General features: G+C 42.4%; 2 protein-coding genes across 2 annotated transcripts; both read left to right on the forward strand.

Annotated features, from left to right (window-relative positions):
* Positions 1-14,376: 14,376 nt before the first annotated feature.
* LOC135501995 (succinate dehydrogenase cytochrome b560 subunit, mitochondrial-like) lies at positions 14,377-105,907 on the forward strand. The gene is made up of 6 exons (XM_064794402.1): positions 14,377-14,441; positions 25,796-25,861; positions 38,909-39,016; positions 55,340-55,401; positions 82,169-82,332; positions 100,708-105,907. The coding sequence occupies exons 1-6, from the start codon at positions 14,422-14,424 to the stop codon at positions 100,810-100,812; spliced, it is 525 nt and encodes a 174-aa protein (XP_064650472.1). The 5' UTR covers positions 14,377-14,421; the 3' UTR covers positions 100,813-105,907.
* On the forward strand, positions 31,994-35,782 carry LOC135501994 (uncharacterized). Its single transcript, XM_064794401.1, has 9 exons — positions 31,994-32,131; positions 32,355-32,506; positions 32,683-33,197; positions 33,439-33,648; positions 33,868-34,007; positions 34,266-34,367; positions 34,585-34,838; positions 35,003-35,176; positions 35,424-35,782. Exons 1-9 carry the CDS (start codon positions 32,114-32,116, stop codon positions 35,593-35,595), a joined length of 1,737 nt encoding a protein of 578 aa, XP_064650471.1. The 5' UTR covers positions 31,994-32,113; the 3' UTR covers positions 35,596-35,782.
* Positions 105,908-120,113: the final 14,206 nt, after the last annotated feature.

Raw genomic sequence — 120,113 nt, forward strand, 5'->3', positions numbered from 1 at the left:
GGACACGCAATTCAAGAAAGAGCCTTCGATAACTCAAGCTTGAAAGCGAACTTCGCCATCAGCCTCTGTTTACCGTCCTTTTTTCCCGGGCGTTAAAAATATCCTACTTAATCCCTGTTCAAACTTCTGGTGCAGATCAGTTACTCTTGTTCGGGAATGCTGTCTACTGTTACAGCACTAAACCTGCGACCATGACCCATATGTAACTAGGTTCTTAGAGTTGTTTATTACCAATTGTCCAATCAGGGTTTAGGCTTTTCGTTTTAGAATAAACGGGTTTGCTCGGGGCACAGCCACGGTCCAATTCGCACAAGAACTTCGTCGACAATTCTTTGTTCGTGGACCCTGCCATGTTCGAGGTAGGCTTACTGGACTTTGCGCAATATTTAGCCAAAAAAGTATTCTACGCAACGGTCCCTAGGTGACTTTTCCTATTCATAATACACAGCCTGTCCATCCCAGATCGTGGTTACATGGGGTGTAATCGTTGTAAAATTAGGCCAAACGCATAGACAGTTAACCCGGGTACCACTATGTTTACGATGCGAACAAGCCGTGTAAGTCATAATCAACATTTTTTCATTGAACATTTGCGGGTACAGCGTCACAGGGAGCAGCATTGAACGGTAAACAGGTTCACATCATATTCAGACAACGGCTTGTAACGGCCATACAGGAAACGATTCGTATCAAAAACCGACGATCACAACTATTCGCTTGCTGAGTGTATACATTATGCGCATACATTACATTCAGACATTTGAGCTTCCAAGCTTTGAGAAATAACAGGTCATGTGCGAATTTGGCATGTAATTTTGGTAATTTACGTGAGTACATTTTCAACCCCGAAAAGTGTGAAGTGAAGTTATGCTTTTATTTAGTAAAAATCGGTAGGCATGTCCAACAAGACATGTGTCTCAGCTGCCTGGGTGGGTGTGGGTCATCACTCAAAAGTCGTTCTCTGCAATGCATGCAAGCACTGCGTGTGTGTTTGATTTGTGTATACAATGTACGTTACCCTCTCTACTTCAAATGAATGAACCTCATAAGGGTTTAATTAATTAATTGTTTTTCGTACCTTCTTCGATCGAGGTCCGAACAAATTTTCAGGCTGGAGATCACCAACTTATGAAGCATTCCCCCCCCCCCCCCCCAACTCCAAAGTAAGACCATATGAGACCCACTAAGGCATCACTAGAGTTAGACTACAAAACGAAGACCCCCACTCATGAACTACAAAACTAAGACCCACTTTTATTTCGATATTCGATTCATGATTTAGATTTTTAGAAACACGTATTCAAAATGGAAAACAAATCCATACTGGTGACTGACACCATGTATCGAACTTGACGTACCGGGGTAAAACATAATTTCGCTCGTTTCGTTTCGTTGCGCAAAGTCCAGTAAGCCTTCGAGGTATGCCCGATATTCAGTCGGATCGGCGGGATGTACTGAACATTTGGTGCCAAAACTCGGGAGAATGTCACTCTTTTAGCAGGGGACCTTGGACAAGACGACTAGGACACTGCCCCGAGTATGTCCAGAAACAACCCTTGGATCAACCATTTGGAGCCGTTGCAAAACGTAATTTCGATCAATTCCGGGGATCGGCCGTAGAAGAATGGGATGTTGAGCTGGCAAACTCGAAGGCTTGGTTGCAGGGAGCGCAACTGTAGTACGTATTGGTGAAACGCGTAAGATACGAGTCGGAGCCCTATTCGGAGCCCTATTCGCTGATTATAAAGATGGCCGCTGACTTTTCTATTCATGGTCATAATATCGCTCAAAGCTAAGTAGACCACGTTCTAATTGACGCAACTAACGTTGTTCTTGAAACACTGAGTAGTGACTGTGATAAGAAACGGCGAGTCTTTCTCATGGCTAAAATTTACAATCCCCGATCGGAAATGACGTATAGTTTGATCGCATACAACTATAAATCCATTGAACAGTGGCGCTTCTATAGTCAACCGACGACCTTTTTTTGGGCCGTGAACGGGGTCGTTGCAATATTTGGTAGCGGTAAGCTCGTATTACGGAGTGATAGTTCCATCTGACGGTTAAGTGGATTAGCAGAGACACGCCAAGACCAATCGTAAATCTTATATATCACTGTTATCTGAATTTCAGTCTGCTCATTAAAATAGTATGTTTACACGTGGTTGGTTTACATAATGTATTTTTGGCAGCGATTATTACTTTGTGTGAGAGCTGATCGCCTCCGGTATGGTGTAAGGCTGTAAAGATACACTCTTGACGTAGACGTTCTAATATGAGTAAGAGAATGTACTGTGTAGATTCATTATAGAATTCTGGTTAAGGTCAGAATAGAGTTTGATAAACGGCAGGTATCAATGTAAAGGTAAATTTTCATTGTTGGTAAAATTGATTTCAAAATCGAATCGCGGTTATTAGCTTATGTTTTTTAGTTTCAGAAAACGATGGTAGTGGTGTTTGTACTAGTCGTTGAATGGCGGTTCACTGGTCTGGTCGAGATGCCTTGTTTCTGGATGGAACTGGGTTCAAGAAGACAGAATCCAGGTTATGGGTGACAGTGCTGGTGGTATCACTGAGTCTAGGTATTTTATGGACAGCATGTCCAAGCGTATAAAACATTGTAGTTCTTCTCACTGGGAGGAAACAGACCCGATTATTGGTCTGAAGGTTGAACATGCATGTATACTTGGTAGTTTCCATTATGGACAGAGACTTGGCATGTTTTTGAGTCCTTCTGTAAGTTCAGAAGTGTTAATTTCTATGTGTTGAGTTGAGTTGATCACGATGATTTCTTTTTTTGTGCCCGGGAGAGGGTTTTAGTTGAGTTGATAAGCAGGTCGTAATCGTAAAGCTCATATTCATTAGTTGTGTCGTTTAGTTGGTTAATCTATGGTCATGTGGTTGAATCATAAAACGCACAAGTTAGTTGTCTTGACGATGGGTCAGGATATATATAGTTTGATTCATTTGGTGATTAACTGCATGCGATAAATTATTACTGTGAGGTTGTGATCAATAGTACGTGGTACATTGCCATTGAAATTTTATGCAGTTGTTCTTGTGCAGTACAGGTTCGGTTATTTTGGTGGTTCATGCTAAAGGTTAAAAGTGGTATACTCAGTGATATCAGTGATCTTAAAGAGGTTGAATAGCGCCTCCAGAAGCAAGCAACAGCGCCACCCGTAGCAGAAATAAGAACTGCTTAGTGACGCCATGGTTTCCATATACGGCATCTCATTTGCATATTTTTACAACCTTATTTACTACGAGTTATAAATATGCCAGTAGCACGTGTATCATGCCGGGCGGCGCTGTCAGGTGTTTCCACTATGGGTTACATAATCGGCTACAAAGAGGCCAGTGTTCTAGTAAATGAAGTTAGCAATGATAGCGAAAGAATGTTAGTGTATGTTACGCAGTCAATAGCGATAGTAGTGAGTTGGAGAGAGGAGAAAATGGAGAGAATAGTAGTTTGGACTTCGAGTCCCAAGAAGAAACTTTGCAAAGTTTTCATCAAACTGATAATCATATTCCTTCCTTCTCTCCAACAATTAAAAGTTGCTGCAGTCAACCTGATGCGTTTATCCGCGAGCGAATCGACGAGACGAAGCATTTTTTAAGCATCCGAATGGTACCTTACAGATCCGCAAGGGGCGCGTTACCGAAAATGTTGCAAAAATCAATAACGTGATCGTAAATATTGTCATATTTTTCAAAATGAGAGTATGTAAATGATACGCAGACGGTAAACCAATGAAAGGCCAGTATCTATTGAACCTTACAAGTGATTTGGGGGCCTTGAAACTCCTTATATTTATCAATGAAACCTTATTCCCGCCTAAGGTTTTGACCGGGCCGTCCAAAACTCCCCATTTTTTGGCGGGCCATTCCCTTTAATACTTTGATTGGTCTTGGTAAGTTTTTGAGACATCGCCCAGTGTAGATAAGTCAGTGTCTGATCTTATGATATACCTTTTGTGAAAGATTCAATGGAAAGCGGATGAAATTATATACGTAGTATCTATGGAAAACGAAATTTTTCTGCAAGCTTGGCAATGTCAATACATGGAGGGTCAAGATGCTTCGGTTGGTGCAAAATATCGATGCAGTCAAAAAGCAGGAATGGGCGACTTTTTACTATAGTATATTTGTTCGTCTTCTGGTTCATCAGTAAACTATTTTTCTGGACGTGTTTGCTTTTTTTCGATTTCGTTTCTGCTTTTAGATAGTAGAAAAACATGTTTTTCGTTATTTTTAGTACGCACAAGTCCTGGCGCGAAAGACCTTTCCCGCCGCGTGAGTGCAAGCCGAGATCCGCGGCAATCAAGCGCCATAAGCTTAATGTCAGAAAATCTATATCTACACCACGTCACAGGGCACATCCATGGCTCCAAGAAGCGCCTTACTAGTGCATCGTTCCACATGGAAAGGATCGATGGATGGAGAGCTAACTCTGGTTAAATCGGAGTCAACATCGGAAAAGCGTGATAATTCAGTCAGATTTTGAATTTTATTTCCTTTTTTGTGCATCTTGTTGATGGAAACTAATTGATATGTAGAATTTGAGGTGACTGGGCAGCCGACAGCTGGGTAATATTGCCCTTATGATACCAATGGTCCTTTAAAATCACATTATTCGTTATCTAATTTGAGATGTTTTAGAATAGAAATTGATAACTCACTGTCGGTATTGGTTGTCTCACCATAACCGCTCGGGTGGAGCTAAAATGTTGGCTTCGGTTTTGATCTACATTTTAGTTCCACCCGAGCGGTTTTGGTGAGACAACCAATACCTCCAAAACGAAACGAGGGTAGAAATGTTACGTCATTTGCTGGCTCTGTTGAGCTGATTGGGCGATCAGGGTCCGGAGAGAGTGATCGCTACTGCAGACCGCTTTGATCACTGCATGCTCACTGCTCAGGCCCTCACATGATCAAATGCTCACACATCCAAACGCTGCGCATGCAGGTGGGAGAAACCGATGACGTTCACACGTGATCAGACAGCAAATCGGTGAGGCCAATGTGTCTACATGCAGCGAGATGGCGTGGCAGTATGCCGTATATTCCAGGCGGAGAAAACTTCTTGGCCCGGCCTCTTGGACCACCAGTACCAGCCTACAGGCCATCACAGAGCGCGTCCAAGTATGCACTATCAGCTCCCCCCCCCCACAATACCAACAAACTGTTAACCCATTCATGACTTGAGATTTCTTGAAAATGGCCCTCTTTTCAGCCAATTCTGGAAATGGGGCAGTCGAATATCAATGCTCTTTGATGCTGAAAGTTTGGGGCATGCCGAATGGACTGACTTGGAGCCAGGATGTCCAGCTTCCCTTTGGCGAGAGAAGGGCATTGCATTCGACATTCGTCGTAGGAAATACGCTAATAAGGATTAATATCTGTTTTAAAGTTCAACTCTTTGAGTATGTGAATCGGAGATATATAAATGAACATTTATAATTACGAAAATCGTTATTGTTGGGTTTCCTGGTCTATTCTTCGATATCACACTTTAATATTTCTGCATCACTGTATGCATAACTACATACACTCATGAATGAAAACCAACATTATCTGATCAGAAATCGACTCCTTTGCAGTCCATACGTCATCCTAAATTGTCTTGCCTTCATTGACTGCTGATAGGTCGCATGTGGATTCGCGTAGCTGGATGATTAGCCAATGCAATGGACATCGAGAACACAAACTCTCGACGGGGGGGGGGGGGCTCGGCTCTGTCACCGAAACAAATGCTTCAAACAGATCCGTTGTTGCATGCAGCTTAAAGGCCATATATCAAGGTTTTTTGCCATTTTCTGCTGTAAGACGATTTCAAAAGTGTACCTAACACTTTATACAATACAGAAAACCAAATGCAATTAGCTCCATCCATTTTGAAGATATAGCCAATTATGTGTTTGACAACTTGATTACCTAATCAGGCTAGCAACTGGCTTGTTAGAGCCAGGCGGCGGGTTCAGCAAAAGTTGTGATGTAGATCAGGTTATTTGTACATGTCATGCAATCATAAAAGCAGGAGGGCCTTAATTAATTATGCACACCTGGAAGTAATGTGTTTCATTCACTATGGTGTATTGTGTGGCTCCGAATTGTGTCAAGGATAGCACAAAGAACAATCGAATGACGGATGGGACCCATTTTCATGAATTTCCAAAGCCAGTTGAACGAGAGAGGAGGAAGCTGTGGATTCGGAAGTGCAAACGTTTGGAGTGTTGGAAGCCTGGGCCTTCGGCCAAACTTTGCAGTGATCACTTTATCGATACGGATTATCACATGAAGCCGGATATCTGCATCCAACTGAATATTAAATGCCACTTGTTAAAAACAGCTGTTCCAACCATGTCAATTGCATTTAATGCCCGAGGCTGCTGAGGTCGGTTGTTATACATAATGTGTAGGCCCTATTGGGGCCTGTGATACCGCATAGTGTCTTCTTGTGTTCCAGCCATAGCAAGGTGACAGCGACACAGGTCAGTGTCAGTGACAGCCACTGTCAATGACAGATTATTGTCATCTGACATCTAGGCCTATCTAACGTTGCACGGCATTATATCGTCACGTCAAGATGATTGTGCATAATACCGTCACTTTTCAATAGTAGTTCAGCGTCATGACATAACTGGCGAGACAACACTGACGAGGCGAAACAATATTGTGCAACATTAGTCTGTTCAAAAATCATACATGTTATGCATCTGCAACCGTTTATCAATGTCTTCTTTGCTCTATCGGCCGGTCTGCCATGCAAATTGATTAACCACAAATTCTAATCACTTCCGTCCGAATGATCACTCTCATTATGATCTAGTGATATTAATGGCTCGAACATGTACGGCTCAACGTTTAAATATCCTTCTGTATCGACCAAAACATCCTCAAATTCACTGCTCTCACTCTCTGAACTGTATGCGGAAGCCATTGCTTTGTTCTGACTGACCTGATCTACGTCATCAAAAAATCCCTAGCGGCCACACGTGGAACTAATCTAAAGTTGTGTGTGGTGGGAAATTCAAATAGTTTAAAATTGAAAATTGAAATAACTAAATAATGACTTTATTATTAGAATTTTTTTAATGTCTGGGATCTTGTTTTTTTAACCCTCAACATATTTCATGAGTATCAAGCATGTTTTCAAACCTTGATATATGGCCTTTAATTGCGCTTTCTGTTGTGTATGGCCATTGCCCGCGCTTTTTGCAGCAATGTACTGCCGCGCCATCTTGTGGCATGCAAACACCTTGCTGTAATTTAGCGTCATCGGTTTTCCCCACCTGGAAAAAAGTGGTAGGTGGTTTTGGACACTGCCCCTGAAAGGGTCTCAATTTCTGAGAAAAGGTGAAACTTTACCGTTGAGAATCATTCCATTTACCGGTTATCACATAAAAACGCTTGTTTTAAAGTAAATACGGATGCCTAATTCAAGAAAATTCCAAGTCCATGTCGGGCGGAGGATATCTTTATAAATCTTTATTTATATAGGAATTTTATAAATGACATAACCAGTGGTTTTAAAAAAAACACTGGTAATGTCATGATGCAGTGGATGTGAATGGGCGGTTATTGCCGCAAATATTCACCAACGCGCGAGGGATAGCAAGTGACTCCTAGAAGCCGATGAGGCGTATAGTTCGTGGCGCGTATAGCTGTAATTTCTAAAATCTGCATTTCCTAGAATCGTCGTGAGGGATAGATACTGCGAGCTCTAGAACCCGCAGGTTCTAGAACCGTGAGCGATAGATCTCGTGAGGGATAGAAGTTCCAAAACAATCCGTTATATGGCGCCACTATCTCGTGAGCGATAGCAGTTCAAACAATTTCCGTTATGTGGCGCCACTGTCGCATATTCGTATCGTTTTGCTGTAGATGCCGGCCTGCTACTACTACTGGGCATAGTAGGGAATGCCCCACCAGCAGCAATCGACATTGGCCTAGAAAATGAAGTGCTTGGCCGAGGAGGCGGAGGACGACGATGTGGTGTAGAATCAGGGTTATACTCGGGTTTATATCACTAGCCTCTGCTGGAGGCTATCTCGGCTGCAGCTGATCGGGCTGCTGCTGGTCTAAAATCTGCACTACTTGCTGAAGCAGTAGTGCTGCCTGTTGCAGCTGCGACTGGTCGCACATTTTAAAAATTGCAACGAAAGTAGCCTATACGCATGTACGCGCTTTCTGACAGTGACAAGTACCACGTGTTGAGGCCAACTGACAGTAGTGTCGCTCACAGCAAAAACAATACGAAGACATAACATAACATAACATAACATAACATAACATAACATAACATAACATAATTTATTTCACTCCAAAAACCCTTTCGGGTATAAGAGGTTACATGATTTAACATTTACATATGGTGGACCAAGCTGATGAATTCTTTACAAAAACTATGAATATTGTCTAAGTTTACCCGGGAACATTTAGTCATAATGCGATGGAAAAATTCATGATAAAAAACCTGAGGTAATTCTTTTAAGTTTGGAAACAACCTAACTCGCATGTGACGGAAATACGGACACGTAATAAAATAATGAAGTTCGTCTCTTACACAAACCTGGTCACAAAGACCACAAATATTTTCTGCAGTTTCATTTCTATTCTGGTTACTGTTTCTGGGAATTTTATAGATCCAGTACGAAATTTACAAATACTGACCGTTTGATATAATGGTAATTTTTTAACATAGGGCTCCATATTCAGGTTTTGTTTAAACATTCTATAAATTATACATCTGAAATCGTTATTTACCTCGTTTCTCCATAGTTGTTCACACTGGTCTCTCATTATCTGTTCAACTACAATTTTCAGTTCTCGTAGGGACAAAACCTCGGGAGTATACCAAATTTGAGTGAGGCCACAGCCGTCTAGAACAGTTTTCACACTTTTACACCAGCCTTGGTTTAAATAACCCTTGTCTAAATGCTCCCTAGCTATGTTATAAAAGATATAAGCCCATTTATCTGTTTTTCCAATTCTGAGTCTGTTCCAAAAAGATAACATTCGCACGGCTATGTGAATCTTCAAAGAGTGTCGCCCAAGTTCTCCCATTACCATTACTGTAGGAGTTCTTAACGGTAATCGTAGCAAATATTTGCAAAATTTAACTTGTACACGGTCCAGCAACTCGGTGTTTTGGTTACCCCACACCTCACTACCATATAGCAAAACTGGTGTGACTACTTTGTCAAATATGTCTAGACTCAATTCGACCGTAAGAGAAAGTCTTCTACACGCTCTCAGTACACCAAACATGGCTTTCATACCTTTATTATATCTATCTTTTATTGCCCTCGCAAAATTTCCATTATATGAGAATGTTACGCCTAAGTATGTGAAATGGTCTACCAACTCGACCCTACCCCCATTATATCTAAATTCCGGTATATTTACTCTAAGCTTTCCCCGAGAAAAAATCATTGCCTTGGTTTTCTTAATATTTACGATCAGATGCCACTCCTCACAGTAATCGTGCAATAAGTTCAGGGCGTTTTGTAACTCGTTAGGATCATCTGCCATAAGAATCATATCGTCCGCATACAATAATATTGCCAGCTTCAAAAAAATCTCCAAGTTGTCTAAAAACTCACATCGGCTATTGATATGTAAATCAGAAGGACCATTAAAACCATGGTCGTTCAAAAAAATTTCAAAATCGTTTAGATATAACGCAAATAAGAGTGGCGACATATTTTCGCCCTGCCTAACCCCTATGGAACACGGAAAATAATCTGATCTATCATTGTTAATCTGAACACACCTTCGCTTTATCATACATATTTACCATGACATTCAATATTTTACCGTTTGTACCATTTCCAATAAGTTTACGCCAAAGTCCTAACCTCCATATTTTATCGAAAGCTTGTTTGAAATCAATAAATACCACATATAAGCGTTTGCCCTTACTCAAATACAAATCAATCAAACACTTCAGAACAAAAACATTGTCCATGGTAGAGTAACCTCATCTGAAACCTGTTTGTTCTTCACCTAATACCTCGTGTAAATTCACATACTCGTCTAACCTGCTGTTTAAAATAGCTGTGAACAATTTACCTAAACAGCTTAATAAAGTAATACCTCTGTAATTCTCACCCTTTGTTCTATCACCCTTTTTCTTATAGATTGGTTTTATAATGCCATTAATCCAATTTGTCGGTATGCATCCACTGTCCAAAATTCTGTTAAACAAATTATAATAAAAATCTATTAAATACTCCCCGGTGTTAATGATAAGTTCGTTTGTAATACCGTCAACTCCACTGGCCTTTCTCCGCTTCAATTTTCTTATTTGGGTCAAAATTTCCCCCCTCTCTATCTGCCTATTCAACACTTCATCTCCCCTGTTTATCTGCTCAGTAGTCATCTCGAAACTTTCGTCGGCCACATTCCCAGCATTTAATTCTTTAAAATGATTTTGTAAAGTGTCGAGCATATTATCAGGTATTCTATCTTGTTCATTTCCCCTAACATTCAACATCTTCCAAAATTTGTGAGACTCGTGGTCTTTCAACTGTTTCAGATCCTCTATTCTACTCAGATTATACCTATGTAAACTGGTCTTTAGTAACTTCTTGTACTGTTTTCTCTCGTTTTTCATTTGGGTCCTATTTGCATGCGACTTAACATTTCTAAAACGCTTCCGGGCACGATTAAAAGCACTTTTCTGTAATCTGCACTCTTCATTATACCAAGGTTTCCTTTTTAAAATGTCAGGTCTGTTACTCCTATTATTCCCTTTTACACCGAATGTTTCAACAGCACTACCAATCAGTACTGACTGATATTTTTCTAGCACATTGTCAATCTGATCAACAGTTAAATCACCAGTACCAACATCCTGGGTCCATTTGGTTATTTCGTCTATCACCCTCCTGTCTAAATGTTGCATAAAGACATCCTTTTTTTCATCACACCATGGTTTTGGAACGACTTCATCACTTTCTATAGCTACATTTTGCTCATTCCTATAAACGCCACACCAATTACAAACCAAACTTACAGGGCAATGCTTATCAGAAAACATACCGTTAAAATCGCCGACAAAAAAATCTTGTACAAAACTAAATAAATCAGTTGTGAGGAGAAAATAATCTATGACTGAACAATCAGCGCAGGTGGTTTTTCCTACACCTTCATCTTGACCAGAACGACCATTCACTATGTTGATACCCAGACCCGAACAAAGTTCGAGTAACCTATTTCCATAATTGCAAACTCTCTTCACGTCCTGTGACACACGATCTGACAGTGCAAACTCTTCACGTGACAGATCAGTTCCCAAAACAAAGTCCAGGCTTTCGCCCGTGTGGGCATTAAAATCACCCCCTATGCAAAAATAACAATCATACCTGGCGTTCAGATCAACAATGTCACTTTCTAACTTATCAAATAAATCTATGCTTGAATACCTCGAGTTTTCCGGCGGAATATATACGGTGTATTCCTGTTTCGCCTATTCCTGTTCCGCCTATTCCTGTTTCGCCTATTCCTGTTTCGCCTAATTCCTGTTTCGCCTAATTCCTGTTTCGCCTATTCCTGTTTCGCCTAATTCCTGTTTCGCCTATTCCTGTTTCGCCTAATTCCTGATTAGCCTATTCCTGTTTCGCCTATTCAAATGTATTGCTAACCTCCCCACAGACGTAGGAATATGAACCGTCCCTTACTGACCGACCAAACCCGAGGAGAGCCACATATGTACGCATTGACGAACGCATGTTACGCCTCAAAGAACAATACGTCAATGGAGAGAGGGACATAATGAGTTACGTTGATGCCATCAGTTACCTTGTCTGACATAATATCATGATATGTATTTTCCACCTTGTTTGACTTTATATGTGCTGTACCTACATGTATATTATGACATGGGTTTTACAGCTAATTTTGATCAAATAACTATGAGAATGTACAATATCATGTATTTTTATCAAAAACTCATGAATTCAGTTTTCATAAAATAAACGACTGCTTTACTCTACTTAATCTATTAGTTTTTACTGTGTGTCAGTATGGTCCTATGGTCCTATGGTCAAATAAGTCCCGGACTGTCCCCGCTTTCAAGGTGACTCTTTCAAAACGGTCACGGCATGGTTTGTTAACAAAGTTGATGGCATTTGATTAGTCAAATTGTCATCACATCGTTAACATCATCCAATTGTCCCCTCACATTTTCCCCGTAAAATGGACATGCATCCCTAAGGTTCCCCGTGGGAGAGTCGATTTATTGTAGGGGTACTGGAAAGTAGGCGAAACAGGAATAGGCGAAACAGGAAATAGGCCAAACAGGAAATAGGCCAAACAGGAAATAGGCGAAAAAGGAATAGGCGGAACAGGAATAGGCGGAACAGGAATAGGCGAATCAGGAATAGGCGAAACAGGAATTTTGTAGGCGAAACAGGAATAGGCGAAACAGGAATAGGCGAAACAGGCATAAAACCATATATACGACACCACATAATAGATCTTTATCTAGGGATAGACACTTTTTATCAATTTTACACCACTGAATATGTTGATGTTCACTATTCACAGCTTCACAAAATTCTGTTAACTCATTTTTCACAAAAAGAGCAATTCCCCCAGATGGGTGAGCCGAACACACTTGTCTATTTTTTGCAAACATTTTAAAACCTGGTACCGAAATTTCATCAACATCATTAAGCTTAGTCTCGGTAATAAACAAAAATTGAAAGTCACTTACATACTCCTCAAAATCCTCAGCGATAAGTTTCGATTTTAATCCACATACATTAAGATTTAACAGTTTAAAAAAGTCACGTTCCCGCTGTACTGGTGCTATATCATGCACCTCAGCGTCTCCGTAATGTTCCATGACAGTAGTCTGTTCACGTCCATAGTCACGAATGGGCCTCCCTTCCAACACGTGTTGTGGGTCCTCGCACGGTTTGCCGTCAATACACAGTTTGTCACGATTTATCCAAGCCTTTTTCCCCATATTCTTTGCTTTCTTCACGAATGGTCTTAGTTTCTTTCTCCTCTCTTCGATCAATCTAGGGTATTGCTCGTTGATATATATGTTTGTGCCCTTTAACTTAGGCGCTGCACGCTGTATCCTCCTTCGGTCATCACGGTTCACCAACTTTGCCACTATTGCTCTCGGTCGCTCAGAAGGTTTCCTTGGTCTCCCTATTCGATGAGCCCTTTGTGTATCAATTTCGTTTCTCGGTATTTCAAGCCTTTCTTCGATAATTTTAAGCAGCACATCCTTTGAGTCCTCGGTATCGGTTTGGCCGTCCGGGACACCATCGAAAAGTAAGTTATCCATCATCGAGCGACATTGAACATCCAAAACCTGCTCCTGTAGTGAACCAATCGTGTCATACAATTTGCGATTTTCTACTTCCAATACATCAACCTTCCGCCCAATATCGTCACACTTTTTCGAGGTAGAACTGACATCGGCCTTCAAAGTAGTGATTTCGTTCTCGATCCACTGTACACTGCGTTCTATTGTATCCAGCTTGTTCAATTTGGTGTACATGTCTGCTATTACCTCAGCAAGGGACAATTGCCTTCCGCCCACAAACACACCCTGCACTTGTGTACTGGTAGCCTGCGTCGAGCCTTGCTGTGCTTTATCACCATGTACTTGGCCCTGTACGCCGGTAACATTTTGGCCACGTTGTTTCGAACTAGCAACTTGAGACACTGGTACTGACTTGCCTGCTATATTAGCACGATTTCTTTTGACCGGTGGTTGCTCCTGAGACGCCATACTTTTCGTGTTAGCGACATAGGGTGATGAAGACGGGTATCAACGACTTAATTTCTTAAAAAGGACGACACGTTCTTCAATCCCCTAACTTGATCCATCGCCATATTCGTCCGTTGTTTCTTCTGTACGAAGACGTCAATATGCGACAGTGGCGCAACATAACGGATTTTTTGGAACTTCTATCCCTCACGAGATCTATCGCTCACGGTTCCAGAACCTGCGGGTTCTAGAGCTCGCGGTATCTATCCCTCACGACAATTCTAGGAAATGCAGATTTTAGAAATTACAGCTGTACGCGCCACGAACTATACGCCTCATCGGCTTCTAGAAGTAACTTGCTATCCCTCGCGCGTTGGTGAATATTTGCGGCAATAACCGCCCATAGATGTGGCCACAGAGCCGTTCTCGTAGTGTGTGATAAGGCTGTCTTTCCTTTGAATAAATTGATATGCTTGCTTTGAAGAATGATATAGAGCATCGTGTGGCCCAGAATTATTTTCCCTTGCACAATAGAATTCCATTGTGTGAGGGAAAATAATTTTGGGCCAACCTGTAGGCCCTAGAGCGGAATCAATCAATTCTGCATTATGCCATTCGCCATTCGCCACGACAGGTTTCGTTTTATTTCGGGCGTCTTTGCCTTAGGGACAAGGTTTACCAAAATGGCTCTGTCAACTTTGAGGTGAGATTTTTAGCAATCCAAACTGAAACTCATGATTGATGATATGGATGAATGAAATCGAATGATAGTGTGAAAATGAGACAGTGTATCACTGAATACTCTATTCCTGGTAACAATGAGTTAAAGCTATCTGCGAATCATTACACATAAACATAAGGATAGGCCTAAATATCCATGCTTACATTTATGTTGACAAGGACAAGATGAGGTCAAACCACTACTAGGCACTACGGTAGTCGCATGTCGGTGTGGTAGGCTGTCTAGAGGTAGGGTCTATTCTACAGACCAAAGGTCTTACAGACCACATTTTTTGGCTCTCACTTTTTTATTAGTGGAGATGTTCATGAAATCTAAAGAAAGCGATATTGGACCTTCAACGGTTGCCGCATGCTCAGAAAGAAATTTTTGAAAAAAAATTAATTTTAGTAGGGCCTACCTTGATTTTGAAGAAATAAAAGTCTGTAATTCTCAGAATTCTAAAAAATAAAAAACAGACCAACTTCAAAGGCAAATTAAGATATTTTTAAAACATTTGTTAAGTAAAGTCTGTAAATATCTGAATTCTAAATAAGAAAAAACATACCAACTTCAAAGGCAAATTATAATATTTTAAAAACATTTGTTAAATAAAAATTAAGTTTATTATGTGAAGGGTGATTCAAAGATTATGAATATTATGTCAACAAACAATTGATAATCTTTGTAGGCCTAGCACCCTTCACATAATGAACTTAACCTTTTATTTAACAAATGTTTTTGAATATAATTTTTTGTCTTTGAAGTTGGTACGTTTTTTCTTATTTAGAATTCTGAGATTTACAGACTTTTATTTCTTCAAAATCAAGGTACTAAAATTTAATTTTTTTCAAAAATATCACTTTAGATTTCATGAAAATCTCCACTAATAAAAAAGTGAGAGCCAAAAAACGGGGTCTGTAAGGTCTTTGGTCTGTAAAATAGACCCTAGCCTACCGTCTATAGACAACCTGCGAAAATAAATTTCGGCCATTTTGAAAAGCGCAGTAGTTATAATATATTATGATTATGACCGTGTCACGGTTTCAGATTTTTTCGCTATTTTGCCGGATCTTCGGTTCGACATGCGCAGTTCATTCATGATTTTTGGACTTGGACAATTATTTGAAATCGGCAATTTTGACATGTTTATATCTGGTGATGATGATGGAAGGATGCCGCGCGTTCACAGTTGGTGACGAATTTTCTTTCGGCTGTTGAATGCGCTATCAAAGCTTCGGACAAAGTGGATAAAATGTTCTATGAAAGTGCGGTGTTGCCCCTTGTGCAGAAGACTGGTGTACGTCGTCCGGCAAAATAACATTTCGTATACGATTGCCGTATCGCCATTGCCAGCAGAAACAGTAGAAATCTAAAATATACAATTTGTCTGAAAATTATTAACTGCGCATGTCAAATGGATTCGGATTGGAAGTTCCGGCTAAATAACCAAAATGAAATGAAACCATGACACGGTAAAATATCCACTGCGTTTGAAAAGACCCTTTTCACAGGCAACGTTTGTTAAACATGGCATAAAAGTGAAAATATTGAAGTTGTCCATGTCTTCCAATGTTCATCATATTTTGAATGCTTTTGGTGATGATTTGAAATTAAACATTACTTTTAATAGTTTTATGTCACAGTAAACTTATGCTGCCTGTGAAAAGGCCTTTTCAAAATGGCTGAAATTTATTTTCGCATACGGTTTATTAGGCCCTTTTCCAGATGCACGCCGGTACCACCTAGAAGGGACATCAAAACAAACTACCTTCGATAGGTTTTTACGGTCAATGATGCCAGACAATGCCTCTCAAGCCATTGTCAGGCGTCTTTTACCATGAAGATCTATTATTGCTGATTGTTTGTTTTGCCGATCCTATAGATCGTTGCACTTGATTGGGGATAACGTTTACAAAGACGTCGCGTCACGTCACGTTACAGTCATGTAAAACTGTCGGAGCCGCAATGCATCGTGACGTGACCACGGCCAACACATGGGATGTAAACGTTGTTCCCAATCAAAGTGCATGAATCTAGTGGTACCGGCGTATCTGGCAAAGGGGCTATGCATCTTTGTCAATATATTGACATTGCTAAGCTTCACAGACAACACGTCTGATTAATACCTTGACGAAAAGTACAGCATGCATTTGTATGCAATCTATTTCAAGCTGAAGTTGATCGGCTATTACTCGCTCGTAAACGGCATCGCTGTACACACCATTGCCATTGTAACAAGTTCAGGGCTGGAAATTCCCACAATGCACACCACAGAGTTTTCAAATAAAGTAAGTGAACACAATTTTACGACGGCAAAAGTATGCCATGGTTTATTGGTACAATCTGCGGTAAATTAGTTGATTGCGGCAGCAAATACCGCGAGTGCCGTCGTATATTTGTATTTCCAGCCCTGAAGTTAGCGTGAGGCCACTGACCTTCGCTGTTGCTCGATCAGCGGTCTGATATCTCGGCAAGTGTATAGTGTCTCATTCAAAAACCACAAAATGCTTTGCGTTGAAACTTAGTAGTGTCTAGAGCAGATTAAAAGGGCAAACACTCATATTAACAGCGCAGTGACCATGGAAAGTGAGGTCTGTGTGATCAAAAATGGGTTCACCATATGCTACTTTATTTACCGCATAGCGATAGTGTACATTGCATATGGCAGAACCAGCTCAAATTTGGGTGAGGTGCACCGTTAAGTGAGGCGCGCAATATACAGAAAATTGAAACGTATTTCTTCAGTGGTGTGGGCGGAGGGAACGGAGGCAATACGGCTGGAAGTTCAGTATGTTTAAATGGAATGAGTTTACAATTCCCGTTCTCCTGCCCAAAGAAAGGTCATGGGTTGACTAAAGAAGTGTTCAATGGACCCCTTCACACCAAGTAGGTTTTCGCTTTCTACGTCACCTTGTCTTTTGTTCGGCCCATTGTTTGGGCTTATTTTTAGACCAACGTGCGTTTGCCAGCCGAAATAAAGCCTTATAACTAAGGGCATGTGTAGTTGTCTATGGATTCACACTAGTTTAATGCGATCAAACTACGTCATTTCCGATCGGGGAATATAAATTTGCCACCTGGTGGTGTTGTTGACTTGTATCTGGGGTATGAAAAATATCGAAATTCAAAATTGGAGTCTGTAAGATTTTCTCTAGAAAGATACCCCTGAGAAATATTTTGGAATGAGTGCTATAGGGTAGAACTAATGGTGTCCCCCCATAAGTCTGACATCCCGTAAGTCCGAAGTATCATAAGTCCGACAATGGAAAAATTATTTTGTGAAAATGTACCACAATTCTGACATCCCACAAGTCAGACATCCCACAAGTCAGACATCCCATAAGTCCCACATTCATAAAGGTATCATAAGTCTGAAGTACCACATGTCCGACATCTCATAAGTCCGACAATGAGACATTATTCTTGGGATTTATTTGAAATCAATGTTCTCAGCAAACAGCACCAATGACATCATCAAATAAAAGGCGAGAAAATGATAATCCTGTGGGCGACTGTCCTTCCACAGAGTTCAATTGGAAGTTGTTGCTGATTACCAATGCTGTTGAGATTGAGAAGAATAAAACAACGCTATCTTGATTCATAGCGGGAGGGCGAGCGGTAAGGGAAATGGCAAAACTGACGTCATCACCCCGCCTGACCTCCAAACAAATAGGCAATTTCCATTTTGACCACCCAGCGAAGATTTTTTAATAAAGCACCAGCAAATCTCTTTCAATGTCAAGAAAGCACCTGACCACGAAAGATTAATGCCTCCCTTCGGATCTCTAAACCAAGAGATTGACATTTTACATATCATTTGATTAAGTTAGAAGGTATATGTAGATTGAGGCAAAAAGCATGCTCGCACTCGAAGAGTGATAATGACGGCTTTGTTTACATTTGAATCGGCCAAAAGCACGGTCATTTGAATGACTCTAGTAAATTATCCCAACCCTCAGTAATGAATGCATTCCAAATCTTCCCTTTAATCGTATGCAAGCATTTAAATTACGAGATACAATGGTTTCTTGCAGTACAAGACGATTTTTATGTGACTTCATAGAACATTTTTCATTGGGTGTATATAAATAATGACCCAATCAACTGTGACAGTCTGTGACTCTGCAGACAACTAACTAGACTAGACCTAAAAGAATAATCTAGATCAGAAAAAAACTGATATCACAACAGTAAAGTTGGTGAATATATAGAAAGGCGTAAATCGGCCATTTGAGTGTTACTATGGCATGTTTCTTAACCGCTGAAGTGATGAACTTGAAATTCGGTACACATGAATCCCTTTGTCATAACCGCTGACACCGAATTTTGGTCTGATCTGATTCTCAACTTGGCCACCAGGGTGCCAAAACTAAAAAAGGTAAAAATTGCAATATCTCATTTATTAGTGACTTGTTTTCAATGATATTTTTATGGTAGGTACTCCAAGCAAGGATACATCACTTGTCATACCGATTTTGATTTGACTTGTATACATACTATGCATGCACATATCATTTAACCAGGATGAATTCCTATTAACCACCAAATATCTGTTCGGTGAGCACAATGGCCCCTGGCCTTTTCATTTAAGGGACTTGTTGTGGAGAACCTTGACGTTGACATTCTTCCTGGGACACCCTTTTTGGAGTAAAATGACACAGCTGCATTACCAGCTAAACATTGGGTCGTCTCAGGTGATGGTACTGTTTGTTTAAAGCTATGGTTACATCACTTGTCATACCGATTTTGATTAGACTTGTATACATACTATGCATGCACATATCATTTAACCAGGATGAATTCCTATTAACCACCAAATATCTGTGCGGTGAGCACAATGGCCCCTGGCCTTTTCATTTAAGGGACTTGTTGTGGAGAACCTTGACGTTGACATTCTTCCTGGGACACCCTTTTTGGAGTAAAATGACACAGCTGTATTACCAGCTAAACATTGGGTCGTCTCAGGTGATGGTACTGTTTGTTTAAAGCTATGGTTCAGTAAGTAAATCACTCGACTGCCATGCTGTTCACACCCCCACATTATTTGCGCCCGTCCACCTCAACTTCTGTTTGGCCAGGGTAATTCAATGAGGTTGAAATCCCTTGGACAATCCCTCAGACAATTGTTCAGACTCCGAATACGCTCTTGAATGGTGCAGAAAGCCAACTGGTGATATTGTCTATAATTGGCCCACTCTCGACATGGTAACACATTTGGTCAAGCGAAAGGAACACTTCTGTCAAATCAGTCCAGTATTCACAGCTGGAATCGACCCAGTCAGCAGGATGGTTGTAAAACCAGCCAACCATGATCTATTGAGCCGGTTAACCACAGTGCCGGGATTATTTGGACCCAAACAACATTTTGTCACCCGAAGTGATTGTGCAATGCCAGGGTCTAGTAGTCCAATACAACAGTGTGTTCATTCCAGAGAGTATAACGGCGGTTCTGGACCTTTCATAGCCATGGTTAAGATGGGTCCAGTCCAACCACCTCAGCCAATGAGTAAGCTTCCACAGTACTGTCGCAATAAAATGGTGGAATCCAGGACAATAAGAAAACAAAGGTGTGTTTAAACGCCTAGAGAATGTTGAGGTTACTTTAAATTACCTTTACTCGTCATTCCTGGTCAAGAAACCAAATGGTGGCCACCGACAAGACACCACATTTTCTAATGTAGGTCACTTTGGCAAGCCACAATCCTCAACATTGACTCTTCTCTCCGCCAAGTCGCTTGTTAGAAGTACATCATCACCAAAGATTTGAAGAACACTTTTTACCAGATACCATCAGCGTGGTAATCTATGACATATTGAGGAGTCGCCACACCTTTTCATGGTGTCGGAGTTTACACGGAATCTGCAATGGGCATGCCAGGTTCAGAGACTGACTTGTGGAACTCATGTTTCGTGTTCTTGGTCCACTCTCAAAGGATGGCTCAGTTGCAAAGATTGCTGATGATCTCTTCATTGGAGATGATACCCCTTTTGAGCTCCTCCACAACTTTAGAAGATTCTTTCAATCCCTGCACATCCACGTTCTTGCTCTGTCTGCTCCAAAGACTGCAACCATTCTTGGTTGGTTATGGTGCCTTGGTACACTTTAGGCCAGCCTTCACATCAGCTTTCTTTTATACGCCCGTCGCAAGACAGAAGTATTATGGTATGGGCCTGTCGTGTGTCGTGCATTGCACGTCCAGGCTATAACTTCAAAACCGCGGGAGATTTCACTCTTATTTTTGGCTCACCGTAGGGGAGTCTATACAATACTGCAGCAAGAGCAACAGAAGTAGCATCGTGTTGTACCGTCGTCGAATCGTACCATGATCGTGTCTTAGCACTGCACTGTCCTAGGTCGGCTCGATGAGAGCGCAGTATGGACCACGTATCGTGACCGAAATCCCAGCGGCTCGTGTTTAATTTCGGACCTTACCTGAATTTACATCGGATCGTAATCGACATGTTGTCTGCCGGTTCCTGACCAAAAAATTAAATCATCGTCTCCTGTTGTCTTGTATCGTATCGTATCATACTACAAATTGACCAATCATCCTTAGACGTTCCCAGTGTTGATTGGTTCATTTTGTCTGACGTAGTTCTGCAGGAAATTGAAGTTTGTTTACCATGAAAATTTAATGGGAAAGTTGACATTCACTTTCTTGACAACAGGGCAAAGTGGGTAAATTCTAACAAGCTTGAAACTTATCCATGAATATTAGCACTTATTCTAGCCTCAACCAACGATTATCAGGTTTGACGCATATGAAGTTATGACATGTTTTCAATCGAAGTATGTCCCACTCGCGACAAGTGCCAGGTCATCAGTTGGGCAGTGATTGGGCAATATGGGTGACGTCAATTAGTTACATTGAGCACATGGCTAATTTAAGTTTAAGTTAAGCCTGTGCCCGTTAGTATCGCATCGTATCGGATCATTTCGTCGCTTCGTGCAGTGTTCAGACGATACTCCGGCAAGACCGAATCATACTTCGATTTCTATCGACTCGTACTATATATTTTATCGGACAGTACCATGAATTTTTTCAGTTGTGTGCTGGTTTCTCTCGGACCGTATCGCAAAAATTCATTGCAAGGTCTGCGCACAGTAAGATACGGTCCGTGGATTGTCGTCGGTTCTTACTCTGACCGTACAGCTCAAAAACTGCAGTGACCATTGATCTCACAGATTAGTACACATGTACAGTACCGTATAGTCAGGTGATCTCTGGGACAAAAGTGATCTCAGGGATTTGGCGACTGGGGAGCCAAATCAGAAAACCGTAAAAATTGCGATTATTGCTTAAGAGAGAGTGTTGAAGGATTTCGTGCGTAAGTTGAGGAAAGTTGAAAAGATAGTGCCATACATGTTGACCATCGAATGATGTCCAAACAATTGTTTTCAATTTGTTCCTGTTCATAAAGAAGATTGTTTTAGCCTTAAGCAAATGCTATTGTTAAGTTTTGTTATCAAAGTTTATTTTGATTTGATTATTATTTTTATGTCGTTCTTCATTCAAGTCCTCTAACATGGAACAAATGCCATTTTACCCCGACTCATTCAAACAATGATGTGCAGCCATCAGGAAAGGGAACGGCCTGAGAAAGGTCTCAAATTGAAACTTATGCCCTAACACATCTACAGAGTATCATAAACATATGGTTAGAATACTTGGTATTTCTATATAATCATGGATTTAGGAACTGTTGCATTATTCAAGAGACATCCTGTATATAGCATGTTTCTTAACCAGCATGAATTGTCTACTAAAGATCTATACGATGAGCACAATGACCCTGGCCTTTTCATTCTTGCAAGTATGAACAGGAGACTGGTAAGGTTGAGTTTGATATCGGTGTGATCTGACCTTTGCTTTGGCCACTAGGGGCCATTATACGAAAACACAAAAAATGCAATAACTCTGCTAATGCTGGTCGCAGCTTGCTGAAATGTTTCTGGCAGATGCCTCTTGGGAGGGGGCATAATATATTGTACATGTTTTGAGGTCAGAGAGATGAAAGTTCGTGCCAGATTATGAAATGATTATATTTCGTTACCACTGAAGCTATTGTTCCCAATCTCTGTACAGATGTAACCCTAGGTGATAGTACATCGACCTTAAATCAGTCCCAGTTTTGTCACTAGGGGGTGTTATATAAAAACATAAAAAGTGTGATCACTCGCCAATGGATTCGCATTCTGGATTGTATCTGCTGAACGAGACACCTGATGGGCTTGAATTTTTTTGGCATGATGGGGTGGGATTGGGGAGGTGTCCTATTGATTTTGGGCCTGATCCAATGTCAAAAATGCCTGCCAGGCTGCCATCTTTGGATTTATATCCTGGACTGTAACTGCAGAATGAGTTGCCTCACGGGCTTTAAATTTCTGTAGCATGATATTTGCTGGGCAGGGGTTGGAGAGGTGCCTGATTGATTTTGAGCCTGAACCGATATCCAGTGTGGCTTCCAGGTGGCCATCCTGGCTCATGCATTCTGGACTGTAACTGCTGAATAAGACAACCCTCTGTGGCATGATTGGGTGTGATGGGAGAATTGCTTTGATAATTTTGGGTCTGATCTGAAATCCGAGATGGCCGCCTTGTGGTGATCTTCCATTATAGAAATATACCACCCGAAAGTCATATCAAAGCAGCGGCATAATGTATGTACAAACCACATTCTCAAGTGATAAAAATGCTTTACAACTACACCATGCAACGATAAAGTACCAGTCGATCTGCCAGACATCGTGGTTAGCTTTGGAGTGCGAAGCGACGGGCATATATATTGATGCTGCTTCGCTTGTAGTACACTTGTAGTACATGAAGCTTCCCCAAAAGGCTCAAGGACTGAAGGTTGTTCATAGGCACATATAACGTCCCTTGCAAAATCAAAGCTATAGCAGCTATAGCAGCTACAACTAAGCATTTAATCTCTTACTTTATCCAATACAAACATAGGCATGTATCCTCACGTATCCTAAAGTGCAAGCTTTTGAAAGATTGTGCAGGTGCAATTCTCTGCCAGTCTTCATTTGTCCACATTCCTATCTACTGCCACCAGGCATCAAGTGAGTGGTTAGCCGTAGCAGGTGCGTCAATCTTCAGTCTGGTCTTGCAAGTCAAAATGCGTGGATTTATGTGTGTCCATTGACACAATAGGCCTATGTGATTAGTTGGAAAGATGAGTAAACAAATGATGCGGCTTAATTAGGATACAAAAACACAATGCCATGGGGTAATTACGTTGATTAATTACGCAAATATTTCACCTGTCAGGCCTACTTGACTCTCCAAGCGCATGCAGGAAACCATTGTTTTTGCCTACTGTCCGTAATTGGGAGGGAATTGGACAAAAAATTGGCCATCGCCCTGTCTGCAATTCGGAGTAGAGAGGTGTCCGCCAAACAGAGGTTTTTGTTATTGGAAATGACTTTGAAAAAATCGGGACTGGCCGGACGTGTACGTAATGTAGAGGTGTACGCCTGGCAGAGGTGTCCGCTAAGGGAGGTTCTACTGTACTTACATATCGGCGGAACCGCCCTGTTATAACACAGAGGGCCGCACTTCGCCCTGTTATAAAATACGACACCCCGTTAAAAAAACGACCGCCCTCTGAAAAAAATGACCGCTCTCTGAAAAAAACCTCTAATAACTCTCGTCAACGTGCACCGCTCGATTAAAACCTTAAAGCTGCCGCCTCGAGTGATTGACAAGCGTAACCATGACAAAAATTCCTGTGGCATGAGTCGGCCATTCTTCAGCACAACGGTCTCTTGATTGGAGAATAGAGTCTAGGCTATGTAATGATAGCGGGCACTTGTTCGCCTGGGTCATTGTGCAGTTGTGAATGTGTTGTTCGGGCGGGCTGCCTGGAATGGAACATCTCGTTGGCGGGAGGGTTACTTTAATATCTCGGGCGGTGAAATATTGTTGTATGGGTTTAAATTGGATTAGTCGTTCAGGATTATAGGCCTAAATTGCAGTACAGGATAGAGAATCAGGGAAGTTGTCAGTTCATTCACGATCATTCATAGACTGATGTGTGCGTCTTTGACATCATGGGTACGTAAACTCCACCTTGCGCCTGCTTCTGCTTATGAATTCTGACACGTAAAGTGCATAACAGTTGATGAAAATAAATTTTCGTACACAAAAAAAAGCCCTTTGCTCCTCGATATTTACGGCCGCAAATACACTGAAATCCCATCTCAGAGCCCCCCGCCTTGACGCGCATGCGGCGTGTATGACGTGCCTACAGCACGTACTGGCCTGCAGCTAGATGTGCGCCCTGTTTAGATTTAGTCCTGGCGAAAAACGCTGGGCTGCTCCTTGGTTCCGATCCTAAGTGTGTCAAACAGGCTTCCACGAGTCGCACTTTATTCGCCAACATCGGGCGGGAAAGAACAATTGGCAGTTAGTTTATCGTCTGGCCGCACTCATTGAAGGTGGTTTCCCTTTGATTAGGAGTGGTGGCACTGCATTCTCTCGAAAAGGTTAATCAGAAATGATTCTTCCCATTCCCGAATTTCAATTGATGATTTAACTGCTTCTCTCTACGACTTTGAAAAACTGATGTTTCGTACATTTTAATAATATTTTGATCGTTGCTTGAGTGCTACTCCTAATACTGGATGAGATGGTTTGAAGAGATTTTATACGATTTGTTTCTCTTTCTACCGATAACAAAAATTCGTCCGTGTAAATCGGGATCAAGTCACGTGGCCCAGGCAGACGCGGCAAAAACAAATGAGCAATGCAGTGAACTGAGTGCATTCTAGACTAGGGGGAGTACGCGGGGTTACAACAACCACCTGTGATAACTAAGGACTGGAGACAAGGAAATGAGATGTGGTCTGGAGACCGTATTTAGTGTGTGAAATGGTTTATTAGTTACACAGAATAGTAGGCATGCAGCAGGACAACCGATTAGCATGGGCTAACACTGCAGTAAAAATACAGAGGCAAAAGTCTAAGGCAATTTGTTGTAGAGAAGGAAAAAAATGCCACTGAATGGCCCTGTCCGCCAAGGCATTTAAAAAAAAATGGCATAGAGTGCCTTTTCTGAAATTCGAGCCCTGTAATAATTGATGAAATTTGCCGGTGCAGTCTAAAAGATCATTTCATGCCACACAGCTTAGTAATAATGCACACATTAGCGTAGTACTCCTTTAAAAGGCGAGCCCAGATTTGCTAAAATTGCAATAGGTTTTTCATACACGTCATACCATTACACATGACACTATGCCCTCTTGTGATGGATGCATTGTGGATACATTGCATGGGAACGCTTGCTGTTGCTACTTAAAGACAATAAAGTATTCTTTTTTCTTTCAGAATTGCTGGTCGTTTCAGTGCTTCAGCTCTGCTGAGGCAGCGAGCGCCTATCTTCATGACAAGAGTGTAAGTTTCATTATCCGACTTTCTTGAAAAGTAATTATCCTGTATTCTGAAAAAGTGTGCAGATACATGTAGTACAAAACTTAAAGTTTTCATATTTCCTCCAAACTTTCAACTTTGTAAAATTTTCTGGGGACGAATTATCCTCGGGGACGAACTTTCCAGGGACGAATTATCCTCGGGGACAAATTTTCCGGGGGCGAATTATCCTCGGGGACAAATTATCCTCGGGGACGAATGTTTCGGGGATGAATTTTCCTCAGGGACGAATTATCCGGGGACGAATTTGCGGGGACGAATTTTCCGGGGACGAATTTTCCGGGGACGAATTATCCGGGGACGAATTTTCCTGTAACCATTTTGTAGGTCCTTTATTTCTGATTATGAACGTTGCCATTTTGAATCAAAATTCCCTCGTTTGTGACGTCACGGGTACAACACGGTAGATTTCGTTCTAACGGCGTTGGAAACGTCTATGATGTCATTCTCTCAGAAAATGGCCTGGTACTGCGCAGAAACACATCACACACACGAAAAATGATGACACAGTTGTATAAAGGGGACACCCAAGTTCCATTCATCCAAATCAGCATCGAGAATATTGTGCAATAACCCCTAATTTACATAGCTTAAAGGAGTATCTTGACCTAGCCGCGACTCAAGAGCTATCAACATCAGCTGTTGGCTGGTTGCACCCGTAACGTCACAACTCTCCAGTATTGGAGGGGAGATGGAGGGGAAAATGGCGGTGATCATGAATTCAGTTCAGAGGTGGATTAAACTCATCTTTTTACTATCACAACTGCGTATTTTGGAAGAATGTGCAAGTATTTTTAGCTCAGCTGACGAAAGTCAGCAGAGCTATTCGAGTTGCGGTTGTCCTTCCTCCCATCCTTCCATCCTTCTCTGGACGAAATTTGACATTTCGTAACCTTATGACTGAGGCACTTCAAATCTGGGATTTGACATAAACAGCCTAGGAAATGCCGCTGACAGAAAAAATTAGCGCAGTTCGACTCAAATTCAACTCACCAGGGGGCAAAAAGTGTAAACTACAAAACAATTTTTTGTCGCTGTATTCCAGCAGATAGAAGATTGAAATAAAGATGAAGAGGCCTGCTTGATATAGAGTTTTTGAAATAAAATAGATTAGTTTGGATTTATATCACCAGTTGGCGGTACTGAGCAAAAATGTTGTTTGTCCCTGGTTTGAATTACCCGCCCCTAACTGACATACATTTACATTCCTGCTAGAATTGGCCACCATTATCGCAGAGTGTGCTGGATTCGCTCCAATGCAATGTATAATGCACATTGACTTTCAAACATGGAAGCTAATAGTGGCAGAGAGGAATAGGCTGGTGATCTTGGCTTTTGGCACTGTGCGAGTTTACTTGCCCGCTGACGTCATGGGCTGAAAAAAAATGGCGACCTTTTTATTTCGACGGATTGATTTTCGGTAAGTGACAAATTTTATATTTTTAGCCGTTTCTGAAATTAATTATGGTACGAAACTTCACACATTCATAGAAACGATTCAGCACAATTTGTTTATATGCTCCGTTCAACCCAATTTGGTAAAAACAACCTTCGAATTGAGTCGACCTTCTCCTATTGAAGCGTCGATCTCATTATTCAGTGTCTCTGTAGTAATGTACATTAAACGCAACATTATGAAGGAGTGTAATTGCGCAGATTCAATGACAAATTTTGCCTCTTTTCACAGCTTGTCTTTCTAGTCCAAGCTCTTGCTGTCCATCCTTGATGATTCAGCAGTCAATATGTAAAATTCTACATTTTGACCCACAATTTATTTAGATATTAGGCTTTTTATTGCCCAACAAAACTGAGTTTAATTTATGCACCAGCAGACAAACGATTATGTGCTAAGTCACTGTCATGTGATACCTAAAGTTGTCAAAATGGTGGCAGTATCTGATTTAAAACAATGTCATCACACTCTTATTATATTCTCAATCAAATCAATGAATATCCTTGATCATTAGCACTTCCTTAGTACAGTACAACCTCTCTATTGCGGACACCCATGGGACTGGGCCCAGGTGTCCGCAATAGAGAGGTGTCCGCAATAGAGAGGTTATGCCAAATCATCCGATAGGTGGATTTGAAGTTCTCGCCTTGCAGGTCTTGGTTTTCTCTGTGTTGACATCTAGCGTAGAAACTTTAAACCTGTTGGCTGATCGGTATTTCCTTGTGATGTTGCGTTGAATGACGTGAGCTACTTTGGAGCTCAGAGAGTGAATAATCTCTCTAGTAAAAGGTTCCTCTTTTATTGCAAAATCTCCTCAACATGTCATAATGTGTGAAAAAACACCATAATTTCTGTCCATCAGCCACCTTTGATTAATAATAAATTTTTTTTTCTTATTTCTCTACTAACGCATATTCGCCGCAACACTGACAAAACCGCGTGGATTTATGAGTGTCTGTGACACAATAGGCCTATTTGATTAGTTGAAAAGATGAGTACAGGGCTCAAAGTTCAATTTTTTACTTAGGAGCACACAGCTCCTTACCTCCAAATTTTAGGAGCTGAGTTGCAATATTTAGGAGCTAAATTTTCAGCTCCTTACCTCCAACTTTTAGGAGCTGAGTTGCAATATTTAGGAGCCGATTTTGTAATGGTCTCGGAGTCTGACCCATCCTCCTCCAAATAATCGATGACGATATCTTTGTGTGGTATGCCATCAGGTAGGCTTACTTGACCTACAGCTCTTGCTGGTCTAGTACTGTATAAGAAAACAAAAGAGACAGCATTATCGCACCGGTAGCCAGTGAATTCTACTAAAACAAATTGTGTTTTTCTCAGGATCAAAATCAGCTGAGACATCCCCTGGACATAACGACGATAGATTACACTATGCAAGGAAGGTTCAACTGTACTGTACTACAGCAGCTGTACTACAGGGTCTTCCCTGGGATTTCAATGAACAACCATGTCGGATTTTCGCTTGGGTGCGCGCGCGGCAAAATTTTTAAAAAAAAAGAAGTTTTTTTTGCTTCAAATTAAGGCATTCTGACCCCTTTTTCTGTCTTCTGGGGCCCCAGGCATATTTTGCATTCTGATGGTGACATAACAGTCACTCAGAACGTACGTCCTTATCCACAATTTAAAAAAAAAATTAAATTAAAATTTTTTTTTTAAGGATGTCGGACCTAGTGGCGCCCTCTTTAATTGTGACAAGCCGACATGGTTAAAACAGCCAGGTAGCCTCTGCCCTAAAGGGACACCTCACTCATTTGGAAATTCTTAATACATTCAAATTAATTGATATCTGCAATATTAGGCGTCAGATTTTTTTTACATCAGCGAACAAAAATTCAAATTTTTTCAATGAGTTGAGTCTCCCTTTAACAGCATCAGCAAGTATTAAAAGTCTGCCTTATTTTTCAAACGAGACTAATCATTTTTATTTGCCTCAGTAGAGAAGTAATAGGAGTAAGTGAAACAAACGCCGGCCCGTTACGGGTAAGTTCAGTGTAAAACATTTCGGCGGGAAATCCTGACGACCACGTGCTACCACGCCCTGGTGACATCTTTCCATGTGACAAATCAAACTCTACTAGGCCAATTTTATCTGCATAGTTAATATCATATGTTCTAGGCAATGTAGGCCTAATTCAAGGAATACATGTTTGGAAGAGACCCGGGAGAAGCTGAGATTGATGCGCCGACGATTCAAAAACATTACATCAATCAATGACGGGACGGGGTCATCTCAGTGCAACTCGACTCTGCTCAGTTGTAGTCCAGCTCACGTCACATATCAGATGGGCATGCAATACAAGAGATAAATGAATGACTAATCAAGAAATACTTAGGGTAAATGCTACTACTGTTGCACACTAACCATGGCAAAAACGAAAGCTTTCGCTGCTGGGGCTTGCGCTGGCGATCGTCACCAGTGGCCATTGTGTTGACAGCCTCAGGGAGTGGATGAATTATGTTAATGAGTTATGTTACCTTTCAATTCCGTGCCGTGGCGCTGTAGTGCTGCGTGCTCCGTCTTGGGCGTTATCGACGATGGTCGGATTGAGCGGGAAGCGAGTGATGTGGGGTCTACAATCCAAAATCAAAAACGATCGCGCGCCACACCATTTTCAATAATTTGTTCGCAATCTACGGAATACGATCGCTATTGTTTGAATCACTCGCAGACTTGTAAAATGGGTGATTTGGGAGTTCAGTCGCATGTTGTCAAAACAATTCGCAAAAACTGTAAAAAATCAATTTGCAGGTGTGAGAGTACGGGGACATTTCTGGTCGCATTATGAAATTTCTTGTCGCATATGCGACCATTTAGGCGCGAACTTTGAGCGCTGGAGTAAACAAATGCCGCGGCTTAATTAGGATACAAAAACACAATGCCATGGGGTAATTACGTTGATTAATTACGCAAATATCACACCTGTCGGGCTTACTTGACTCTCCAAGCGCACGTTGGAAACCATTGTTTTTGCCTACTGTCCGCAATTGGGAGGGAATTGGACCAAAAATTGGCCATCGCCCTGTCCGCAATTCGGAGTAGAGAGGTGTCCGCCGTACAGAGGTTTTTGTTATTGGAAATGACTTAGAAAAAAATCGGGACTGGCCGGACGTGTCCGTAATGTAGAGGTGTCCGCCTGGCAGAGGTGTCCGCTAAGGGAGGTTCTACTGTAGTTCCTACCTTTACCTTGATCAATAATCATTAGCGCCTTATCAGTTATTGTTGGTCTCGTATTATAAAACTTGGCAATCAAAATTAAAATGTTTTCTCATCATGTTTTGCAGGAATAATCTGTCGCTGCATTTCAACGTTTTTGGTGACCACATCACAGACGACTGTGAGAGAGGAGCTGAGCTACACTCATACTCATAGAAATAAATGAACACCTATAACCTCCCATCCAACTTCAGTGCTCACCCGCGTCAGTCAATTCTAGTATTTCATTCTTTTTCCCTGTTATTGATTAAATAAAGAAAACCGCATGTGGTAGTTGGTTTACAAAAAAATAAAGCCTATCTTATTAGTTTTTCTCGCTAGCAATGCGGGCTAAGAAAATCATACCTAGGTCCTTGACTATTGGTTGTCCCTGATGTAAAGCTGATGGCAATTACTGCATGGTTGTCCTGTCTTAGGCTGGACCATGTTCACTGGACGTGTTTGCCACAACCAACCTACGCTTCAAAGGAATTGATGTAAAGGCCCAGACTGTTTATGGTTGTGACCATGCATCTACTGGGCTGGTTTGTCTCAACCTGCAGTTCAAACAAATGATTCAATTCAAAGGCCCAGACCACATTTACTGCTTATCCGAAGGTTGTGACCATGCATCTACTGGGCTGGTTTGTCTCAACCTGCACTTCAAACAAATGATTCAATTCAAAGGCCCAGACCACCTTTACTGCTTATCCGAAGGTTGTGACCATGCATCAATGCCGCGAATTAAAGTTAAAGAGGGAAAGGGCCGACCGAAAAAGGCTTCAAGAGCCTGTAAGAGGATCTGGGTGTCAAAGGAAAACTATGACCGTTGGGTATTGATACGCAGTGAAGAAAATTTGAAGACGAATGATGAGGTTGCTCGCCACTTAATAGAAATTTACGGCGAGAGAAGACCTGGTCTCCCGTTACCGTTCTTGATCGATGGCGGCTGCCGGGATGAAGAAAAAATGTTGGTCGATTCTGCTGATGATGCAGCTCAAACCTGGTAAGAATATGTAATAATTTAACCTCAGTACAATTTTTTCATCCTTGTCCCAAATCCACACACTTGATCCCTTTGTTCAATATCGCTGCCAGCATATTCGCCGAGCCGGATCCTTTTCATGTGTCCGACAATAGATTTACAATGTACATGGTTCCCTTTGGCGAATGGTGCCGACTTCAGTAGGCTAAATATTGTCTGTAAGTAAATCTCCGACGAGATTTTAATCTGTGCAGCATGCAGGTCCTTTCTCAGTAGGCCTACAGGCCCACTGCACCACCACTGACTGGATCAATTTATATTGAATGTAGGCCCTGAAAAATGTACATGTCATGTAGATGTATCAACTATCATAGGCCTACCTTAGACCTGGAACTAGGGCCTATTATAACCTATTTTGTTTCGTCCATTTGCAGGAGCACAGACAATTCTTCTTGTGATGGTCACGGTCGCCTGCCTGAAACCAGTGGGATTGGCTTATTGTCCGATTCGGACAGTGATACTGACCTTGACGATGCAGATTATGAACCTCCTATTGATGCTATTGCTATGGATGATACTATATTGGTGTGTTTCTAAACTACTTCTTTGTATACTACATAGAGCATAGATAACTTTTCAGTTACGGGTACATTATGTTATGTCTAGTCTACAGTGTACTGCATAAAAACCCATCTCAAATGGACAACAGCCACCAATTACAAGTCAATGTAATATTCCATTGCATTTTATTTTCATTGAAAGGTTGAAATGCCACCATAAAATTCATGCTTCCTTTTATATACTTCAGACAGATGATTCAGATGATGACCTTCCCTTCGGCGAAGACCATTTGGACGAGTTTGAGCCATCTGATGATGATGATCCAAGTTTAGAGCCAACCACAATGTCTGAGGAATCTCGCCCTGATATTTTAGACTCTAATGAATCTAGTTCCAGAAGGTATGTCATCTCAAGTTTGAAATAATCGTTGACGATCATTGGTGAATTTAGAGCTGGGGCCCATCTCCTCTTTATTTCAGAAAAATTTACTGTGCCAGCGCATGCATGACCATTGGCATGCTTGGATATTTTTCCTTATATTTTTTCAATCAGACCCAAATATTATGTATTTTCAGGTTACTTCCTGTGGGTTACCACAAACAATTTGAGCAGGGGCTGTGTGAAGAAATGACGAATATGGTTGATGAGGAATTCGTTGTGTGCTCAACTTCCAAGTTGAAAACACTTTTCAACGATAGATTCAGCGATTTGAAGGAGTGCTGCATTTGTGGGGACGTGTCAAAGACAACCCAAACACCGATAGGAGGAACCATGATTTTTCATCGGCGATGTCAGAAGGGACATGTTGCGGCCAAGTTTAAGACCAGCTGGAAGGTCAGCAATGTCTACATTGCTAACCTGCTAATGTGTTCTGCTGTCACCATGACTGGGAACAACTTTACGAAGGTAGCAATGTGGGCGAAGTTTGTGAAACTGGTGTTTCCTTCAATAACAACGTTCACTCGGCTGCAGGCGGCATATGTCAACCCAGTTGTTGAGCGTTTCTGGGGGACAACGCAGGAGATGATGCTCTCGGCGCTTCATGGAATCCCAGTGGATATCTGTGGTGATGGCCGTTGTGATAGCCCAGGTGAGCAACTAACTATACTATTACTAATCACACATTTTTTGTTATGTCTTTCCAAGGTTTCAGTAAGCTCACACATGCCTACCATTGAGGGCAGATACTTTCACAGCACACAAAACCCATCCTTGCATAACCAGTGGTTTGCACTATACTACAATCTTGGTAATATATTTTGTATAAGTGAGGTATTATTTCATATATACTTCGACATTTGAATTCTCTAACATTTTCTTCTCTCTTCCAGGTTTCTCAGCACACTACTGCCAGTATGTGTTTCAAGAGGCACTTGCTGGCTACATTGTGCATCTAATGACTGTAGATAAGAGGCAGGTACAGGGGAAAAGTCTAACTATGGAGCGATATGGGGCATTCCATGGTCTGGCGTTCTTGGTATCAAAAATAAAGATCGCAACGTTCACCACTGATGACAACCCCATGGTCAGAAGCTGTTTTGGTAAGGATGTTTTTCTCTTTTTTTTAAAATTTCCTTCCAAGAACAGAATCTCCATAGTGTTTACCCAATGCCACTATCTTGTGCACAGTAATCATGACTAAATTTTATGTTACTTTGCAATGGTGAAAAGATTACATGAGCTTTATGATCAATCCAGAGAGAAATCTATAAAAAGATTCAGTGCTTTGATTGGAAGTACTTATTTTATTTTATTTTCAGGTGACACAGAAAAGTCGAGAGAAAAGCTGAAGTCCAACTTCCCAGAACTCACAGCTGCAGCTATTGATGCCATTCAGGGCATCAGGCATTACCTCGACACCTGGCACCGAACAAAGAAAATCGGGGCGGCATTATCCAAGGTATACAGATGTACATGTAATAGCACTTGGATTGATTCTTTTTTAACCAGGACAATTTCCATTGTGATGGCAGGCCTATATCACTGATGCCGTAATGTCCGAGCGTCATCAGGAAGGGTTGCAAGATGGCAACAGGTTGTTGGCTAATTTTTTAAGACAGATCTCCATGGCGATGACAAAACGGGTCGTCTCGAACATTAATTGGTTGATAACAGGATAAAACCCTGTGAATTATAGAATTTTTCACTTCATTTTCAGGCTGGCAAAGGGAAATCAAAGGTGCTTGATTGGGTGAAGCCGGTTGTTAACCATTTTTGGCACTGTTGTCAGTCCTGTGAAGGCAATGTTGATACATTGAGGGTAAGCGTAAAATAATTAATATTCTTACCCAGCATCAGTATTCAATATAACATCTTATTTCTCAAACTAATATCAAACCAGTTGATTGCGAGAAGGCCTGGTTTTTCGTGAATAAAGTTTTAGTCCCCACACACACTGTATAAGTTGCAATGTTTCTTGTACATGCATTTACTTTTAGAGACTGCGAAATTTTAAACATACGTTCTATATGTTTTAGGAATCGTGGTTGGCCCTCCTGTACCATGTTCAAGGTATTCATGAGTGGGCAACTGGACAATGCAGTCATGGTCCCTCGGATGAGGAAAATGAGGCTCTTCGTGATGGAGCGTCGGTGGATACCGTCAGAAGTGTGGTAACGGACAAAAAACTGATGAAGGAGCTCCATTACTACACTGGCTTCCATCACACAGGTCCACTTGAGAACTTCAATGGCCTCATCACGATGTATGCTTCCAAGAGGACTCACTTTGAGTAAGTTCATTGTAATTTTGTTCTCACTTGAAGTGCTGTTTCAGAGACAGAGAATGTCGCTCTCATGACATAGCATTGGACACGTTAAATTATCTTGTAATACATGTAGGGTAGTTGTATACATATCTAGATATACCATTCAATGACATAATGTTTTCTTTTAGATACAACACAATGTTGACCAGAACAAAACTTGCCGCCATTGATTACAATCACTACATTCACCGCAAGGTGAAGAAACACGATGATCGTCTTGTCGTAACCAAAGGTTATTCGAAGGGAGGTGCAAGATGGGTCTTACGTTACAAGAAAGAACCCAAGGATTACGACTACCACAGGTAGGTTATTTGCTGGGCAGGGGCCATGGTTACCAGTGTAAAAGGTATACTATACTTATTCAAAAATATGCAATGCAGTGTACTAGTATAGTAAATGCTAATGCATCCTCATCCAAGCATGATAATGAAATAGGTGTGTGTTTAGGACAATATTCTCGAGTCCAATTTGTACTTGCAGTCTGCCTAACTTTTGTCATTACATTCTTGTGTTACTTGTAAATGTATATTTGAATTCTCTTCTTTACAGGTCCTCTGAGTATATGCTGCTTTTAGAAAGAAGAGATCACCCTAGTCGATTGAAAGCTCGTGTGGAACTGCCCCCGGATCATCCGAAGCACATTGCTCCAAATATTGCTCCTGTTCAAGGCATCACAACAGCTGATATTGTGGAGAAGAAGAAGTCAAGACTCGGAAATTAACAAAATAAAAATAATAGTTATATTTTTATTACTATACCATAGACTCTCCAAAGGTGACTAATTTGACTGACTTGGTGAAACCATTTATTGCACGCTCTCATTTCCATTCCATGTGATTTGAAAACCTAGGGAAAGACTTTCACCTGAGGCTTTTCAAAAGGAAAGAATAGTTTTACATCAGCCTACGTCCGGGCAAAAATCCAGTGTAGCGGCCATCTGGGGAAGGGAAGTGCTGTCTGATCATTAGGACTACACATGAAGGAATAACAACCCTAACTCCCTTACCCAAGTGACCATAACTGAAGAGGACATACTGCCGATACGAAGCATGTCTCATAGCTCTATTCTTCCTTTCCCCAGGCCCAGCCAGGATATCTTGCACATTTCTGTGTGCCACTATCAAGACATTCTGATTCAGGCAAATCTGTATAATGTTGTCATCCAGGCATTCATTTTTGGTTTTAAATAAAGTAATGAGGTTAGTATCACATATTACCTGGTGTATTGATAAATTTAGGGCAACTGCAGGGGCAGCTGAGGCACGTTTTGAAGTAGGGGCTGCTACTTTTCCCTTTGTCTTGCATCGGGTTGAATGTTGACTCTGTAACAATAAGAAAAATATTACTATTTAAATATATACAATATACAATGTGTAAATGCATATGTTTTTAGCCAGCTGTATGAAAATGAACAACAGCTAAATAAAAATAATTGATTTTTGAGTAAAAAGTTTGAGTTTGAATTTCCTCTGATATGCCAATCAAACTTGAAAAATTCTGGATGTGACGGACACCGGCAGAAAGCCAAAACAGGCCAGCACTGAGAATTGGAACCTCTCATGTTATTTTACACTGGAAGTTTGAGTTTCTCTATAAGGTCACCCTGGTTTATGCTTGAAAAATAGAGGCAATAACAATGAACAATGAGGACAAATAAACCAACCTGTCCCCGGTTCTTGCATCTGGTGTTCAGGCACTTGCAAATATCGTGACACTGCTTCTTCGCCTCCTTGCATGGACATGATTTCGTCGAGCACATGTTCCTGCACTTGCATACTGTTGAGGATCCAGCAGCAGCAGTAGAGGGACTAGGCCTGGGGATTCTTGAGGGGCGAGGTGTTGGCAGACGTTCGGCTCCGCTAGTCGGGGAAATTGGCAAACGCTGGGGAGTGCTCAATGCTAACGGCAATGGACCGACGGGCCTAATCGCGCCGGCTTCCACCTCGTGTGCTTCAGATGGTCCGGCTTGGGGCAATGACACCGGGCTGGCCGAATGTGGCTGTGAGCTAAAGCCCATGTCGAGCATCCATTTCTCCAGGTCATCAGCACCAGCACGGCTTTCGTCGGCTCCCGATAACTCTTCGGGCTCTGGTTCCGCAAGTATGACAGAAATCGATAAAAATTCCCTGCTCTCTTCAGCATCCATCTTCGTTTCAAGGTTTCTATTACTAAGTAAAGGTATACCCATACACGCATGACATAATTTGCCTCGTTTCACTACCATCATCGGGCCAATTTGATACCTACCTGTCAAATCGCCAGGATCACGTGGTCATTCATTCATGAGTTTCGTAGTAAAATTCCATAGTAGTGACGTCACGCAATGATTGACAGCGGAGCGCCATGTTTCATTCATCCTCGTTCTGATTATCATATGCGCGGGAATTGAAAGCGAGGCTGTACTATTGCGTCAGATAGGTCGTTTCTCGTGAACAGGTCACTTTAACCATAGTGAGCATTTAAAATGACACTAAAACTTCTGAGCGGATATCAGGTTGCATATGTCTACTATAGGCCCATTTATGTTTGGCTGGCAATTCTCACGAAAAACTGCACTGGTCCATGGAGACTGCAATTTACATGCTGTGATGTCACAAGATTGTATATTGCGTCATAATGACCACTCTTGAACATTGAGCGAAGTTCTTTGACCTCATTTCCACATACTGAACTTCCAGCAGTATTGCCTCCGTTACCTCTGCCCACACCACTGAAGAAATATTTTTCTGTATATCGAACGCCTCACTATACGGTGCACCTTACCCAAATTTGATCTGATTTTGCCATATCCAATGTACACTATCTGTATACGGGATACACAGGGTGTTTCAAAAAAAACCAAACCGAGATTAATTTGTGGTAGATGGGTAGATTGTGGATGTTTGATTGAACTGTTTCATGTTCAGTCATCTGTGACAGTAAATTGGATTTCTTGGTGTCAAAAGAAAGAGGACATCATTAGGTAATAAATGGTGGTTGCCAATTTTCCAAAATATTTAGTCGTGTCCAGGAAATAAACAAATTTATCTCAGTTTCCTTTTTATTGAAACACCCTGTAAAGCAGCATATGTTGAACCCATTCTTCGATCACACAAACCTCACTTTCCATGCCCACTCCGACTCTAATATGAACAGGATTTTAAAATAACTTCACAGGGTTTGCCCTTTTAATCTTCTCTAGACACTGTGTTAGTTTCAACTCAAAGCATATTGTGGTTTTTGAATGAGACACAAAAATGCTACACTTGCCAAGATATCAGACCGCTGATCGAGCAATAGTGATGGTCAGTGGCATCAAGCTAACCTGTTACCATTGTGTGTACAGCGATGCGGTTTATGAGTTAGTAATAGCCAATCAACTTTGTTTGAAATGGATTGCATACAAATGCATGCTCTACTTTTTGTCGAGGGATTGACACGCGTTGCCTGTAAAGCTTAGCAAGCTGCATTTCCATGGTTACCGAGGTTAAATTCTCTTCAACTATAATGGCAACCATATTCCTGTTATTGGCCACAGGTGAACACATGGCCCCTTGCCATTTCATTTATGTTCAATCAGCACTTTTTTCCACTTGTTAATGGTCTTTATTGGTAATAAGACTTTCAATATTCTGATCAAGTTCTACAATAGAGTTTTGCTGTTATCAGTACTTTTTTAGTAGTGGGAAACATTCAGAAAAAGCTGTTCTCAATATTTACCTACATGCCTCCCACTATTACAGTGCCGAACTCCTGCTTTAAACAGTACTATCTATAGTTCGAGGAGGGAATGCAAGCATCACCAAGGAACAGCCATGCATATTTTATGCCCTCGTAGTAGTCCATCATGCTTTGCATTAACTGGTGACAAATCGTCATTTGCAGGACCATAGATTATACGCAATTCCACCTCGTTAAGAGTACTGTATGATTCTGCTACCTGTTGTTACAGCTAACTCTTTACGAAATAATGAGGCTGTACTGATTAAGGTCACATGATGCATCTTGGTTTTTGAACTGCTCTCCTTGACTTGCATATTGTTTTTATTTTCCAGTGTTGCCATCTCAAGCAACAGAATTGCCATCGAAGAACAGAAACAGTTTTGGGAGTTGAATGAAGTTACACTGAAAAGACCACAGTCTCCTCATTTGAGTATCTATAAGTGAGTAGGAGATGCTTTGATAATGTCTACACAGGTTTTCAGTTTTGTCTACCTCTGGGCAACTTTTATGGTAGGCAAGAAATGTGGATGTTGCGTGCTCTGTGTGTTGGAGTATGGGTTAATACCCTTTTAGAATTATAGAGACCTTCGTTATTTTCAATTGATTAACTCTTTCAGTGCCCAGGATTTGGGCATTTTTGGGCATTTTCACTACCCAAAATCTCACAGAAATTATTGAGATACACCTTTGTCTTTACCCCTAGGTTTTGGCTCACCGTAGGGGAGTCTATATAATACCACGGTGTCCGTCGTCGTCGTCGTCGTATCCTGTGGCACGATTCTTAACCGCTTGGGCTATGGACTTAAAACTTTGTACACATTACCCCCTCCGTCAGATGACCTCTGACACGGAATTTCATTCCGGTTTGGTTATTGACTTGGCCACCAGGTGGCCAAAACTGAAAACATAAAAAGTGTGGTATCTCGCTTATTAGTGATTTGTTTGTGATAAAATTTCTATGGTAGGTACTCCTAGCAAGGATACATCACATATCGTACAGGTTTTTGATTTGACTTACTTTTCAGGGTCACAGAGGTCAAATGGCGTAGATTGACCGTTTGAGCGTAACTGTGGCACATTTCTTAACTGCTGGGGTTATGGGTGTGAAAATTTGTATACATGACCCCCTAGGTCTCGTTAAGGAGTTTTTCCCAAATGTATGCGATGATGACGTGCCCCATTAACAGGACGTAACATCTATTTTAAAATGCGTTTCCAAAGTGAATGCTTGGGGACAACCCATTTGTGTCGTATATCACTGAAAACGCCCGATTCCCGTGGATGTTAAATCAGGCATTTTATTTCTTTAAGTAAATCATAAGCGTCGCATATCCCAAATGGCAATATTGCCAATTGGGCCGGACAATCACGAAAAACCCCCAAATATTATACATTTCTTTCTGAATAATTCTTACAGTGACCACTCTCCCATGAAAGACAGTTGCTTACGCTACACAAAAATAAAAAAAAAATCGAGAGTCAACCATTGAACTTTTGAGATATGTTGAATTTTGCACAAATCAGCGAAAAACGCACCAACTGGCACTGGACGGCATTTCAACACGGGGCCGACGAACATCCCAAGTTCAGTGCACACATACGTCGGCAACAACAGTAAATGCGTAGTTTCTTGTTAGCCGCCTACTGAGTAGCGCTCTAGGTTTCAGAAACTCCAAAAAAACATGTCTTTGCCAAAACAACTGCTGAATCAACACTGACATACTTTGAGGACCGAGAAATCAATGATTTTAGGAACTACGGTGAGGGGGGGGGCACGCATGAATAAAAAAACAACTCCCTGATGAGACCCTAGGTGACCTCTGACAACAAATTTCGGTCTAATCTGATTCTTGACTTGGCCACTAGGGGGCCGAGATTGAAAACACAAAAAGTGCCATTAGTCCTGAACGAATGACTGTATCATTTCCAAATTTTTATCACAGGTACTTCCCATTAGGATACAGGACATATTATCCAGGGTTTAGATTTGACCTATTTTTCAAGGTGACAGAGGTCAAATGGCGTAAATTGGCTGTTTGAGCGTAACTGTAGCACGTTTCTTGACTGCTAGGGCTATGGGCTTGAAACTGTGTGTGTATGACCCCCTAGGTCAGGTGACCTCTGACCCTGAATTTCTGTCCGGTCAGATTCTCGACTTGGCCATCAGGGGGCCAAAAGTGAAAACCTTGAAAGTGTGATATCTCGTTTATTACTGATTCGTTTTCAATAACATTTTTATGGTAGGTTCTCCTTGCAAGGATATATCACATATCATATGAGTTTTTGATTTGACTTGCTTTTCAAGGTCACACAGGTCAAATGGAGTAAATTGGTCGTTTGAGTGTAACTATGGCACGTTTCTTAACCACTAAAAGTATGAACTTTAAATTTGGTACAAATGAATCCCTACGTCATGTAACCTCAGACACCGAATTTTGATCTGATCTGGTACTCAACTTGGCCAACAGGAGGTCAAAACTAAAATAGCTAAAAAGTGCAATATCTCATTTATTAGTGACTTGTTTTTGATGATATTCTTATGGTACTTACTCCAAGCAACGATACATCACATGTCATACCGACTTTGGTTTGACCTATATACTATACATGTACAATGTTTCTTAACCAGGATGAATTCCAAAGCACCAAATATCTATACGGTGTGCACAATGGCCCCTGGCCGTTTCATTATAAAACATACTAGGATTATTTTCAAATTTTTTTTAAGGGAGTGGTATTTTTTGGTGATGTTCACCGTTTTTCACCTAAAATGAAGGGTGGCAGACCCACCTCACCCTCTCATTCGAAAAAAAATTATTCAAATTGGACGCCCCAGGCCGGAGAAACCATATGAAACACTTTTGAGTAGCTGAGGACATCTGGTGTCATCTGGAGGATCTAAAATACCTTAAAACTTTAGGTCGTACATGTACAATCTTGGGCATTGAAAGAGTTAATTGCCACGATAAGTGCGTAAAATAGCCTGGTTTGATATAAATTCGCATGGACTTACAGCGTAAATAATCACAAGTCATGAAAGATAATCCAAACTGACCAAGGATGTTTAAGAATCAGATTTTGTCACTTAATCGATGCAATTTTTAGAGTTAATCAGACTTTTTTGGCTGACAGTTCAGCCATCCGACAGTAGCATGCAGCATCCTTGATGCGGCTCCAAACTTGCACAGTGACAAAATTAATGATTGTGCTGGCTCGTGTGTCCACATAACCATGCGCACGCACTTCAATTGATCAATCGGATGATTTGTAAAGCAGTGGCCCGATCGACCGTAGTTCAACTGATTCTGAGATCCTTCCAATACTACACTATTATTGTATAATCCTATGTACTATTTAACTCATATGGAGGCAAGCGCTTAATACTTCTAAACCCTGAGTGGGGCAAGGCATTTTAGGTAGTGGCAACCAATTCAGAAAAACAATAATAACAACACAATAAACCAAGATAGATCCAATAAAGTATACATTTTCTTAAAGCTTATAACGTTATCTAAATATTCCTGATTTGGTATTGGGAAAGAAGCAGAGTTTAACAACTCTGTTTTGAAACTAGAGATCATATACTATCAAATAAAGTTATAAACTAACAGCTTTTCCCTATGCTGGATTTTGTAATTCATGTTTACGTAGCATCCTCCATAGCTGGTCTGGTCCCTCCCTCAGAAACCCTACGAAACGGAAAGATGAAATCAAACACATGATGGTGAGAAAACATGCATATAAGTCATTCTTCACAGCTGCACGGTGATAACTGATGACATTATGGGGATTCCCCATTGAAGTGGGTGATTAAAATAACACGGAATTAGCCGTAGGTGCCTGTTTTCAGTTTTTACCCCTCTGCCCAAATGGGCTAAAGGGCAATGTCGTCACGTGCGCCGTCCGGGCAGGCGGGCGTCTGCTACTTGGTTTCCGTCGATTTCTAGGAGAACGGCTTTGACAATCAATTCAATTTTTGGTATGTACATTGGGGGTGACTAGAGGAAGGTTCCTTTCGAAAACGGGCTTGTTCTGATTATCAATATGGCCACCAGGGTTGTGTGTTTGAAATTGGTTTTCGTCAATTTCGAGGAGAACCGTTCGTCCGATCAAATTCACTTTTAGCTCAGCTGACAAAGTCAGCGGAGCTAGTAGAATAGCTGTTCAAATGGTGTCCGTCCTGCAATCCATCCATCCATCTAGGGACCCATCTGTGGACAAAATTGGACATTTCTGACCGGGAAGGCCCAGCCACTTCGTTGACGGTGGTAAATTAGGAGTTGCCCAAGTAGAACTCAAAAAACGAAAAATCCGCGCGATCCGACCTATATTAAGAGAATGAGGTCATTTCGCGTTTAGATTTCTTTCCCTTTTTACCTCGGTCCACAGAGCAAATATTGATTTCAAATATGGCTGAATATTTTAAAATATTTTTTCATTTTTTACTTTTAATGGAATTAATATAGTTTTCACCGCCAGTTGGCGCTGCAGGCACATTGACTGAATTTTGGCGATTTCAAATTTGGCGGTGGCTCAACTTTTTTGCAAGCAGTACTGCTGATTGGCCGTTCGATAGAAGAGATGCCACCATTTAAAAATGGCGGTAGTCGCTGCTTCAATGAAGGTGAGTGAACTTTCTCATGTTCAATCGGTTGTTACTCTTTTAATCAACATGACCATGTACCTGAAATTTGTGAAGGTACTGCAAAGAGTCTATATAATTCAGATTTATCAATAGTTTTTTATTATATTGCGGAAATTTTGTGCACAAATTAGCGAAAGTTGGTGCTCGTCTCATGTCATTTTAGAGCGAGAAATTTGTTTCCGTCGATCTCTACCACTGAAAAATCGCTTGCATAGCTTCGAATTTTTGTGAAAATAAGTATCTGAACTTGGTTTCAAATAGTCTAGAGAGTTACCTTTGTGGTGATACATATAGTATGTGATAAATATTTGTGGAATTTGTGAAATTCGGCTTTCAAACCGATGATGCAAGCGATCTCACGTGAATTTTGCAAGTCCTGATTTGTCGACCGGGTGTCAAGAATCACTCGCCTTAATTCAGTTCAAAGATCGAAAATAATATCTGAACTTAGTTTCAAATAGCCTACGCAATTATCATTTCGGTGATATATAATGCATGCATGTAATAATTGATTAATCTGCCTAAAACGCGCAATTAAAACGGCGAAAGATCTTGATAAACACTCTGGTGGCGGTCGCACTAAATAACGACCGGTAGGGCCCGAAGTCTGGCGGAGAAAAAAAGGTAGCGCCCGAAGGTTGAATCGGGATTTTTATGCACTTTTAACTGTATATATATGTTGTTTAGATGCATTTCTAACAGTTCTGTAACTTTGATGACCAAGCTTGCAGCCAAAGTTGGTAAAATTGATGCTTGTTTATGGACTGTGCTAGCGACCGGAGAATTCACTGTCGGCCATTTTGGCTACGGTCCCTGAGTTGTTGTGGTTGGCAATTTTGCAACAAATCTCGCCATTTACGTTTGTTTTCTCCCTGTCTGGTCATTGGCCGTGACAACAATTATTTTGAAAGTCACATTATGACATCGTAGTATGAATTCTGCTGCAGTTTCGTTACGCAGCAATGCTCATGTTTTTGGTTTGCAATCCTGTACTGTCTGTACACTGCGCTGTGCATGGCTGTGCTGTAGGCTGGAAAAAAGACACAAACGATAGCCTAGCCCAATATAGCTTAGAGTATAACTCAACATGTCCTCATGATTCATTTGATGGACACCTTATTTGATAGTACCTCATCATTAAGTCCAATAGATCCTGTTCTGTCACATGTCGTAGAGGATAGACAATTTTCAAAATGTAGTACACCACTCGGTCATCTTTAAGCCCAGCTCTCGGCTTAAAAAATCCAATATGGCGGCCAGCTGCCATCCTAGATATTTGCATTCCGCTCGTTAATTGAAGAACCAGTTGTCCGACAGACTTCAAACTATTTTGGTGTAATGGCCTATGGTAGGGGAGGTTAACTACTGATTTTGGGCGTGGTCCAAAATCCAATATGGCCACCAGCCGCCAACTTAAATTTTTTGTGTCCTGATCGTTAACTGAAGAACTAGAGGTCTGACAGACTTCAAACTTTTGTGGTGTAATGGTCTTCGATAGGGGAGGTTCCCTATCGATTTTGGGCGCGTTCCAAAATCCAATATGGCCACCAGCCGCCATCTTTGATTTTTGCACTCCGCTCGTTAATTGAAGAACCACATGACCGACAGACTTCAAGATTTTGTGGTGTAATGGCCTATGGAAGGGGAGTTTCCCTACTGATTTTGGGCGCAATCCGAAATCCGAGATGGCCGTCAGTTGGCATCTTGGATTTTTAGCATTCCGACCTATAACTCCAGAAGCGCTTGTGTGAGGGAGCTGATATTTCTGTGGTATGATTTCCTAGGGTATGGGAGGTGCTGTATAATTTCCTGGCCGCACCTGATATCCAATATGGCCCCCAGGCCACCATCTTGTTATGTATTAATCATGAATTAATCAAAAATGGGCTTGCCAGCTGCGGTTGGTTGAAGACCGAAGACCTTTCTCCACATTTGGATTTCATGCCGCGTAATCACCAATATGCAAAAGGCATCATCATCGTCATCATTGTGCGAAGTTGAGGTGGGGCATTATGTTTTCAGCTGGTTTCCATGTCCGCCGCCGCAAGCTATTCCGGACTATAACTCAAGAACTGGTGGCCAGATTGATCTGTAATTTCTATAGTGAATTGAGGTGGATGGGGCAAGGGTCCCTATTGATTTTGGTCGTGCTCCTGAAATTCACGATGGCCACCAATAGGCCATCTTGGATTTCCCATTCTGGATTATAACTCAACAACAGGTATCCTGATTGATCTCTAAATTTTATGTCGTTCACACTCTACCCAGGTCAGACTTTTGCATGTGTACTCTTATCAGACACACCCGAGGAAAAATTAATTTATCATTATTTATAATAGAAAAATGATTAGCTAGTTCATGTAGTTACACCTAGGTGGCGCCCCAATACAGCCTCTGCCTCGTGAAAGCCGCCATTACTCAGTACTTTTTCCTCAGCGCCGAGTTTCTCTCGTCAATTCAGCTATATTAGAGCCGTTTCGGGTTTAAGAAGGACCTCCCGGGGACACCGTTCGGTCGAAGACAATCTCTGGACGCGGGTGAGATTGCCCTTTTTTTTTTTCTCCGCGTTTTTTATCTTTGTGAGCGGTTTTTATCCGCTTCTCAAATTAAATAAAGTTCCACTATCTTCCCGGGCTTCTGGTCACCTGACCCAATAAAAGAAAAAGTTCACCCTGCTGCGTAGCTGTGGTATATATATATATATATATGATTATTGTATATTATCAGATTATATTAGGATGGTTTTATTCCAGTCCTTATTATCGTCGTTTCTTTTTTCTCTGGGGATTCCGCCGTGTCTCCTGGCCCTCCTTCCCTTCCAGGTTGGTGATGGCCCGGTGTCCGGTGTGTCGGGGATTCATAGTCCCCTCCTCGTTCCTTCCCTGGGTCAGGGTACTAACAAGTCGGTCCCTGTTGGGTCGGGCCGTTCCGCCCCCGGGGTGACTTCTCCTTCTCCCGGTACTTCCGGGAAGAAGTTGAAGAAGTCTGTGCAGAGAGGGCCTAGAAAGCCTGGTCGGGGGAAGTCTTCGTCTCCCCCTCCCTGCCTCCCCCGGGACCCCCGCTCTTCAGCGGCAAGGTCCCCGGGGCTCTGGAGAGGTTTTGCCCTCACTCGACCCCGTCCCCCAGGCTGGGAACCCCCCCTTCTGGGGTGTGCCCCCTGGGGAGGTCTTGTCGTTGAGCATCGGTGCCCCTGTCTCAGGGATGCTCCGCGAGACTTCCTCCGCCCCCCTTTCTTCGGCGGGCAGGATTCCCGTGGGGACTCTGGACGTTTTACGTCCCGATCCCTCGGGCGGCGCGGATCAGGGTTTGGAGTCGGAGCAGGCATTTTTTGACCAGCTCCTCCAACTCTCCAACGTTGAGACCCTGGATCCGCTCCCGGCCTTTTCAGGCCGGTGAGCAGCGCCTCCCGGGTATTGAGCCATCTCTCCTTACATATGTGCTCCCCCGTCCCCCTCTGGGGCTTTTGATGGGGTTGCGACCGCTCACATCCTTGGGCGTAAACTGGCACTGCCATTGGACGGGCGGCAAGCCCGACTCCTCATCCCTAGGGACGACGGTCCCTCCTTTGGCGTCCCCTGGTGGTGCAGGGCCGCGGTTCACCTGCCGCTCTTTTCCTTGCCGGGAGGTGTCCTGCCTGGTGTAGGCAGGGGCTTGGTGAGGGCGCATTATGTGCGGGTGAGGGATCCACGTGTCCCCCCCGCCTTGGGTGCGGTAAGGCCGACCGTTTCCCCTGTACGCCCCCACCCTGTCCCGGTCATGCTGGGGTTGAGGACGGGTCGGTTTCAAAAACTCGCCCACCTCCCCCCTCTCCTATGCCTGCCCCATGGGAGACCATTCGGGACCCTTGTCTGAAATCATCCACTGGCCTTACGGCTGATCAGAGGCATATGATTCAGTGCCTCACGGACCACCTGGAGAGTAAAAATCTCCAGGAACAGGCAGCGGCGGCAGCAGCAGCGACCTAGGTCATCAGCTTATGGAATGTGAATTCTCCGACTCAAATTCCCTTTCCGGCCCGGCCTCGCAGGCCAATTTCCCCTCGGGGAGTGAGGACCCCACCATGGTGGCGGGCATGCACGATCTTCTCGCTCTAGTTCGGCAGTATGTGCCCTCGTGTCCTCTCCCGGCGGTTAACCCCTGCCCTGATTCGAGCCTCCACCTGGTTGGACTCGGCTCTCAGGGACACAGCACCAGCACCATCCTGCGAGGGTCACCAGTGCGCCTTGGTCTCGACTTTACCATTGACCGGACCGGGCGCCTGGATGTAGTGGATGCAGGCTGGGAAGCGCTTCACCACCTCTTCCCCCCCCCCCGAGCTTTGCGGGTCTCACCGTCGGGATCTGATCCGGTGTCTTTGTCTCTCCTTAAGGACGACATTCAGCTCACCGGGCTGGTACCCCCCAAAGTCCTTGCGTCTCCGTCCATCAAGGACGCGAAGAACGATGAGGCCCTGACCAAGGAGGCTCAGGCAGTGTTGTCGTATGCTGACCTGTTCCTCTGTGCCCTGTCCAGGTCGTTTGCAGTCGACGCGTCAGAGGACCAGCACATTCTTGCCCTGTCCCTCCAACAGTCTCTGCAGCACGCCAGTAATCTGGCCGCGAAGCAGGCTGCTAACGCAGTGCTTAAGTGCTGGGACCTGCTTATTGAGGGGTTAAGCATGGTCCGTGCCTGGTTTTTGCAGGGGGCGTTAAGGACCGCCCCTTTGGGCAGCCCTTTCCTATTCCACGACTCCTCCCGGACACCTTAGGTGCCCAGTTGAGTCGGACTGCCTTACGGAGACTACTTCGGCTCCTAAGGCTGCCCCCCCCCCCCCGCCCGCCGTCCTCTTCTTTGTCCGCGGTCAGGTATCGTCAAGCAGAGAATCGACGACCCCGAGGCTCCTCGGCCCCCATGGGTCCTCGTCCTCGCGGGGCTCCTCTTCCTTTCGTGCCCCAGGGCAGGCAGAGACTGAGGCTTCCTCCCGCCGGCGGGTAGCCCGAGCGACCCTTCCTAGGGGTCGTGGGGGCAAGCACAAGTGACTTTTTAGTCCGTCCTCCTGGTGGCGCCCCCATGGATGTCACCATGGGGGTTAGGCTGCGCCATTTCGCGGCCTTTTGGGATCAGTGGTGTCAAAGGGACTCCCCCGTACCGGATATGCTCCACCACGGATATGGTCCATCCTCCCCCCCCCCTAGACCCTGCCAGGGCTCTAGCCCTGCGCACAGAGGTTCTCTCCCTCTTCCAGAAGGAGGCTGTGAGATTGGTGGAAAAATCATTCCTCCCCAGGCTTTTACAGTCACATCTTCTTGGTCCTCAAGAGGTCGGGTTGGGAGACTGGTCATCGATCTGTCTAGCTTGAACCGGTTCCTTCGGGTGCCCAGCTTCAATATGGAGACAACCAGATCGGTAGCAGCTGCGGTGCAGCCCAACGATTGGGCAATCTCGCTGGATCGTCAGGACGCGTATTTTCACATTCCTATCCATCCAGATTTTCAACCCTTCCTTGGTTTTACTTCGAGGGAAAGGTCTATCAGTTCCAGGCCCTTCCTTTCGGCCTGGCTTCCGCGCCGCTTATTTTTGACTACAGTCGTCAAGGCGTTTACCGCGCCTTTTCACGCCATGGGCTTCAAGCTCCATTGCTATCTCGACGACTGGCTGCTCCGTTACCAGGCTCTTTGCAGTCTGGGAAAGTAGGCAAAGTTCCTGCTTCAGACAACCAGGCGAGCCGGGTGGCTCTTGAATTTAGACAAGTCTGAGCTGGATCCATCTCAGAACTATGTCTTCGTGGGTGTGCGCTTTCTCACACGAGAGGCCCTCATGTCCCCCCCCCCCTCTGGACCGGATTCTCAAGATCTGATCCCTGGTCGGGGTATTTCGCCGTCAAGACAGCCTCTTAGCCCGACAGTTTCTGTCTCTGCTGGGCCTGCTCAATTTCGGCGGCGGACCAGGTCCCTCTCGCCCGCCTGTACATGCGCCCCCTCCAGCTTCTCCTCTTGGGCTGACGTCCCCTTTTCGGACCCTCTCGATCGTCAAATTTCGATCCCGAATTCTCTCCTGGAGGAGGTCTGGAGGTTCTGGGGGTCCGAGACGGAGCTCCTTTGCGGAGTGCAGCTCAGTCCTCAGATGTCCCTGTTCACGGACGCCTCCTTCTATGGCTGGGGCCCCCATCTGAACAAAGAGGACCAGACCACCAAGGGCACGTGGTCAATGGAGGATTTACGCCTCTCGATGAATTATCCCTAGATGCAGGCTGTCATTCTGGCGGTGAGGGCCTTCACGACTCGGTTTAGGGGTCACAGGGTTTCTCTCTTCTCCGACAATTCGACAGTGGTTGCTTATATACGGAGACAAGGGAAGACGAGGTCCGACACTTGGGAAGTGTAGGGAGCACAGAGTTTCTCCGGTCACTCCCTCTCTTCCCAACTTCACTTGGGAGCTCCTGCAGCTTTGTCGCCGCTTGGACATTCAGCTCCTCCCCCGTCACATCCCAGGCAAGAGGAACATCCTTGCCGACGCCCTTTCCAGGGCGGATCGTCTAATCCAGACGGAATGGACCCTTCACCGCGAGGTGGTCTCCCCCCTAGCAGGGATGTGGGACGCCCCCATGGTGGACTTGTTCGCGAATCGGCTAAACAAGAGATTTGCCCTGTATTATTCGCCTCTTCCAGACGAGGAGGCCTTGGGAGTGGACAGCCTGTCGTCCTCCTGGGATGGCCTGAATACTTATGCATTCCCGCCAACCCCTCTGTTGCTTCCGGTACTAAACAAAGTGGCCAGTTCTCCGGTCAGAGTTTGTCTGATAGCCCTGTGCTGGTCGAACCAGGCTTGGTTCCCGGTCCTGCTGGAGCTCCTGACGGAACACCCCCGCTGTCTGCCGGGATGGGACCGTCTGTTGTATCACCTGATTGGCCGGGCCTATCAAGACCCTTCTTTCTACAGGCTTCATGCCTGGAGACTATCGGGTGTTTCCTCCGAGAGAGAGGCTTTTCGGACGACGTTATCCCTAAAGTCGCTCAGCCTCAGAGACAGTCTACCCTTGCTTCATACGACAGCAAGTGGGATGTCTTTCGAGACTGGTGTAGGGAGCACGGAGTTTCTCCGGTCACTCCCTCTCTTCCCAACTTCCTCGACTTCTTGAATTTCTTATTCTCAGTCCGGAAGTTTTCGGTTCAGGAGGGGAAGGGCTATCGCTCTACCATTTCAGTCATTTTAAAGTTGACCGATTCCTGGCATCCGTCTTGGGATGACGCTGTCTCATCTTTGCTTCGCAATATGTCTCTGGAGCGTCCTCGTTCCATTCAGCGTACCCCCAAATGGGATCTCTCGGTGGTGCTTAGGGCTCTCATTTTGGTCGCGCTCTGAAATTCATGTGGCCAGCAAGAGGCCATCTCTCCTTTATACCCCATAACTTCAAAACCAGTTTAGTGACAGGCATGTGGACACTGGTACCAATGGAGCGGGGTCATACCTTGCGATTCGCCTCGATCGCGTTATATCTAGTTGGACAATTTGTAATAAACGACTTAACCTAGTTACATGGGTCATGGTCGAAGGTTCAATGGTGTAACAGTAGACAGCATTCCCCAACAAACAGGTTTTTGGAAGGGTTTGTTGTGCGTCTTTAAAAATATTCCCCGTGGACAAAAGTAGAACGGGTCGGGAATCCAAAGAAACGTCATAAGGAATGTCTTTAAACCAGATCCCTCCATGTCGATTGATGTCATCATGGGCAGGCGAAATAGGGCTCAGTAAATTCAGTAATATTTTGAGTTTTCGATGTCATATTACGATTGTAAATGATCTATACTGTTTTATGAAGCTTCTTTGTCATGCCAGTTATTCTCCCGGGAGCTGAACCATTGGTCCGAAAACTACTCCAAAGAAGGACACGTTGGGCGCAATTACATCATCTCAACCCTAGTAGAACTGTACCGGATTACAGGAATGACAAGTGCAGTTAGGAAGGTATTAAATGACTGTGTATTGTACAAGAAGAACCAAGCCAGCCTTAAGACCCAGAAGATGAGAAACCTACCCATCGATAGAATTTTTGACAAGAGCATTTGAAAATTCAGGAGTAGATTACTTTGGACCGTTGCATATCAAAAGAAAGGGCAAGTTACACTAATTATGAGTCTTGCCTCAAAATTTAAGTGGATACATCATTCACACAGTTCCTAAAAATTTCAACAAAAACTATTAAACATTCAACAAATTAAACCCATCGAGGTTGCATGACGAAGGCCAAAATTTAATACCAACCTCCACTCTGTCAAACTACATGATATTAAGAACAGAAGATAAGCATAGATAATACACCCACAAAAACAGCCCAAAACAATGAATCCAAACAATTCGCACTTGTCAAATATATTTATGTTTACATCATTTGCATTGCCACATGACCTCCAACGCGACGCTTACAGGCAATGATTTATTGTGGCCATGACCATGCCGATCTCATTATCTGTGAAGGTGAACATTGTGCCATCAGCGATGGATCAGTAGTGCCAAAGTGCCTCCGGCGGCACATTAAGAAGTGATATATTTCAATGGGAATTGTATCACTATAATCTTTGGGTAGTCTACTTTCCGATAATATGTGTTTGGAAGAATAAAATTAATTATTTTGTCAACAACTTCAGTGCGGGATCCTAATCGACTTGAGAGCAAGAGGTTAAACAGGGAGTTTGAAAGTTCTGGTAGTAACCAGCTACTCAGGAAAAGTAGGAGGCTACCAGGCATTAAGGAGCAAATTTGGGCATTTTGAGATCCAGAAAAAGCTTTAGGAAGAGTCATAAATACCAAGGCTAAAAAATTTCGATTTAAAAAAAAACAACAAAACCTCTGACCCCCTCCCCAAACGAACATTTTTCGTTTCTTTTGGCTTCACTTTAATTTTGCTACTGCCCCTCACATGGGTGAAAGATGAAGCAGGAGTAACACTAACCACTCTTTATACTGCCCGATAACAACGTCATCCGTACAGAGAGAATTGTACTAGTTCTACGGTGGTTTCCGGGGTTTCTTTTTTTTGAGGGAAAGAAATCCTCCAGCTTTGTACAATTGTCACATGTATGTTTATACATTGTAACCAAGAGGATGCTGGTATTTCATCATCCTGCCAGTGACGTTGCAACCTTCGATATGGCTTGTGTTTGGCACTTTTTACCTAATCTGGCATCATTTTGATTGTTGAACGTCAACATCGTCTTCCTCAGAACTCTGGGTTCAACAATCAATAACCCCTAGTTCATTAAACAATTCCAATCCCAAAAGTATACAACGTGTTTGGTCTGACCCATTGTTTTCCTTTACTCTCTGGGCCACTCCAACCATATTGGTTTACTTTTAATTTTGAACATGTAAGAAATCAATCTATATTGTAATTTATGTTTGAACAAACCCACTGTGTGAGGCTTAAAACTGGACACCTACATTAGATGTCACTAGTTAATCTCAACAGTTAAACAGGTGTGCTCATATACAGCGAGTACCAGAACTAAGTATTGTTTTTGAGCTGTAGGGTCCAAGTAGGAACCGACGACAAACCACGGACTGTATCGTACTGTCGTGTACCGTGCAATGAATTTTTGCGGTCCGACCCGAAAAACTGTACTGTCCAATAAAGTATGTAGTACGAGCCGATAGAAATAACCCCTAGTACGATTCGGTCTTGCCGGAGTATCGTCTGAACACTGCACGAAGGCACGAAATGATCCGATACGATACTAACCGGCACAGGCCGACCCACCTCACCATTTGTTTACACTGCCATTTTTTTCGCTAAATGGCGACTTGGTTAATCACTGGATCGGTCTCCATCTCAACTGTTGGACTCGCCTGGAGAAATTCCCAAAATCATTACACGAAAAACTTATATTAGCCATGTGCTCGATGTTTACTAATTGACCTCACCCATATTGCCCAATCATTGCCCAATCATTGCTCGACTGACGAGCTGGCGCTGGTCGCGAGTGGGATATACTTTGATTGAAAACATGTCATAGCTTCAAATGAGTCAAACGTGATAATTGTTGGCTAAAGCTAGAATATGTGCTAATATTTATGGATAAGTTTGTAGCTTGATAAAACGTACCCATTTTGCCCTGTTGTCAAAAAAGTGAATGTCAACTTTCCCGTAAATTCTTCATGGTAAACACACTTCAATTTCCCGCAGAATTACGTCAGACAAAATGAACCAATCAACACTGGAAACTTATAAGGATGATTGGTCAATTTGTAGTACGATACAACAGGAGCCGTTGATTTAATTTTTTTGTCAGGAACCAGTAGACAACATGTCGATTACGATCCGAAGTCAGCTACGGTCCGAAATTAAACATGATCCGAACAAATAACGAGTACAACCCAACAATTATGACGATATGAGCCGATGGGATTTAGGTAACGATATATGGTTTGTACTGCGCCCTCATCGGACCAACCTAGGACAGTACAGTGCTAGGACACGATCACGGTACGATTCAACAACGGTTCGACACAATACTTAGTTCTGTTACTGGCTGTAATCTTGTTGCTAATATTCTTACAGTACAAGGTAAATATCCAGTCCTTTTCTGGTGCATCTTTTTAGTCCCGCCTGATTCTGTAGAAGTTTTTTCGAGCTGTCTTAATATTTGTTGATGTCTGGTCAAATTTAAGTGCCATGGAAGCTGTACAAATCCTAGTTTACCAAGTATACTTACAATGTGCTAAGGCCAAAATGCTCTAGTTTGTTTACTTGAACATTTACACCACGGTTCAATGTCCTTGGAGCAGTGCCAAGATTTTTATCCAGCTTCAAATGTTCGATACTCAAAAACTAAGCCTTCAAAACACATCATGCGGTTTTCGACATTAGGTAAAAGATTCATCATAATCCATTTGTGGTACAATTTTAATGTACTTGGGTCACTTGCATCCATTTATCCACTGTTTTAACTGATCTCTTCTTGGTAAAAATTTACTATCATTGATGCGCTGCGTCTCGACCAATCAAATGCGCATAGGACATCATGTGATTGACACAGAGAGTTGATTGATTATCGTCATTGCATTGTCGTGGGAAACATATGCCTCAGTCGTATTTCAAAAAGCGAGGTTTCGCTCGTGGCAAAGTCATGACGTTTGACGTAAAGAAGCACGCTGGGTGCGACACGTCGTCTGTATAGATTGTTTGTCTCATGTTGTTGAATACAGTGGAACCCTAGTTAGTAGTTGCGCGTACACCATGAAATATTGGTGGACCAATTGCACGTACACCACCACATTGCCGCGACAAATTTGTTCGGCAATCCATTGCCGGGCGAATTTGTCCCATGAAGTTTGATGGTCCAAATTCGCCCGGCTTGTTAAAAGCTCGGCTTTGTCGTGGTGTACCCGCTAATGGATCGGCAATTAGCTAGTTAGATGGTTCGGCGACGGGCGGCGCTTTCGAAATGGCACTGCCACGAGCGAAACCTCGCTTTTTGAAATACGACTGAGGCATATGTTTCCCACGACAATGCAATGACGATAATCAATCAATTGTCGTGGTGTACCCGCTAATGGATCGGCAATTAGCTAGTTAGATGGTTCGGCGACGGGCGGCGCTTTCGAAATGGCGCTTTCTGCGCATGCAATTTATTGTTTGCGCGCCATCTGTTGCCGGATTTTATAACTAGCTGCATCTTTGGTGTGTGCGCTTGGTGGATTTTCGATGGTGCGGCATTGGTTCGCGAACCAAGATTGGTGGTCCATTTTCAGGTGTGGAAGTGGAACCCTGGTTTATATAACACAACCACGCATGGAACCGAGTTGGAATGGTTGTGTAACCGGGTGGACGTGCAAATAACTGAACTTATTTCAGTGAATGCAAAATTGTACCGATATTTTACAGACTGATATCACAACTGTTATTGTCAAAATAAACACATATTTTTCAATTGATTATTTGCCTTGTCTCCGTCTTTCCGCTTCATCCCATGCCGCATTTAACATGCAACACCCCCTCCTCACAGAGTTTAAAACAAGGGCGGTGTTCAAATTGACTCAAAAATTCCATTTCTAGTAACCAATTTATGTTCCCTAACTGCCTGAAATATCTCATTATCCACTTTTACAATTTGTGTCTGATACAATATTTCATCATTTTCAGACCTCAGCTGACTTCAGTTCTGTCCTTGATACACAGAGGCTCTGGTATTCTAATGGGGTTAGGTAAGTCATGGGATTCTTTAAAAGTCCTTAGTGATCCAAATAATAATAACATAGCATGCATAAAAAGGCTGTTGAAAAACAAAGTTCTGTTCAGTACATACATTTTAAAAACACATTTGATGTGAAAGGAAATTTGTAAACGTCATTGCTTCATTTTCAAACGTCATGTCAAAATGCAGCTAAAAAATCACTTGGAAACCATGCTGAATGCATTGTAGCTGTCTTCGTGCCCAAACTGCACATAATGAACGTGCAGTTCACCCTTGATACTGCTACTGTCATCCCGAGACACCAAAATTGCCAATTTTGTGTCATTCAAACTCACCTATGGAACACTTTTGCATGTTACTCCATTTGGGCTCAAACACAAGAGTATCCCTTTAATTTTCTAAAGGGAGAACTGAGTTAACAGCTCGGCCGCCAGGCGGCGCCCTGACCGATCCCGCGAGATCGCGCCGATCTCATGCCGCCATATTCAGTCTTTACTCTTGTGCTTCTACGAAGCACATCGTTTTTTCAAAGGTGCCGTGAATTCGATTTAAAACCAAATTCAACCAGCCAAGTCTAGACGATTTTTGGGTTCATTCACCTACGGAGTAGACCGCCAAACTAATCTTGGCATTAGTATTGTCCAGTCTATTTAATTATAGACATTTTCTTAGCTAGCTTAGTCGACCCGGCTCAATTATTTTGATCTTGGTAGGGTAGAGTTAAGTAGGCTATTCTCCGCTCTATTGTAATGAACAAGACTCAGATCCATTGCAATAGTGTTTAATTCAAGTAGGCATGTATTCCTTTCCATTAATTATTGCGTCCTTTCTGGCCTACTTGGGGTTCCCAGTGTTTTTATTGTCATTAGTACCATTTTTTATATGGCGTACCCCTCCGACGGCATCCTTTGTCTCACCACAAAGGAATGCGTCTCGTGGCGGGAAACGGGCCGCGAAGACACCTAAACCCTCTTTCGGTTCCGTTTCCGGGCATATAACCCGGAGGTCTAGCAAACCTCCCGCCACCACCCCTTCCGTCAGCCGAGTTCCGGTTCCGGCCGCGGCTGCGAAGGATGCGGGATCTGACATTATTAATGTCTGTGGTCCCAAGGGAGACTTACATCCAATAAGTCGCCAAGGGTTTAATATACCCGGGACCTCAGGGAACCTTCCGGTTCCTCTGTCGTCCGCTCCCCCGAGTACAAGCCCTTTGTACCCGCGGGAGCACCCTGCTTCCGGACCGCCGATTGCAGTTCCGGTTACTGACGCGGGTTCCCGTTTTTCAGTAACCGAAGACTCTACTGGGGGTTTTTCTCAGTCTTTACTGCGAAATAACCCCAGTCCTCACGGACACAGTAGAGTAGGGCCGGACTTTATAACGCCACCTCCGAAACGCCATGCGTCTTCGGTAACAGCGTTTCCGCCCTCCGTACCTCCTTCTAAAAGGGCATCCGGTAGCTCCATACCCGCGATGGAGTTACGGGCATTTCCGGTTTCGGACTTCGTCCTACGGGAAATGCAGGCACCTTCCTACGTTGGCCAACCTCTTGGGTGGAACCAACCGGAAGTGCCACCCCCTCCTCGTAGCAGAGGCGTCGTTCCCAGGGAACGAGCTACGCAGAGAGGACATCTGAACTCTGGTTCAGAATATGGGCATCTTCCCCTTCCGGAAGACCCATACGCCCGTACATACGGCTTCCAGGGTTCGCTTATGCGCTCACCCTCGCCTCAACCGCCCGTCGTTGAGAGAAGCCGCACGTCGGGTCCGGAACCCGAGTCGGGACAGCAACTGTCCCAGCTCATCCAGATGGTAGCAGGTCTTACTGATAGACTCAGCCATCTGGAGCAGGGTTCCGGTTCCTCTGGTGCGCCTGGTCCCATCGGATACCCACCATCCGACTCCTCTATTTTAGAGGAATTTTCTGAGAACGCTCCCCCAATCAGGAGGAGCTGTCACCAGAGGAGGCCAGTATCTTGTCGGATATGAGGACACTCAGATCCTTGATCAGAGCGTACCTCCCGCAGGATCTGTGCCCTACCCCGCCGGAACTGCCAGCCTTGTCAACACCGACCTTTTCACTCTGGGGACAGGAAGTGGATCCCAATCCACAGGTTTCTCAAGGCTCCACTCGGGCACTTGAATTCCTTCCTCCCTCCCCGTCGGTGGTAGCAGTCTCTGAACTTTTGGAGCGTACAATCAGAGACTCACAAGGCGCCCACCAACGTACTTCCATCCCTGTCCTTCCGGCAGTCGGACCGGAAGCTTGGTGTAAACCGGGGAAGTTGTTCACGGCACAACTTCCTCCCGTTAGGCAGTACCGCGCTGACTATTATCGAGTCAGCTCGGCCGGCTGTCCAGCTGCAGCATCGACTTCCATATTAAAGGATGATTTACTGCTGGACCAACTCGTGCCTAGGGTGACCTCCTCCTCGGCTTACCGAGACCTTAGAGCACAAGAGGGTCTGGCCAAAAACACGTTAGCGGTGCTCTCCTACGCAGAGCACACTAACCTGGCCCTAGCCAGATCCCTAAAAGATAATGAGTCACTATCTGATGACACAAAATCGCTTGTGACATTCTTGTCACATTCGATTAGGCACGCTATTGCTCTGTCCGCCAAGACCGCAGCAAATAGCGTCCTACTCCGTAGAGACGCCGCACTGGGCTCGCTCAATGTCATCAGATCCCTCCAGCTGGAAGGGGCCTTAAGAACCGCTCCTATGGACGGTTCTTTCCTGTTCGCAGATTCTGTACAAGAGGCGGCTCAAGCACAGAAAGATTGGGACAAATTATATGCCCCCACTGCGACACAGAGGGCCAAGACCTCTCTACCTAACGCTAGAAAGATAGAGAGGCCCCAGCAGGCATCGGGTTCAATCCCGTACGCCAGGCAGGTCCTGCCTAGGCCTAGGCCTACCCCGCCTAGTCAGCCTGCTCCTGCTGGATCCTTCCGACGGGACGCGGAGGGTCACCGGACTGGAAAGAGGAAAAATACTTCCTCTAACCAGGGTGGATCCGGTCCGACTAAGCACTCCTTTCGCCCAAGGGGTGCTGGCCGGAAGAGGTGACTCCCCCCTCCTTTCTCCTCCCGGACGCAAAAAGGAGCCGACTCCGGTAGTCGGGGGCCGTCTGCAAAAATTTGCAGACATTTGGGACGATTGGTGCCCAAAGGGGTCCCCAGTCCCAAACATGTTGAGGTACGGAGTGAAACTAGATTTCAACCGTACCCCCCCCCCGACTACCATATATCCAACCCCAGTTCAGCCACCGAAGGACCCAGTCAAGGCCTCTGCCCTCCAAGCAGAGGTCGCGACATTACTGGAGAAGCAAGCTATCCAGGTCCTTCAAGATCCATGCTCCCCCGGCTTTTACAGCCACGTTTTCTTGGTTCCCAAGAAAGCAGGGACATGGAGGCTGATCATAGACCTTTCCAGGTTAAACACCTTCTTGAATGTTCCTCATTTCAAGATGGAAACCACCAGGTCTATAGCAACGGCGATACAGCCCAACGATTGGGCGGTATCGATGGATTTAACGGATGCGTACTTACATGTACCGATCCATCCAGACTATCAACACTTCCTTCGATTCCATTACGAAGGAAAGACGTATCAATTCAGGGCCCTGCCGTTCGGTCTGGCATCGGCACCCCTAATTTTTACGATGATAGTCACAGCCTTTGTCGCTCCCTTTCACGTGATGGGGTTCAAGCTCCATCACTACCTAGACGATTGGCTACTCCGTTGCAAATCGCGGGAACTACTACTGCAACAACTTCAGGTTCTAAAGCAAAAAGTAGTTTCCGCAGGTTGGATTATCAACGAAACAAAGTCAGAATTCATACCATCCCAAGACTTCGTTTACGTTGGAGTTCGGTTCCTTACGGCCATAGGGAAAATGCTGCCCCCCTAGACAGGATAAAGAAAATTCTTCATCTCGTCGCAGAATTCAGAGGAAGGACTCAAGCTCCCGCAAGGCGATGCTTGAGCCTTTTGGGACTTCTGAATTCGGCAGCAGTCCAAATTCCCCTTGGCCCTCTATATATGCGTCCCATCCAGATGTTTCTAATGTCTCTATGGAAACCCCACAGGGACCCATTGGACAAGTTGGTATTGATACCTCAATACCTACTCAAGAACGTCTGGAACTTCTGGGAGTCGGAGACTCGTCTCCAAAGCGGTGTAGATCTTGCTCCACCGCCCCCAGAAGTGTCCCTGTTCACAGATGCTTCCCTACTAGGGTGGGGAGCACATCTGAACAACGGGCACATGTCCATAAGGGGTCTATGGACAAGGGAGGAGACCATTCTTCCAATAAATATATTGGAAATGAAGGCTGTCCTTCTTGCTATGAGGGCTCTTTCCCTTCGCCTGAAGAATCGGAGAGTAACCCTGTTCTCCGACAATTCTACAGTAGTAGCATATGTCAGGAGACAGGGAGGCACAAAGTCCGGCATTCTTTGCCAGCTAACTTGGGAGCTTTACCATCTTTGTGCCGACCTTGGAGTATCGATATGTGCCAGACACATACCGGGCAATCGCAACATCCTTGCCGACGCCCTGTCCCGTCAGAACAAGCTAGTTCAGACAGAGTGGACACTCCATCAGGAGATTGTAGACGACCTTTGTCGCCTTTGGCAATCTCCGAAGGTAGATCTGTTCGCCACCAGGCTGAACAATCGCCTTCCCATCTATTACTCTCCACTTCCGGACGAAGAGGCCCTGGAAGTCGACAGCCTTACAGCCTCTTGGGTCGGGCTGAACACATATGCGTTTCCACCCCTCCCTCTCATCCAACCAGTCCTGAACAAGATCTTGACCAGCCACCCGGTGAGAATAACTCTCATTGCACCTTGCTGGCCAAATCAGGCCTGGTTCCCAGCCTTGCTGGAGCTCCTGATAGACCACCCCAGGAGTCTTCCTACTTTGAAGCACCTCCTGTGGCACCCCCTGGGGAGATGCTTCCACCAGAACCCTGGATTTTTCAAGTTTCACGCCTGGAACTTATCCAGTTGCATCTCCACCAGAGAGGCTTTTCGGACATCGCTGTCAAGCGCATGTCCGCACCTCAAAGGGGGTCTACCCTTGATGTGTATCAAGGAAAGTGGTCTACCTTCACTTCCTGGTGCAGGGAGAACGGAGTTAATCCGATCTCTCCCTCTATATACAGATTAGTTGATTTCCTTATTGAATTATTCACGGAAAGACAACTATCTGTCACGGCTATAAAAGGGTACAAGTCCGCCATCGCTTCTACCCTCCCTGTTTTAAGCACCTGGGATCTTCGTTGGGAGGACCAAATAACCCCTCTTTTCAGAGGAATGTTATTAGAGCGTCCTAGACCGGTTCACAACACCCCTAAATGGGACCTTTCTGTTGTCCTTAAGGTGCTCATGAGGCATCCTTTTGAACCCATGTCTATTTCATCCATGAAATATCTGACACTCAAAACGGTCTTTCTAGTAGCCTTGGCTACCGCCCAACGGAGATCAGAGCTCCATGCACTTTCTTTTAAGAAGCTGGCTTTTAGAGAGGGAGGGGAGGTTATCCTGGCTTTCATACCAGGATTTCTGGCGAAGAACCAGGGACCGGCCGCCTCTCGGCCCCCGGTTACTATTCCCTCTCTGTCAGGAACGATCTCTTATGATCTTCCTGACAGAACTTTATGTCCCGTCAGGGCCCTAAAGTTCTACATAAATAGGACAAAACCTCCCGGTATCCGCCAGGGGAGAGAGCGTTTGTTTTTGTCCTATAAGGAGGGAAGTAAACGAGAGATAGCGGCCGCCACTATTTCAAGGTGGATTGTGGAGACTATTCGTCTTTCCTACAACACCTTGAAGACTTCCTCTGATCTTCGTGCGCTAGCTAACATCTCAACGCACGAAGTTAGAGCACTAGCCACCTCCTGGGCTAACTACCGAGGAGTTGCTCTTCAAGAAGTCGTTTCCGCTGCATGTTGGAGTAATCACTCCACATTCTCTCGTTTCTACCTACGAGACGTTTCTTCCCTCGTAGATGGCATGCAAACAATCGGCCCGATTGTGTCTGCGGGGCATGTTGTTTGATCCTGGCTAGATCAAAAAAGGGGGGGAAGCCCGATTGAAGAGTCAAACGCGCATCTTGCGCCATTTTTGATATGCCCCATCTTCAACAATCCAGGCAACCCCTAGTAGACTAGAAAGGACGCAATTTCTTATTGTTGTTTAGCAATAACTCATTCTACACCCTTCAACATGCCTTACTTGCTCTAAGCTCTGTTGCCGGAAAGAAGATGGTTTTATTACGCAATTCTAGCGCTTTCCGGAGAATGGGTCTATTACTCTCTATAATATGATTGTAATACCGAGATCAAAATACCGGTCCTCCGGTTCTCCCCATTTCTTTCCCCTGGCGGTCCTCCTTAGCTAATATGCCGGTGGTGCCTCCTGGATGGAACAACAGCTCAGCCTTAGGTAAGTCCTCGTTTCCCACCTCCAATAGGTTGCTGGGATTCGATGCAAAAGTGTTCCATAGGTAAGTTTGAATGACACAAAATGCCCATTTCCTTACAAGAAATGGCCATTTTGTTAGTTCATACTTACCTATGGAACACGGCTCTCCCGCCGTCCCCACAAACGGGACATACTCTTTATTAACGCTCAAGAGTAAAGACTAAATATGGCGGCATGAGATCGGCGCGATCTCGCGGGATCGGTCAGGGCGCCGCCTGGCGGCCGAGCTGTTAACTCAGTTCTCCCTTTAGAAAATTAAAGGGATACTCTTGTGTTTGAGCCCAAATGGAGTAACATGCAAAAGTGTTCCATAGGTAAGTATGAACTAACAAAATGGCCATTTCTTGTAAGGAAATGGGCATTTTGTCTGAGGAGGATTCAGGCTGGGAAAAAACTGTTTTCTGCTCGGCCAGCGGCATCATGACCATGTAAACGCTCCCTCTTGAGACTGCTTCAGTGTTTTCATTGCATATGTGGTAAATCAACAACTCATATGAGTTTTTTTGGGTAAATGTATAGCATATCAGTAGGCACAGTACGCGTTTGAAAAACAGCATGATCTGATCTGTAGGGGGCAGGGCATTAGCTGAAAACAGATAAATTACAGTCAAAAGTCAACAGAATTTGATGAAAGTGTATCTACTGAGGACACATCATATATCACACAAGTTTTTGTCTGGACCTAATTTTCATGATCACAGAAGTCAAAGTTTAAAAGTGTTAGACTTTTGCAGGTCAAGAGATGATTCATTTTAAAGTCTAACTAGACACCTCTTCAGGATTTCAGTTCGATATGCAGTGAATATAGAGCATATAAGTAGGCACTTTTGGCTATTGAAAATTTACATATTGCTGGTACCCATATACAAGTTAATTTGGAATTTGATGACGTATTTTATTGAGGATACATAATATATCACACAAATTCGTGGTTTGACCTAATTTTAGCTCTCCACGCATTGATCCTTCCCATGTGGAATGATGCACTGGTAAGGTGTTTCCTGGATCTACCCCGTGTCGTCTTGGGGTAGATATTGATTTTTCTGACATCACGCTGATGGCACTCGATTATTCGCTACTGTGACGATAATCAGTGTTCTCGCCAGGATTTCAATCAAACGGGGCGCAGCTGGCCGGAGGCCAGCTCCGATATGCGCCGCAGGCGCATTTTTGGAGGGGGGACCGGGGGCCCTCCTATGGAAAAATTTTGAAACCTGGATGCTCTCAGGTGCAATTTCAGGCCTAATTCTGACGATATAAAACGACATTGCAGCGTTAGTATCGTAGGCAAAACATTTAGCTTCACGGCAATTTGCGGCATCACGTTGGTCGGCGGGAGGGACGCATAGCGGGGTATCCACGTAAATACTAGTATTCAAACCGTTACATACGCAGGACTGTTTACTCGTACGTTTCAACTGTATTTTGTAGGTGTATTCCTGTTTCTCCTATTCCTGTTCCGCCTATTCCTGTTTCGCTTAATTCCTTATTCGCCTATTCCTGATTCGCCTACTTCCTGTTTCGCCTACCATCTGTTTCGCCTACTTCCTGTTTCGCCTATTCCTGTTTCGCCTAATTCCTGTTTCGTCTATTCCTGTTTCGCCTATTCGAATGTATTGCTAATCTCCCTACAGAAGTAGGAATATGAACCGTCCCTTACTATGGTGTTAAAGGCTATCATTAAGAATAAAGTCTGAAATAATGGATTTAGCGACATGTCAATTATTTCAGTATTATTCGGAATAACTTTGAAAAATTATACATAGCTTACATTGGCTTATGTTTTAGCTTATTTTAAAAGGCAAGAAATAAAATAGTAAGAAAGTTTTACCCTTTCATTAGATTTGAGAAAGGTTTCTTAGGCCTGCATTTTATATTGTGGATTCTCTTTCTTTTGTCTTAGTCAGTAACTGGCTTCTTAATAGAAAGAATACCTATAGCTACATTGTTCTTTTATTCCTTATTTCATTGCGTTCAACGATGTGATGCTTCCTATTGAAAAATGATATTTTCTCGAGGGTTTCATTCCATATAAATAAAGAGGTCATGCAGGGGCTTTTCACACTCAAAACAACTTTGCATGATGGCTGATGAAGCTCAATTTGTACCGACCAAAAGAGGATGGGAAAGTCTGATCTACAGAGAATTCAAATTTCGATTGAACGGAAAAGGAAGGGTTGGCAAAAGACACTGGAAATGTATCGTAGAGACGTGCAGGGCTAATGCAGTTACTGATAGAGCAAATAGGTAATATTATGGTTCAATTCAGATACACATAGCTCAATTTGATTGGACATACTTAGCATATACTATAAAGTAATCACATAATTAGTTTGTTTGCTCTAAGTTGCTTTACCTAATCATACTGTAACTTAATTATGTGACAAAACAAGTTGAATGCTAAATTTGCCGCAAGTTGATACATTGTAGCATGAATGTATAGCACTTTTTGATTTTCTTTTCAGCATCACTTAAGTAGGAGAACCAACCACCTATCGAACCCAGCCAAACTAACAGCAGAAAAGATCGTGCGTGAGATTAAACGACGGGCATCCGAAGAAGTTGTTCCCATACCCCGTATCTATCAAGAAGAAGTCGTAAACTCTGCAGAACAATGAATTCTAACGGACGATGTCTCGGTGTATCTTCCCAACTTTATCGGATGTCATACAGCGGCTTATTCGCATAGAAGGAAGCAAATGCCATTGCTACCTGCCTTACGGGAAAATGTCATATTGGAGGGACAGTGCCAGTGGCAGCAAACAGCCGATGGTGGAGATTTTTTAGTTGCGAATGATGGGGATATTGATAAGCTCATCATATTTGGGAGTGTGGAAAGCTTGTAGAAAGCTTGATGTGGGGAATTGCCGGGGGCACAACTAAAAGGATGCAGAAGTGTGCAGAGACTAGGATTAGCAGCACAGTACCGTTATGGGAGCCATGGGGTCTGCCTCAAACGCGCACCAAAGAATGAACAACAAGTCCAGGTTCTATTGATACGGTTTACTGGAAAAAGTAGAAAAACAAATAAGTGACGATACAGAAAGTAAACAAAGGAAGAAACGCATTCAAGCAATGACAACAACAACGATGACCTCAATAACTGTCCCCTGGCCCAGTGCCAATGTTGAATACACACCTCGTAATTACCATTATAATTGAAAGAACCAATACTGGAGCCCAAGGCTCATAGAGACACAGAGTTACCTATATTACATAACAATTGGCCCAATGCCAACAACTGTACTCAAACTAACACAACAGGTTCCCCAAAGATTGCATAATCACGTGACCCACATACAACCCAAAAATGATTTAAACGGACTAGAACAGGTGTAAAACAAAGATCTTGTAACATAAATAGGAAGAATTACTTCAATACACCCCCCACACACATGAGACAGTACATCAATGCCTGTAAAGCACATGAGAAAATACAGGGTAAACAAAAGGGCCTAAAATACATAGAAAACAATATTACTTACAGAATGTTTAACGACCTAGAGCCTGACCATGACTCCACAGAACACAAAACTAACGAACTGGGCCACTTTGGCTAAAGATGTTTGAGATATCAGTAAAGAGATAGGGAAAACCACTTTGGCCCTATCCACCATCTTGGAAATAACCACCCTTTTTAGAAGTAGGGAAGATCACACATACCTAACATAACTTAAAAGTTTAAGGCGGCAAATTTGAAACATGTAAACATTGAAAAATGGCCTTCACAACCATGATGCAGACAACAGGGATCCCATCCGGAAATGGATCAGACGAACGCTCGCCCTGCCTTTATTACCCCTTGACTGCATTGACGAAGTGTGGATGACGATGAACGAAGCACCCGCCATCCTACAGACTGCTGCTTTCAATGACTACGTTACGGCGAATTGGGTGGACGACATGGATGCAAGATTCGACCAAACTCTATGGAATCATTATGACAGGCTGGATCAACCACGAACAATCAATCCTGTGGAGGGGTGGCACCACAAGATTAATACGTACACCGGCCATGCTCACCCGAACCTCTACGAACTAGTTCGCTTCCTCAAACGAGAAGAAATGTTTCAAAGGTCAGAGATTCAGAGACTCAAAGCCGGCGGCCGACCAAACCCGAGGAGAGCCACATATGTACGCGTTGACGAACACATGTTACGCCTCAAAGAACAATACGTCAATGGAGAGAGGGACATAATGAGTTACGTTGATGCCATCAGTTACCTTGTCTGACATAAGGGTACTGTTGAAACTTTGCATTAAAGGTTTCCAGTTGTTGAAGAGCAAGATTTATATGTGGTTCATATTGATAGTACGTGGATATGTACTGTCCTAAAGGATTCACTAATTCGAATGATAATCCTTAAGTTTTGTTCTATTTGTCATCGTACTATGCCCTTTGGTGCGACAATAATTGGTCTGATGAATGACGATATCGTCATAAGCTGCACGTGAAATCATATATCATGATATATATTTTCAACCTTGTTTGACTTGATATGTGCTGTACTTACATGTATATTATGACATGCGTTTTACAGCTGATTTTGATCAAATAATTATGAGAATGTACAGTATTAAGTATTTTTATCAAAAACTCATGAATTCCTGTTTATAAAATAAATGACTGCTTTACTCTACTTAATCTATTCGTTTTTACTGTGTGTCGGTATGGTCCTATGGTCAAATAAGTCCCGGACTGTCCCCGCTTTCAAGGTGACTCTTTCAAAACGGTCACAGGGCTTTAGATAACGGGCGTATGGGCGTATATACGCCTGTGGGAAAGAGCAATACGCCAGGTTTTCTGGGCCAGAAAAGTATTGTGACACCCCCTAAATGAACATCTGATTTCAGCGTACGCTTTCTAATATATCTGAAGGTGTATTCTGACGTCCAAAATCCCGAGTCCCAATGTGTTTGGCGTCAAACTTAAAACTTTCACCGCCCGCCCGCCTCACACTCCTCAGCACGGCCGGCACTTGATAGTCAGTCTGTCACAATTAGTTCCAAAATCCCCCGCTGGCGCTACTCTACCATGCCCAAGTCCTGTTAATCATGCGGCTGGCCAATGAACGATGTTGCATGTACAGCTTTATGAATGAAAATGTTTTACTACGATAGTAGCTGACCATATTTGGCGGCCGGTGAAGTCATCCTAGTGGCACGTGCCGAGAGTGAGAGCTGTGATTGGTTACTGAATCTCAAGGTTACTGGTATTCGGAATATCTAATTACGAATTCTGCATGGCAGTGCCACCAACGAGGAACTCGCGTACCAATCTGTCATGCTTTGGCTCCATTGTTTAGGGGCTTTCATTTCGGAATTCAGGGGTTCCCATCGGCTGTCCAGCTGTTGAAATGGAGCATGAATAATGTTGGCCTGGAACAGCCATTATCAGCTATCAGACGACGAGGTGGCGAAAGAGGACAAGCTCTACACTTACTCTGTGGTTTGAGATGCAAGGGAACTTTGGATCACAACATGCATTGCATAACATGAGTTTATACTTCCAACCTTAGGAAAGTGGAAGTATCTGTACGCCCAGCCTGGGATAATACTGACAAGTTGGGAGTATTTGCAATGCCAGTTAAAACCCCAAACTCCCAAAATGGTGCATCAATAATGTTAAGGAAGTACTTGACTTCCTGACAAAAAAATTATCTAAAGCCCTGCGGTCATTGCAAAAACAAAGTTGATGGCATTTGATTAGTCAAATTGTCATCACATCGTTAACATCATCCAATTGTCCCCTCACATTTTCCCCATAAAATGGACATGCATCCCTAAGGTTCCCCCTGGGAGAGTCGATTTATTGTAGGGGTACTGGAAAGTAGGCGAAACAGGAAGTAGGCGAAACAGGAAGTAGGTAAAACAGGAATAGGCCAAACAGGAAATAGGCAAAACAGGAAATAGGCCAAACAGGAAATAGGCCAAACAGGAATAGGCGAAACAGGAATAGGCGAAACAGGCATAAACCATTTTGTACGTTTTCCGATGTTCGTGCAGCACTGTACAGTCGGGTACACTATATTATACGGAGAGATAAAAAGTTGTGTTTGTACGGGCACTCAACATAAAATAACCTCCTGAAGACAGTTTATACGATAAAAAAGTGAAGTTGTACGAATAAAAAATTCACTGGTTCTAAAAAAGTTTTTGATCCCCTTGCCATCCCCGCTGGCTCCCCGGCCCCCGACATCGTCAAAGCACATGGTATTTTGTAACTAGATAGCGGCGCCAAATGCGCATCCCGCAGCCCACGGATGCACTGTAACCAACTGCGCAAGCCTTGTGCTTTTTCATGATGACATGATGATGATTGACGATTCTATACATTTGTATATATATTTGTATATACATTTGTAGCGTTCTCCAACCTCATTAATAGCCATGGCGGGCCGCCATGGCAAGATCGTAGGCCGTAATCCCGAAAATTTCCAGTGGCTCGCCCGCCAAGTTGCCATCCTTAGCTGCCTTGCCGGATTTTTCACCCGCCAAACCAAATAAAATTGAAATCACGTATCACATATCTTCTCGTTTGATCCCGTTGTACGCTGTATATCAATTGAAAGAGACTGCTGATTTTACGCCGACAGCTATTATCATCCACCTGCGGCACACCTACATGCACACTAGTTTAGTCTACGATCTCTTTTTATCATAATTAAAAACAACCGCCCCGCTCTGCCGCTAGCCGATCGTACAGGTGCGCTTTTGTCCACTCCCTTGACCTCGTTGCCAAGGCTACGGGTGATTGTTATTGGCCGACCGTCGTCTGCCGGAACACGTGGATAGTAATGGTAGTACTTCAGGCAGTGCAGTTGAGTTGGGCGCGCGAAATGGATATCGCTAACTGACTGGGTAGGCCTGCATATTTTTATTCTATTGGTTGGAATTGTGACTGCTCGCTCAAAAGTTCTTAATGAGAGTAGGCGAACGCTTACGTAGCGGCTAGTAGCCTACTGCCAGCCCGGCGGTTTTGCGACTTTCTGTCTGTTCTTTCCACGTCCAGCGCTCAAAGCTTCCGTCGCTCACAGAAATGCCCCGTGTCAAAGCTACGATAAAAACGTCAAAATCATCTCCTAAGGTGCCAGGAAATTACGTCTAAGCCTCCCAAAATTTTGAAATTTTTCCGGGACCCACTATTTGCAGAACGGCGCTTGCCGACGCTATATCAATAACGCAGTTTGAGTCTGCCTTGATCGGCAGCAATTTGACACAGAATTTGGTAGGCAGTGTAGCGCAAATCGCGTGCCGGCTATTGATGTCGTGCTGTATCGGGTAATTGATATGGCTGGCAGTCGGGTTGCGGTAGGATAATGATCGTTGAGTGACAGCGGAATGTTTATATGCGATATTTACGGCTGTGTTTGTGTAACTATTGGCTTGGATTTAAGCATGGTGGAGGTGAATTTAAAGAGGGCTGCTGCAAATTTAACAGGGCGGGCTAATTTTAGATGGGGCGCATTTTCACTGCTCAAATTTAAACGGGGCACTGTTAAAATGGCCTGGCGAGAAAACTGATAATGGAAATGAGGTTGGCGTGAACTCGGATCTCAGCGTGCACTCACGTGGCGTGAAATGTCTTTCACGCCAAGACATGTGCGCACTCAAAATAACGAATAACGCGTTTATAGCTCAGCTGACAAAGTCAGCGAAGGTGGCAATATTACTAAGGGAATGGTGTCCGACCTTCCTTCCTTCCTTCCTTCCATCCGTGTCACTTTTGGGCATTTTGTAACCGTAAGACCTAGGCACTTTGTTGACGCTGCTAAAGAGTAACCCAAGGGGAACTCAGAAACGATCCGACCTACATTCGGCGAAGGAGGTCATCGGGAAGTTTAAACTTCTTTCCTTTATACCTCGGTCCACAGAGGAAATATTGTTTTCAAATCTGGCCGAAATTTTTTTAATAATTTTTCATTTTGACTTGTAATGGAATTAGTTTAGTTTTCACCGCCAGTTGGCGCTTCGGGCACATTTGACAGATTTTTTGACGATTTAAAAGCCCGGGCTATGATGTATAGTTGCGCAGTTGTATTCTGCGCATGGAATTGGCCAAGGAACCAGGCTATATTTCAGCATACCCACTGTGACCAGTCTAAAGGTGGAAGATTGATTTTGCAACACCTTAAGTAACCAATTTTCTGCTAAAAGTAGTCAAGTAGGCGATATTATCACTAGTTCCTTTCAGTGGGTAGTCATATTATGATTGGCGGGGATTTTAATACAGATCTGAGTAGGTCTCATTCCCCGCACACAATTATGCTTAAGCAATTTCTAGAGGAAGAAAATCTTAAGCTAGCGCGGGGACACGAGCCGAGTAATGTGGATTATACGTATGAAAGTAGAGCAAATGGAACCCGGTCACTAATTGACCATTTCATTGTGTCGGAAGAGGTGTATGAATTGATAACAGCCTACGAGGTTGAGCATAAAGCGTATAATCCATCAGATCATTCCTGCTTATTTATGTCGGTTAACTTACCCGCACCAAACGTTTTTGGTGAAGCGGGCGAGGTTGGGCCGAGGTCAAAAATGAGGTGGGATAAGGCAACGGATGAAGATATTGTGAGATATAAGGCATCGTTGGACGATTTACTTCGCCAAATCGACATTCCAGTGGAGGCCTTGACTTGTAGGGACTTTAAGTGTAAAGAGCACAGTGAGGAGATTGAACACTTTCATGATGATATAGTTGGCGCCTGTCTGACGGCAAGTCGGGAGTCAATCCCCACATATGACATCAACCAACCTAGGGGTAGAGCGGGATGGAACAACGGGGCAAGTGAGGCAAAGGAAAGAGCGATCTTCTGGCATAACTTATGGAAAGAAAATGGCAGGCCCAGAAATGGGGCAGTGGCAGACATCAGACGGAGAACACGGGCACTATATCATCGTGAAGTGAAGGAAGTAAAAAGGAATCAGGATCAAATGTCAGCAAATAAGCTTGCAAGTAAAAAGAATGTATGGGTAGAAGTAAAGAAGATTAAGGGTAGTTCTAATTCCGTGCCAACTACAATGGACGAGGCTGTGGGCAGTGTAGAAATAGGAAACCTGTTGGCTGATAGGTTTAAGAGATTATACAACAGTGTGTCATTCGAAAAGGGTGAAATGCAAGAATTAACAAGCGACATTGAAAGAGAGATTGCAGAATCTTGTTGCAAGGGTAAATGTTATAGCAGCCATAGTATAAACCAAGGCGATGTAAAGGCAGGGATAAATCGGTTGAACAGTGGTAAACAAGACAGCATACCCTATCTCTTCACTGATCACTTCATCAACGGTTGTGATAGTCTAGAGATCTACATAGGACTTTTACTAAACGCCATGGTGATACACGGACATTGTCCAACCAAATTCGAGAGCACTCGGGTCATCCCAATCCCGAAAGATAAGAAGAAGTCTTTAAATTCCTCTGACAACTACCGGGGTATATCACTCAGCAGTATCATGGGGAAGATCCTTGATAATGTTATCATAAAGCACCATCACGATGCCCTGAGATCAAATGACGCTCAGTTTGGCTTTAAAAAGAATCTGTCAACGGCTAGCTGCGCATCTATAGTAAACGAAGTAGTGGGATATTACAATGGGAGAAATTCGCCAGTATATTGCGTAACCCTTGACGCAAGTAAAGCGTTCGACTGCGTACACTTTGTTAAGTTGTTCCGGAAGCTCATAAAAAACGGAATCTGTCCATTAATGGCGAGGTTTTTGGCATACCAGTACAGTAATCAACGGATTTGTGTTAAATGGGGCGAATTCGTATCGGATTCATTTACCGCGACGGTGAAACAGGGTGGGGTGTTATCCCCCATTCTTTTCAATATTTACATAGATCAGCTTCTTGTAGACCTACAACATTCAAAGATCGGGTGTAGAGTAGGTCATATGTATGTGGGGGTATTTGCTTATGCAGATGACATTATACTCCTTGCACCGACGGTACTATCACTGACAAAGATGTTGAAAATGGCAAAGGTTTTTTCAAATGACTATGTGATTAAATTCAATATGACTAAAAGTGGTTTCATGGTTTTTCCCGGGAGTTGTGATGTCAGGGTGGAATTCATAGTCTTCGACAGAGTGAGGTTAGATGCAAAACAGGTTGAGACGCATCTGGGTTTCCCCCTAGGGCCCAATACCGACCAGCTGAGAATCGATGCAGGAATAAACAACTTGTATAAGCGTACCAACATGGTTTTGGCTCGTTTTGGGAATGCCTCAGCCGAGAGCCGGTATTTTTTGTTCAAATCTTTTTGCATGAGTATGTATGGGTTTCAATTGTGGGACATAGGAAGTCGACACATGGAGAATTTTTTCACTGCATGGCGGAAGTGCGAATAATGAAGTTACCAATGAGAACACACAACAAACTAATTCCTTTAATCATTGGAGACAGTCCCATTGAGCTTCAATTGGAAAGACGATTACTGAGATTCATAGAAAACCTTACTAGATCAGGGAACGATTACATGATGTTATGTATGAATCTAATATTGTATGAGGGTACAACAAGCCTAGGTAGGAACACTACTAGAGTCTGTCTTAAATATCGTATCAATAAGTTTACGATTAATGTTGGATACCATAACATAGGTGAGGCTGAGTTTAAAGATGAGGATGTACGTGTGGCGGCTCAAGCCCGTGAGTTGTTAGAAAGCCTAGAAAACGGCAACGAAATACTAACACAGGACGAGATAAGGACGATGTTAGAATTTGTATGTACGAGTTAATTTGTAATCACGGTGTTTCTTTTTCTTTTCTGTAAATTCTGTAAATTCATGTCAATTTAAATACTCTGTACAATAGTACGAATAAACATATATATATAAGGTCTTAAGGGAATACTTTCAGAAATTAGTTCTTGAAAATTTGGCCACAATTCTGTGAAAACGATTTTGGAAGTGCACGCTCTGTTCGCGATGTGTTTTGAAGTGGAGAATTCCCACAGTATGTTCAGTGAATTGGCATGAATCTGTTTGCATATTAGTTTTTAGTGCTACAGTTCTTACATGAGTAAAAAGTAGACGTTCCAAGCAACACAATAATATTACTCCCATAGAAATTGATTCAAAATCGACGGAGCTACGGCATTCTGTTAGGCAATTGGCAGCGCTGATATAATACATTGCATGCTAATGCATGCCAAATGGCACACTTTAAAAAGCGCTCATTGGACAACGTAGGGAATCACCAGAAATGACATCATCGCTTGTCTAAATCTTCGAATAAAGTCACACTTAGAGACATTGGATTGCCTTGAAATTTTGAATGCATGGTGGTGACACCTTACCCTGATGCAACGTCTTGGTTTTGTTCAAAAATTTACTTCAGCGGAGCAGTAATGAGCGATTTTTAGCTCAGCTGACAAAGTCAGCGGAGCTAGTCAAATAGCTATTCGATTGGTGTCCGTCCTTCATCCTTCCATCCTTCCATCTAGCCATCTGTAGACAAAGTTGGGCATTTTGTAATCATACAACCGAGGCACTTCAAATCTAGTCTTGCTTATAAACGCCGCAGAAAATGTTGCTTACGGAAAAAAATTTGGGCGATTCGACTCAAATTCAGCTCCCCAGGGGGCAAAATGCGTAAATGAAAAAACAATTTTTTGACGCTCTATTCCAGCAGATAAAAGCTTGAAATAAAGTTAAAAAGGTCTTCATGATACAGAAGTTTTGGTATAAAATAGATTAGTGTCGATTTATATCACCAGTTGGCGGTAGTGAGCAAAACTGTTGTTTGACCCCGGATGATTCCGCTTTAAATATCCCGCCGAGGTTACCTGGAGTACTATCATCAAGAAAATGGCGGTGACCTTTTTATTTTACCGGAGCGATGATTTTGTAAGTGACAAATTTTCTTTTTTAAGCCTTTACGGAAACGTATTTTGGTACGAAACTTCACACGTTTATAGAAAAGATCAACGAGAATGTGTTCAAATGCCCTCATAACGATGAGTTCAACGGAATTTGGTCAAGCAACCTTCGAATGGAGTCAACTTTCTTTGCGAAATTGAAGCGACGACCTCATTATTTATCGTAATTTATGCAGATCTGAGTCCAGCTGATGGGTGATGTTCTGATTTGTGCTCAAACTATTGGAAACTTCGGAAATTAGTTCTATTAGTTCTACTATTCTGCAGGAGTATATTATAGCCATTGATGTTGACAGCTAAAAGCACGAAAACTTTGTTCAGGTTTCTCGTCCAATCACATGACCTCTCCAACACTCGATAATGCACTCTTTTCCTCCATGTTTTAGGCCAATCTTCGGCATGAACATGAAATCTAATAAGCGCAGTACTTAAATCAGATGTTTCTCTCGCCTTGAAAACATTCCTGGGTAAAATCCATTGAGATTAGCCGAGTTAATCTACTTTTTCCGTGCTTAAAATCTCTGCCGCTGAATTCTATAAATAGAAACTATTAACATCGCGCATAGACCCCTGAATGCTAATTAGCGGGATTATCGGGCTAAACAATGGGATTAGCTAGGAAATAATATATAGGGAGTTAAAAAACTGAAGGTAGGCAAGCGAGGACCAGATTTGAAGCGAGAGACACCTCCACTTCGGACCTCTCGTACGACCAGAAAACGCCAAGAAACGTAATATTTTTTGCTCACCACGCCATCTATAACACTCCAATTTTTAATCCCATGCCTTCTGTCAGCCATCAATCGCATATTAACAACATTGTCGGCATCGTTTGATGGTGATGAAAGCGAATAAATTCAGAAAACTCTCCGCCCACCATCCCCCTCCTTGGTAACCTAATCAAAATGACGCCAGCATCGCACCGCAGTGAAGGGAATCCCGCGCGCTGATTGGCTTTTCGCTTGTAAACAGCGACCTGGCAGAACTATGTGTTTATTTCTAGCCAATCAGCGCACGGGATTCCATTCACTGCGAGTTCAGGTTACCAAGGAGGGGGATGGTCGGCGGAGAGTTTTCTAAATTTATTCGCTTTCACCACCATCAAACGATGCCGACAATGTTGTTAATATGCGATTGATGGCTGACAGAAGGCATGGGAATAAAAATTGGAGTGTTATAGATGGCGTGGTGAGCAAAAAATATTACGTTTCTTGGTGTTTTCTGGTCGTATGAGAGGTCCGAAGTGGAGGTATCTCTCGCTTCAAATCTGGTCCTCGCTTGCCTACCTTTAGTTTTTTAACTCCCTACATATTATTTCCTAGCTAATTCCATTGTTTAGCCCGATAATCCCGCTAATTAGCATTCAGGGGCCTATGCATCGCAGCAGTGTGGTTCCCATTGTGCGCCCTCCCACTTCACACCATGTCAGGAAGTTTTACGGAGAGGGAGGGCGTGCGGTAAGAAGAATGGCCAAAATGACGTCACGTTTTCCTGGCAATGCCTCTTGCCAGGCCAGTCAAGCATTGGGAAAGCATCTTTAATTCAGACAACGTTAGAACTAGAAAAACGAGTATGTTAATTTGCAAAATTAAAAGCAGATTTCACCACTAACCAGTCAAATCGGAATACGACGGCGCAAAATGTTCCCGCTTTCCTCCTGCTAAACAACCTTGTTCCCGCACTCCTATTTTAATTTATGCCAAGGAATATGATATGATCTGTTTTCACTTGTTTGTAATTAAATGGTATTCATATAATGAGATCAATAGTAGTGTCCGTGTCAGATCCCATCGTTCAACTAGTCTTCTCTCTCCAGGTGCCTCACACGGACCTTCAGGTCCCCATACTCAAGACCAACTCTTACGATATCGCCCTCAAAACAACCCTGGAGTCATGAATTCACAGGTGCTCCTGTGAAATCTCAGTTCTAGTTTATTTATCAAACTTTATCGAGTGTTATCGAATCGAATGGATGTGTCGATCGTCGGGGCGGATTGATATAATGTGGTTAGGTTGTGCGTCCAAGGCGATTAGGTCATTCAGTTAGTTTGAGAAAGATCATGATCATGAAGATGCGTGTTGTGTTATCATAACCGGAAAATAAGTTGAAGTTATTATTAGTACTACGATTCTTACATGAGTAAAAAGTAGACGTTTTAAGCAACACAATAATGTTACTCCCATAAAAAAACTGTCAATTCTCCTTACCACTCACAGAAGCCAAGCCATTGCTGTTAAGTTATGCAGGGGCTTAATCAATTACCTGCACTCCCTGTGGGGTGAATAACATTACCTTTTGAACAGCTGGCTGTAGGGGGATGATTGGAACACCCGGTATACCTACTCTATCAAATATCACTTAAGACTATTCCTAGGCAGGAATCAAATGTCCATGGCTACGCCCAAACTAAACCTACCCCGTCAAGCTGAAATCGTTTTGAATAGGACCAGATGTGACCTTATATTCAAAAACCACCTGTTTTCTCATAACTTTGTAAATGTTAACGACCCTTACTGTAAATGCGGACACAAGGCGCAAACCACACGCCACATCTTCTTCAATTGCCCTCTTGCCGACATGCTTAGGGTTGATCTTTTTGATGACCTGAATACGCTGCCATCATTCACCTTTATATTCTACAACCTTTGCCAAGAAGACAGGCTGCAGTTGTTATTGAATGGCCATTACAGATTGTCTATTGTAGACAATATCTTTATCGTTACTAGAGTCAGCACCTTTATTGCTGAACTCGCCATTCTTTAACTTATGAAGCCTGTTTTCAATTATCATATCCTTGTTTGTTTAATTCTTCTCTGCCATCATTCACTTTTCTCTATGTAATAATAACCAGGGCTAATAATGCTTGATAGCCTAGCCCTGGGATTCATCTGTATGTTACAATATTATTGAAAGTAATAAAATCATTTCAAACAAAAACAATACCTGCTGACCTGCTGAACCCAGGTAAATGTTATTTTCAATCGACGATTGCAGGTCACCTGATTATCGAGATTTCGTGGGAAATGAAATTGTAAACAAACGCATGTGTGCAGTTCAAATGTAAACAAAAATGTATTTTTGGTATTTTTGGTTGCTGGACTTGGGTTTTCCCGCAGTTAGGAGCTGGGGTCAAATTGGTGGTCTATTATTTATGGGTACTGTTAGTCAGAGCTAGCCCTTGATTATGAAGGGATTTTCAAATTGAGGTAACCATGGTCTTTTTATGACGTGCTCACCACAGCTTTCAATACTTGATGTATCTAAACTCGAGGCGCGCTAAACATACTGAACTAGGGATATCTTCCGTTGCCTCCTGTAATATTTACACACCATGGATGATTAGTTCAGTCATATTTCATCCAGCTGGCAGCTCTGCATTGGAAATTTTAGTGGTATAACGTGTTCTCTTGACCTTCAAACAGTAGTATAAAGCCGATATTTACTACTTAACATCCTCAGTCCTATGTTATTACTATTAGGTCATCCAGCCGAGCGCCAGGCTTGTGGGCCTCTTGTTCTACTATCAAAGAGCTTAAACAAACACATTCAGAAAAAATGTTAACTGATGAACCATGTTGTTTAAAGGGACACTATAGGCAGCAGCTAAGTAATAATAATAATAATAATACGAGTCTTATATAGCGCAGTATCCAACCATTAACTGGCCGCTCAAAGCGCTTGATAGGCCTCTTTAACAAGCAAATGTTTGAGTTGTCCCTTGAAAGATAACAGAGAGCTGCAGTTCCTAACAGTTGAAGGAAGTTTGTTCCACAGCTGAGGGGCTCCAATTGAAAATGCTCTACCACCGACTGACATGACATTGGTCTTTGGGATAGACAGAAGAACGGCCGATGAAGAGCGCAGAGTTCGAGAAACGGTATGAACGGAGAGAAGTTCTGAAAGGTATTGGGGAGCAAGTTGGTGAAGACACTTGTAAGTAAGAAGGAGAACCTTGTACTTGATGCGCTGTTGCACAGGAAGCCAATGTAGAGACCTGAGTACTGGGGAAATGGAAGATCGTTTCTTGGTCTTGGTAATTAGGCGAGCGGCAGAATTTTGTACCTTCTGTAGGGGTATAATTGTTGAATTGGGACAACCAAGGAAAAGGGAATTACAGAAATCCAGGCGAGATATTACAAGAGCCTGGACATATAACCTGGTGGTATTTGGAGTTAGATATTTTCTGATTTTCCCGATGTTACGAATGTGAAAATTGGTGGCCCGTACACATGTGTTAATGTGTTCTTTGAAATTGAAATCACGGTCCAAGATCACACCCAAATCTCTTGCAGAAACAGAAGAATATACATTTGCATCAATGATACGGATGGCGGGGAGATTAATAGTGCTGCTGAACCTGCGGGAACAGATTAGCAGAATCTCGGTCTTGTCGCCATTACAGCTAAGAAAGTTGTCGACCAACCAGAGATTTAAATCGTGGACAGCATTAGAGATCTTGGAGCAGGTGGTACTAATCTCAGTTAGTAGGCATGATAAAGTTAGACAAAGTCACCAATAGGGGTCTCCCATCTTTAATGATGTAAAAACTATTTAAGCTAGTACAGGGATATTTTTAATGGTGAATTAAACATGATCCATTGCCCTTACTCTGCATATTAGTCACTGTAAGATGGCCAATTCGACCCACTTTTCCTGCCTATAGTCCCCCTTTAATGTTAATGCCTTCAGAGAACTTATAAGCGGCTTGAGGGGGGTATTTTGGGCCATAAAAAGTGATGTGCATGCAGATCCTCACCTCATCTGATTGCACTCAAATTGTTTACTGTACAATGAGTGACTTGTTTGGATTCACTATTCTTTGGCACAATGAAGTTGGGTGGGAGAGAGGGGCGCTATTGATATCGGCATGACCAATTTGGCTGCCAGGCGGCAATTTTGGATTTTGCATTGTGGACTGTAACTGCTGAGCAGGGCTTTCATTAACGTGCGTTGATCCTGGCATACTTTACGCGTCATAATTTGAAAATACGCACAGGAAGAGCTGTAGTGCTTGTCAAAAACACATTCCCCTTGAAATCTGAGAAGCCAGATACACTCCACAGTTCGATATTGATCCTCAAAATACATATGCCATCAGACTTCCTACACATATTTTCTACAAAGCTGCACTATCGGCAACACTGCAATCTATATCTTGCTTCTCCACATATTCGATTGGACAGGCCGTGGGTGTATCACGTGGTCTATCGCACATGCACTGCTGTCAAGGCAGCAATCAACCACTTTCTACGACCAAGGCCTAGTAGTATGACGCGACAGCTCATCCGTTCAAAACATTGGAACCTGCACAATGCTCAGCCCTACGACTTGGATAAAATTTCAAAGTGTTCAATTCTGTAGCAACTCCTACTGCATTTTAAAGGGGACACTGCTCAGATCACATAACTGTTTAATTTTTTTGCTTACCGTAGGGGAGTCTTTACAATAATCCTGTGTCTGTCAACTGTAGTCGTCGTATCCTATTTCAAAGACAGTTGCACGTTTCTTAACCACTAAAGCTATGAACTTTAAACTTGGTACACATGCCCCTCCAGGTCAGATGACCTCTGACACTGAATTTCGGTCCGATCTGATTCTTGACTTGGCCACCAGGGGCCAAAACCAGAAACATAAAAAGTGTGAAATCTCGCTTATTACTGATTCTTTTTTGATGATAATTTTATGGTAGGTACTCTGAGCAAGGATATATCACATATCATACACGTTTTTGATCTGACTTACTTTTCATGGTCATAGAGGTCAAATGGGTTAAATTGGCCGTTTGAGTGTAACTATGGCAGTTTCTTAACCGCTAAAGCTATGAACTTGAAATTTGGTACACATGACGCCCTACGTCATGTTATCTTGGACACCGAATTTCAATCTGATCTGATTCTTGACCTGGCCACCAAGTGGTGGTCAAAACTAAAAAGGTAAAAAGTGCGATATCTCACCTCTTTGTGACTTCTTTTCGATGATATTTTTATCCAAGGTTCTATCAATATTATACCGACTTTGGTTTGACCTATATACTATACATGTAGCATGTTTATTAACCAAATATCTTTGGAGAGATGTTATTTTATTCTTTGTATAATTATCATTTTACTTGAGGAGAGAAAATCGAATATAAATGATTTAAAACGACCAGATTTCGGCTGGTTTCGAGAGCGGTATCCAATATGGCACCTTCCAGTAAAGCACCAGCGCGAAGGAATTTTTCACTCAAACTCTATTCCTGTGGAGATCAGAGGCCAAACAATCATTTTGGAGGGGTTTGGGGGTCTAGGGTTTATAAAAATGTGGTTGAAACTCACCTTTTCTCACGAATATCAAACTTTTTTTGATAAAAATAGAAAATAGCGACCAAACTACTTTCTGAAATCGCAGAATTTCGTGCCAATCAAAATGGCAGCATTTTCAAGTCATGTGATCTGTGTAGTACCGTATAAAACGCATTTTGCGCAGCGCAAATTTAACGTTCTTTCAGCAAGTGCGTCGCCACTGGTTAATCACTGCGAGAGCTGTCTGTGACGTTATCCAAGTGCCTAACATGTGCATTACTATACAAGGAGGCTGTATGAAAGGTACAAAATGAATAGGACAATCATGCAGAATGAAAAGGTGGTTTAGTGCCATCACCCAAAGTAAGCAACACACTTTAGTCCCGGTCCTAAGACACCATATGACCCGCCCACATAAGTTGCTTCATTAGTCATCCAAAATAGTACAATTATTCTTCATGATTCCTGATTGGACCACCTCCTTCAGGACGTGATCAATGGGCAGCCGCGCCTGGGTTTGAATTAGCATGCATGGTCAGATTTATGAAACAAACATGAGCACTTGTATGAATTAACATTTTAAATGTTAATTGAAAGGATCGTAATCTTTAAGCGAAAAATCTTCCTTGGAACAATTTACACAGATCGTCCAAAGACAACTGCAACCCCTTTCCTGCTTAGTTGCCACCTAGGGTGAATTCTCCTTCCGTCCATGAACTCAATATCATCGTCCCATTCCCCTTCATCCATTGGCAGTGGCCCCATATCATTCTCCCTGTCATGAAAGGCCGCTTCAAAACCGTTCACGATAACTGCTGCATCAGCAGCATCCCAAGCCTGGCTCACGATATTGACAACATCAAATAATGCAATTTTACGACATTGCCCTTCATTAGCTGTGTTGCACTCTTCCAGCTGTTCCATTGTTTCTTATCATGTGACGTAAATTACTTCATTACGGTGACATCCAGTGGTTGAGCAATGGATAAACATCCGGCCGGAATGAAATCAATAATTCCACCCATTTCTGTCACTACATGTCCAAACATTTCAGTCCTATGTACTCGATATCTGTTCACGAGAATGAGGAACTACTCACTGATTTCTGCTTACACATGGGGACGAAACACTTCCTCAAGCCAATGCTCTATTGTCTCTTGGTTCAATCACCTTGTTTGGGAAGAGGTCACCACAACATTATGTGGCAAGTCTTTTTCAGGAAAGTTTCAGACAACAAAGATTTTTTTACCTGCCCTAAACCCGGACAGTAACGTTCCGTCAAAGGATTCCTTTTAATTGTTTAGCCATTGGCCTACTACAATATTACGGACGTAAATCATCCCAAAAAACCCCATTGCAGACTGACCGAGTGCTTGCGAAAACTCCCTATTTTCACCATCAAGATTATTCGACTTCATGGTCTGTAAGGTTCCTAACTATCCGGGCATAACTGACCAGACTCAATATCGGAAGAAATTCGAAATGAACATGCCACTGACAGCAACGTCAGCCAACACCAACTCGGTTTTCAGGCATTCCCTATAGGCCAGTTTGCACAAAAGAATATTCAACACAAATGCATAATAAAGTTGGGCGGAATATAAATTTCTCCTTAATGAGGTCTCTTACAACCAGGACTAGTGTATATACATCCTACAGTGCATGGTAAAAAAGTATTACTATGCACTAACACTGACTAAAGCTAGCAGACTCCTTGACTGAAATAGGAAAGAGTCAAATGACATTTCTGGTCTCTTGGGTAGGGAGTCACTGACAAAGTGGAAAATATCAGTTGAAGTCAGTAACACCTTGGTCTGAAAATTAATGAAAGCCCTGCTAAGGTAGTCATCTGACGGGTTGCCAGTTGCCTGTGGCATGATGAGGTGAAGTGGGAGAGCCAATTATATGCAATGGTTAATATTTTCAAAAATGCTCCATCTTTATTCCATGCTCATTCACTGGAATTTGATACACTTTGCATTTCCCTTGTCGAACTAGATTGAATATCCGGGATTAAAAAGTAGGTTCACTTTTATATAGCTTTGAATTTGCCAACACAGATATAGTTGGAGTCCTGTCAAACCTACTGTGCTTGATTATTTTCTGCACCTTTCTTTCAGCACTGTATTTGATCACATACACGGTGACTGCGATGCCACACGATTTCACCTTTTATATTGACTTCATCAAGGATCTCCATCTGAACCCCTACATCTTCACCGGAACAAAATTCCTTATGGCGTTCCCTTTGGTTTACCACATGATCAACGGAGTAAGGCATATGGTATGTATTATGATTGTTAGCTCAATAATCAATCACTTTCAATCAAGTGCCATCTGTCCATCAATGCGGCATGTTTTGTGACCACTAGGGCTTTTGAACAGAAACTTTGTAAGGTAAAATGGGGTAATTGTAGCCCCTTTTTCACCTATCACTTTGGTTACGCAAGAGATTTCCAGGCAGATTCACTGAAACAGGCCAGCATCTTACAGTGGCATCTCTTCCAATTTTACAGCCTGCAATTTAGGGCACTTAATCTAAAACAATGCCTCTGAGAGACAATACAAGACTTGTGGTCAGGGCTACAAATATCCCGTGGCCTTTGGGTATTTGTAGCCCCTGACTAAAAATTTAAAATTGCATGTTTTTTTATGTATGAGAGCATTTTTTTCACAGGTGTATGGTCTTTATTAGTAATAAAGCTTTCAATATTATTCCACCTAGGTTGACGACGAGATTTTGCTGGTATCAAACGATATTTATTGAACACATTAAGTGATGTTCGAATCAATCACTTACCAACAATTTAAACAATTTAAACAATATCATCGCAAATCAGACTGATTTTAAACTGGTGTAAAAGCACACAGTTCTATTTATCACCTCTGTTGTACAGAACAACTTGTGTCAGACAACAGCTTGTGATATTCTGAATTGACTGACGGTCTTGTTGTGCGCCTATAAAACTGTAGTTTCAGTTATGGGTCATGTATCAACCCCAACTATAGCTGGCACCACTTAATGGTAATGCAATGTACCATGAGAAATGCAGCTATCTAGTCAATATTGGGACTTTAACTAGAGACACCAGTAACTTTGAAAATATTAACATCATTTCGAAATAATTTTAGATAAACTAGTATGAAACCTCAAATGTATCATTGTTGGTACATAAAGGGTTAACATTGTATCTAATTCAGATTGATTTATGATCAAATGATATAATTTGCGTATAAGAATATAAAAATCCATAAGTATTAAGGTAGCAGGAATTGGTGGGCGTTTGTGGTTTCTGAGTGTGAGCAGGTATAGTGGTGTCTGTTGACTGTGCTTGAGGAGAGACTAGGCATGATGCCGGTCAAAAGCACAGTCAACAGACATGTGGTTTCAGTATTAGGTCTTTCATTGCAGCAATGCGAAAAATGTAAACAATTTTGGTTAGGTCCGTCATAATATAGAGTGACTCAACCAATCTCTTGATTACAGCGGCCGCCTCAGCGCCACTACGCGGGGCCTAATGGCTAAGTAGCTTCGCGCGATATGCAGCCATCATTGTGGGGGAAGAGGGTTGAGAATTAAAGGAGGCACTGTTCAGTTGATTTGCACAAACCAGCCAACCCTTACCCAGATATGGGAACAAGTCTATTCATGATAGATTTCGTACCCAAAAATGTGAATTTGTGTGGCATTCCTGACGTTCACTGTTCTGACAATGAAAAACAGGTGATGCTCTGAAGCTCCAAAAAAGAAGAAGCAGTGAATTCCTGGAGCTAGGATATTGTGCTCTGGGTGAGAAACTGTCCATTCCTGGACGACCTCTTTTTTCCCAGGTGTCGAATAAATTTTGAATGTCTGATGGGGGGGGGTCAGAGTTGTAATTGACCGTTACATTATGACCCAAGGAGGATACCGCGGTGACGTCATATCACGTGATCACATCCCATATTACTGATCGCTATGGCCAATCAGATTCAGTCTACTGACAGCACCAGCACTGAACACATCTCCACATCTCACTGTCTGGTGCGCTCCTGTACACAAAAACACCAATAGACATGAAATATTGCAATACCTAGTATGGATTCTTCCTGTGTAGAATAAAATTTACAGAGCAGATTAACTTCCACGAATAAAAAAGACGTCTGGCGTGGCCAAAGTGCGGAAATAATGGGAAATAATGTCTCCGCTAAAATACACTACGAAATACACTAGGCAATGCACTACACGATACACGGTAGAGATGCAGTTGAGTTTGTTATTGTTTTGACTTAGAAGCCCGCCCATATCATAATATATTCATGTATTCATGAAGTATGAACTCATTTCTGTCCCATACAACTCTAAGAACAGTCAATTTCTCCTTAAATCATCACCGAAACCGCGATATCCGCAGGAAGATTTCGTTCTAGTGTCCGAAAATGCATGATCTTACAGGGGAGCTAACTCGACAAATAGAGGGGATCTATGGGGATCTATGCGAGTTTTAGGTCCTACCGGTCTCGAACTTGTAAAATCTGTAAACATGCCTCCAAATCCCATTATGATAATGAAGAAATTGCCCCATATCTGGGTGACTGTTTTGAAACCATCGCTAATTTTGGAAGATCGGTGCCCGGCTATTTTGTTTTAAAAACCCTATTTTTCCCCATCAAAACAGCACTTTTCATTATTCAAATGATAACTTATTGTCTGAAGACTTATTTCATAGCAGAAAAGTACTAATAACTCTGATTTGATGCGAAAAATCGATCTTTATTTGATGACTTGATTTTCCCTTGGCCATGGATCGAGTTTGTTTACAATATGCAGCGCCATCTTGGAAAAGCCGTGACGTCACCGCGGTATCCTCCTTGATTATGACCGGGTATATCGAGCTATTTATAGGGGCTACAAATACCCCGCACCAATTGGCTACAATTACCCCGAGGGTACCTTGGTCAGAAAAGTTTCTCGAAAAATTTACTTTTACTAATGACATAAAATGCCACATACAACATTCTTTACACTCAATACTGATCATCTGAAACAAGTTTCAAATATATCAATGCTCGGCAAGTATAGAAAATACAGACCTGTAAAAAGTTTGATCCCAACTTTTTTTGTGCATGTCTCTGATTTGTTTACTTCTTATAGCCAAAGCTGTACATAACATGTTGCTTAATCCAAAATTATTTATGTTGTGATACTCAAGAGTCACCTCTTTCATATCCATGCTTCTGTTCGCTGAATAATTCCATGGTTACTGGAATATGAATTAAAAACATTGCCAGGGGCTACAATAAGATCGGGGCTACAAATACCCCATTTTATGTATGAAAGAACCCCTAGTTCAGATGACCTCAAACACACGTTCCAAATCTGTTTCAGTTTGGCCTCAAGGGGGCTAAAACTGAAATCATAATGAAAAGGCCAGGGGCCATTGTGCTCACCGTGGAGATATTTAATAGACAATTCATGCTGGTTAACTCTTTCAGTGCCATTTCCATTGATTGGCGGACAAGAAAATGCACGTTGTGCCAGATCCGTCGATCGACGGATTAGGTTAGTTTCAGTGAATAACATTAGATGGCGATACCCAAGCTCAATATATATACCCAAGCTCAATATATGCGAGCTCTGCTTTGACTTGAGCGAAGCAGACGATATATTTTGGGCGCAAGGCATCATGGGTCAGTACGATTAGCAGAAAGGTTGGGGAGGGAGGCCACACTTCTTTGCGTTTACAGCTGAAAAAGTTGCCGATTTTTTACAAAAACAATATTTTCCCCCGTAATTCAGAGGATGGGCTTCATCAGGTCAATCGTGATGAACAGATATACTGAGATGCACGTATGATTAGAAAAGTAACAGGGGGTGTGAAGGGGGTCTTCAAGATGACTTTCTATAATAATTTGTGTCAAGTTGAAGAGCAAAATACCCCTTTGCCCTGGTGATTGCTTCAGTATCTACCATACCCAAAATAGATATACATGTAACTAGTTAAATTGCTAGGTGAAGTCAATAAAACATACTTGGTGAAGTTATCTCTTTTATTTTATTTTTGTTCATATTTTACAAATTCCTGAAAAAACCTGTGTATTCCTGGCATTCTTGCGTGCCATAATTGGAAACACTCTCACTGAAAGTGTTAAGAAACTTGTTATGTATATAGCCAAATGAAAATTTTTATACCATTCAGTCTCTGCGACCTTGAAAGGTCAAATAGAATATATACCGTATGTTGGTTAGATGTACTCATGGTATCTGATTGGTGGAAATCGGGCAAGTAGTTAAGCAATGATCGAATCTTCAGCTCACCTGGGGGAGCTTATGTTATCACGTCTTGTCCGTCCTCCGTCGATCTGTTTGCTATGAACAATGGTGGCACGTTTACTCACTGTTGAGTCTAGAAAGTTGAAACTTGGTGTGTGGATGACTTATGACAATATGACTTGACACATAAATAATCATCGCCATTTGACCTACTTTCTGGGCTCCAGACAGCAATCTTTGAAATTGGTTTTTGCCTAATGCTTGTACGCAGAGTGTCAACATTTTTATGGTGGGCGTATCTAATAACACTATGAACAGCAACTCTCGTTTTTCTGTCGGAAAACTCTCGGAATCTGCATCGGTCTCGAAATCACTCGAAAATCACTCGAAATGCTTCACGGTCATTAAACCGTCTCTCGGAAATCTCACGGAATTCGACCCGGCCTTGAAGAGCCATGTTGGGCAAGAACTCGGAAAGTTTCGAAGAAAATCGAAACAGTTAATTCTATTGTGATTGCTGGTCAATCCCTGTCGAATATTACCGTAAACGATCGTAAATGACTGAACATTTTAATGCTTTTGCCTGAGAAGTATTTTCGATTTTTTTCGACAGAGTTCGATAGGTATTCAGATCGAGCAATTATTTCAGTTCTGCAATACGTTATAGGTGTCGCAAACCCGCATTCTTATCACATCTATTGAAACCGCAGGTAGGAGTCTAAAAGTATCGAAAAGACTCGAATGTTATCGCAATTAGGTGCGGTGGAATACAAAAGGACTCGAAAAGTATCGTTTTCTATCGTTTTTCTTACAGGTGGTTTCAAAAACGGCATGTCCCGAGTAAATGTCCAGTTGTTACCCTCGTAACATTGGTTGTCACAACACCCTTCAACGTTGACAAAACGTGCAACAAATGTACGCCAACATAACCAACGCTTTTAACCTGTCAAAATTATCAAAATCTTCAGGCTTGATTTATATTTAAAACGGTATGAACTAGGCTCTTGCTTATTACACAAAAGCCGTTATCATCCATTGAAAAATCATAAGAAGAAGAAAATTGTGTAAATATATATTCTTTCAGCAATATGTGTGTGTTTGATGTATAAGCAATGAATTATTTCAGATTAAACTAGAAGTAATAATGCATAAAAGTCTTCGAATTCGAAGTCGAAGCCGGTTACATCTGTTCTAACAGTTCTCACTGATAAATGTGAAATTCCCAACATGTCAGTTAACAACAACTTGTACAAAGTCAGATGGAATTGAGCAGCTCAGGCATGTCAAGCAGATATTATTGTAAACGCGAACTGCATCGCGCAGACTTTAAACACCTCAACACGCACATTTATTTTTATGACATCACACCTCCTTCAGACATGTCGGACCCTTTTTTGCGCGTTTAATATCTCACTGATATTTTGAAGATCGTGCGTCTTGATAGAAAAATAGTCCGTCGTCCTACCCTGAGAGGGTTACCTTTGAAGTAACATGCACTATCTGCACCAGGGATTTCTATTGATGATTAAAAAAGACAATTCATTTTTGGGCATATTCGCGGCGCACTGCAAAATAATAATATTCCAACGAGTGGAAACAATATTCATCCTACTGTTGCTTACAAGCTTACAATCTTCATCTGTCATTGGCATGACTGGCAGTAACTTTTGCGATATGCCTCGCCCTGCCATTCGTGCTAATGATATGGACATTTTGTGCGCATAATTGTGGGAAAAAAAACGTTGATCAGGCTAGAGATGATTTGTCCAGCTGCTGGGTGGCCGTTTTTAAATTTGTGTCACAGTGTTGAGGTGATGCGCAACGAGCCACGTGCCGTCGCTGATTACCATGCTTACTAGGGATTACTCGTAAGTGCTACCACACGAGCGTCTCGTTGTGCAATCCTTTCTTTAAAATACAAGCAGAATTAACTTTGTTGATACTGATTTGTTAAGACCAACACATTATATGGCCAACCGGAGGCTAACCCCTTGCTGGACAACCAAACATGGAACAAAATTAATCTGACAATCGTCATTTATAACCACAAAGCAAAAGGTATTTTGTTGACAAAGCATGGTTTGCCCCAAGACCTGTTTTCAGATAAGCCCTTGGGTCAACAAAAAGTTGGACCTGACAAGATGGATTTATTAGGACCCCTTAGAGCGGACCAACTATATAAAGACTTTACATTGACTCCTCGATTTCTGCTAGGCAATATATATTACTGCAGCTTAGTATGGTCGCTAACACATGAGCAAATAGAAATGTGGTGGTCAGTGTGTGTGGACAGTGATCTTGCTTTTATCGCAAAATTTTAAATTGATCACAGATTTGGAAATATTTGAGGATCATCTCCACCTTTTAATAAAGTTGGTCTGCTGGGAAATTGCGACGGCTTTTTAACTGCTTAGTTTACGAGTAAATGAAACTTGAGAGAAGATGACGCATTAGAATTTGTTGTAAAATTGCAAAAAAAAGTCCTTGGATTATCATAGAAATCTAGTATAATAATATAGCGAATTTGATAAAAGAATTAGAACCACCACAAGCAGTGCCTTCACAGTAACGTCACAGTGAAGGTTCTCGCCATCCCGCAGCGCGTTTTTAATGCATCGACCCGCGCAAAAATGATCGCTGCACGCAGGTTCTTTTAGTGGAGATTGACATAACTGGCTGCTACATCAGAGTGGAAATTGACTAGGCAGCCTACAGCTTGGTAATAATGCCCTTTAAAATGTCATTCGTCCTTTAAGGCCAATTGGTTGGCGCATTGTTGATGAACACTTTGGGACACAGCATTTGGCACTGTGTTTGAGGGAAGTGGCCTCAATCTGTTTTTTATAAGGCATTTCCAGCATGTATTTGGGCTTCAGAGAGATAATCACCAATGTATTAGCTGTTCATATGACTAAGTGTGATGAGGGAATTACCTCCGTCTCCAAATGCTATACTCACTTTCTGTTTAATTGGGCGTGCATGAGTAGTCACTGGTCTAAAATGCTTTGCTCAGTTTTCAGAAATCTCCTGCATTTGTCCGTCACCTGTTCAGAAAGCATTGCGTCCTCTGCCATATGTCTGCCATTTTGTTGAGTTGGCCTTGTCGTGGTGTGAATCTTAAGCTCCCCCCCCCCCCCATGCAACCGCCCCGTTCATAAACTCTCCTACCACTAGCTCATTAAGAAGCACGTTATACATGTTAAAGTTTAAGATTATAATACAGTGATATCAATGGAATAGTTTCATGACATACTAATTCTTTTTACAACAATACTATATGTTGTGATTACTGTTTATATTGATACTCGTAGATGAAGATTACTCGTATTTCTTCTGTTGTATGACCGGAGGTGATGGAGGCAAGTTGATGCAACCTGCGATGACCGCCGCAAACGAGCTATTATCGTTGCAGCCGATTTTAATCGCTCATATGTGGAGCACTTCCAAAAGGTATGCTGCCAGTTTGATACATTGCCCCTCCAGTGAGTCGTGCCCAAAGTTTTATTTCTGTATAAAATCGGCCTTTTAAGGGTTAAAGCCTCGATATGCAGGGTACTTTGCCTTTATGACCCAATATCACTGAGGACCGAGTGTTGCAAATGAAGCAAGTAGAATAAATACATGAATTTGTGTGAAATCATCCATCTGGTTCAAACAAAAACCAGAAAAGGTTCAGGCCGACAAAAACCCCATCAAGTTCTGAAATTTTCACTTTAAAATACGCAAAAGGGAAGTGCCGTTTTAAAGACTTAAAGTTGGGACTTTTTTTTTCGTTTTAAAGTCATGATTTTTAGTTTTGGACATTTTTGTATCGGCCATGTTACCCCAGTCAGAGAAATACAAAATGAACCATTCGAATATTCTCAATAAATGGCCCACATCCCTTCTTTGGTGTCCCTAATTACTCCACATTTACTTTGACAAATATGTTGTAAATCTTTCTCATAGTGTGACTTTGATGGCTCTTTTCAAAACCAAGTGAATGCTTTACAATCCAATAAAATGCTAAGAAAAACACTCCATGGGCTCTATAGGAATTTGCGATTCTGCAGTTTGCTGGACTAAACTTCGTTGACAAGAGAAAACATGTTCGGTTAAGATATAGTCAAAAACTTTGAAGCCCAAAAAATATTCCAACTTAAATTCTTCAGGATACTTCACGTATCTAACATTGGAAAGTTCAGAGCACGAAATGTTTTTGTGGTGGCTTGGACATTTTCTGGTTTATATTTGAAACTAATAGATAATTGGCACGAAACTCCATGTCAGCTTTCTACTTGCCTTATATCTTCAGTCATATAAAAGTATAAAGCAAGTGCATGTATAAGCGACATAACGTTGGCATGGAAGCATCAACAATTGCGTGTCCAGTAATGTTAAACGATCACTAAACTGTCCAAATAAAAAGGTCAGTTTAGAAATATCATGAAAATATGATTATTCCAAAATATCATTTCCTTGCGCTATTTTGATAACTTGCCCTTTTCTTCAAATACCTTTTTCTAACACTCATTCGTTCAAAACGTTTGTCCACTTAGGCCAATATGAGATCAAAAACATATTGAAATGATGTTGTCGGTTACATTTTAACTTTGCCAGTTGGCCGGCATCAAAAGATGACGAAAGAATATTTAATATATAGGTCTATTCATTAATAATGGCAACAATCTGACAAAGTAAAAATCACGTGAAAATCTCGATATTTAATAATCTATCCTTTAGGCCCATACACCAAGTTAGAATTAATTGACTACATGTACTTGTTTGCATGGTCTTCGAATTTCTAAAAAATTTCATAACAGAAAGTTGCAAATCTTACAGCAGCACTATACACTCCATACGAAATTTTTCATGAACAAATCTTCCTGAAATTATCTTGAAACATGGGGCTCTTTGAAAATGTGCTGCAATATAGCCAAAATATCATCTGCATTTCTCTACTAAAACGCAACATTATCAGACCATTCCATGGGTCTTACACCAACATAACCAAAGGTGGATAATTGCACCTAATTTATTATGAATGTTTACTTAATAGTGATGCAACATGGTCAGTCAGTCCGGGCAAATGCCCGAGGCTAGTTAATCGAACAATGCTCAAATACGTGAGTCAGACAGTCATCTATCAGAGAAGTTTTGAAAGAAGCAGCCTATGGGAATTTTTTTCACTGTACTATAAGACCAGGTTTATAGCATAGCTACATGCATGAACCAACAGTGATATTAGGGCAGCATAACAAAGTTGTTGGCTGCTTCCCAAGAACCGCCAATTCTTCTTTCTAATAGAAAAGTTCTCTCTGCCAGAGGCAGTCAATTCTTGTTTGACAATAATGCATGAGTGGCTAACACAAAAGTAGTAGACTGTGTGTATGTCATGAGCAGGTCCCAGCTGAAGAGTTGGATCGAAACGACGAAAAGGTGACTTTGATAATGTGAATGATCTTGAATATTCGAAACGTTAAGCTAGCTTCGCATTTAGGGCTGTGGGTTGAAAAACAATCACACATCGTTGCAATTATTGATGGCTGACAACGTTTCTTGCCATTTTTCGATAGGAACAGTAGTTTTTGAGATATTTGTTCTTGTTGAGTTTAAACGCTTTATGGCCGAGTATGAAAGTCGATTATCCTAACGATAATGTTCCTAAAACTAACCGTGTTGATATTCAATACACTTTCATTTAATTTAAGCTACTACCGGATTTGATGTCACATTTTTGAACGCGACCTTCACAATTACTCGTTACTGCTAGAGCGAAGTACCGTTTTGGTTTTGTAAAATAAATTGTTGAAAAACTTGCGCTCGTAGGCCGAGTTCAGACAACTGCAAAACCACTCAAAAAAGAACAATAATGTACATAGTTATATTCAGCTAGACTTTAAGATACTGTCTTTTTATCATATTTGAAATGCATAAAGCTAAGTCACTCCTTTCAACACGGCCATGGGTGGGTGTCGCCCCCCCCCCTCCATGAAAAACTAAATAGATATTGAACACAGTGATTTCTCAACATGGTATAGTCTAATCACACACAAATTCATTCTGACTAATTTGACAGAGCCCGCCTATCATGACATCATTTTATTGATGCCAAAATGTTATAGTTGAATAAGGTCTAGAAATGTTGTTTAGACTTATCAGAATGGTATCAATAACAGCGACATTTTTTTTACATCGCAACTGACATCATAATATTATGTCAAGAGTTACTTTTGTTTTAATGATATTACCAGATGTTTCCTACCCAGCCTGGTGTGTAAATATGATAAAACCCATTGTTCATGTTTTGGAAGTCCTTTAGATACAATTTCCATGAACATGACAAGATACTAATATTTACCTACATTTACAGCATGTTGAACGTCAAGGTTTTGTAAACTAATTAGGGATCCTGACGACTGCCTCGCCTTGCAGCAGGAAAGTAATGTGCTAACGAATTATTCTGGGGTGTACTAATATTGGTCCTACTCTATGCTGTGACTGTCTCCTCTCAGTCATGTCAGCACCTCAACTCAAAAGACAACAAAGCTAGAGGTATATATGACCGTGTCGCAGAAACTATCAGCAATAATCTCCAGCATTCATTTAACCTGTCTTACGCTTTAACTGTACTATGCCAGTGTCCGTGTCACAACTCAGCAAGGATGGCAAGACACAGCGTTACTGCTGATCCATGTATAGCAGGACAAATTTCCGCATGCGTCATGTTGTGACTGTCACATGTAAGTATTTACTCAACAGGCCACGGATGAATGTAACTGTTTCCCTGGGACAATCAAAAATTGTTTTTTTACTACGCGGTTCCTACGTTAAAGATGTGACTGTAATGACAGTCTTGTTTCAGTGTCCCAACACCATAAATCAAATATGAAAAACAAGATGTGATAGTCCCATACTCCACGTTATGCTTTGGCACTCTGGTCTCGGTCTCCACAGAATGGGAATGAAAGTGTTTGTCTTCACATAAACAATCAACAACTATAATTACCAATTAGACCTGCGATATGCTGAGAAGTCTCCTATTATTCTCACATCTCAGCCAACATGGATATTTTCACGCACTTTGACCTGTGCTATAATGCGACAGCCTATTATAAGTGTCACATCTCAACAAGCATGGAAAGACGACAGGGTCTGACTGTCTGTCCACGGATATGACAGAATCATTCAACTATATTCCACTACATTTAGGCGTGTTAGGCGTGCGATATGCTGCGACATCTTGCATTAGTGTCATATCTTAAAATACACGGTTAGACGGTGATGTGACTATATTTCCAGGAAAAATCAGCGATTAGTCCTGCACCGTATGGCCTGCGTTATTATATGATAGTCACCTACTGTTTCACCTCAACCGACTTGGAAAGACAGTACGTGTCTCTCTAGGAACAATCTGCAATTTATTCCAACTCTTTAGGTCATCGTTATGCTGCGATAGTCTTTTATTATTGTAACATCTCAAAATACATGGAAAGACGGGATGTGTCTTTCTCTATCAGTAGGAACAATCATATCTGACTTTAAGGCCCGCGTTATGTTGCGACAGTCTCCCATTAGTCATGTAAGTGTCACACCTAAACAGACAAGGAAGAACAGGATAGTGAATGTCTCTCCAGGAATTGCAATTCACTTTATTCCCAAAAAGATGTGGCTGGGTCCCTAGAAACAAACATAATCCTTACCACCTGGACCAAAGTTATGTTGCGACTGTCTCACACATGTCCAGCAACTCAACAGTTAAAGACAAAGGGGATGCGCCCGTCATGCTGTAAACAGTCAGAAATATTTCAATGTCGATTTATGATGTGACTAATAGTGGCACACACAGTCTTGAATTAATTAGTTACTATTGTTCCCCGGGAGGTTATTTTGAATATATTCATGTCACCCAGTTCGGTATCATTGTTCTTTGCAGTGGGTTGACTTTGGTGAGAATTAGTTTGGTTTAAGACAAGTGTCTTGTGAAAAAAACACACCACTAAATTCTTCAGACGACGGACAAATTCAGGAGATCGCTAAAGACTCATCACAGAGCAGAGCGACTGCTTATGCACGACAAATTCATGAACACGGATTGAGTATTGCGCTCAGTGACGGCGATTGTTGCCTCATTACAATGAATGGTAAACATCAAGTAAGATGGAAAGTTATACAGTGTGTATCAAAAAAGGTAATCCGAGATCAGAAAGTTGATATGCCAAGGTTACTGATTTCGACAACATTCATTTGGTTTACCATTTGACAAAAGCCCATCACATTTCTATCATCACTTCTGTTACACATTGACCGATTACAGTGTTATTGAAAAATGATCCGATCAATTGCGCTTTTTCCAAGTCGTGCCCCCCCCGGCCCCCAGCATAAAGAATGAATGTGGCCATTAGACTGTTCTTCCTACTTGTAGAGCAGTGTATGCGGGCGACTCTTAACTTCAGTTTTGTCAGTGCTCTACGGCTCTTAAATTTCACGCTGGTCCACCTTCCGAAGACACGCCAACCTTTCCAAACTTACCCACCATAATTTGACCCTGCTACATCTCAATGTCCTATGTGGTGGAGATAACACCAGATTTTATGTTTGCCTTTGGAATATCTATGAAAAAAAGAAGTTAATTGGCTCTTGCGTCATATGTTCGCGAACCTCGCTGTTTGGAAACGCTGAAACGCAGATTGGCACATTTTCTGTTTTCCCCTCATGGTTTTTCTTCTAGTTGTCTTTTGTATGGAAACATTTAAATATGGGGGACAAACACAGGAATGAGGTTTCACTGGCTTAAGCATCCAATTGCGGGAACTTAGATCCTTGAAAGTTCATATTTTGCTAAAAGAAAAAGTGGAAAGTAAGGTGTATGTAACCCTTGCAAGTTTATTGTTGGTCAAATAAAAAAGAAAACCTGTTTTGATTGAGGGACGAATGTATTTTTAGCTCAAAAGAAACATTTCTATAGACACACATTAAAGGATTACCTGACATCAGGAAGTTGTGGTCATTCAGTGTTGTTCGTATAAGTCTTATTATGTTGAATGATCCAAAAAAAAGAAATGAGTAGTTTGGTGTGATAATCCGATGTGGTATATTGCGAGATAATCACCGACGAATAAGGGTCTTTGACAGTAATGGCTAAATGATAATGTGATAGACAGCTATTTTGCCGTTTTGTTGCTAATGCACCACCCGAGCAGCAAATATCATGAACCATTTATTGATACTGCGGTTTTATTTACATATGTATAAAAAGGTGATGGCATCCGGTGGTTTTAAGATTTTGTCTGTTCAGATGCTGCAGTAATGACAGACTGACGTTTTTACTGTTATTTTCTTAAGCACAGCGCTACTAATACAAAACGCTATGTCGAAGCGCCAGTCTATCTTCGCCTTGCAAACGTGAAGCGCGGAAAAAAGTGTACAATACACTGACGCGAGGAATCGGGCTGATACCAACTTGGCTAAACTCGATTCACACTGATAACGACCGTCAACGGTGTCATATGGATGCACTCATACCATGCATTGCAGATTGGGTAATCATCAAAGGCCAATGCGTTAGATAAACGCATCGGTTGTCATCAACATAATTATGATAGGGGAAGAGCCTGCCCGGTAAGGGACACTCAATAAATGAATTGCCTCTGGCCGCATAGTTGACTTTTTACAAAAGATAGGCAACGGCGTTCTTATCCGCCTTCTATGTTTCATTGTGGAACTGACAACTATCATGAATATTGAGCACGCTGATCATAATGGTCGGACTTGTCGCGCCCCCTGCAAACCAACATGAAAATAACCGTTTAATAGAGTATACTGTCGAAAGGTATCGAAAAACTGACGAACGGTCTCGGAATTCAAGAACTTGAGACTTTTCGAGAGGCATCGCCACTGAGCGTGTAATCCGATTAGGCGTCCCTGCACTTTACGAGTGATTTACGAGAGATTTCGTGACCGATGCAGATTTCGAGAGTTTTCCGAGAGAAAATCGAGAGTTGGTGTTCGTAGTGTAAGGTAAAATGACTAAATCACCGATTGGTGGCATGTTTCGTTTTTATTTGAGCTAGAAGGTTTTAAACTTGTGAGGACATATATCTAGGGACCATCTATTCTACCCCAACAATTTGTCCCGCTCGGACTTCAAATATGGCTGCCAGGCAGCCATCTTGAAAATTAAACAAAGTCGGATTGAAACCAAATTTCATGTGATTGTATATCTATGTACTTTCTACAATGTCCCTGATTTTCAGTCAAATCCATCGACCAATATGGCCAACAGTCGGCCATCTTGAAAATTAAACAAAGTCCTATTTCTCTGAAACTAATGATCAGATTGCAACCAAACTTCATGTGATTATGTATCTATGTACTCTTATCAATATCTCTGATTTTCAATCAAATCCCATGACAAATATGGCTGCCAGGCCCCCATCTTGTAATTCCAACTAAGTCCTATTACTCCTTAACTGGTGAACAGATGTCAACCAATTTCCATGTGACATGTACACTCTTCAATAACCCTGAAATTCAGTCAACTTTATAACCAAAATGCTATACTTGGTACCGGTAATTTTCTTTTGTGCCATTGAGCCGAGAAGAATAATATTATTCAATGGAATCAAAACTGGTGAAACTAGTCAGAAACTATTCTCCCCATATTCACTGCAAATGACATGCATTACATTACCCGAGGTGAGCACATGGTCCTTGGACCATTTCATTCATATTTGTATCAAACTTAAGGTTGTGGGTGCGTACCGATGGCAATTTGTTTATAATTCTTCTTTTTTTTAACCCTTGTATCTTATATTTTTAACTCTCAGCGTATAGCAGAGAGTTTATATGGTGGTACAGAATGACGTCTGTTAGTCTGTGAAGTCGTAAACATTGTGCCGGACCGAACAGTGCACCTCCATCATGTAGTTCCCCAGAGTGTTCACTTCACAAGTTCCACTGGCGTATTTATTAACTGTATTGCATGCTGAATATTAATAACTCTGAATCGGCGTCCATCTGTGTTACCCAGAATTTACGGACTTTCGAAAAATAAAAATCTGAATATAAATCTTCGTACCGCGTAGTAATTAAAAAATGCTATTTTTAGTTTCGCACATGTACATGTTTCACGATCGTTTTGGCCTCATGCCGTTGTAGCGTGGTCGTTTCGCCCTCAGCGATTTAGTTTCGCTCTAATGCCGTTGCAGCGTGGTTGTTTCGCCCTCAGTAGATTTATTGTTTAGCAATGCAGGTTTGGTTGAATATGCCCAAGGAATATGCCGTAAAGTTGGTAAAATGAAGATGAATTGATGTAACGACCAATGGTGTACGAATGTTACCAAAATAGGGCAAAAAAGCATGGGTGAAACAACCCAGTTATCTTGTGTAGCGCCAGTTCGTAGGAGAGAGGTTGCGGACCGTCCCCACTCCCACTCCCACTCCGAGGTGATTCCGTTTTGGCGTATTACGTCATCACTTCACGAGGGATTTCCCCGTCTTGCTCCATGAACTCGGACGATTTACGAGTTGGAGACCGCGAACTCGTAAGTGTTCTCCCACTTGCATTATCTTAGCTTTTAGACATCTAAATCAAGTGACAATGAAGAAGCAATATCCCTTACACACTGTTCTAGCACGTCACCTAAGTTGTAACAAGATATTTTGTGTAAAAGACGTAGAAAACTTGTTGTTTTTGAAGTGTTCAAAATTGTGTAGAACGGCCGTGTACTGACTGTGCGTGTACTTGTAAACATGTACATTACGTGTTGGTTTGTTTGAAACTCTGTTCCCCTCTGTACTTTTTGGATCTAGTTATCTTAGGACTGAAGTAATTCGTAGTTTTACAATAGAAATACGCACATGCTACAGAGGAAACAGCTTTTTACTAGCTGTAAATCACCAAAATTGTAGAATATTTCGTCTGCTTTATTTACTTTTTAGCTCACCTCTTAGCAGAGGTGAGCTTATCCCATACCGTGGCGTCCGTCGTCCGTCGTCGTCGTCGTCGTCGTCGTCGTCGTCGTCGTCGTCGTCGTCGTCGTCGTCGTCGTCGTCGTCGTCGTCGTCCGTCGTCCGTTAGCAGGGCACGTTTCGTAACTGTTAGAGCTATTGAGTTGAAACTTGGTACACATGTACCCTTATGTAATGACACCTTGGAGACCGAGTTTCGGTCTGATTCGTTTCATGGTTTGGCCACCAGGGGGCCAAACGTTAAAAGTGAAAATATGCAATATCTCCCTTAATAGTAGTCGGGAAATTTTGAAAAAAATATGGTAGGTAGTTCTAGCAAAGGTGCATCATATATCCTCCGGGTTTTTGATTTGACCTCCTTTTCAAGGTCACAGAGGTCAAATGGTGTAAATTGGCCATTAGGATGTAACGATGGCACGTTTCTAAACTGCAATGACTATTGATACCAAATTTGGTACACATTTACCCCTTAGTCAGGTGATCTCAGGGACCGAAGTTTGGTCCAATATGATTCACCACTTGACCACCAGGGGGCAAAATCCAAAAACCTTAAAAATGTGATTATTCCTTAACTTCTTGCCCGATTGCCACCAATTTGATATCATGGGTACATCTAACCACCATACAGTATATGTCACACAGGTTTTTAATTTGACCTTCTTGTCAAGGTCACAGAGGTCAAATGGCGTAAATTCGCCGTCAGGCCGTAACTATGGCACGTTTCTTAACTGCAATGACTATTGATCACAAATTAAGTACACATGTACCCCTTGGTCAGGTGATCGCAGGTACCGAAGTTTGGTGCGATCTGATTTGCCGTTTGGCCTCCAGGGAGGGGGCCAAATCCTAAATTCTTCAAAATGCCATTATTTCTAGTTATGACTTGCCCGATTGGCACCAATTTTATATCATAGGTACATCTAATTCTAACAACCATTCAATGTGTCATCCGGGTCTTCTTTGATTTGACCTACTTTTCAAGGTCACATAGGTCGAATGTACTGTAAATTGGCCATTTTGGGGAAATTGTAATTGCTTGGACCTACATCAAACCTAACACTACATGACACAATACCATGCTCTTTATCCATCTTTCCTCCACATGAGGTGAGCACAATGGCCCTGACCATTTCATTTTCTCATACGTCGTTGATTTGTTTGATTTCCAGTTTGGCCGTGTGACTCGCAGGCTGGCTGAATGACGTCTCCCAACTCGGTTCCCGTTGGTGCGCGCAACCTACTTTTCGACGTCACGAGTTCCGAGAACGACTCGAGTTGAACTCGGAGTGGGAGTGGGAGTGGGGACGGTTCGCAACCTCTCTAATGTCCGCGATACTCGGAACATTTCGCATGAAAATAGTCTGTACAAAATATTCTTTATGCCTAGACTGTGCTTTTAATAAAATAGCCTTTATATGTTGTGTTTTGTTCGGATATTGTACTTTCGCCCGCCCAGAAAACTAGATTTTTGTGACCTGCTAAATCGTTGCAGCACTGAGTGCCAGCCGGACTATTTTCGATAGACATTTTCGATAAACATCTTCATCTTGGACTCATTTTGTGGTCATCACCTATCCCAAATGTACATAAGTGCACGTACCTCCCTCAAAACCATGCCCCAAAAACTTCCTGTCAACATAGCAGGTACCCCCAGATATTAATTCGGCAGAGAGTTCGCTGGCAGTAGCCAGCTCTAGTCTTGATTTTTTTTCACACATTTGGTAGGTGGCCATCTTGGAAATAATAATATTTTTGCCACCTAAAAGCCTTTGGCTGCTGCTAAAGTGACTATGTTTGGTGTATCTGATAATTCTCCATTACAAATCAGTCACCCAGGTTTTGATTTGTGACCTACTTTTCAAAGTGATCCTGCTCAAATTCTTTAATTTCAATGAGAGTGGCTCTGATTTTTTCAAATAGTCTTTAATGCATAGATGATATGATACAGGTATCTCAATTATCTGTTGACAAAATCAAGGTTGATAGTGACCTACCAGGTACTTTCCAAGGTGTGTACATAGACCCATTTATTTCAGCTGAACGCCAGGCCCTTGGGCCTCTTGTGTATAGCAGGCTTTTGCTGAAAACGGGAAAAAAAATTGCAATTATTCCCAATACAAGTGAATGGTATTTCATGTTAATTACTGTCCAGTAGACTAGTATGTCATCACTCCCTTGCCCACCTGTTCTGCAGACCTTCTACAACATGCATTTTCAAAATGCATTCTTTTTATACAAAACCCACTCTCAAACTCATCACCCTCCTCAACCTAGTATCTGGGTATAAGCTGCAATCAAGCACAGTATTTGTCTACTATCTAAAAGTTGAAACAAAAATTGGAATTAGGTCACATCCGAAAAGCAGTTGACCAATGATGATGCAGAAAGAAAGAAACATATTGAATTAAACATCTGCAAGCTTCTTAAAAATATTAACTCCTCTTTATTTTTCAGGCATGGGATTGCTGTATTGGTTTTGGCCTGCCAGAGCTCTACAGAAGTGGAAAGTTTGTTCTCACCCTTGCATTCTTGGTGACGGCCGGAATTGTCAGCCAATAAACGTGACAGGAACAATTCATAAACATGTTAGCCATGGCTGCAAACATTGTGCAGTTCCTGTATAAGTAGTTTTGCAATCCACCAAAGGTGTGTTTGATGCAGTTTGCACCATACAGTTAGTTGAAATGTTGAATAATTTTCTGAAACAGTTAGGTACTTTCTACTATCTTGGCTTCCCATAAAGTGTGGTTAGTCATATGATAGCGCAGTGCAGTGTCACAGGTAATTGGCAAGCTTTTGGAAAAGTTCATGATTCTTTACCGCAAGGACTGTCGATATGATTTGAAACATTGTGCAAGTCCAAGGTCAGATGCACAATGTTGGGGTATATTACATCTAACGAAAATGAATTATGAAGGTGCATAAAAAATACCACCTTGTTTGACAGGAATATTCTATCATAAAAGATGTTCATGTAAGACATGATGGCTGAATTTACCCATGATTTAAATCAGTTATATGAATCGGTCCTTATGTCACAACCTTCAGGCTCGAGATCCAATGAAAACATCCAGGACAGGGTCAATGTCACGGTCCTACTGGTAAGGTCCCGACATACACCCTGATATACACTGACGTCAGGCGGGTTATCCTAAGAAATAAGGTCCAGGCAAATAGTGCGGTTTACATAACATTTATCATAAAACTCACCCAACCCACATCCAGTTACAGCATGTTATATACATCATACAGACAGGCATCAAGAACCATGGAAATGTCCCTCATGACACAGAAAAATCAACCACACATCCGTGGCATAGGATCCAAGGGGATACAGGGCATTATCTTGAGTGGGATCAGAATTACAACAGTTAGCAATTGTGGAAACTTACCACATCAGAGGAAAGATGAAAATGAGACCGGTGTGGAATCAACAAAGAAAAAAAAGATACCTCTCTTAACGTGAGTGAATTTTTTACCCCAGCAAAATACGGATAACATCCTCACCGCATTTGAAGTTCCCTATAGGAGATTCTGGGCCCTTTTACCAGTCCAAAATGACGGGCTCTCCAGGATTAAAAAATTGTTCAAACAAAATTCATGCAACCTTATCAGGAGATCCAGTGACTTCAATAGGTCTGGAGTGACGGCAAGGTCCCGCTGATCCACCAGCAAATGAGGCATATCCAGAAAGTATGCATGTCAAGTTGAGTTACTGTACAGATACTTGAGCTAGTCACTGGCTACTCCACAGGCAGAGGAATAGAAAAAAATGTGTACCTTCAACTCCTGAAGAAAGGTGGAGCATAAACAAAGAGTGTACCAAGGTCTCTACTCCTAGCAGGAGGAGAAAAATGTGTACATCTTATCGCATGCTGAACCAGTCCGATGAAACAAAGGGATGCTGCCCTATGAATAGCAGCATGTAGATAAGATACCTACCCACAATGCATTGCAAAAACAAAATGGTACAAACTCTAGAAAACACTCAATAAAAGTTTTCTACACACACAGTTCAAGAAATATCCTCAATACATCCTAGGAATGACATTACACAAAGTACCAGACTAAGAATTAAGAACAAATGGGAGATTCATAGCATTAAGTTGAATTGTTAGTAGACTGAGCCAACTTGCATTTCACGAACATCTTGTATCGCGTTATTGAGAAAAACTGCCTGTTTTTAAAGCTCTATATCTAGGAGGTGTGCTGGCAAGAAGTATCCAAAATTTATACACATCTCTGATGACATGTTCTAGTTGATGTCTCTGGCAAATTTCAACCATGTAGCGATCAGAACTATGAAACAGTTATGACATATGTAGGACACCACTCAATGTGAATTGTGTCCCAACTGACACAATAGTTGGACCTGGAACCCACCCACATTGAGCTCCAGCACCTGGGGTCCATGTGGGTATTTTTCATCTTATAAATCTTACTAAACTATGAGCTTGAAATGATGCTGCTAATCAAATGTATGAGTCCTTGGACACCATCTTCCTTGCAACCTCGTTGCAATTTGATGGCAGTCTTCAAACAATTATACTTCATTGGAGCACCTTTATTTTGCCCATTTGGTATTAAGACAGCCAGAACTATCTCCAATGACAAGAAACTGACCACTCCGAATCATAAAGCAGACATTTCATTATGTGATTGGATGATATACAATGTAGTAACCCAAAAATCTATTGACTGATAATGTGACCAATGCTACACCATATTATTTTGGCCCACCATGTGGAACCTACGTGGCCTGATGTGTCAAAAGTCCAAAAGTAAGCTTGTATCGCCAATTTATTTTCGTTGGTATGTATCTTGTAGCACATGCCACGTATTGTCGCAACACCATTTACAAAGTCATGAAAGGAAAATAAGATTGAATGCGCTTTCGTCACCTAATTCATAGCAAACATGTCATTGGGGTCCGATTGTTCTTGATATTTGAGAGAGATGTTTTTTACACACCTTACAACATTCAAAGCTGTGTGAAACATACAGTAGCCACTGTGCTGAAGAGTATATTTTTAAAAGTTCATCTTAATAAAATGTGCTCAAATTTCAGAATGATACGTTCTGTGGGTCCATCTTTTAGATACAACTTTAAAAGATTGGCAAACTTTTTTCTGAATAACACATTTTGGAATATTCCTGTCAATCAAAGTGGATGTTTCTTATGCAAAGCATTATTGTATGTCACAATTTTACTGATTTTGCGAAGTCACAGAGCTACATCATGGCCATTTAAATGCAACTGTGGCACATTCCTCAACCGCATTTCAATTATGTGAGCTTGTTAAAGGCCATAACTCCAGGTTTTTTGCCATTTTCTGCTGTAAGACGATTTCAAAAGTGTACCTTACACTTTATACAATACAGAAAACCAAATGCAATTAGCTCCATCCATTTTGAAGATATAGCCAATTATGTGTTTGACAACTTGATTACCTAATCAGGCTAGCAACTGGCTTGTTAGAGCCAGGCGGCAGGTTCAGCAAAAGTTGTGATGTAGATCAGGCTATCTGTACATGTCATGCAATCATAAAAGCAGGAGGGCCTTAATTAATTATGCACACCTGGAAGTAATGTGTTTCATTCACTATGGTGTATTGTGTGGCTCCGAATTGTGTCAAGGATAGCACAAAGAACAATCGAATGACGGATGGGACCCATTTTCATGAATTTCCAAAGCCAGTTGAACGAGAGAGGAGGAAGCTGTGGATTCGGAAGTGCAAACGTTTGGAGTGTTGGAAGCCTGGGCCTTCGGCCAAACTTTGCAGTGATCACTTTATCGATACGGATAATCACATGAAGCCGGATATCTGCATCCAACTGAATATTAAATGCCACTTGTTAAAAACAGCTGTTCCATCTGTATTCGATTTGACCAACCCCACTTACATGCGACAGCCTCCATTTTCTGTTGCCTGCACGTTCAGGGCGTTCATCACTTTCGTCCGAATGATCACTCTCATTATGATCTAGTGATATTAATGGCTCGAACATGTACGGCTCAACGTTTAAATATCCTTCTGTATCGACCAAAACATCCTCAAATTCACTGCTCTCACTCTCTGAACTGTATGCGGAAGCCATCTTGCTTTGTTCTGACTAGCCTGATCTACGTCATCAAAAAATCCCTAGCGGCCACATGTGGAACTAATCTAAAGTTGTGTGTGGTGGGAAATTCAAATAGTTTAAAATTGAAAATTGAAATAACTAAATAATGACTTAATTATTAGAATTTTTTTAATGTTTTTTTAACCCTCAACATATTTCATGAGTATCAAGCATGTTTTCAAACCTAGATATATGGCCTTTAAGTGGCTCCTGGCCGTTTCAATTCGGAAGAAAAGTTTTTATGACTTTTACTTCAACTGGGTTAGCAAGTCATCACATCTTGTATGGCGTGAACAATGGTGGCACATCTGCTTACCATTGAGTCATGAAAGTTGAAACTTCGCGTATGGATGTCTTGACATCATGACTTAGATTACAAAGGATAATCACAGCTTGAACTACTTTGTCCATATCTTATGTACGCTGATAGCCAGAATCATGACTTTGTTACTAGGGATACTTCTGATAAGACTAAATTATGTAACGCCCAGGTTTTTGTAATTGGCGTACTTCTCAAAGTCACAGAGGTCTTACTCTTAATATTTCACTGACCGTGGCATATTCTGTGATTGTTTGTCTTAAATGCTTAAATTCGATATGTAGACACCTATTGGTCATCTCAACAAGATCACAAAAAATGTGGTCAATGTGACCTACCTTTCCTATCCTTGGTCATATATCAAGAAACATTTACTGTCTGACATTGAAATTATGTAATTGATTAATCTGAACAAGCTTTTTCAAAGTGCTAGAAACATTTTTAACTTGACCCAAAATTCACAGTGATATAAGGGATTCCCCAAGGTGGGTTACCCAGACCGCAAAACTGGCACAGAGGTCAAATTCGGAAATCTACCTGATGGGGGCATGGTTCCATATTTTTTGTCCTAATTTGGCATGTTTTTAGCCGTCTACTCTATAGCCTCTTCACAAAAATGTATGGCCATGTTACCTACTTTGTTAAATAGACTTTGCCATTTTTGTGCATCATTGATTGATACGATCAAGCTTAACATAGTGCTTATACATTGTAACATTTTGGTCTTGACATAGTTTCCAAGGTCAGAAAGGTCAAACTCCAAACGTTTTACTACTATTTGTCACAGATTCTTCAAATTTTACATATAGACACCTATTGGGAATCTGTACAAGTTGACCAATTTAGGTCAATTGTGACCAAATTTTAACCTAGTTATCAAGTTCACGGAGGTCAAACTCTGAAAGTGTCATTGATAGTGCCACATTTTGTCACTGTTCCCCCTCCATCTATCATTTCATCTACCACTAAATCATTCCCAGGTGAGCACAATGTCACCAGGACATTTAATTTAAACAGTGGACCTGTTTATCAGAGTGCACCAGTTTAACAGACTGGTCAACAGAGTGTAAAACATTTATACCTTGACATAAATTTACAATTTTGGTATGAATTAAGAGGTAATGAGCTGGAAAGTCCAGGTTTCCCTGGTAATTTGGCTAAAATTTGTGTCAAAGCGGTCCAGGATTGACTAAACTACGCTGGAATACTCCCATACAATACACAAAACAAACCACTGAAATAGAGGTACCGAGGTTTGTTCAAAATTCACAGTGATATAAGGGATTCCCCAAGGTGGGTTACCCAGACCGCAAAACTGGCCCATGGGTTAATGTACAGGTAGGTCGATGATGCCAAACTGGCCTATGGGGTTCAAGTGGTCAATGTCAAAACCTATCCCTGTTATTTTGTCTCTCAATAAATCATTCCTAGGTGAGCGCATTGTCACAGGGCATTTATTTGAGAAACAATCCAAGGTTATATTCTTATTAAGTTTGCTAAACATTGATTTGAGGTTTGGTCCAGGTCCATGGACCATTTCATTCTGTTTTATTGGACATGCCATATCAGAACTGCCAAGTATGTTTCTGTTCCCACTGTTTCTGTTAACCTGATAGCAAGATAACCACAAGATATCCCTTTTGGATAGCATTAACCCTTCAAAGCCCACGAGCATGTTGAATACTGCCAGACACCAAGGGCGTACCCAATATACTTTTAAGGAAAAACTGTTTTTCAACCAGTAGCGATCATCCTGCCATCTCCATTCTATGTCAAGGTACACGGTCGATCAGCTGATCAAATTGGCCAGGGGAGGGACAACATCAGCACTCCCTGAATATTGGGATATAAAATCCATCCAGCATGTCTGGCATAATCCAACATTCTTTGTTTGCCAGTATTCATTTATTTTAATCAGCTCCTGTTCACCAATAGCAGTACTGGAGGTTAACCTGTTCTCCTCCTGATCTCAGGATTTTAACACATCTATGAAGGGTTTTGGCTTTTTTCATCACAAGATCAACAAGGATTACCTACTCTTTTTCCTCTGGCTTGGCGGTATAAAAGGTCTTAGAAAATTTTGAAATTAAAACAGTCTTTCAAAGCATTCTGACAAACCTAAATTATATTGAAAACTTATAAATTTTCATTTTTTGATGATTTATAGTGTGATGTCCAGATCCTCATACTGGAAAGAGTGCCATATCTAAAGTGTCATATTTATGGTAGGCCTAGTGAGTTGTCAGCTCTCACATAAAGATCACCAAATGTAAACTAATTGGTATCTTATAGTAGAATAAAATATATGAAGCATGTAGATATTTGTTTTCTTTGTGCAGTGAGTCTACACAGCGTCAGTCTTTGTCATGGACAAGTTCAAAAACAGTGAAACTTTTTTGACACTGGAGAATTTTTGAGAATGACCCTCTTTTTTGCCAGGTGGTGGGTGTTGTCTAGTATTGATTTCTCTTTAACCCTGCAAGTTTGCTTACTCCCTTACTGGAGGAAAAAAAATGTTCACACCGGCTTCGTTCACTTATTTCGCCTCAAAGACAACATCAAACATGTTGATATGTCTTTTTGATGCATAATGATGCAGATGCATCAACTTCTTGACGACATGCTGCAACACATTCTTGTCTTCAGCTTTGGTCTCGTCAAACTGCATGGCATTATAAAATGTCAAAGCTTTCGACACAATGCTATGCAAGAACAAAGCTACATGAAACTGCTCACTTTGGTCAGCAAGTTTGGCTACCACGCTGTTGTTCACCCACATCTTCCAAAGCTTCCAGTTTTTGATAAGGCCAAACAAAGTTACTGTTATGTTTCTGGTTTCATGGTAAATTGAAAATGGATGCGGTCATGCAGGTTTTTTTGTTTTTTATAACTTTTAGTAAACTAATTTGGTGATATCCAATCTACTAACACAGAGGTAAAAACCACATATTCAGAAAGAATGAAAATTACCTGCCGTGACATAATGAAATGCGTGGCGTGTGCCTTCTCACACCCGTAGGGTAATGATTTTGGAACACCCACTTGCACGGTTTTCTCGCATGGGCGCCACTGTCTAAGCGTGATAAACATGACAAGTCCAACAGTCGTTGTTGTATGCACCAAGCATTATCCATGAGTTATATGAAAAAAATAAAAAAGATGTATTTTGGCATAAAGAATACAATTTACAAAACATATCCAACTTTTATCCCGTTGTAAGGATTTCATTATGTTCGCTCTCCAAGAGAGCAATACTTTTTTAATGTTTACTTATTCATGGCGCTCGGGTGCAGGATATTGTCTGCTGGTTACTGAATGGGAAAATAAAAAGATATCGACGCGCGGGGGTTGGAATTGACGCGGGCGGAAACCAGAAACATAACATTAACTTTTTTTGGCCTAACACTGCCCTTATCCAACACAAGACTCAAGGGTAACGGCATGACAGCAGTCGCTGCAGCAACAAGCAATAGGCCTGTAATACTTAAAACATCATTCCACTGGCCCATAAAAACGCAGGCAAGCTTATCAGAAGTGGGCCACTGCCGCAGATCAAGTTTCTTGCTTCAGACCGACGGGCTTTCTCCTTTTATAATGTTGATGTAGGGTATCACGTTATGATATGTACTATATATATATGATTACTTGAAAGACAGTGATACGGCCTGAAACCTGAATGTCAACACGAGAAAGGAATCATCAGAGTCGGGTGCAGCGGAACACATAACTGTCGTAACCAACCATGGAAAGGGAGATCGGAATCGAGTCAAGTCGAGGAATGCTTGTGATAACGATATATTTTACATCTTGACGTCTTTTATGAACTAAATATGAGAGAGACATGATACTATTTGGGCGATGGACATGATCGTAATATTTGGACATGCATAATTCTCCCTCCAAGTAATGATGACTGGTGGTGATCGCCGACCGACTATTATCGTCAGTAGGCTATACTGTTAAGCCGTGTTTTCACATAAATCACTTCAAGATCGCTTTCCCCAAATCGCCCGGCGGAAAACGATTTACCTTGAATCGTTTTAGAAGTAAGAAATGACAACTTATCGCCGCTGAATCTCGAAATTTCAGTTTCGATTTCTCCGAACGGTCATCTCGACTAAAATGAGCGCGATCTGTCGAGAGGAACGCCATCGCTCTGTCTGACTCAGTCGAATGACAACTTATCGTCACTGAATTTCGGAATTTCGGTCCCGATTCGTCCAAATGGTCATCTCGACTCTGTAAACCAAAATTAGCTCGATCGGTCGAGACGAGCGCCATCACCGACCATCATCGCCAATAGGCTATATTGTTAGTCGAATGACAACTTATCGTTGCGGAATCTCGAAATTACGGTCTCGATTTGTCCGAACGGTCATCTCGACTCTGTATAACCAAAATGAGCGCGATCGGTCGCGACGAGCATCATCACTGACTGACTATCATCGCCAAAAGGCTGTATCGCTAGTCGAATGACAACTGTTCGTTGCGGATTCTCGAAATTACGGTCTCAATTTGTCCGAACGATCATCTCGACTCTGTATAACCAAAATGAGCGCTATCGCCGACTGACTATCATGGCCAGTATGTCCTGTCCAATGACAACTTGTCTTTGCGGAATATCGAAATTTGTTTTCAATTTGTCCGAACGGACATTTCGATTCTGCATAACCAAAATGAGCGCGATCGGTCGCGACGGGTGCCATCGCCGACCGACTATCATCGCCAGTAGGCTATATGGGGCACCTGTAAAACTAAAAACTAAAACCACTTACCACTTACCGGCCACTTACCACTTACCGGGCACCTTCGTTCTAGCCCATGTTCTCTGTTTTCTCTTTAATGGGTAAAGTTGGTTCCAGGTCTCACGACAGATGGCAGCACCGTTCAGGTGCACTTTATGCCACTGGTGATGTTTCGTTCCTTGGACAAGGCACTTTGGCAATGCCACTGGTGATGTTTCGGTCCTTGTACAAGACACTGTGTCCGGTTGGGAGCAAATGTCCAGGGGAAAATCTCCTAGAATCGTTTCGTAGTTGGGGTAGGCAAGGATGACATTGCAAAGTGTTTTAACCAATTACCAACACGCTACCAGTGGCATTACCAAGGGTATTGTCCAGGCCCCACACCTTACCACTGGCATTGCCAAAGTATCGTGTCCAAGGCCCCAAACTTTACCACTGGAATTGTCATGTGTTTTGTCCAAGCCCCCAAATCTTACCAATGGCAAGGCAAAGTATCTTGTCCAAGAACGCTGAAGCCATCGCCATGGGCCCAAACCGATCTCAATTGTCATCTCGACTCTGTATAACCAAAATGAGCGCGATCGGTCGTGACGAGCACCATTGCCGACCGACAATCATTGCCAATAGGCTACATCGCTAACCGAATATCAACCTATCTTCGTGGAATCTCGAAAATACGATCTCATTCCGAATGTTCATCTTGACTCTGTATAACAAAAATGTGGTCGATTGTTCGCAACGAGCGCCATCGCCAACCGACTATTATCGCTTTTAGGGTATATCAATAATCGAATGACAATTGGAATGTAAAAATTTTGAGATTCCCGAAGATAGTTGTCATTTGACTAGCGATATAGCCTACCGGTGATGATAGTCGGTCGGCGATGGCGCTCGTCGCGACCAATCGCGCTCATTTTCTGATACAGAGTTGAGATGACCATTCAGACTAATTAAGACCGTAATTTCGAGATTCCCGAATGTAAGTTGTCATTCTATTAGCGATATAGCCTACTTGGAATGATAGTCGGTCGGCTATGGCCCCATTTTGGTAATACAGAGTCGAGATGACAATTGAGACCGTAATTTCGTGATTCCGCGATGATAAATTGTAATTCGTAGGCTGGCGATAATAGTCCGGCGATGGCGCTTATTGCGACCGATCGAGCACATTTTCTGATACAGTGTCGAGATGACTATTTGGACTAATTGAGAACGTAATTTTAAGATTCCACGAAGATAAGTTGTCAATCGACTAGCGACATAGCCTACTGGCTATGATAGTCTGTCGGCGATGGTGCTTGTCGCGACCGATCGCGCTCATTTTCTGATACAGAGTTGATATGACCATTCAGACTAATTGAGAGTGTAATTTCGAGATTCCGCGAAGGCAAGTTGTCATTGGACTAGCGATATAGCCTACTGGTGTTGAGAGACGGTCGGCGATGGCGCCCGTCACGACCGATCACGCTCATTTTGGTTATACAGAGTGGAGATGACAATTGAGACCGTAATTTCGAGATTCTGCGATGATAAATTGTCATTTGACTAGCGATATAACCTACTTGCTATGATAGTCGGTCGGCAATGGCGCTCGTTGCGACCGATCGACCACATTTTGGTTATACTGAGTCAAGATGACCATTCTGACAAATTGAGACCGAAATTTCGAGATTCCGCGAAGTTAAGTTGTTATTTGGCTAGCGATATAGCCTATTGGCGATGATAGTCGGTTGGGTCCATAATGACATCGCCAGGGCACTGGGATCGAGGAAATGTGTACTTTTAGTACTCCTTGATCTCAGCGCTGCCTTTGACACTGTCAACCACGAGATACTCATCGCCTCCAAGCAATGGGTGTCGAGGGGATTGCGCTGTCTTGGATACGTTCCTACCTGACAAACAGGTCACAGCGTGTTCGCATTGGTACAGAAACATCAAGTCCGGTGGGCTTGAGTTGTGGTGTTCCACAGGGCTCCGTTCTTGGACCGGTTCTCCCTCTACACAAACCCCTTGGCTGGCATTCTCGAACGTGGTCGGATGGCAACCACGATGGGGGCTACCACTTGTATGCCGACGATACTCAAGAGTACTTGGTTGTTCTTCTGTCAAATGCATGTGCCGCTGTAGAGACAATTAGTGGAAGTGCAACTGACGTTAGCCGATGGCTGGGCGAGAATGATCTCTCATGCAATAATGACAAGACTGTGTTCCTGTTTATACGATCAATGTACACTCGCTCCTTGCCGGATATCCAAGGAATCAGGGTTGTGGACTGTGTTGTTGAGCCATCTGACTGTGCAAGGAATCTTGGAGTGATTTTCGACGGCCTGTTTACTTTTAAGCAGCATGTTTCCTCCACCGTCCAACGTGCGAATATGGCACTACACAACATAGGCAAAGTCAGGAGGTATCTCTCAGCAGATACAACTCGCTTGTTCACCCAGCTTCTGGTAACCTCGAGACTGGATTTCTGTAATTCCCTGCTTGTTGGTCTCCCCGCAATCACAGTGGGGCCATTGCAGAAAGTGCAGAAAACGCTGCTGCTCGTCTGGTAGTCAGATGCCGGAAGTCGGTGCATATAACTCCAATTCTCCATGAAATGCACTGGTTGCCGGTAGCACAACGAATTCAATACAAGGTTCTCATGTTTGCTTTTAAAGCAATCTATGGACTGGTTCCATCTTATATTTCCGAGCTCATTGTCGCGCAGTCTCACTCGTTTGACCTGCGATCGCGGGGGTGTGTCAGGCTGCGGGTGAGTCCAAAGCCGGTTGTACCATCATACGGTGACCGGGCTTTCTCTCTCGCAGCCCCACAGCTCTGGAATGCTCTACCCGAGCGACTGAGATTGTGCGACAACCTTAGCTCATTCAGAATCCTTCTGAAAACCCATCTCTTTCGGGAGGCCTTTGGATGAGTTGGGGTTTTCCATTGTAAAGCGCATTGAGCGGACAATTGTCTGGACGCAAGGGCCCAACGCGCCGCGTAGCGGCAAAAAAGCGAAGCTGGCGAAACATTTATAACGGGTCACCGTCACTTATTATTGGACTTATAGCGCATTTACGGGGTTGCAACTATTTTGCTTTATAGTGTCACCAGGAAAGAAAAGCATGCGACCTAACGCCGATCTATTTGTATAAAGTGATAATTGGAAGGTATCTAGTAGGAAATATCAATAAAATAATCATTCCATGTCGTCTTTTGAGGGCATTTTTGATTGTAAAAAATATATGTGTACGTCACCGTAGTCTCTGCAATGATAATTTTATCAGAGCAGTCTCGCGCAAGTAGAAGTTCTTTACCTATTAGTTCTTCACTTATTAGTCTCAACGTCTGGCGCAAAGCCAGACGTTTTCCATTACGATTTCACTACGATGTTTGACAAGAAGGAGCAGTGCGCGAGATATGCTAATGAGCAGACTTCCCTCGCTTGAGTTTCTGAAGAATGTTCCATATCGCGCTAAGCTCATCACTACTGATTATGACAGGCGTGCAACGGTAGGTATCTGCTCCCCAACTTCTTCCACCCTAATACGGTACAATAAGTTACCATTTGATGGGAATGGGACAATGCCCTCACTGTGTATGGAGTCATAGGGATAAGAAGACATTATTCATTAGTGTTGGTACAAGTGATTTTGCCCAAAAAGCATGCGCATTCAAAAAACAAAATATGCAAGGTATCACGTACATGACCATGATGACGTGCAGAAAGTGCACTGGCCAGTGCATACCCTATGGCTATGTACTAGTAAACATGGTAAACATGAACAACATCATTATTCATCGGCAGTTCATTTTACTCCGAGCTTTTCCTGAAACATATAGCCATGATGATTAGGCCTACCATGTACCATGTCCATGACCAATAACAGCACTAGATCATGTGGATGTCATTGTCAACAAGTTCACATGAACCGTATAATCCCGCATAGCTAGGTAGGCAAGATAAAGTTAGACGAAGTAGCCGATAGGGGTCTCTCACCCCTCAAAGTCCGTCACAACTATTCAAGCTTGTACAAGGAATACATGCAGCGCTGACTCTAACAAGACCCAATGGGAGTGTCGCACAGTCATCTGTCAAAAACAAGACCTATGTTGCAGTATGATCTCTTGCCAATATTTAATAATTGCACTATCATCATCACCTCATCATACTTCATTGACATTACAGGCACACATTGACATTGACCACTGTTCCAGTCAACGACACAGTCGCTATCCAAGTAGCATTATAGAGGTAATTATCATTATCATACCTCATTAGCATGTGAACCAATCACGTCGCGTCCTTTGCGATCACGGCAAAGCCTCATGGAATAATGTCTTTCACCGTTGAATAACTTTTCATATTCCATGCCTACAACTTCAATTTCTTCATATTCCATGGCTAGAAGTTCAATACTAATATAATATCCAAGATAAAGTTACAAGAAGGGGTCTCTCACCTCTCACTGTATGTCCACACTATTCACGCTTGTACGAGGAATACATTCAATGCTAAATCTAACAACACCCAGTGCCCTTACTCTGTATATTAGTCACTGGAAGATGGCCCATTTCACTCCTTGCTTCTACTTCACCTATAGTCTCATTGCAAACGCCTCAGTTCTATGATATCACATTCACTTTCAGCTGTCATGCAACGCAACAACTGTGCTATCTGCCATCGCACATCAACGAAGAAGTGCAGCCGCCCACATTCCACCTCACGTCTGTCCGACCAGCTGCAATCCTCGAGGACGCCCCACTGTACCACGATTTCACTACGATGTTTGACAAGAAGGAGCAGTGCGCGAGATAGGCTAATGAGCAGACTTCCCTCGCTTGAGTTTCGGAAGAATGTTCCATATCGCGCTAAGCTGACCACTGCTGACCATGACAGGCGTGCATTGGACTGGTACAGGTTGGAACTAAACATTGAATATGCTGGTGGTGACGCTTTCTGATGAGAAGTTGGTCGTGACTGATGCAGTATCCTTGGACTTGTCCACAGCATCGTTCAATCATTGCTCTCTGAGCTGCCTTGATTCTGTACTTACCCAAATACTAAGACCAAATGCCTGTTGACTGTGCTTTAAGAGAGACTGGCGCCATGCCTAGAGATATGACTGACCCCTATTGGCAAATTTGTATGACTTTATTTTGCCTACCTAGCTGCTGCCTATAGTCTCCCTTTAACTGCGGAACACTTCAAAGTCGATAAAATGCCATGTTCCACCTTTTAATGTGTTCAGACCGCCATTTTCAAAATAATCAAGTCAGGACACTGCCTTCTAGTCTCATAATAAATTTTGCTTTCCTCAATAATAACATTTCTTCTTCTTTAATGCTTTCATCATTCCAAACTTCTCCTCCTCTGACTTTTACAGGGGTACAGTCATGGCAATCAAAACCCAAATACTGAGACCAAATGCCTGTTGACTGTGCTTTAAGAGAGACTGGCGCCATGCCTAGTCTCTCTTAAAGCACAGTCAACAGACACCAACCCCCTCAGACTCAGAAACCACAAACGCCCAACCCTTCCTGCTACCTTAATACTTCTGGATACTGTGCTATATAAGCATCATTTATATATATATATGGCAATGGCGCTCGTCACGACCGATCGCACTCATTTTGGTTATACAGAGTCGAGATGGCAATTGAGACCGTAATTTTGAGATTCGGCGATGATAAATTCAGTCAGATGGGAATTTGTGCTTTGCAAGATATGATTGAACTTCAAACAAATCTTTCCTTCATAGCTTTAGATATCAAGTTGTTCTACTTGTCACAGGGCATCAACAGATTCCGTATGCTAGCTTAGAACAAACTGAGTATGGCCTTGGCAGCTCCACTTCCAAAAACTTTCTAAAGGGTATGGCTTATAATGATATCCTTTTGAAATAGTATCAGGAGAGGATATACCTCATGGGCAAAGAAGTCATTGCCTTATCCTCACATGTATTAGCCTACATGCTAGTTTCAATGTGTTCAACCCCACCTGACACTAAGCAGGGCCAACGGTTCAAATCCATTGAAACGTATCAAGCCCTAGATGCTTCCTTTGTTGGAAACAACTAACAAGTCACCCAAGTGGTTGTTTTAAACTGGGAATGTTTCCTATCGTGGAAACACAAGATTGTTTCCAGATCTGGTAACAATATTCCTCTCATTCAGAAAAGAATCACTTTTTTTCCTGATCTCAATGGAAGTGCTCCACGATCACTTCCAATGAAATCATTGCTGCAAAGCAAGTTTTAACAACGATTTCAAAGGCCCTATTAGGCCTATTTGAGATTTCAAAGGAAGTGCTCCATGATCAACTTTCTTTTTCGGGTAACATGTTTCCTGCGAAGGTAACATAAAAAACATTATCCATTCTGGTGATGGCCCGTACTGCTGTTGTGCTTCAGCAGGGCATTCCATAGGCGGGGGCCGCATGAGGAAAAGCAGTGGTCACCAAACTTGGTTCTTGATCGTGTGCACACCAATGTGGTGTCAGATGATAATCTAGTGACACACAGCCTTGTCCACATACTTGAGATTCAGGTAGGCTGGTGCCATACCATGAACCACCTTGAAGCACAGCAGGAGTATCTTGAACTGTATTCTCTGTTTAACAAGGAGCCAGTGGAGACTTTTGAGGACAGGTGTGACGAGGTAATGCTTTCTAGTTCTGCTGATGATCCGGGCTGCTTGGTTCTGGATTCGTTGGAGTGGAGCAATGGATTTTCGGGGGATATCATACAGCAGACAGTTGTTGGAATCCAGGCGTGAGGAGACGAAGGCATGGATAAGACGTTCAATGCTCATCTGATCAAGAAATTTGCTTATTCGGCCAATCTTGTAAAGACTGGCATTTGCAGATTTGCAAATCATCTTGAGCTTTTGCATATCCATGCCCTCATCCAACCACACCACCAGATCCCTCACACTACTTGACTTGGCAACCCATTCACCCCCGATGTGAATTCTGGGAACAGAACCAGTTCTCCTGACGACACAATGTTCAACATGTCTGATTTTGGTGCGTTCAGTTCAAGTTTATCTTCTACAAGCCACTTTCCAATATCATCAATGCAGTCCTCAGTGCTGGAGACAATGTCTGAACTTTCCTTCAGACAACTGGAGCGAATGAAGTAAACCAGCTGGTTGCCATCAGCATAGAGCTGAAATGGTATCGTCCAAGATCTCATGACATTACCAAGAGGTAGGGTGTAGATGCCAAACAGGATGGGGCCGAGCACCGACCCTTGTGGCGCGCCATACAACCGGGGAATCCGTTCCGACTGAACTCCATCAACAACTATCGACTGTTGGCCATATAATGTGTTAATTCTGCTTGTATTTTAAAGAAAGGATTGCACAACGAGACGCTCGTGTGGTAGCACTTACGAGTAATCCCTAGTAAGCATGGTAATCAGCGACGACACGTGGCTCGTTGCGCATCACCTCAACACAGTGACACAAATTTTAAAACGGCCGCCCAGCAGCCGGACAAATCATCTACAGCGTGATTAACATTTTTTTCCACAATTATGCGTACAAAATGTCCATATTATTAGCAGGAATGGCAGGGCTCGCGAGGCATATCGCAAAAGTGTCATGCCAATGGCAGATGAAGATTGTAAGCTTGTAAGCAACAGTGGGATGAATATTGTTTCCACTAGTTGGAATATTATTATTTTGCAGAGCGTCGCGAATATGCCCAAAAATGAATTGTCTTTTTAGCTCACCTCTTAGCAGAGGTGAGCTTATCCCATACCGTGGCGTCCGTCGTCCGTCGTCGTCGTCGTCGTCGTCGTCGTCGTCGTCGTCGTCCGTCGTCCGTTAGCAGGGCACGTTTCGTAACTGTTAGAGCTATTGAGTTGAAACTTGGTACACATGTACCCTTATGTAATGACACCTTGGAGACCAAGTTTCGGTCTGATTCGTTTCATGGTTTGGCCACCAGGGGGCCAAACGTTAAAAGTGAAAATATGCAATATCTCCCTTAATAGTAGTCGGGAAATTTTGAAAAAAATATGGTAGGTACTTCTAGCAAAGGTGCATCATATATCCTCCGGGTTTTCGATTTGACCTCCTTTACAAGGTCACAGAGGTCAAATGGTGTAAATTGGCCGTTAGGATGTAACGATGGCACATTTCTAAACTGCAATGGCTATTGATACCAAATTTGGTACACATTTACCCCTTAGTCAGGTGATCTTAGGGACCGAAGTTTGGTCCAATATGATTCACCACTTGACCACCAGGGGGCAAAATCCAAAAACCTTAAAAATGTGATTATTCCTTAACTTCTTGCCCGATTGCCACCAATTTGATATCATGGGTACATCTAACCACCATACAGTATATGTCACACAGGTTTTTAATTTGACCTTCTTGTCAAGGTCACAGAGGTCAAATGGCGTAAATTCGCCGTCAGGCCGTAACTATGGCACGTTTCTTAACTGCAATGACTATTGATCACAAATTAAGTACACATGTACCCCTTGGTCAGGTGATCTCAGGTACCGAAGTTTGGTGCGATCTGATTTGCCGTTTGGCCTCCAGGGAGGGGGCCAAATCCTAAATTCTTCAAAATGCCATTATTCCTAGTAATGACTTGCCCGATTGGCACCAATTTTATATCATAGGTACATCTAATTCTAACAACCATTCAATGTGTCACCCGGGTCTTCTTTGATTTGACCTACTTTTCAAGGTCACAGAGGTCGAATGTATTGTAAATTGGCCATTTTGGGGAAATTGTAATTGCTTGGACCTACATCAAACCTAACACTACATGACACAATACCATGCTCTTTATCCATCTTTCCTCCACATGAGGTGAGCACAATGGCCCTGGCCATTTCATTTAATCATCAATAGAAATCCCTGGTGCAGATAGTGCATGTTACTTCATAGGTAACACTCTCAGGGTAGGATGACGGACTATTTTTCTATCACGACGCACGATCTTCAAAATATCAGTGAGATATTAAACGCGCAAAAAAGGGTCCGACATGTCCGAAGAAGGTGTGATGTCATAAAAATAAACGTGCGTGTTGAGGTGTTTAAAGTCTGCGCAATGCAGTTCGCGTTTACAATAATATCTGGTTGACATGCCTGAGCTGCTCAATTCCATTTGACTTTGTACAAGTTGTTGTTAACTGCCATTTTGGGAATTTCACATTTATCAGTGAGAACTTTTAGAACTGATGTGACCGGCTTCGAGTTCGAATTCGAAGACTTTTATGCATTATTACTTTTAGTTTAATCTAAAATAATTCATTGCTTATACATCAAACACACACATATTGCCTGCAAGAATATATATTGACACCATCTTCTTCTTCTTATGATTTTTCAATGGATGATAATGGCTTTTATCTAATAAGCAAGAACCTAGTTCATACCGTTTTAAAAATAAATTAAGCCCGAAGATTTTGATAATTTTGACAGGTTAAAAGCGTTGGTTATGTGGGCGTACATTTGTCGCACGTTTTGTCAACGGGTGTTGTGACAACCAATGTTACGAGGGTAACAACCGGACATTTACTCGGGACATGCCGTTTTCGAAACCACCTGTGAGAAAAACGATAAAAAACGATACTTTTCGAGTTCTCTTGTATTCCACCGCACCTAATTGCGATAACATTCAGGTCTTTTCGATACTTTTAGACTCCTACCTGCGGTTTCAATAGATGTGATAAGATTGCGGGTTTGCGACACCTATAACGTATTGCAGAACTGAAATAATTGCTCGATCTGAATACCTATCCAACTCTGTCGAAAAAAATCGAAAATACTTCTCAGGCAAAAGTATTAAAATTTTCGGTCATTTACGATCGTTTTCGGTAATATTCGACAGGGATTAGACCAGCAATCACAATAGAATTAACAGTTTTGATTTTCTTCGAAACTTTCCGAGTTCTTGCCCAGCATGGCTCGCCAAGGCCGGGTCGAATTCCGTAAGATTTCCGAGAGACGGTTTGATGACCGTGAAGCATTTTGAGTGATTTTCGAGTGATTTCGAGACCGATGCAGATTCCGAGAGTTTTCCGATAGAAAACCGAGAGTTGCTGTTCATAGTGATAGCACTTGGTTTGATAAACAAGCTCCTCATGGCTCCACTGTGGTGCATCCCAGAAAACAGGAACATGCTGTCAAGCTGCTAAAAAGCCACTACAGTGAACTCTTGGAGGGTGGTGAGTTCTATAATGCATGACAAGATTCAAGGAACAGGACCAAAAGTGTGGCCAAAAACAATAAGTTCGCAGAAAGAGTGTTCGCTTACACTGACCATCTTCTGAGATTTACACCCCAAAAAACAACATCAAGCACATTACCAAGGAGGCATACATCATGCTTGCCTTAACAGTAGAGGGGAGTGGTTATCAAACAAGACTGAAGAACAGCAGGAAAAGTTAGTGAAACGATGCAGGAAAAAAGCCAAGGAAATTGAACTAAAGTCGAAGCAGTGAAGCGCCGAGATAAGACAGCAGCGCCTCCAGAACCAGAAGAAAAAGCGTGATGAAGAAGAACGGAGACAGGCCAAAAAGGTGAAGGAAAGAGAAACAATTTTCAAAGATATCTTATACTTTGGACTCTATCAAACCGAGAGACAAGTTGAAGACAGACTAGTTGCTATCAAAGGTAAGGGGGAGAAGGAGGAGGCCCTTAAGGCACAGTTAAGATTTCGG

The sequence above is a fragment of the Lineus longissimus genome, chromosome 18 (genome assembly GCF_910592395.1).
Source record: "Lineus longissimus chromosome 18, tnLinLong1.2, whole genome shotgun sequence".
Lineage (NCBI taxonomy): Eukaryota > Metazoa > Nemertea > Pilidiophora > Heteronemertea > Lineidae > Lineus > Lineus longissimus.

What these genes read in the sequence shown, in the direction of transcription:
- LOC135501995 (XM_064794402.1), top strand. Translation starts at nt 14,422, where the DNA reads ATGGCTCTGTCAACTTTGAG. An exon ending in CCTCATTTGAGTATCTATAA is followed by an intron (nt 39,017 to 55,339) that starts GTGAGTAGGAGA and finishes CATCATTTTCAG; the next exon opens with ACCTCAGCTGACTTCAGTTC. An exon ending in TGGTATTCTAATGGGGTTAG is followed by an intron (nt 55,402 to 82,168) that starts GTAAGTCATGGG and finishes CCTTTCTTTCAG; the next exon opens with CACTGTATTTGATCACATAC.
- LOC135501994 (XM_064794401.1), top strand. An exon ending in AATGAATCTAGTTCCAGAAG is followed by an intron (nt 32,507 to 32,682) that starts GTATGTCATCTC and finishes ATGTATTTTCAG; the next exon opens with GTTACTTCCTGTGGGTTACC. An exon ending in TCCAAGAGGACTCACTTTGA is followed by an intron (nt 34,839 to 35,002) that starts GTAAGTTCATTG and finishes GTTTTCTTTTAG; the next exon opens with ATACAACACAATGTTGACCA.